This window comes from Hemicordylus capensis, chromosome 4, assembly GCF_027244095.1.
Source record: "Hemicordylus capensis ecotype Gifberg chromosome 4, rHemCap1.1.pri, whole genome shotgun sequence".
Taxonomy (NCBI): domain Eukaryota; kingdom Metazoa; phylum Chordata; class Lepidosauria; order Squamata; family Cordylidae; genus Hemicordylus; species Hemicordylus capensis.
The window spans coordinates 182,435,270-182,552,168 of NC_069660.1; the positions used below are offsets into that span (position 1 = coordinate 182,435,270).

The 116,899-nt window shown below is 43.7% G+C and overlaps 2 protein-coding genes across 11 annotated transcripts; both read right to left on the reverse strand.

Moving 5' to 3' along the window:
- Positions 1 to 13,871: 13,871 nt before the first annotated feature.
- Positions 13,872 to 55,529, reverse strand: LOC128325315 (sodium-dependent neutral amino acid transporter B(0)AT1-like). The gene is made up of 13 exons (XM_053250968.1): positions 55,228 to 55,529; positions 54,319 to 54,648; positions 40,845 to 40,985; positions 39,671 to 39,808; positions 38,030 to 38,211; positions 31,357 to 31,467; positions 26,162 to 26,274; positions 25,599 to 25,727; positions 24,484 to 24,640; positions 21,854 to 22,058; positions 20,568 to 20,727; positions 17,921 to 18,083; positions 13,872 to 14,120 (listed from the first exon to the last, which is right to left on the reverse strand). Exons 1-13 carry the CDS (start codon positions 55,259 to 55,261, stop codon positions 13,908 to 13,910), a joined length of 2,076 nt encoding a protein of 691 aa, XP_053106943.1. The 5' UTR covers positions 55,262 to 55,529; the 3' UTR covers positions 13,872 to 13,907.
- Positions 55,530 to 55,608: 79 nt separating this feature from the next.
- Positions 55,609 to 114,321, reverse strand: MAJIN (membrane anchored junction protein). Of its 10 annotated transcripts, none has more exons than XM_053250971.1 (13): positions 112,802 to 112,853; positions 111,293 to 111,370; positions 83,510 to 83,627; positions 78,770 to 78,815; positions 77,590 to 77,665; positions 74,891 to 75,016; positions 72,787 to 72,818; positions 71,614 to 71,720; positions 69,877 to 69,970; positions 68,409 to 68,481; positions 64,666 to 64,792; positions 60,756 to 60,814; positions 55,609 to 55,678 (listed from the first exon to the last, which is right to left on the reverse strand). In XM_053250971.1, exons 1-12 carry the CDS (start codon positions 112,833 to 112,835, stop codon positions 60,757 to 60,759), a joined length of 969 nt encoding a protein of 322 aa, XP_053106946.1. In that variant the 5' UTR covers positions 112,836 to 112,853; the 3' UTR covers positions 55,609 to 55,678; position 60,756. The 10 variants fall into 10 exon arrangements, with proteins under 10 accessions (XP_053106946.1, XP_053106945.1, XP_053106948.1 ...); XM_053250970.1 differs by lacking the exon at positions 55,609 to 55,678 and adding an exon at positions 59,969 to 60,138; XM_053250973.1 differs by lacking the exons at positions 55,609 to 55,678; positions 112,802 to 112,853 and adding an exon at positions 114,197 to 114,236 and having other exon boundaries at positions 59,969 to 60,814.
- Between the last annotated feature and the right edge of the window lie 2,578 nt (positions 114,322 to 116,899).

A 116,899-nucleotide genomic window follows, 5' to 3' on the forward strand; every position in this document is an offset into this window, starting at 1 on the left:
TGGACACACAGAGAGAATGACAAGTGATCTCATAAGCCTACTGGAAAGTAGGCTAAAAATGGTATTCCACCCCAAACATTATATTGCCACATTAAGCTGCTCACCTTAACTTCCAAGTTCCACACCATATAAGCAATAAAGGATTTGTACAGTCTTGTGATTATGCTGGCTTTGCAAATTAGATAGCATGCACCCACACTTTGCCTTGGTCTTGCAACCTGACATAGAGCTGAGGAGATGCCCCTGATGAATTTCTGCCTGATGCATCTATACAGAGCACAGTGCTTTCCTGAAATGCCACTTTAGTAAATGTCCAGCAACAAATTAAACAGGTGCAGCAGCTTCACTTATATTCTCTTAGCAAACCTTTCTCCCTTCTGTATCCAGGCTGATAGCAATGCAAGGGCTTTCTTGGGGCTCAATCTGAATGGAAGAGAGATGAATGATCACTCGGCTGCTAACTCTTCCTAACTTTGTGCCCTGTGTTTCATTGTATTTCTTGCCTCCTAATACATACCCGTCACCGTTGACTAACAAGCAGAAGGTTGCCAGTTTGAATCTCCGCTGGTACTATATCAGGGAGCAGTGATATAGGAAGATGCAGAAAGGCATCATCTCACACAGCGTGGGAAGAGGCAATGGTAAACCCCTCTGTATTCTTCCAAACAAAACCACAGGGCTCTGTGGGCTCCAGGAGTCGAAATCAACTTGACAGCACACTTTACCTTTAATGCACACCCAAGCCACCTAATAGCACAGGGGGGAAATGACTTGACTAGCAAGCCAGAGGTTGCCAGTTCAAATCCCCACTGGTATGTTTCCCAGACTATGGGAAACACCTATATCGGGCAGCAGCAATATAGGAAGATGCCGAAAGACATAATCTCATACTGATTGGGAGATGGTAATGGTAAACCCCCTCCTGTATTCTACCAAAGAGAACCACAGGGCTCTGTGGTCACCAGGAGTTGACACCGACTTGACGGCATACTTTACTAATGCATACCTAAAAGATAGGAAGTGTCCTCTGTTCCCCTCAGCATATACTGACATATGCTCTCCCCACAAATAGCAAAAATTCAGAGTGCTTTTTTGATGGACTTGAAAATGTATGTTAACTATGCCCCCCCCCCCACCACCATTATTTACCTTATCTCTGATTGGGATAGCTGGTTGCTGATGCTACCCTTCTTGTTCAGTGCCCCTTCTGACATTTTACTTTCAGTCAGAGATGTCAACGCAATTTGCTTTGTGATCAAAAAAATTGCCATCCGTTTTTCCAGTGTCACTGAGTTCCATAAATCAGTTAGAAAAATCAGAAGTAATGGTTAGAATGTCTTCCATTTGAACACAAATGGTTTTTTTTAAGATTTGAAAGAAGTTGTTGTTAAAAACTTAATCCAGCGCTCAGCAATTCTTCCAGTCTGATACTGCTTTTGACTGACATGCAACCTGAAGGATTTCCATATGGTGATTTATAGCAGCTTGACTATGGTCACAGTTGTAGGGTGCCCAGGTGATGCAGAGCCCTTCCCGTGGTGGGGTTTTGTTTGTTTGTTTATTTGTTTTTAACTTTAAGATGATGATTAGCCATTCAATGTGTGAAATAACCATCGTGAAAAAGCAGTACTTTTAAACTGTCCTGAAAACAGCAGTGTGGAATATTGCAGGAGCAGGAGTGGCTGTGTGGACAGATAAAGCACAAGCTGCAGAGGTGTGACTACCTGCCCATGAGTTGACTTTGGGAGTGTTGGCTCTGTCTGGCAAACCCCTCAGTTCTGCACCTGGACACACCTCTGCAGTCTTCTTTCTGTGAGTCCTCTTCCGGTGGCTCAGCTAGCTTGCTGGTGTTTGCCCTCACACTCGTCTTTTTTCACTCTTTTATTTTAAAAAAATAAATTTTACGCTGCCTATGCACCTATTTGTGTTTGCTCAACTGTGTAGACCCACTAGCTGTAACATTTGTGAATGGGTTTTTTGAGTGGATTGTGGGTTGATTTAGCTCTGGATTCTTCCCTGTGCATGCGTGCCTTGTTTTCCACAAGATAAAAGATGCACAGTATTTGCACCAATACACCTTTTTGCAGAAGCAGCAGACTCACTTCATTTACACAAAGAGCTGTAATATCTCTCGGTTGTTTTCTTGGGGTGCCCAGGTTTAACTCTGAGTTTTCCCCCAGGCATGCATGCAGGGAGATGAAACCCACCATGTTTCAATACAAAAACCTGGGTTGATGGAACAAAGCGGGAGAAAAGTGGAAAGAGAGACAGTCTGGGTGGACAGCTTGTAATCACTCCTATTAGCTTTTATCACATGTCCGCCTGCAATAAACCTCCCCATCTAGAAAGTCTCCGGGACACTTTAAAGATTAGGCCCTGCAACGGGGTCACGTCAGATCTCAGAAGTGTGCTTTCACACTTCCTGCGTTGTGACATCACAGTCCCTACGCAAGCAGCAGGGTGCCATTCACATTGCTAATGCCTTGTCTCGAATTTAATTGCTGCGATATAGAGCTAGGACGTTGTATATCCAGTGTAAGGAAGTTGCTGTTTTTTCAGGTTGTTAGTTGCTGCAAGACTGCTCCCCCTGCTGTTTATGTTTTCAATGCAACTTGCCTGAACAGAGGCATTTTGCTGCTGTTGGGCAGCTAGTCTGGAAAGTGCCCTGGACGGCTTTCCAGAGCTAAAGGTACCTCGAAAATCTACTGTAGACATTCTGAGGACCACATCTGGATTCTTTGATACTGCAAATCTATTGCATGGTATTAATGGCACATTCACTCAGCAATCCTTTTTGTGGGATGCTGTGGATAACGTCACAATGCAACAGGCAGAAATCTATCAGGCTCATCCATAGCAAGTGACTGGATGATGCATGTTGAATCTGTGGCTGCGCATTTATCATAGTTGGTGGCATTATGGTGAAACGCTGTGCCTTGAAGAAATGCATCAGTCAAAAATTAACCAGGACATCTAGCAAGTGATTGGGGAACGGCACCTGTTGAATTTCTTCTGGGATGCATCCCTCTCTAGCCTGAAGTCTAGCTTAAAGTCCAAGGCAAAGTGTGGCGCATGGTGTCTAATTTGTAAAGCCAACATGACATATGAAACTATACAACAGGGATGTACCTGGTTCGAAGCACGGTCTGAGCAATTTTGGGGAAATTCAGAGGAATTCAGAAAAAGGAGAGCAGGTCCTTACCTGCTTTCCGCCGCCCCATTCAGCTTCCTGCTGGGGTGTTGCACCTCCCAATAAGCCCTCACGTGGCACCAACACACACATGCGTGGGCGCCATTTGGGTAGTCATCATGGTTTTGCTGACCATGCAAATGGCGCCATGTGGGGGGTTACTGGTTACATCATTCACCAGGGCTGCAAGCAGGTATGCTGCAGCCCCGCACCAACACTTTTGGGGAGAGTGCCGGTGGGGGGGAGCGGGGCAGGTAAGGGCACCCTCCCTGCCCCTTAAAGGAGGGTGCACGAACAAGTTTGTGCACATCCCTACACCTCAGCGGAAATGAAATTAGTATGTAACTGTTCTTGATACATTAGTATGTAACTGTTACTATTAGTATGTAACTGTTCTTGATACATCCATACCAAGTTTCTCCTATATTTTAAATTATTTACCCCACTCTTCAGCCAGCAAGGCTCTCAGATTAGCATACCAAAAAAGAAAATCAATAAAAATAGATCATTAAAAAGATAAACAGCGAGAAGATGAGATGATCATCTTGATGATGAAGAGCGGGGCCTAGTTCCAGCTGGAGAAGCAGCAATGCGTGGAAACAGAAATTCCATGCTGTACCTCTCCCATCCCTCTCTTCTTTGACAGTAAATACGTAATTCATTAACTGGTTTTTACTTCAGAACATTGTGTTTGCATAAAATGTGGCAGGACTTTAACCTACAGTGTTTCAGGCTTCCCGTTGTGTATTAGAATTCCGGTCTTCACTTTCTTAAGTACTGACAATCTTTTAATGACTTTATAGGTGAACAATGCTCTTCTCATGCAAGGGTTTGTTTTCATCCCTCTACCAGCAACCACTTGCTTATCAAACAGAACATATACTTTGGTCAAGGCCAAATGGGATTGGCTGATGGTGTCACTGAAAGCCATCTGAACATTAATCTCTTTTTGGCATCTCACTGTTCTGTACAGTACCTGCAGATGAGAGTAAAGGAGATCCCAAATTGCGGAGACTGTCTTGGAAAGCTAGAGGGATTGTTGTGCAAGGGTAAAGAGAGGCGTAGTGAAGCTGGAAGTTATTCTCTTGAAAGCAGTTGCCTGGTTTGACACTCAGCAGTGCCTGCCAATATAACACCTCCTGTTCTTTCCACTGAGCTTAGTGGAGCTTACTTTTTAATCCGTGTACATCAGATTGCAATTGAAAAGTCAATTTAGAACAATTAATGGCCTTAAAAAATGAATTTGAGGTTTCATTCATGCTTCCATTTAACCAATGCACTAAAAAGAATCCCAATTTCATCCCAAGGTTACTTTTGGATATGACTTCATGCTGCTTCCCTGTTTTCAAAGCCAAACATGCAGAAAGGGCCAATACATTCCTGAAAATACAGTCCAAATTCCCCTCAAAGAATGGTTGCTGCACATTTTTTTTCCTGACTTTTTTTAAATTTTATTTTCTAGACAACATCCATCACTATTAGAATTCTGTATTTATTTGTTATTTATTCATTACATTTTTATACCGCCCTATCCAAAGGCTCTGCATATTGTCTTGTGTCTTCTCAAGAGGGAAATTCTAGAAGAACCATGTGCAAAGTATATATGGCTAGGAAGCATTCTCGGATTGGGGTATCAGGGCCCAAAATGTAATGGGTCATTGCTCTCTGCCCTCATGTGTGGGGGGAATAGATAGATAGATAGGTATAGCCCTACTCCTATACATATTTACACAGAAGTAAGTTGCACTGATGTTAGACCTACCTGTGTGTAGGACTGCAATCTAAGTAGTATCACATCGTCAACAGAAATAACATTCACACTGAAAGTAGGATTTAAATAATGTCCCAAAATGATTGTTCTCCTAATTAGGATTATTTGGAAGCAGTAGGAAGGCAGTTATTGGCTGGCAGAGGAGGATTTGGAATGGGCCAAGTCTTTCAGAGGATGTTCAGAATTCTCTGGGAAAGTTAATAAAAGTTAAGCCAATTCTAAATCAAAATGAGAGATGTCAGGGATTAGCCTGGGATGTGTTCTGAGTTATGGGCTCTCACTAGAGTCAATCTAACTTTTTTCAAAATTTTATTCCAGTTCTCATGAGGATTTTTTTTTCACTTTTAGATATTTATTTTGTTATTGGTACTTCAGCCCCACTTACAAAGCGGGGCTCGAAGTATTAAACTTTCTTTATCATGCTTTAAGTATTAAACTGACAAATCATAGAGGGTTTTTTTTACAAGCATTCTTTATACAACTCAAGCAATGTACAGTGAGTACTTTTTAACTTCAGCATTCTGCATGTACTTTCATCTCTCCGTGGACACATGCAGAGAGAACTGCATGTGCACACTGTGGTGATTAATGTAGAATCCAAGGGAAAGAGTTGTGGTATGCAAGGACAAGGCAGTGGAATGGTATGGATCAGGAATATTAATAGTTTAATGAAATAGATAATATGTAGAGAGAGGCAAGTGCAGGCTGCTTTTCAGTGCTCTTGCTGTTGGCTGTTGGCTGTTTGTTATCCCCGCCTCTACTCCAGGACTGGAATACAAGTAACTAAAGCCCCATCCAAAAGCTGGCCTGGATCAAGGAATGGATTAACCCAAAACACCACAATTAACTCTGTGGTTGTTAAAGATCCCAGATGCCATTTCTGTATAGTTATATCTTTCAGGCATGATCCAGCTCTGATTATGGGCAACCCGTTGCGCATAACAACTTGTGACCCCAGATGAGGAAGCTCATCTTCACAGGCATCAAAAGATTCATCTAGCCTTCCTGCTCAGTGGGGCCTCGATGGGCACTGGAATATGCATCAGCTTTCAGTGTCTTGTGAGCTCCCTTCCTAGATTGCAGGCACTGTACTGTATACAATAACCCGTAATAAAAATGCATGAGCCCTTAAAGTGATATCATATCATGATCTCATATTTTATTTCTCATTGGTACCTCCCCCCCCACAACACCCCCCCCCCCAGTGTTTATTGGGGTCTATCTAGTAAAATGCCTTCTGACCACTGGAAGGTTAAACAATAAAAAGATGCTGTTAATTTATCTAATTTTATTTTCCAACTAAAGAACTATATTTGTAAAGCAACTTTTTATTTTAATTAGTGTGATCATTTTTGTAAGCCAAAAACATTTTCCAGTAAATATCTAGGAATACTTTTCAAAAAAGTTAGGGTATGTTTATTTGGGCCAGGGAGCAGAAATGGAAGCCTAACAGTTTCACTCAGCATAAATATTTATAGAAACTATTCAGTGCATTACAAGTAAGTAAATTTTGATGACATACTGTAAAGTTAATATTGGTTAGTTAAAACACATTTGGTCTTCCTGCTCTAATTAAGACTCATTTTCAGAGGTGCACCTAGGTAATTTTGGAGCCCTTCCCCCTGGAAATTAATCTGCCGGGCGATCACACCACCCGGGACAGGCTAAAGGGGATTTGAGGAGCACCAGGGACTATAGAGGCCCTGGACCTTTGCCCTGAAGTCCAGGGGTAAGAGTGCCTCTGCTCATTTTATCTCTTTAGTCACTGACAACATTCTTTTAATAAAAACTAATCTCTTGTACACATTTGGGTTATGAATGAAGTATCTTTTCTGGCTGGTTGTGGAATGTATGACAAATCAACTGAAAAGGCTTTTCAAATAAAGGAACAGCAGTGGCAGGGCCAGTCTGCTAGTGAAGCAGGGGGAGATGGCTGCCTCAGGCGGTGGGTTGGCAGAGACAGCAGATTGTCCCCTCCTACGCCCCCTCCCCCATCTTACCTGGTAGTGCTGTACCAGTCACCACTGCTGCTCTCCTCTTCCTCTTCCACCTGCTCCCTCTGGCATTTTAAAAAGCCAAAGGGGAAGGGAATGGGCAGAAATGTGGAGGAAAAGAGGGTTCAGCACTTTAATTTCCTCCTCCACACTTTCTTCTGTTCCTTTCCTCTCTGGTTTTTGAAAATGCCAAAGGCAGGAGGAGAAGGGTAGTTGTGCCACCAATGCACTGCTAAATAAGATAAGGATAGGGGGAAAGGCCCACAAAGGAGGAAGATGAAAGAGACCCACAGGGTGGAGAAGAACTGAGGAGAAGAGTGACACACTCTGTGAACCACTGCTCTGCTGGGGAAGTAGAGGGAATAGGGGAAAGAGCTGGTGTATTTCTACAACTTAGCAATGCTTAGCATGTTTTATGGTTACTGTACAAGGCAGCTGCAGACACTTCCCAGCTCCTCCCAGATAAGGCAAGATCAGATTCCAGACACCAGTGCTGCCTTTTCCCATGTGTTGTGCAATGGCCACTTCAAGAAGAAATATTGAGATACCCTCAAACATGTGCGCAATAAGATATGGGATCAAGAATGCCCCTAGAAATGTAACAGCTAAGCACAGTTAATTCATATCCTTCATCAGTCCCAAACATTTTATTATTATCATAGTAGAAAAGTAAAGGTTGTGCCATCGAGTCAGTGTCGACTCCTAGTTTACCATTGCCGTCTCCCGCACAGTATGAGATGATGCCTTTCAGCACCTTCCTATATCGCTGCTGGCCAATACAGGAGTTTCCCAAATTCTGCGAAACTCACCAGTGGGGATTCAAGCCAACAGCCTCCTGGTCTCTAAGCAGGTTACTTCCCCGCTGCACTTGACTAGCAAGCCAGAGGTTGCCGGTTCGAATCCCATTGGTATGTTTCCCAGACTATGAGAAACACCTATATCGGGCAGCAGCAATATAGGAAGATGCTGAAAGGCATAATCTCATACTGCATGGAGGGAGGGATTTGGTAGAATCCCTCCTGGATTCTACCAAAGACAACCACAGGGCTCTGTGGTCACCAGGAGTCAACACCGACTCAACGGCACATTTTACCTTTATTATCATAGTAGCAGCATCTAATACCGTAAAATGGATAGGCCCATTGTAAGTACTGTAAACACATAAAGGACCAAGAAATCTAACATTTACACCTTCCTTTAGGGCTGTCATGATATTTATGCAGATTTCAAACCAACTTTCATAGATTTGCAGCTCATTTCCACCACTGGTCGTTTGCTAGAAAATTATACTCTATTGGGGGGAACTGTGGAATCATAGATCTTACTAGTTAGGGTTTCCCCCTCACTTTGGTGATGCTTGGGTATCAGAAAGTTCATGTGGTGGAAGGAGGAGGAGGAGGAGGAAATAATAGAATTAATTATTAATATATTGACTGTTGGGTGAATTGAAATAGGTTCTAACTGGAATAATCAATTACCCTGACCATGAAAGCTACTGTTAAAAATCTGGAAAGTGGTCAAGATGACACAGTATGCTTGCCTTTCAATAACAAGAACAGTTGAGAAAATATGTTGAGTCTCATTTAAAATAGGAACATGTATGCATTAGCAGTGGTGCCATTAAGGCTGGACTTTCAGGTGCAAATCAATAGCCCCCCATAGCCCTCTGCCCCATCCCTCGTATTAGGAGCCCCGGGCTTGTCTCTGGAGGAGCATAGAGATCTGTGTTCTCTTTCATTGTTTTCATCAATGCGCAGAATGAGTTTTGTTCTAGGTGGCAGTATCAAGGCAGTGTATGCGCACATGCATTCAGAGTAGGATCTTCCTGATTCATTCTGAGTGGGATCTAAAACTAACTGAGCAGAGGTCAAAAAACTTGTCTGCCCATCCGCACATGTGCACGCCTTAGAAGGAACACTCTGCCTGAAAAAGTCCTCACCCTGAGCCACAGAGCCAGCTGCTTCTTTCTCCTACCCCCACCCTCTCTTCTTGCTGGAGAATCTGTTCAGGCTGACCGGCAGCAGCCAGCAGTTAGCCTGGAGGATTTACACACAGGGCTTCTATCCCGAATCTCCTTCGGGAGAGAGTGTGTGCCTTCACACACCAGCCAAACTTAACCTGAAGTCCCTTCAGGATCCTTGGACCCACTCCACACACAAACCGGAGTTTGTGATGCAACTTCTAGCTTATCTTGAGGTATTTCCAGGTTTTAAAAATGCTGGTTTTAAGCTACTTTTTCTGAAAACGCTGGAGCAAATAGGGAGAGGCACTGATATAGAATCATTAGCATGATAAGAGGGATACTCTCTTTACAAATGCAGATGTAGCTCTTTAGTAATCTCCCCCCCCCCACCAGCCGGATTGGCTAGAAGGAAAACATAGAGCCATGCCATGTGAACTTGCATCAAAAGCAAATCTAAGAGCAGAGGGGAGGGCTGCTTCCCTCAATGCTGCGAGTGTAATTCAAAATGGCTTCACTCGACATTTACCCCGCAGCATGAAGCCATGCACGAATAACTCCCTGGTGAGCTGCAGGTCAGAGCCTGTGTCAGGTGCTCATCCTGCAGCTAGTCTTCTAAACTACTCCTAAGCTCCCTTTTGGTGCCTCAACAGGCTAGGCTCATGAAAGGCTGCTGCAGAACTGTCTTATATGTGTGGCTGCAACCTTCAACATACAGGTTAGGGCATGTATCCAGGGCAGGGTGCTCATCATTGAACGTGATGGAAGAACCACACTAAGCCACAACCTTGCGTTTAGCTAACCAGACAACCCCCTCTTCACTCTCATTCATTGTCTTCATTAATTTCTTATTTAGCTCTTATTTATTTTTCTACATAAACAGCTTTGAAAGCCATTATTGAGGGGGCGGTGCAACAAAGGAGCCCCCCCCCCCATAAGGCCGTTAGGGCCAGAGTTTCAAATTACCTAGCTATACCACTGTGCATTACTGAAATTAATCTGTAAGTGCTTGAACTGAAACCACTAGGCTTGTTCAGGTCTATAATTTGGATTGTGACTATGCTTTTATATTTTTCTCTAATCTGCACTGTTATTTGCTTTGTTTTATTGTTTTACAAAACTAAAAATAAATTGTAAAGATTTTGTAATGCCATAGTCACATCGTGACAAAGATGCTGATGTCCAGTACATCAACACCAAATTGGTTGCAAACAAAATTTGAAAACACGACAAGGGGGGTTGTCTTGTCAAGATGAAGTCTACAATATTTCCTCACTGTGAAAACTAGTAATCTCTTCTCCAGATATCTTACAGTTGTGTCATACACTACTTCACAATCTGGGAAAGATTAAAGCAGTAGTTCTCCTCTGCTAATCATTTCCCTCTTCCTGTTTTATTGTTCCTAAAGGGTATCTATCTGCAGAACAAAATGGCCTCGTCCATTTTAATTTTCCAGCTCTGCTTTCTAAAACCTAAGCTAATTGGCCTTGAGTCTATCACCTGAGGACAATCAGCTTTGGAAGATACAGTGATCATTGCTCACACTATCTGTTAAGATCTCATGGAGCTTTCCCAGACAACAGGCTTTACTGAGGGTTTACTGAGAGGCTTTACTGCGAGTTCAAAGTTGCTCCAAAAAACCAAAACAAAAAGTGGATTTCTTTTACCCCGGATATAAATTGGACTACACTCTAACGCACAATGAAAACCCCAGATCATGTGTGAAGTGCTCCCCAATAGCTTGCAGCGACTCAGGGGTAAATTTGGCCAATATGTGAATACACACCCTCCATTCCAGAGGAGATGCAAACTACAAGCCGGGTGTGAAAAACTGCATGGAGGCCCAGTTCAGAGATCATGAAGAGCAAGGATTAAATCATGGTTTCATGCTGCTAGCCTCAGATGTGCTCACCACCCTCTCCCTTTCCCATGCAACGGGAGAAATTATTCTACTTACAGTCATGGTTACAAGAAGCCAGGATCTGTAGTATCATCCAAGCCAGGCAATCCTGGCTTATTCTAGCCAGTGTTGTCAGATAAACTAGAATCTGAAGCTGGCTTTAGAACCTGGTTTATTTGCAAACTTTGGCTGAAATGAGCTGTGATCATTTGGCTTGGACATCAAAATACAGTATATCTTTCTTGCACCACACCACATTCAGTCACTGGTCAGTCACTGACAGCTCAGACCCCATCAATTTATATGTGAAGTTGGAGTTTTTTGGCCCAATATGCATCACTTTACACAGGGGTGTAGCTAGGGGAGTGGAGTCTGTGTTCATCCCTCTCCCCGGAGGCCCCTTGGAGTAAGGAAGATAATGAAGAAAATGGGGAGGGGTGGAGCTGGGGGGCCCTCAGGAGCTTGGGAGCCTGGGTTCTTTGAACCCATCCGCGCAATTATAGCTATGCCCCTGACTTTACACTTGCTTACACTGAACAGCATTTGCCATTTTTTTGCCCATTCACCCAGTTGGGAGAGATCCTTTTGGAATACCCTAAATAGTTGAATGTTATCTGCAAATTTGGCCACTCTACTGCTTACCCCTGGGGGAACCCGACTTCTTACTTCCCTCCATTGTGAAATCTGTCAGTTTATTCCTACCCTCCTCTGTTTCCTGTCCTTCAACCAGTTACAAATCCACACATGAACGTGACCTCTTATCCCATGATTGTTACGTTCATTCAAGAGCCTTTGGTGGGGAACTTTGTCAAAAGCTTTTTGAAAGTCCAAATAGGCTGTTCTTATGCACAGGCAAAACCAGGCTGACAAAGCCAAGCCTGATCCTGCCTGCGCATGAGAACCATAGGGATTGGGCCTGATCCCAGCGGCGCCTCAATGGCAAACCCACCAAGCCAGCCACTTTCCTAAATGAGGTTAAGAGAGCAAGAGTTCTTTTAACCCCATTTTTGTAATCGCCTGCAGCCAGGGCTAACAGACTTCAGGGCTCCTGGCTGGCTTTGGGGAGGGGGGGTCCCCATAACGCACCACACACTTGCGTGGTGCATTATGGGGGATCCAGTGCACTCCAACCTCTGCACTGGCTGAGGAGGCAGCTGCACATCTGGGTGCACAATCTCCACGCCCAGACTCTCAACAAGGATAAACTGACGGGAGGTAAGCTTTTAAAGCTTCCTCCCAGCTGACTCTGCAGCCCTTTCTCATCAATCATGAGAAAGGGCTTTATGTCAACCAGATCAGCATTATCAACATGCCTGTTGAAACTCTCAAAGAACTCCAAAAGTTTATTGAGGCAAGACTTGCCCTTGCAGAAGCCATGCTGGTTCTCCTTCAGCAAGGCCTGTTCTTCTATATGTTCAACAGTTTTGTCCTTAAGTATGCTTCCCATCAATTTACCTGGCACAGAAGTTAAGCTTACTGGCCTGTAGTTTCCCAGATGCCCCCTGGAGTTACAAATTCCCCTGGAAATCGGAGTTACATTAGCTACTTTCCAGTCCTCTAGTACAGAGCCCGATTGTAAAGACAAGTTGTAGGGACAAAATGCCATCCCATTATTTTCACTATGTCTTCCCCTTGTCAGTCCCATGACCTGATATCCACTGAAACTCCTCTAAGATATTTGGGATTTGCAGATGTAAATGAAAGGCACATCACTGTTCTTAACTAGCACCCACTATATTTTTATCTGATTAAAAAGAATTTGGATCAAATCTGACAGAAATAGGGTTAGGGACAACTACATTTATCAACAGAACTAAAATACCTGCTCCAAAAATAAATCCTGCCATATTATTACAACGTCCATAAATAAAAGTATTCAGTGTTCAGGCTTCTTTCTTCTACCATATATTCCTTTCCTTACTCCAAGAAAAGCTGTGAATCCTACACAGTTTTCCTCACTGTTTGTCAACTGAGAAGTAATATTTGGTATTTTGAGTCCACAATTTTGGGGGAAATCCTTGTCTCCCATTTTCCCCATTCTGGGAATGAAGATGATGCTTTCAAGTGTCCAGATGAGAAGGATTAATCACAGCAATGATGGTGCCAGCATTTTGCATTGAGGAAATGTCCATCTTTCCATTCTCTTATATAAAGCATTGATGAGAAAATGGTTTGTTGTTCAGCTGTGGTTGCCAATATGATCACAAACATGCATGGTGGCCACAGGTATCCCCTTGGTGGTGGTAACCATGGTTTAGAGTTAAACATGCATCAGCATTAACCATGGCTAAATCTTACAAGGTTCCTTAATAACTATGGTTTGCAAACCTACTTCAAATTGTGATTTAGAAGGGAATCATCATGGTTAGCATTTTAAACAGGTTATTAAACCATAGTTAACACTGATAAGGAAAAGCAGTGGGAAGCATGCGTCTTCAAGGCTAGTTCCCAATTTACAAAGCCACCACTACATCTGAACTTGCCTACTGAGTGTGCTTCTCCACCTATACTTTATTCAGCCAGAGTTGTTCCTTGACCTGCTGCAGTGCATTAGTTGGCGATTGCTTTTATAGATCAACTGCAACAAGCAGAGTTGTTTGTTTGCATTTTGGAGGCAAAGAATAAGTTATTGAAATCTCCACAAGATTAAAAAAGACTAAAAACAGCATATATCCCCTGCTCAAAATATTTGTTTTAATAATACATTAGCTGTATCTGCACGCTAGTACTTTATTGCTCAGTATCATAAATCTCTCTATACACACAATTTTCGATCTCTTGATTTGCTGATACTGTGGATCTCCAAGCCTGATAAGGTGCCCTTGTGTTAGCCCTTGGGACTGGGAAGAGCTGCAAAGTTCCCAAATTTTGAGGGGCAGCAAATTTGGGGTTGGGTGAGCATGGGAAAGTTAAATCTTTTTAAATAATACATTTTAAAGCTGCAGCGGTGAGGTGGGGATGGTGGCAGAGACAGCAGCGAGGGCTCCTCCCACAGGCCACCTGCCTCCCAAATGCGGTCTGATCTCAGGACAGGGAGACATCAATGTTTTGCTGTATCTCACTGACAACAGTCTTTTTCTACCATGTCTTAGTTACACCTTATTCTTCAGTTCTCCGTTTACTGACGTTTCTGATATGGCATTGACCAGATCTTGCCGCCCAGGATCTCGCCTATTAATTGCACTTCGGATGCCTTTGTAAATGGCATACAGGGGTATAACCAAGCTAGGTACTCCTGCAAGGATTACGATGATGGCATAAACCCAGCCTGGATATGTTTTTGCCTCCGATTTGGGGAAATCCTCCTGTGAAAAGGAAGAGACATATTTCAAGTATGTGGACAGGGAAGTACAAAGAAGATAGAAACCTACAAACATCAAATCTACTATATACCAATAGAGGAGTTGAGCAAGCAGGCCACTGGGATGCGAACATAACTTGTATGGAACAGAAAACCAGATCCATGTAATCTTGATTCAAAACAAACAGGGTGAAAAACATAGCCAAAGAGCCGGGTCTCATGATCAGTGAGACCCGCTTTTGCCGATACTGCAGGGAGAGCAGGCTAAGCGCAGACGATTGCTGCAGGAGCCCTGGGCAGCCGTATCGGCCACCCACACGATTGCCGGCTCCACGACGGAGCTGGTGGGGGCTGGGGAGAGTGGGGACTAATCGGCCACCACAAGCTCCAGTATGCCCTGTGTGAGTGCGCCGGGCATGCTGGCGAGACCCCCGGAGCTGGGAGGCGGCTTTTCACCTCCCCTCCGGGGGTTTCCTCGTGAGTAGATCAGAAAGCCTGGGTTTGCGGGTTTACACACAATCAGAAAGCCTGGGTTTGTGGAGCGCTCGCACCGCAAACTCCGGCTTTAGGGAGGGATACTTGAGCAGGTTACCCGCTCGTAAACCACCGGGCTCACCTGCAAGCCCGGTGATTTACTCAATCAACAAAAATTGGGCTAGGCTCTCCTAGCCCAATTTTTGTTGATCGTGAGAATAGCCCCAAAGTGTAACTAGGGTGAGGCTACAAGGCACCACATTTATATACAGCCTGGAGAGGCATGCAAAATGGTCACTAGGAGTCAATTATTCAAATAACCAAAAGTATCTAATGTTTTCTTTTCAGCTGAGAAGAATAAGATGTTTTCAGATTCAGGCTGCTCACAGGCATAGTGAAGGCAGACCATTGCAGCTTGTCACTGACTCAGTGCCTGCCTCTGAATCAGGGTCGTAGCAACATTGGCAGCAGCCTGTGTTCTGAAAGTGGCGGCCACCACGGTCATGCCACCAGTCTCCTTCGCCGCACCTGCTGCCCTGGCCTCACAGCTGCCTCTCTCATCAGTGTTGCTGCCACCTCCTCCTATCCCCATTGCTGTTGTTGCCACTGCTGCATCACCAACAGCAGCTCCTAATGCTCCAGGAGTGGGGGTTCATAAGCTTTCCCAGTAGGGGTGTGCATTTTGGAATTTTCTCATTTTGATTTTTATCCGAATTGAAACACCCTCATTTTGTTTTGTACCCGAATTTTCTGAATCCGAATAACCCGTTTCATTTTGTAGCTGAATTTTCAGAATCTGAATCTGAATCGATTTGGATTTTTTAAAAAGGTCCCAGGGCAAAAAGAGTGGGTGGTGGTGGTAGTGTCCAATGGGTGGAAGCTACCACCCAAATTTCAAAGGACTTGGGCAAAGGGCTGATTTTTTGGTGAATTTTTAAAGTTTACATTTCTTTAAGAATTTTGCCATTGGGAATAATGGGGATTCCAGAAAATATATTGCTTCACATCGAGGGGAAAGGGGTGGCCCAGAGTGGAATGTGGTGGGTGGTAGTGCCCAATGGGGGCAAGGAAGCTACCAGAATTATTTCACATGAGTTGGACAAAGGGCTGATTTTTTTTGTGATTTGTTGAAGTTTACGTGTCTTTAAGATTTCTCCCATAGGGAATAATGGAGGTTTCAGCAGCCCCATAATTCCACTTGGGGGGGCACTGGGGTTGCCCAGAGCGAGTGGTTGTGTAGTGCACATAGGGTGCCAACCACCCCCATACCCACAAGCCCGTGGGGTACTGGGTTTTGTTGTTTCTAAGGTGTTCAGTGTAGATTCTCTGGTAGCATATGAGATTTTCAGTGAAAAACAATAATCCACTCTCATATGCTACCAGACAATCTACACTCAGAATACCACAGAAACAACAGAACACAGCACCCCATGGATTATCAACCCATGAGGGTGGTTGGCACCCTATGTGCACTACACCACCACTCTTGCTGGGCCACCCTGGTACCCCCCAAGTGGAGTTATGGGGCTGCTGAAACCTCCATTATTCCCTATGAGGAAAAATCTTTAAGACATGTAAATTTTAACAAATCACAAATAATCAGCCCTTTGCCCAATTCCTTTGGAATCTGGGTGGTGGCAGACTGGCAGGCACCCACTGGGGAACTACTACCCAACCCGCTCTTCTGTTCCTGAATCCATTCCCAGGCTGACATGCCATAGCCATCGAAGGCTGAGCTCAGGCTGTCAACAAGGCAGGCATCAGCAATGGCATGGCATCATGGCAACTTGAGGAATATAATGCTGCAAAATAGTTCTCTCTCTCTCTCTCTCTCTCTCTCTCTCTCTCTCTCTCTCTCTCTCTCGGCAGAAAGGCAAAATAGTGACTACTAACTTGCTGAATAAATTAAAAACCCCTCCTTGAACTCCCCCCCCTTGCCTCTTCTTCGACCCTTCCCCTAGCCAATGTGGGGTCAGTAAAGAGTGGCAAGAAGCAAAAGAGCCAATGGGGAACAAGGAGGGAATTGTCAGCAGGTCAGCCCATGATTTAGGTCACCGATCAGAAGGCTGGAAGGGTGGGAAATTCAAAGAGATGTCAAACACAAAATGGAGAATGACTCAGAGATCACTACAAAATGGAGGTCCGAAACAACAAAACGTTTTGTAGCTGAAACAGGGACATTTTGTTTTGTATACAAAACTTTTGGATCTGGAAAATGGGTGTTTTGTTTTGACTACAAAACACCCAAAATGGGCTGTTTTGGGTACAAAATGTTTTGTATCTGATACATTTCGCACATCCCTATTTCCCAGCTGCACACTATGAAAATGTCATGGCCCAGTGCACTGGGCACTGATATTTTTATAGTGCCAGTGGTTGGGGAAAGCTTAAGAACTGCAGCAGTGGCTCCTAAGGTTTCCCTGACCACTGTGTACTACAAAAATGTCATAGCCAGGCAGCAGGTGCCAGACCATTATGTCTCTGAATGTCCAGGGGCTGGGGAAAGCTTAGAAGTCACCACTGTGGCTCATAAAGCTTGATGAGCCATCATGGAGGTGGTGAGTGGGGGGTGGGACCAGAGAGCTGGAGATGGGGCAAGGCAGTTCAGAAGGTGGCCCCTGGCAATGAGTGGCTTGTGTTCCTTGAACATATCCAGCCAATTATAGCTCTGCCCCTGCTCTGAACATAGCAAAGGAAATTCAGCCACCGAATACAACTGGCAGCAGAGGCCAAAGTCAGAAACATGTTACTCTACTGATGATTGGACAACAGCAGGCTTTTTACACAACATGTTCTGAGATGAATCACTGTAGAATAGCAGAAGCAGTCTATCAATACAGTAAGGACTTGGCATTTCACCAACATTTTTAAAGGCCCATGACCATTCTAACCCAGACCAATTATACTTTACAGTGAGCCAGCTAGTTACTTCTAACTTCTGAATTTGCTATTACATAGACTCGCTCGGATGTATTTAATGTTATTTCTGTGGTGACAATTCCTGGGTCAGGGACAGGGAACCTTTTCTAGGTATAGAAATACCTAGTTAATGGTACTGAACAGCAACACATTCAAAGGGAATAGAGTTTCTTAGAAGGTAGATATACCTTAACAAAGTCATAAGCATCAGCACTTACTTTAAATTAGTAGCTACATTAGAACAGCTAATTAATTTCCCTGGGGATAAATAATTCATTTTGCTTATCTACCCTAACATGAGCTTCAGCAAACAGTCCCCAAAAATGGATTGCAGTGGCAGGTTGGGCAAGAAAGGGCATAAGCTTATGAAACAATTAGGGGTGTTTTTCTTTGAACGTATGTACTACTTACATAACTGAGGTCCCAGGTGATGTATTCTAATTTTTCTCTCACTTTCACCACAAAGTAAAACAAGAAGATAACTAACATGATGAGGGGACTGATAACTCTCCATGTAGCCTGCCAGAAAATATTGGGTTTATGCCCAATCATGAACTCAATGTCATTGTTAAACCTGGTAATAAAGAGAAAGTCAGTTTAGGGAAACAATTCTGCTACAGACGGATTGAGGGTTGATTCACATATGTATATTCATTGCTTGATAACTGGCATTTGTGAACACAACACATAGAACTTCCTTGAGTGTTCTCATTAAGGCTATTCACACGAGCATGCAAAATCGATCCCGGTGGCAACACAGCGGCAAACCCGCCTATGAAGCCTCCTTGCTCTATAAAGTTAAGGGGGTGAGCAGTCCCTTAACCACATTTTTTAAAATCATGTGTCCACCATGGCTGCTTGCAGCCGCAGCGGGCACACTCAGGGGAGAAGCGGGGTCCCAATAATGCACAGTGCACTCATGTGGTGCGTTACTTGGGCTCCGGGGAGGCGGGGCACCACACAGCAGCACTTCCCTGCACCCGACCCCGGAGCTGCCGTGCGAGCCACAGGAGAGCCACTGTTCATCTGGGCAGGCAATCTGCCCACCCAGGGACCAAAGGAAGATTGTCTGTGGAGAAGGGAAGTAAAACTCTCCTTCCCTGCAGAGAGCCCGCTACCTCTTCTCACTGATCATGAGAAGAGCTTCATTGTCTCAGATACAATGCTTTTCATGGAATCTGTTCAAACATTTGGATGTTAGATATCAAATGAAGAGAAAACCAAGTGATGTGTATGTTGGAAGTGAAGGACTCTGCGCTGCCTCATGCCTCAGTTACAGAGGGGGACAGACTAGTGAGTCTGAGGGCTAGAGGGGTCAAGACATTGGTCATTCCTCCTCTCGACTGCTCTGACACTATCCCTTTGTTATATAGATTGCTACTCTCAGGGACTTCCTGCCTGCCTGCCTGCCTCCCTCCCTTCCCTCTATCACACATGTGCTCACCTCTCTCTCTGCACCATGTGTGCAGAGATGCAGACAGCATCTCTCTCCATCCAGCTAGCTAGCTAGATTAGAGATTCTATCTCTCAACTTTCCTATCTAGAATGGAATTCTCCAATAAAGACTCCTCATATTGATTTGAAACTATGAACTGGCTCCAAGTTTCTTTTTGATCTCAGCAAACACGCATGCCTGGGCAGACTCCGCTGTGTTTTGCCTCTGTGCACTCTGCTGCAATAGAAGGGTATCTCTTACCAGAGAGAATTCCCAACAGAATTCCCATGTGTGAACCAGCCCTGGTTAAGGATCCTTCTCATGGCATGAGCTCAAGACAAAGGAGCACTTCCCCAAGATTTCTCTGATGTCTGTAAGTAGTGCAGACTTGTTGAGATTATACATAGTTGATGTTGATGGGTTCCAAGATCAATTTTAAAGAAATGGATGCATTTATTTCCATTAAGACAATACATTGACTAATGTGTTTAAATATGGATGTATGGTGGAAGGCTATTCCCATGCCCTGAAATGTTTATGTGAGAACTATCTTACTGTCGCAAGTACAAACAGCAAAATTCACACATGAGATTGAACGCTCATACAATCTGTGCACAATGTACACATGATTGTTGATCTGTATGTGTACTCATGTGTATTCACATTATATTCAGTATCCACACAGCAGTACATACAATCTGTGCTCTCCATTTCTGAGGGATCATCTGCATTTTGACTTTTAAAATGAATAAATGCTTAGTCATTCTCACAAAAACATATACAATTGTACAAACATTTGTACATGTATATAACAAGGTGTGACTAACTCTTGTGTCATAATAATAAGCCCCATTAAAATGTGTTTATCAGAACCCTTCAAAGCAGTAGTTCCACAAACATTTGTAGTATTTTTTGTGAAAAAAGGCTATTGGAATGAATGACACCTAGTACTTATATAGGACTGTTTCGGTGTTCAATGCATTTTTAATATTTACTTTAATCCTTAAAACACACCTTTATGGTGGGTGGGTAATATTTTCCTTATACTGCAGATGGGAAGGGAGAGAAGAAGTGATTTGCCTAAAACCACCTAGTGAGTTCCTGGCTAAACTGAGATTTGAACCAGAGAATTAAACCATGGTTTGCATTCTCCTGTCATCAGCTATTAGTTGCATCACCCCAGGATTCAATATGAATAAGCTCCAGAACCTTGTTTACAGTGCCAGGCCTCAGTGCTTGAAGCAGCAAGAAATTGAGTGCAAGAAAGAGAGTTCATCTGAGAATGAGCCTTCCCTCAATACTACGTAGCCACAGGCTGCTTCCGTTTTCATCAGGAACTCAAGCTAGAGTGCATACTCAGGATCACTGAATGCAGATTAATTATGTCTGAACTGTAAAGAGATCAAGAGTTTGCATGCTGTTGACACTGCAGTCAAGATTCTTAAATTGTGTTGTGAATTTAAGACACTTCAGCTGACCAAGGTGATTCTAGTAAAAAGTAAGGTAGACCAAGCAAGACTGAAGTCAGCTCACCCCTAACATAAGGTATGTGCCAATCAGTCATTAAATAAGACAAGAATACAGAAGCCTTCTGCCTGTGGACAGTTTACATTTACTTCTTACCTGTCTATTCCATATATGTAGACAACTGAAAACATCTCACAGAAAGCAATTATGAGCAAAGGAATGGATCCAGCAAAATTATCAAACAGAGCCAGCCAGTAGTTGCCAGATCTCAGCACAAAAATAATGGCAATCAAATAGGATCCCACACAAATCAGACCTATAAACATAAATTGTGAAAGAACAACTAAAAACTCAAGGCACTACAATGAACATAAAATTAGCTAGAGATAAACAGTTATCTACAGTATATAGAACTCCGAATTTCTACCAAGAGGATACAAGCTCAAGAAAGGGCTTCTGCAATCCACAGCATAATGAGTCATTTCTGTGCCCAAATGTCATTGCAATTCAGTACCACTACCACCAAGAAATAACACAATGGCAAAATAAGCATGACACTAGATTTTTAGAACAACTGCTAACAGAAACTCAATGGTTTCACTATTCAAACACACTGGCCCAACTCAGAAGAGCTGCTGAGCTTAAAAAAACCCAACACATTGGCTGCTGTCCAAAGTTGCATGTTTCCAATATTCTCCTCCCCTGTCATGGGCATCTGGGGGCTGGGAAAGAGGGGGCACTTCTCTCCCCCCTCCCCATGCATTGAGTCAGTCCCATTGAATTTAATGGGGCCTTCTCCCAGGTACCATCTTAAGTGGAGCAGTGGGGAAATGCTTGCCTAACAAGCAGAAGGTTGCTGGTTCAAGTCCCCGCTGGTACTATATCGGGCAGCAGCAATATAGGAAGATGCTGAAAGGCATCATCTCATACTGCATGGGAGGAGGCAATGGTAAACCCCTCCTGTATTCTACCAAATAAAACCACAGGGCTCTGTGGGCACCAGGAGTCGAAATCGACTTGACGGCACACTTTACTTTACTCCCAGGTAAGCAAGTATAGGATTGTAGCCTTTGTCCCCACCCCCCAGAAAAAGTCCTGCAGACACTCATGTCCCCTGTTCGCTATATGTACTAGCTAGATGTACTTTACTGTGCTCATCTGCAAGCACAGGGCCAATGAGGAGGTTCAGTGATTCCTCTTGACTTTATATACTTCCTCACCAAGCTTCTGAGCAGGTTTTAGTTTTTCACCTACCAGCTTGAAAACATGTTTCATTAATCCATACTGAAAAGATAATACTATATGCTTTATCATTCTTTTAATAATTGTCAGTACATTAAATGACCTTTGTTGATCATTTTGCAATCCCACTCCTGCTGAACTCAGGACAGATATAATTCAGGACCCTATTATTCTAGCATTTCCAACCCATACCAACTAACCTGTAACAAGTTCCTTAGGCCATTTGGGGGGTATGATTCTGAGATCTTGAAGAGGTACAAGGACACCTTCCATATTTCCAAACATAGATGATAAACCTAAGCAGAACAGCATGATAAAGAAGAGGATGGACCACAGTGGCGAGACAGGCATTTTGGTGATGGCCTCAGTGAAGACAATAAATGCTAAGCCAGTTCCTTCAACACCCTGTAGAAAATACCAGTTGGTATATTAAGACATACAAAGTATTTAAAACTACGGCTCTGATCCTTTTAAAATGCACTTCCCTCTTATATTTGTTAGGCATTCCAATTAGACTTCTTAAGCCTATGTGGCCATATCACTTAACATCCAACTGCTAGAAACCTGGTTCGTTATTATTTAAATCTTTGTAAATGACTTCCTATTGAAATACTGAAGGCAATGTACAATACAAAAAGGAGAACAATAATAAAAGCAATACTTCAGGATTTTGTCAGGCAATAAAACCATACACAAAACCAAAATACAGTAAGGAAATAGGTTTTTTTCACCATTTCTCATCATACTAGAACTCAGGTTCACACAATGAAGTCTAGACATGCCGAATAAAGATTCCCCATATGATAAAAACCATAAGATCTAAGATCCTAAAGAACTTGAGAGAATAACTTTTAACCCAGAACAGGAAACTATACAACAGGAAGCAAGCTTGAAGCCTCCCCTGGAAGGGTATTCCTAAGAGAAGCTCATATCTATTTTGTGTTCATAAACATGCAATCTTCTGTTGTAGTAAAAACTGGAGCAGTTATACATTTATTTATGTATCTATCTATCTATCATATTTATATACCACCTGATTTAGATAGATAGATAGATAGATAGATAGATAGATAGATAGATAGATAGATAGATAGATAGATAATAGCAGCACATCCCTTTAACTCGGACAGATTACACATCCCTTTTAACATGGAGGAGAGTGTGCTGCGCATGTGCACATGCACGGTGGCCATGTACATGCTCGCATTGCGCAGGCACAGCTGGGGGAAATCGCTGCTGGCACACAATGATAGCTGGAGGGGTGCCGTGATTAAGGAAGTAGTGACCAGCGGTGGAGAAGCAGGTATGGACCTGCTCTCCTCCATGTTAAATGGGATGTGTAATCCCTCCATGTTAAAGGGATTTGCTGCACTTCAGTGTCCGAATCCACCCTTCTTGAGGACTAAGGGCTTTATATAACATTTCCAAAAGGTGCCCGTTTGGTGATTTTGTAAATTTTAGGAGGAAGTTCAATAAATTATTTATTTATTTATCATATTTATATACTGCCTGATATATGTATATCTAGGCAATGTACAAAGTTTAAAACACAAGTACAAAACACAATAAAAACAATTTTAAAAATTTCACAGAATAAAAAGTTAAAACAATGTTACGTAATAAAAACAAACAGTTTAAAGACACAGGTGTGTCTTGAGGGTCCTCCTAAAAGCAAACAGAGATGGAGATGCTCTTATTTTGGCAGGGAGTGCATTCCAAAGCCCTAGGGCAGCCACAGAGAAGGCCCAGCCCTGAGTCGCCACCAAACAATCTGGCAGCAACCATAACTGGACCTCCCCAGATGATCTTAATAGGTGGCAAGGTTCATAACAAAGAAGGTGCTCTCTTAAGTCCCCTGGACCCAAGCCGTTGAGGGTTTTGTAGGTAATAACCAGCACTTTGTATTTTGCTTGGAAACATATCGGCAGCCACTGCCGTTCTTTTAAAAGTGGTGTTATGTGGTCCCTTTGGGTTGTCCCAGAGACCAGTCTGGCTGCCACATTCTGTACCAGTTGTGGTTTCCAGACGACATACAAAGGCAGCCCAACATAGAGTGCATTACAGTAGTCAAGCCTGGAAGTTACCAGCATATGCACCACTGTTTTTAAGGTCATATATGTCCAGAAATGGGCATACTGATGTATCAGCTAAAGCTGATAAAAAGTGCTCCTGGCCACTGCCTCCACCTGAGAGAGTTTTGGATACAGAAGCACTTCCAAGCCATGTACCTGATCGTTCAGCAGGAGTGTAACCCCATCGAGAACAGGAAGATCTAAACCATCTCCCGGGTCTTGACCCCTCACACTCAGTACGAATCATGCTTGTAAACTCAGAATGGGCATAAACCAGGAAGTTAATTGAAGGTCAATGTAATGTTTTAGGTATGTTAAGGCGTTTAGTTAAGGTGGGTGGAGTTAAGGAAGGCTGTAGTGTTCAAGGGCTGAGCAGAGGGCATGCACAATGCTGCAACTCATTTTCATTACCATTTCACCAGCCCTGAAAGCATCAAGAAGCAAAAGCAATTTCATGGAAGAACCCAAACTCCACAAATTGAAACACCAACAGAAACGCTTGTAAGAAAATTTCTTGGGTGAGAGGGAGAGAGAGAAAAAACAAACAAACAAACAAACATTTCATTCAGGGTAAAAAATATCTGAAGTAAACTGTAAAAGGATAATCCGTATATTATGTAGAAAATTCCAAGCTTCTTCCATGTGTTATTTCCTTTTTAACCTGTGAGTTAGTGATATAAAGTCCTTTTATTATAATATTGCTATTGTTCCACCATAGCATATATGGATGTATCATTCCTTCCATATTATCACCTTACCTCAGTTAAAAATGTGTTCAGGTCACAGGCCTGAAAATTAAGGGTTGCAAATTTTGCTGGATCTGTCAGGTTACACCAAGCTTGCATATGTTCAAAGTTTTCAAGGGTTAGGTTATCTTCAGGCAAATCAAATGCATTTGTCAGAGTGAGGAAATTTCTGCAAAAGGGAAAGGGACACAGTCGAAGACTCTGTTGTTTTATCATTATGACAGCAAAACAGTCGACTCTGTGTTATCTCTTTTATGAAAGTTAATTGAGCCTAGGACTAGGATATTCATCTTTCCAGATCCAAAAAGGACAACGTGCGCATTGAAAATGTTCTAGGGGGTTGTATGCTTACCGCTGGACATGAGGTTCTCACTGCTTCCACGCATGAAAAGGGATATTTATCATATGGCCACTTTGCAGTACATCTTTTTCATGTAGAGAATAGTTTTCACAGAATAATACTCCACATATTTCCAAGTCCAATCTTCCAAGAGTGTGCTGATAGCCACCTCTACTACTACTAGAAAATTCACTCAAACAGCCAAAATCTTATAAGGTACATAAGCTTTGTACCTTATAAGATTTTGGATGTTTGAGTAAATATTTTAGTGGTAGAGGTGGCTGTCAAGGCACTCTTGGAAGACTGGACTTAGTTTAAAATACATGGAGTATTTTTCTGTGAGAATTCTCCACTTGAAAAAGACATCCAGTGAAGTGGGAGTCACTGTGTCACTGTTGTGGATGTATGGACTCATTTGTATCACATCACTCTCCACACTATGGACTTTACGAACCCTCCAATATTACACTGGATTAAGTTGTGGCCTACTTTTTCATTATATGTAGAGTTTGGTGGGGATCATACTGTTTCTCTTGTTGATCTGAGTTTGGTGATCCCAGTACGCATTAATTATCACTTTGCAGGGTTTTACACAGAGGTTTTTTTATGTAGAAAGCATGTGCATTTCCACTTAAAACAGGGTTCTGTGGTCAGCAGGAGTCGACACAAACTCGACGGCACACTTTATGGAACAATTCCACAACATGGGTCATATTAATAGTCATATTAGTGGTAGAAAAGCCAGTGATCAAGAATATACTGACTGGAAAACAAGAAAGCAACTTACTTGCTAAAGCAATCATCATATCTCTCTGTTGCTCTGAATCCAATGATTGAATATATGACTGTGGCTGCATAAATGGATGTGAAGCCATTTATCACAGAGATAATCAAAGCATCCTTCTCACAGTTATTGCTGCAAACCAAAATATAGAAACATAGGTGAATTTGTTCAACAGCAGGTATGTAGAAGCATCTCAATTACAACCTCAAGCTGGTCTTGGTTAGCATGAATAATGGTTGCACCAACCAACAATCTTGGTTGCTAAACAGAGATGGGGGGGGGACCCTTCTACCTCTTGAATGACAAGAATGGTGCTACGGATAGCCATTCATGGAGTCTTCAGTGTGAAATAAAAGGAGGAGAAAACCTTTCTAGATGTCCATTTTGAGCTCCCTTGTTTTGTTCTTCCCATTTCCTTTACTCAAAAATAAATATGCACCCCACCACCACCCTCAAATGATCATGTGATAGGATCAGGTGTTCTTATATACAGATATTTGTTACCACATATTGGGAAAATATTTATTCAATTTGAATTAATCTTTCTGTTTGTAATGACAACTTACTGAACTGAATTATAACTAGAGAATGAGATGAGGCCTCCGAAAGCAAGGGAAAAAGAATAAAATACTTGTGCTCCAGCATCTAGCCAGGTGACTGGGTTGGCCAATTCAGTAATCTGAGTAAAAGAAAAAGGGTTTTAAAAAAATTAGATGCCTTTATAGTTCAAACTAAGCAAAAGCAAATCCTAGCAGAAGCTTTGACTCTTCCGAAAGAAAGCACTTTTTCATACAGTATGCAATCTATTCATTTAAAGAGAAACAGGCTGCAATCCTATGACATTGGATTCAGTGGAACCCTTCTGAGTAGATAAGCACAGGATTGCATTGACACTGTGGTATGGGAGTACCCCACATTGGGCCATCCTATCTCAATGTCAAGTTGAAGGCACAATCAAGGCAGAAGGCAGGCAGTAGTTGTATTGATATCTATTACTGGTAGTATTAGTATTATTTATATACTGCTTTTCAGCAGCATCTACAAAAGAGAACACAAAGTGGTTTACATAGCAAAGTAAATAAGGAAATTGTTCCCTGTCCAGCAGGGGCTCACAGTCTAATAAGAAATACAAAAGACATATCAGCAAACAGCCACTGGTAGGACGTCATGTTGGCTTGCATAGGGACAAGTGCTATCTCCCTGCTAAATACAGCTTTGCCCAGTTAGAATGGATTGGTTGAGTGATCCATAGCACAAAATGGTTACTTGAATGCACAGAAAGTGGGGAAAATAAGTGTGTGGATAGTAAGGCAGAAGCTTGGTCTCAGGACAGAAGTTATTCTACCATCACTGGCAGGCAATAATCTTCCACGACCCCAGACAGGGGCCTTTCCCAGACTTTTACCCAGAATTAGGGCTACCATACATCCTCATTTCCCCCCAGATATGTTCTCATATCCACAAAAAAGATGAATGTCCTTGACAAAAAGCAATCTGTCTGGTATTTTCCACCCACACACAAGCCACTGGGAAGACGTGGCTACCTTTGAACTAGCAGCCAGGTCTGCCAGTTCCCAGAGGCCAGACCTATCAGTCCAAATGTGGGAGGGGGGGCAGGGAAGGAAGCTGGTACGTAGACCTGGCCACCTTAATGCCAGTGCCCAGAGGTTACCCCAACATGAGAGGTCAGGTCTACCTGTTGCGCACAAGAGGCCCTACCTGTCTGCCCAGCACTCTGGTGCCCAGGTCTACCAATGCTCTTGGTCCACTCAAGTTGATTGGTAGAGGGACCTCCATATTTTTTAATTTATTTCTTTTTTAAGTCAGTGGCATCTCCTCATTTTTCAAGTTGAAAATATGGTAGCTCTACCCAAGAATAAAACTAGGGGTCATCCTATGAAACTGATTGCCAGGAAATTTAGAACTGACAAAAGAAAGCACTTTTTCATACAGCATGTAATTAACCTATGGAATTCTCCGCCACAGGATGTGGTGACAGTCACCAGCCTGGGCAGCTTTAAGAGGGACTTAAACAAATTCCTGGAGAACAGATCTATTAATGGCTACTAGTTTGAGGGCTATAGGCCACCTCCAGCCTCAGAGGCAAGATGCCTCGAAATACCAGTTGCAGGGGAGTAACAGCAGGGAAGAAGATATGCCCTCAGCTCTTGCCTGTGAGCTTCCCAGAGGTGCCTGGTAGGCCACTGTGTGAATAGGATGCTCAAATATATGGGCCTTGGACCTGATCCAGCAGGGCTGTTCTTATGTGACTTTTAAAACTGGAGTTGGTAGGTATTTAACCTGGAACCTTCTGTATGCAAAGCAAGTACTGAATTACTGTGCTAGCCTCTTTCCCGGCATCCTTACTGCAGAGATAAGTTGCAGAAAGTAAAGAGGAAGAAGAACAGATTTTGAGGGTCTAATAAGACAAGGTGGAACAACATTGGCTCCTTGTGTCATCTGACAAGCTGCTAAATTAGCACTGGCAGGGTCTCCCCTGGTTGCATGCAGGTGGGGGGACCTGCTGGACCAGACCTGAGTTTGACTCCTCATTCAGCCATGATTCTGGCTTGGTGACGCCTGTCCAGTCACCCCTCTCGCAGCCTAAACTGCCCCACGGGGTTGTTGGGAGGAAGAACCAAGTTGTGTAGTGGACCCTTTGGGCACCCAGGTGGAAGGGCAGAATACAACAGGTTAAGACAATAATAAATAAATAAATATCGGGGAGTAACAGCTGCAATTCTTGCTGGGTCACTCCTCTCGCAGCCTAAACCTGCCCCACAGGGCAGCTGGGAGTAGGAACCAAGTAGTGTAGTGCACCCTTTGGGGCTCCCGGGAGGAAAAACAGGATATAACATGTTAAGACAATAATAATAATACATAGACAAGGATTGAGGATAATAATAATTCAACATGATGCAGTTGCACAGGTTAATATTTTTCAGATCCCCACTCTACGGGCTTGACCCTCCATTGCCAAGCATCTCAGCGACGTGGCATGTAACACTGAATGGCCCGGGGCGCGGGTCTCAGCAACATGCTGGAGAATGCACAGTGGTCTGGGACGCGGGTCTCAGCCAGGTGGCTTGGAATGTGGAATGAAACACCAAAAGGCCTGTGACGCGGGTCTCAGCATTATGGTGGGGAGAGCACAGTGGTCGGGACGCGGGTCTCAGCCAGGTGGCTTGGAACATGGAATGGTCTGGGACGTGGGTCTCAGCAATGCGGTGGAGAGCACACAGTGGTCTGGGGTGCAGATCTCAGCCATGTGGCTTGGAACGTGGAATAGAACACCAAATGGCCTGGGACGCGTGTCTCAGCAATATTGTGGGAGCGCACAGTGGTCTGGACGCGGGTCTCAGCCATGTGGCTTGGAACATGGAATGGCCTCAGCAATATGACAGGGAGCACACAGTGGTCTGGGACGCGGGTCTCAGCCACGCGGTGTCTCCAACAGAGCGGGCCAGAGTTCTCGTCTGGGGTCACGCTTTGGTTTGGGGTGTTCAAATGGGCGCATGGCGCCGAACCTGGAACACTGGGTGGGCCTGGGGCATTGGGCCTCAGCAGAACAGCTTGGAAGAATGGGCATGCAGAGGGCCGGAAATCCTACCGCTGTATTTCGGGGGCAACGACCTAGTCAGCCAGCCGGGATTCTTGCTGTCTCAGCAGACCATACGGGACCTGGAGGAGATGCTGGCATGGTCCCTGGAGATGGTCATACTCTTGTCTGACATCCCTCAGCGTAGAGTATGGGGGGGGGGCACGTTAGCAAAACAAGATCATAGGGCTAGATGGAGAGTTAACGTGGTGATGACACGCTTTCTGGCCACCGGGGGTGCGGCTGCATACCGCACGATGACATACTCTTGTCACAGCCCACACTGTACAGGGGTGATGGGGTACACCTTTCACCCGAGGGGATGTGGCTACTCATTGATGACTGAGGCTGGGATTGGCAATGGTCCTGAAGGGCCTGTGGGGTGCGAGGCGTTAAGATAGGCTAACGCCCACTGTGGCAGGTACATTGCGGGTAAAAACTGGGAAATAATTGGTGCAGCACCTTAGGTAAGCTTTTGGGCTTCAACTAGGAGGCGCTGATCCCCTGAGGCTTGACAGATCGGGGATGCAGCTCAACTCCTACCCCCTCTAGGCGGCTTCCTTCCGTATGGCTGGACAGCGTCGGGGGATAGTGCCGACAGCAGGGACCTGACATTAGGTCGGCTGAGAAGGGCGTTCCTGCTTGTCAGCGGTCAAATTGCCTTGAGCCAAGGTGCCAATGCCCTAGGCCTTAGAGTAAGGCGGCCACACGCGTGGCCGACCTGTGAGTGCCCGCACTGTGGGGGTGGAGTGCCAATCCCAGCTGAATGCCTTAACAAGTCCACTGCAATTGGAATGTTAATAAAGAGGCCAGTTTTACCAAAAGTAACTTCGTCCGTGTCTCCTTGGGTCTGGGTGCAAAATACAGTTTGTTTGCATGGAAAGCCCAGGTCATATATTAAGCCAGGGGTGTCAAACTCAAATCTGGTTGTGGGCCAGATTGGATTCTGATGCACCTCTGGGGAGCCGCACATAGCCCCGTGCCAGTTTCTGTCACCTTGCACTGCCTTCTGTCACCTCCTCCCCTTTCTGTCACTCCCTTTCTCTCCCCCCCCCCGCCCTTGCCCTGCCTCTTAAATTAAATTTTAAGCATTTCCCACTTCCTCTGCTGGGCTAGCACTTCACATGCTGAAGAGCCTGCCATGAGGATGTAGGGGAAGGAGTAGGGTTGCAAGCATTCTAATGGATCCACACACTTTTTGATCCTTCACCACAAACCCCACAACTGTGGGAGACAAAAGGAAAAAAGGGGATGGGGCAGGCTTGACAAGAGGAGGGGAGAAGGGGGGAAGTGTATGGGGCAGGCTTGATGAGAGAGAGAAAACAGAAAGGGGATGGAAGTGGGGAGAAAAATACCAGCAGCATCAGGGAGCAGAGAGAAGGAAGCCCACCAACGCTTCCGTGTCCGGAGGGGAGAAGGAGAAAGGAAAGAGAAAGGAAGGAGGGGCTCAAGGAGAAGGAGAAGTTGTCCATCACTTTGGATACTGCCACTTCAAGGGGGGCGGGGCATGGGGAAGGAGCTGGCTGATGCTTTGGCTCATGGCAGAAGGAGGGGAAAGAAAGGAGTGGTGCAGCATGGCAGAGGGAAGGAAGGTAGGTTGGAGCGCCAGAGGAAGAAGCTGCATGGGCTGGATCCGGCCTGCGGGCCAGGCATTTGACATCCCCACATTAAGCCACCTTTACAGTAATTAAAAGGGAAGGGTGCACCAGTTCTCCACCACAGAAACACAGCATTTCCAGACGGCAAACTTTACTGCAGGTTTCCTGCAAGGCTTTGCTGCGCGTTTAAATTTGCGCTAAAAAAAAAAAAAGATGAAAAAAGTGGGGTGTTTTTTTTACCCCAGACATAAATTGGGCTACGCTCAAATGCACAATGAAAAACCTGGATCGTGTCTGGAGTGCTGCCTGATAGCTCACAGGGACTTTGCGGAAAATCTGGCTGGTATGTGAATGTACACCTCCATTCCAGAGGAGAAGCGAGCTAAAAGCCCCATCTGGAAATGCCAAATCAGAGGACTTTTTTTAAAACTAAAAGACTTTGATAATTGAAGCCTTAATGACATCCAAAACATAAATAGCCTAAACAATTCTGGAAATGAGTAATTTTTCTAACATAACAATTATGCTGTTTCATTGAAAGATACTATATCCAACCAATACTTACATTAGGTGTGAAGAGAAATTCAATTCCACTGACTGCTCCTTTCAGCGTCAAACCACGGATCAAGAAAATGGTAAGCACAAGATAAGGAAGAGTTGATGTTACATACACCGCCTGCAGAAGGACCATACACAATTGAAGAAATATAATGTGCATATTCATCTTTGGTTACCATTGCTTGCATCTACATTAGAGCCTTTTAGCTCTGCTGATGCATTACTTTTCCACAGTTTGCTGGAAGCAGAATTGAAATTGAGGTTCCACACAGCATCCTCTATAATAAAGAGCTAAAGTGTCCCTGCCTGTGTCCCTGGCCGTGTCTTTCTCGGCTGTTCTGGGCATGCGCTCCGCGCGTGCCCAGAACACCCGAGAAAGATACGGCTGCAGGAACACGGGTGGCCATGTTGGCTCCCGGACCGGGAGCAGGAGAAGCGGGGACCGGGAAGGGCAGAGGCAGCAGCGGCAGGACCAGCCCGGCCGCCGCCGAAGCCGGGCAGGGGGGAGGAGACGGCGGGGGAAGCCGGCCGAGGCGGTGGCAGAGCCGCCGCCTCGGCCAGAAAACACGCTACGCCCGAGTGGCCATGGCAGGGAGACTGGGCCCGCTGGCAGCTGTGGCCACCGCGGGAAGGCCGGAGGTGGCGGCCGTGGAACCGGACCGGCTGCGGGGAGGGTAAGGGAGGCCTGAGTTGGCGGGGGGCCTGAGGTGGGAGGTCTGAAGTGGCGGGGGGCCTGGCCCGGCCGGGGAGGGCGGCGGCGGCCCTGGATGGCGCCGGCCCCGGCCGAAGCAGGCGGTGGGCCCAGGCGGGAGGAGGCGGCGGTTGAGGGCGGAGACTAGCGCCCGTTAAATTAACAGGCTGGAAAATACTTGTTTAATATAATGCTATATAGCCCCTATATAGCCCCTGCTAACTTGGCAAAGAGGCACCTTTTAATGTGGCTATTTAGCAGGGGAGAGTAACTGGCCCTACCCACCCCCAGCACAGTACCTCCAGTAACTGTTGCTGGTGTCTACCTTATGTTTCTTTTTAGATTGTGAGCCCTTTGGGGACAGGGTTCCATCTTATTTGTTTGTTGTTTATCTGTGTAAACTGCCCTGAGCCATTTTTGGAAAGGCGGTATAGAAATCAAATAAATGAATAAATAAATAAATAAATAATATAAACTAGCAATGCCCTTCCTCATGGCCAAGATCCTTCTGTAATGTCTACTCATGAGTACATTGTTGATCCTTATCAACATAAAATAAAAGTGCATCTCTTCCAACTTCTTTTATTGCTTTCTCTTGATCCCAGCTCAAGGATTAGTAAGTAATTGCCCCAATGTCACTTTCTCTTCCTGGTTAGGCTTTAATTACTGGACTGCTAATTACTGCTATAGCACTATTTCACCATTAAAAGAAAGAGAGAAGAGGTTGACTTTTTTTTTCTTTTGTAGTTAAATAGTTCTATAGCACCATTCTTTTTGGTGAAGCACCCACAGTTTTTAAAAAATGGGGCAATACGAGAGGCTATTCAAGAGAAAATTACTAATCCTCCAGCCAGGATGAACAGAAAGTAATAAAATAGGCTGAACCTAAGAAGTGTTTCATGTACAATCCCAAGAAGCCCAAAAAGCATTAATAGCACTCCAGGGATAGTGTGGAAGAAACTCTTTATTTCTCCCTTTCTGAAATTAAATTATTCTATAAAGCACCAGCTATACTGATTGAAAACAATTCATCTGAGTTGTACATTGTTCTGTAAACAGCAAGAATCTGAGACTGAGACAGAGATGTGCACGAAGTGTTTTGTGCACATCCGGGGGAGTGGGTGGCGAGTGGTTTTACCTGCCCCTCTGTCACTGCTCCACCATCCCACCGTGGCACTGTTGGGATTAAAAGCTGCGCAGTGCAGCTGCAGTACTACTCCCAGCAGACCGTGGACAGCATTGGCACCTAAATGGCATCTGTGCATGCCAGATGCCATCTGCATGGTCAGCAACACTCAAACAGCATCCACACATGCGCAGTCATCATTTATGCACCTATGCCACCCACAGGCTTCTGGGAGCAGCACTGCAGCCACGCAACATGGTGGCAGAGAAGCAATGGAGGGGCAGTTAAGACCTGCTAACTGGGTAAAGAGACACCTTTTAACGTGGTGATTCTCTTTATTTAGCAGGGGGAGAGTAACTGGCCCTATCCACCCCCAGCACAGTACTTCCAGTGACTGTTGCTGGTGTCTATCGTGTGTGTTTTTTTTAATGTGAGCCCTTTGGGGACAGGGAGCCATCTTATTTATTTATTATTTCTCTGTGTCACCGCCCTGAGCCATTTTTGGAAGGGCGGTATAGAAATTGAATTAATTAATAATTTAAAGCGCCTGCTTGCTGCCTGCTGAAACGATTCAGCTGGGGCAGCTCGAAGCATTTCAGCACCTCGAATTAGAGGTGCAGAAACACTTCATGTACATCCCTTGATTGAGATCATATCGTTTCAATGAAAAGCTGCAAGGAAAGGAAGACATTTGGAGGGGGGAAATGGAAATGGCAATACATAATATTTATGTAGTGCTTAGAATGTTGAAAGAGCTTATCACTCCCAGTAATGCTTGATATATTATCTCAAAAAAGGTTCTGTGTCAGCTGATGGCTGCAACCTAAGAGAGTTCTGAGTCCGAGATAAAAAAAACCCAATGTCTCAGCCGGTAAACTGTGGTTATTTACTCTGGAAAGTGGGTAAAATTGTTAAGGGAAAGTCTCAGGGTGGATCTGGAGGAGTTGGGGATATGAGATCATACCTCTCCCCTCCTCCTAAGCAAATGTTATTTTCCCCTGAAGACCCAGACCTTAAAGATGCTATAGCAAGATCATCAATAGAATCTGTTGAGACTGTTCAGTGTTGTTCACCTTTGACCAGAATCTCAGACAGAAATACCCTGTCTCCCCGAAAGTAAGACCTACCCCGAAAGTAAGACCTAGCAGTAATTTCTGATGTACCACTAATTGCCATAGTGCATTTTGGGGGGCAAAAATTAATATAAGAAACTGTCTTATTTTTGGGGAAACACGGGTATATAAAGGTTTTTAAAAGGAAATCCAGTTAAGTCAAGATAACTTACCAGAACATATTAAATACTTACTTAGCCCTATTAATAAACAACTGAATGAAACTGAGAAGCAAATTGATACAGTAACAAGTACAATTACTTAGGCTTTAGAAACAGATTTTAAACTACAAATTTGAAATAAGACGTTTACAAGATAGAGATATGGTTTTACTTTAAAACTGGAAAATATTGAAAATAACCTGAAAAGGAACTGGTTGAGATTTCATTGTTTTAGGGAGAACTGTGAAGGCATGGATATTATATCATTTATAATATAATTACGTGGTTATCTTAAACAATTTCTTTAGAGAAATGCTATATTTTCTTTGGAATTCTAGACTTCCTATCAACAAGACATTATCATCTGTTAGATTAATTTATTATATATTAAGCTGGGACTCATAAGTTAGTGGATTTTCTATCACTAAGTTTATTGCTTTGGTTTGTATTGACTATATTTTTCAGTATATCTTATTGATAAATATTTTTGCTTAAATTTACTAAGGTGTAAGTTGTGTTCTGATTTTGATCTATACCTGTTGATACTTTTATTCATTTTATACATATTTTATTAGAGATTATTATATTAGTTTTGAAGATCTCTTATATAGAATAATTTTATTATATAATTATGACTATTTTATATTAAAATTGTGTAATATATGTTATAAAATTATATATAATAATTGTATATAATAATTTTCATAGAAATTATGTCATAGAAATCATAGAAATGCTGTAAGAATTATAGACAAACATTGAATTCAGTCCAATTTTACTAAAATATCTTAATGGATAATAAATTAAAAATTATCACTTTAAACGGCAAAGGATTGGGTAACCCTTTCAAGAGGAAGAGAATAGCAAAGGGTTTATTTAAGGAAAAGCCACAATTGATATTATTACAAGAAACACATTTAAAAATGCAACATTATTGTTGTCTACCATTTGCACCAGTTTTTGGCACCAGGTACATCTAAGTAAATTGCCACCTAATGGCGCAGTGGGGACGTAACTTGCCTAGGGAGCAAGAGGTTGCTGGTTCAAATCCCCGCTGGTATGTTTCCCAGACTATGGGAAATGCCTATATCGGGCAGCAGTGATATAGGAAGATGCTGAAAGGCATAATCTCATACTGCGTGGCAATGGTAAACCCCTCCCATATTCTACCAAAGAAAACCGACACCAACTTGATGGCACAACTTTACCTTTACTTCTAAGTCAAAAGGAATGGCAATACTTATACCTAAGACATTCCAATTTTCTTTATCAGCTTCTGAATTAGACCCGAATGGGAGATTCCTTTTTATTAAAGATGCTTGGTTGGGTTTTTTTTTTTAAACTATTGCTTCTATTTATGTACCAAATACCAGTCAAAGCATATTGCTTGAAAATGTTTTTGATAAGTTGGAGAAAATTGGTGAAAGTGATTGGATCATTGGAGGAGATTTTATTTTAATAATTGATTATACAAATATCAAAATCATATATCAAGAACAAAAATATTATTTCAGTTTGTTTAGCTAATTTGTGCATTCAGCATGTCTTAAAAGATACTTGGCGATTAACATATTCAAATGAGATACATGACACATTTTATTCTGACCCAAATCTTATTCTAGGCTGGAAAACATTTTTGTATCTTGCAGCTTAGTCAGCTCTGCAGTGGTAAAATGTATTCTGGACTTAAGCTGCAGCGGAGGTTTGAACAGAAGGCTCAGCACAGCCATGCAGATGGCCAATGTGCATGTGCTGTGACCTAAAAAAAAAAGGCCTCTGCCAGCACAGAGAGGCCTGTAATGGCCTGAAAGGGGCCAAAATTGACTGGGGCAAGCTGATGAGGGGAGAAAAAACATCAGGAGACGCCACCCATGGCCATGGCAGCACCTCTTGAAGCCCCTCAATGTTCACCCCCCCCCCTGAGCTGGACCCAAACCAGCTCTAGTGTGCACAGAACTAGACCGACTCTGTTCAGTTTGAGTCCAGTTTTACTCAAACCGAACCGGGTTTTCCGGTTTTCAAATACATTCCTGCCTAATTGTACAGTTTAGATAATCCCATGTGGATTGTCTAGATCAGGGGTTCCCAACAATGGTTATTTGAACACCTCCTAAAGGGTACTTGGAGCCCTTGTGACTCCCCACTCTGGAGCTATGCTATTTGTTCCGCATATGAGGAACACTGGCTTGAAGCTGACACATCCTCTGCAAGGTGACCACTGCAGAAGGGGAGGGTGAAGATCCTCCTCCTCCTCCTCTGCTCCTGATTGGCTGGCTACATGCTGAAGTTCAGTGTAACCCTCCCCTCAGCCTGACTGACAGGCTTCAGAAAATCAGCACTGAGCACTCTCATTGAAATTAATGGGGCAAGTAAATGTATAAGTTTATAAGTAACTCAGTGTGGATGTGAGCTAGTGACTGGAGTAGCTTCACACACATTGAGGCGATCAGTGAGACCCGCTTTGTCCAGGTAAGTGGGGAGACTCACAGCAGCCCTGGGCTGTGACCTAAAAAAATGGCTTCTGCCAGCACAGAAAGGCCTGTAATGGCCTGAAATGGGCCAAAAATGGCCCAAAGGGACAAAAATTGACTGGAGCCATGATGCATCCGGCGGGCACTGGGAGGATCGGGGGCCGTGCAGCCCCCGGAAGCTCCAGTATGCCCTGCGCAGAGCATACTGGAGAGACCCCCGAGCCAGGAGACTGCTTTTGAGCCTCCCGGTCGGTGGTCTCCTCATGAGTAACCACAGCACAGAGCTGCACCATGGCTATGCACGATTTTAAAAACCAGTTTTGTGGAGTGCTTGCTCCGCAAACCCGGTTTAATGGGCGGGCCTCCTAAGCGGACTAGCCGCTTGTAAGCCACGGGCTCTCCTAGCCCGATTTTTGCTGCTCATGGGAATAGCCCCTTTCACTCACTCACACACTCTATGGGGGTACCTGAGCTGAAGGTTTGTGACAGAAGGAATACACTTGTTTTTAAAAGTTTGGAACCCCCTCTCTAGATGTTAGCAGATATCTATTGGATATTACCAGATATCTGGATGATAACAGAGCAGGGTGAGACATGGAAGTCACTCCCACTTTACAACAATAAAGTAGGAGTCAGACCTCTATCTCCAAATATTCACAAATGACTTTTACTGAATAAGGAATACAGCCAAGCTGCCCGAAAGCACCATGAACTGCAAGGTCAAAGTTCACTCACTGAGACAATTAGATCCATCAGCACCCTGGCCAGAACTGGATATTATATGGCAAAAACAGGATTTCCAACCCTCTGTTTGCTACCTAACATAAATGCACATGTAGAGAGGGAACAGTTGCAGGAAAGAAGAAGCCAGCAAGGAAAATAATGTTTAATCTTCCCCCTTCATGCCAGTTTTCTCCCACGGTCCTTCCCTTCCCACCATGGCATTCACCACCATTCGCTCTGGTCTCCAAGTCCATTCTGATGGAAAGTAACTATGGCATCCACTATAGCATAATGCTTCCAAGCATATGTGCTGGAGTACCTTGTAGGAGCCATTTCAAATGTGGAACGTAACATAAGCAACAGTTCTTTTTTCTCGTGTAAAAACAACCGAAGTACCTTTCCTGATGTTTCAATGCCTCTGATTGTACACACATACAACACGCCCCAGGCACATGTTAAACACAACAGAAGCCACCACTGCACACTTCCAGAATCCTCAATTGAAGTGGAGATGTTTAATGTCTCCCTGTACCAAAAATAATCAACAGGGGAGCTCTTTGCACATTCGTCTACAGAATCTGAAACAAAAGAAACCATCCTGTTAAGTGATGTTGCAATCCAACAGGCAGTTCTTCTGTGCAAGCTCCATTGAAGTGAAAATAGTACTGCTTATGCAAAGTTACCAAATGGCCTCAACGGAGCTTGTGTAGGAGAACTTCCAACAACCTGTGCCCTAAATCTATCTTTCTTTCTTTCTTTCTTTCTTTCTTTCCCCAGGAGGAAGGAATGGTTTGTAAATTCTACATTTTCAAGTAAACAGATGTTAAAGCTCACCCACATACCTTCCAAAAGAGAAAAGGGTTAACCAACGTAGGAAGGACAGTGCTGAACTAACCTAATGGGCCTCCTTGGAAGAGAATTCTAGGTCATGATGAGTGCCCCTACCAAGAATGCCCTGTTGCTTATAAGCCAGTAGTTGGAGGTATGCTTCATTCTTAAATTTGAAGAAGAAAAAATACTCATATTTTAGATCTGCTTCCAGAGCATTGGGCAGAATTCTCCTTGCAGTTGCAGGATAGCTCAGTTAATACTGCTTGTCAGAATCCCACTCTTCCCTTTGTGCAGTCCATTAAGGCTTAGCAATGCGTCCTGCATTCTAGGTGATGCTTCCGGGATTCCCATGCACCAGTAAGCTATAACATGGGCAACATTACATGACCATAACACACCTTTACTTCCTGATGTCACTTTCCATATGTGTGCTGAATTTCTTAAGGTGCATTTCAGCCCCTCATCTAGCAGACAGTTTGAAAACCCATGCTATAGTAGCTGTCCTTCAATTTCCTTTGAGGGCTGTCAGCCAGTTAAATAAATCTTATTTAATTAACCACCTGATCTTTAATTGATTAATTGATTGTCAGCATAACTGTTCATATACATAACATTCTAAAGAAGATTCTTTCTTTGTCCATAATGCCTGCACATGCCATAGTAGGTAGCATCTTACAACAGGCATTGCCCCTTCTCTAAAAGGCAGGAGGTAATGCCTCTTCTAAGATGCTGCCTACTCCCTATGGTTTCTGTAAGTATCTGTTTGAAAAATAATTGTGGTGTTTTGTTTTGTATTTTGCTGCCTGACTCACCAAGGCAACTCTTTAACTGATAATGGATTTGTGATAAAGTGTACTTTACCCCATATTTAGTCCAAACAAATCTAAAATTATCTAAAGGAAACTTTATTAGCGGTGTTGTCATGACCAGCTCTGCTAATTTTTTTTTTTTTTAAAGAGTTCCAAATGTTCTCTGATGAAACATGACACAATATTTTTTTAACAATCAATCTTTGCAAATAGGCATCTCCTCATGATATTTATTTATTTATTTATTTATTTATTACATTTATGAACTGCCCCATCCAAATGGCTCTGGGTGCACAACAATAAAAATAAAACCCACAAATCAATCATTTTAAAAACAATCAATACAGAACAATGATAGACTGCTAACCATTAAAGTATCCCATGCCACAGTCCATACCTGTTGCGTTTATATTCAGTGGGCATTGACTCCAGGGCAGTGGTTCTTGGAATGAGTTGAAGAAATACCACATCACCCATGCAATAATAGTATTATAATATAAACCCACAAGGAAGGAGACAAACATTGCTGCTATACCTATAGAATGAGAGGAAAAGACTTGAAGCAATTCATGTGGTTGCTTGTGTATTTTTTTTAAAAAAACATGAGAAACTTGCAAAAATTAAATGGACAACATAATGAGCCTTAAAAACTACAAGATATTCTGAAAATGTTCCCCTATTCAACCTTCAGCTCTCCTCTCCCCACAGTTAATTAGCAAGGGATTTTCTAAAAATTATCCAGAGGAGGATGCAGAGACAAAATAAATGTTATAACCAATGAACAAATTGCACTGCATCTGAGGCCACGAACTGGCCCTCCATCAGCATTTATTAAAGATATAGTCAAGAAAGAGTGAGCCAAACATATTTTTCATTCATACTTACCAATACACAATATACAGATATCTGGTATAGGATAGGTGTGGATTGAAATGTGCTAGTTATGTATGTATGTATGTATGTATGTATGTATGTATATATGTATGTATGTATTCATTCATGTCACTTCATCTTCTATGGATAATTCTCTTTTTTATTAAAAAGAAATGAATTACAAAACCATACATCTGGTGTTACACATAAGCCCTCTTCATGTGTTAAATAAAAGACACTGTATGCAAGTACAGCATCTAAAATGGGGCTAGAAGTCCTGACCCAGTCCTGTCACTCACATCCTTGCAGGCGCTTCTCATGGATATGCCAACATTTGTGTGAAGAAACAAACACCATATCTGGGAACGTGAATGTTTCTATGAGCAGGAGGCTGGTGTGTCCCAAGCTCCTGATCATGGAAATGCCTGCTTATATCCCCAGCCCCAAGTTGTGTCTGTGAATCTCCCTTCCTGGATCAAGATACAATCTTTAATTAATCTACCATGATAAAATACTGGTGCATTTAGAGTTACATCACACGCTGGGCACGTAGGACTCCATATCTAATTAAATGGGGAAAGATAAAAGATGCTGACTGCAGCCCAGATCAGAAATACTGCAGTATTAATTGATTACCTTGCATAAGTGGCAGAGCAAAACTTACACATGGATGTGTCACACCAACGTTTAAAACTTACCTACTCCCTTCAGGGTAGGATGGATAGTATTCCAGACTCCCAAACTACCTTTTCTGAGCCTTTGTCCAATGGCAAATTCAAGATGGAGCAAAGGGATGCCTTCCAGGACAAGCAAAATGAGGAATGGGATCATAAAAGCTCCTAGAAGGGTCAGATAAAAAATTAAGAATGTTTAATACACATTGGAATAAAGTGGCTGTAGGGATAGCTTAATGGCCAGGAATGGAGAAAAGGAGGCATGGAAGCAATTACAGTGAATCCTCTTCAATTAGAAAAAAACGATTCTGCTTATTATGCTCCAGCTCTCTCTCTTTCTACCTCCTCCAGCATCAAACTTGTCCACTTGTTCACCTCCTTTTTGAGAGGTGACAAAGTAGACACATTTGGTGTTCAAGTGGAGAAGGCTTGCTTGCATGAGCTGGAGCAGCAGCACAGCATGGAAGCAAGAAACAGACCAGGTATGGAAGCTGCTGCCTACTATAGTCAGCCAACAGACAGAGCATGCCACCAAAGGTGATGCCAACAAGGGGGAAAGGGGTGGTGATCAGCATTGGACTCCAGCCCAGGAGGTGGGACAATGATAGGGTGTGGGCCAGCAAGGAAGCAGGTGGTATGGCATCAGTGGCATGCTTACCCAGGGAGTGGGCCAGTGAATGGGGTGAGGTGGTATGCTGCAACTTACCTCAAGCAGTGACAGGCAATGCGCTAGCTCTCTCTGACAAGAAGACTAGAATGAAAAGGGACTAGAAGTGATCTATTTTCTATATAATATTCTCAAGGAAGGGATCTACATTTCCTTAACGAGACTTTTTTTTAAATTTTCTTTAAAAGTATTAATTCCCCCTAGTCAATTGCATCTGCCATTCTAACCAACTCTATATCGAAGGAAAATTAGATGCTTTTCAGCACACAATGTCCACAGAGTTGTCAGAAGAGAAAGAAATTGCCCAGAATGGCATTGAATTTAACTGACAACATATATCATTTTAGTCACCAACTGAATAGACTTAAATGCTTCTAAATCACGATTAAGGACTGGTAAAACCATGGTTTAATATGCCATAGTTTCAAATGAGTATATTATAATGTGTCATCTGCATCAAGCAAAACATGGTTAAAGACATTTCTTCATCTTTCCAGCCTCTCCACTTACAAGATGACAAGCATATCTTGTTTGTGTCTCCCTCCATTTGCTTGCTGGGAGCAGGACTTGACTCAGCATGGTTTCAGTAAACATTTGTGACCATCATCTGTTTAAGGTAGAATCTGAAACTACAACCCACCTCTGCAGTGATGAAGGACCTATTAGGTTGTTCCACCCAAGAAGGTTATTGAATCCAATAGCTTTGGAAGGGTTTAGAGTTGGCTCTGCTAGTGATTCTGTTGATGCTCTGCAAGCATAGGATAATGAACTCACTAGAGAAGTAGAAAAATTGCTCCTAGCCATCAAGGTGGGTCTTACAATCCATGAGACCCACTTTTGCCGATACTGCGGGGAGAGCAGGCTAAGCCCGCTCTCCCTGCAGACAATCGCTGCAGGAGCCCTGGGCGGCCGAATTGGTCGCCCACACGATTGCCGGCTCCGTGATGGAGCCAGTGGGGGCTGGGGGGAGCGGGGGGCCAATTGGCCCCTGCAAGCTCCAGCATGCCCTGCGCGAGCACGCCCTGCGCGAGCATGCCCTGCGCGAGCACGCATGCCCTGCGCAAGCACGCATGCCCTGTACGAGCACGCAGGGCATGCTGGCGAGACCCCAGGAGCCGGGAGGTGGCTTTTTGCTTCCCCTCCAGGGGTCTCCTCATGAGTAGCCCGCAAATCCAGGCTAAGGGGCGGGCTACTTGAGCGGGTTAGCCACTCAAGAACCACCGGGCTCTCAGCCGAGCCCGGTGGTTCCTACAATTAGCAAAAATCAGGCTAGGCTCTCCTAGCCCAATTTTTGTTAATCATGAGAATAGCCCCATCTTCTCTGAACTACTTCAAAATTAGTCCTGTGGTATTCGGAAGAACTGCAGGAGCTGAAGCAGCAAGGTAGACGACTAGAGCGCAAGTGGAGGAAGACAGCGCGAATCCAAAATATCACAACACAGAGCACATTTGAAAATATATGCTTGGGCAGTGCAGGCAGCAAAGAAGCAGTTCTTTTCTGCCCACATTGCTTATGCAAATTCACATCCAGTGGAGTAGTCTAGGGTCATGAGGGGGCTAGTAGATGCCCTCCTCCTCTGTTCCCTCTAAGGCATGCGCATGTGTGTGTGCTCACACATTTTTTTATATCCGCGCAGTTAATTTTAGATCCCACTCAGGTTTAATCAGGAAGGTCCCACTCTGAATGTGTATGCGCACTAAGGTTGTGCATTTTGTTTTTTTCCTGTTTAGTTTTTGGCCCAAATCTGAAACACCCCCATTTTGTTCTTTGTTCGAAATTGCAAAATCCAAATCTAAAATGTTTTGGATATTTAAAAAATGGCCCCGGGCAAAACTAGTGGGTGGCGGTGGTAGTGCTCAATGGGTGGAAACTACCACCCAAATTTCAGAGGAATTGGGCAAAGGGCTGATTTTTGGTGAATTTTTGAAGTTTAAGATTTTTTCCATACGGAATAATGGAGGTTTCAGCAAAAGTATAGCTTCACGTCAGGGTGAAAGGGGGTGGCCCAGAGCAGAGGAGTGTGGGTGGTAGTGCCCAGTGGGGGCAAGGAAGCTGCCAGAATTATTTCAAAGGAATTGGGCAGAGGGCTGATTTTTAAAGATTTAATGGAGTCCATGCGTCTTTAAGGTTCTTCCCCATAGGGAATGATGGTTTCAGCAGCCCCATAACTGCACTTGGGGGGCACCAGGGTGGCCCAGAGTAAGCGGTGGTGTAGAGCACATTGGGTACTAACCACCCCCATGGGTTGCTAACCCATGGGGTACTGGGTTCTGTTGTTTCTGAGATGTTTTGAGTGTAGATTCTCTGGTAGCATATGAGAGTGGATTCATGATTTGTCGTTGAAAATCTCATATGCTACCAGAGAATCTACAGGCTGGGCTCAGGCTGGCAACAAGCCAGGCAGGCATAGGCAATGGCATGGCATCATCATGGCAACTTGAGGCACGCCATGCAATAAACTAGTTCTCTCTCTCTCTCTCTTCAATGAGGCAGAAAGGCAGATTGGTGAATGAGTAACTAACTTGTTGAATGAATTGAAAACCCCTCCTTGAACTCTCCTCCTCCCACCCTTGCCCCTTCTTCGACCCTTCCCTTGGCCAATGTGGGGTCAGTAAAGTGTGGCAAGAGGCAAAAGAGCCAATGGGAAACAAGGAGGGAATCGTCAGCAGGTCAGCCCATGCTTTAGGTCACCAATCAGAAGGCTGGAAGGGTGGGAAATTGAAAGAGATGTCAAACACAAAATGGAGACTGACTCTGAGCTCGTCACAAAATGGAGGTCCGAAACAACAAAATATTTTGAAGCCGAAGCAGGGATGTTTTGTTTTGTGTACAAAACTTTCAGATTTGGAAAATGGCCGTTTTATTTTGTCTACAAAACCTGAAACAGCCTGTTTCAAGTGCAAAATGATTTGTACCTGAAATATTTCGCACATCCCTAATGCGCGCACACTGCCTTGATACTGCCGCCCAGAACAAAGCTCATTCCACACACAGATGAAAAAATTAGAGAAAACACTGCCCCCCTCCCCCTTGAATTTGAACTTGGAACCATCAGTCATTTGCTGTGATGTCTTCAATCATTTTTTTGTGGATAAAATCTTTCATATTTGGGCCCACATACAGGTATTTTCTCAGTTAGGCATAGCACTTTTCCTGGTCTCAAGAAGTGAATGTATAGCAGATCTTCATGAATGCACTTTCATGAATGCACTCCATTTGTGCACGGGAGCTTCAAAGACACACAAGAGCAATTAGGAGGACCATTATCTATCTATCTATCTATCTATCTATCTATCTATCTATCTATCTATCTATCTATCTATCTTATTTCTATACCACCTGATATGTATTTCTCATATCCATACTATTAATGGGTTGAATTTATTTCAATGAAAGCTGATTTTTTTGCCTATTATTTTTCATTCTCCCCTCAACTCCTTTAAAAATTCCTAGACAACTTAATAGCTGAGCAAATATTGCAAATATTCAGAAACCTGAAGGAATACATTTTAAACCTGGTAAAATTCTAATTTTAAATAAGTTGTTTTTGAAAGCTAACACATGGTAGCTTTCTTCTTATAAAATTATAATAAAACTAGGGCAACATGCTTTAAATCAGTTTAATCAATAGATTAAATCAGAACCTGTGGTATTCCAGATGTTGCTGAACTACAACTTCCATCATCCCCAGCTGTGGCTGGGGGCGATGGGAGTTGTAGTTCAGCATCATCTGGTGTACCATGGGTTGTGGACCCCTGGATTAAATCAAATACATTCTAATTGATTAAATATTGTGTATGTAGAGAAGTCAATTTTAACAAACACATTTTAATGGAGGGTGCTGAGAGACAGGAGTATTTTGGCTCTGATCTGTTACTGTATGTAGTGACCAGCCAGCCCTCTCCATAAGAGTTAACCGGAAGTGAACCCTGTCCTGATTGACAGGCTGGTGAACTCCAGAGCTCAGCCAATCAGCACACCAGGTGGGGGGGACCTAGAGAGCCGATGGGAAGAAGAGAAGTTTCCTTTGTTAGAAGAGGCTGGACATGTGGCCATGGAGTTTGGCAGCAGAAGGATGACTGTGGATCTTGGAAGAAAGGACTGCAGAGGCTTAATTCTCAACCAGAGTTTTGCTGAGTTCAAGACAAAGGAAGCCAGGGTTTGGCTTCAGGAAGTTTAGTCTAGGGAAAGTTTGTTTAGTCAGATTTTGCATTAGACTTTCTGTTTCTTTTGTGTGTGCTTTGTATATTCCTGATACTGGTCTAGTATTGTTGTTTATCTGCAACAAACTAAACTAAGAAACACTAGCCTTCGTCCATCCTGCCAGGGCATTGTATAAGACTCTGTAAGTTTTAATTGTGCTTTTGTATTTTCTTCCATACCTGTTCCTTGCAACTGGGTAACCACGATTTTTAAAAGCATGCCGCACCAACTTCATCTGGTGTGTTTTTTGAAATATTCTTGTAACCTGCTGAGTATTTTTACCTGTAACTAAAAGCTGGGGAAGTCGCAGACGGAAGCAGTCTGTGGCATTTGAATAAAACCGTTTTTCTTATTGTTCTTTTCTTTTACCAGCCTCATCCAAGTGGATTTTTAACTCAGGAGAAAAGTGGGGGGACTGAAAGGGGGCTTTTTCTCTGGTGCAAAACACGCTTCAGGAGCTCCACAGCTATTAGTTTTCCTACCACGTGTAGGTTTGCACGTGGAGGGTTTTTGTATACTTTTCCAATAGCAAAATAAAGAGAGTTTTCCCTGGGTTTTCCACCCAAACCCGGGGCGGGGGGGGGGTCAAGCTCTGCTGCTAAGTGGGTGATGGTGGCAGCCTTTAGAACCTACCAAGAATCAGAAGAAAGTTTTAGGAATAGCCTTTGCCAAAAAGCTCTGCAGGGATGAGTCAGCATTTCTTTCCCTCACGTGAGCTTGCTCTGAGACAAAGGCTGTAATACACTGTCTACACTGTATTAGGGAATGAAAAAGAAAATATTAAAGATAGTCTTTCCGTTCAAAGAATGAGTGGTAGCTTTATTTATATATAGTAAGTGATGGCCCACATATTGTGCAATATTACTATTGTAGAAGCCAGGAATTTGTTCAAGCACAAGAAGATATTGCTCATTGTGACCAGGCATGCGACCACAATTGTGCAACTTTTGCACAAATGCACAATTGTGCACAACACTGGACTCAGGATTGTTCTTGTACAAGCACACAGGTTGCACACTATGTTAATACTGGCTTATTTCTTGTGCTACTGCAGCTTTACAAGTGGAAATGCTAGTGAGCAATGAGAGTGCCCAACCATAGCAGAACTCTCTTGCATGTGAATGTTGCACTACTGCAACATCCTCCCACAACTGCAACATTTTAGATTGTCAGCCATTTGGGGACAGGGAAAGACCTTTATTTATGTATTTATTTACTGTGTAAACTGCTTTGAGAACTTTTGTTGGAAAATGGTATTTAAATATTTATAGCAGTAATAGCTGTACAGCATGTGAGCCAATATTTCAAAAAGGTATCAAAGCTTTGGCATATGCAAATGTATTTACATTTTATTAATAAATCAGTGAAAAGTGGTAGATGATCGATTAATTGAAAATTCATTTGTTGACATCCCTAAATGAAACATAGATATGAAATCTATTAAACAATCTTTCAGGACGAGCTCCGTTGAAAGTAAAGGGGATTACTCAAGAGCAGTACTTTGTGAATTGTGCCCCATAACCCAAACAAAACATTTGTTCTCAATTAGTTCCACTTATTTTAACTACTCTGTAATGTGGTCTGTAGTTTTCCATAGAAGTGTTTCCATTGAAAAATGAAGAAGAGAAACTAACAGGATCATTACACAAATCTATAACCTTCATGAAGACAAGACCTTTCACTCCCTGACTCAACCCAGCACATGAGGGCATTGAAGTTGTTGGATTAGTTCCAGTTGAGATGATCTAGAGAACTGACATTTGGTGTACACATAGCCCAAAACAGCATCTGAAAATGGGACTTTGTACATCTCTCCTTCGAAATGGAGGACATTAATTGTACCACCGAAATAGTTGAACTACTTCCACATTACCCTACTTCCATATCACCCGGCATAAAGTTAACCTCATAATGGAGACAGAGCAAATAGAGAACTGTTGCTTCTTCACTCACTAGAATGAGTGGAGCGGGAAGTGGATTTCCAACAGCAGCCAGGCATGTGCATCTATGGCAGAATGCAAGCTTCCTTTTCTAATGTTTTATTATCATATTTCTAGTCTAGAATGCAGCGGCCCACCTCCTCATGGGTGGCCATAGATTTGACAGTGTTACACTTCTTTTATGGTCGCTGCACTGGTTGCCTGTTCACTTCTGGGTCCAATTTAAAGTGCTGGTTCTCACCTATAAAACCCTTATGGGCTTAGCACCTGTATATCTCCAGGATCGCCTCTCTTGGCTGGTTGTATCCCATCCTGTGAGGTTTTCGCAGTTGGCCCTTAGTGTCCTGGGCCCTGGTGTAGTGCATGATTCCTGGGCCCGTAGGAGGGCCTTCTCTGTGGCCACCCCTCTTCTTTGGAACACCCTCCCCTCCCCAGATTCATTCAGCCCCCTTCTTAGTGACTTTTAAGGCCCTTCTTAAGACCTATCTTTTTCATCAGGCTTTTGCCCTTTAATTTTTATTATCATTATTATTATTATTATTGCTATGGTTACTGTTCACCGCCTAGAGTCTTTGGAGGAGGCGGTATACAAGAAATTTTAAATAAATAAATAAATATTTATGCCAACCATGTAATCCACTAACCTTAAGAAACCTATTTGTTCCAAGCAACATGTATTACTGAATTCTAATCAACTCTTCCCTAAGAAAAAGTTAAAACATCTGGGGAGAAAGAGGAGTGGGAAATCCCTAAATCAGTTTATTTAAATGAGAAAGGGAAATTGTTAGTGCTAGACTGAATCTCTCTCAATATGCTGTCCTGTCTGTATGGCATCCTGCCAATCAGTTATAAAGAGTGGATCAAATCTTTGGCAAAGTGGAGATTAACCAAGTAGATTAACCAAGAGATTTAGCAGAATATGGATTTCAACCAAGTGACTATAATGCATGTTTTCACCAAGCCTCACACTACCAGCAGCACACTAGCTCTCTTTTAGACTGTACTAAAGCTGGGATAATCGTGAAATAAAAGTTACATTTAATATTGGAATTTTCAAATCTGTACAAGGCCAGATTTTCCTGAGTCAGCCTATATGCCTGAAAGCATGGGCTCAAAATGTTACTAGCATCTTCCCTCTTAACATTATAAGAAGGTACATAATTGTGGCAGCAACATCGGCAAGTAAATTCAGTCAGCTGAAATGAAATAGCAATCATCTTCATACTTCTGACACCACAAGACTGAACTCATTTTAATTGTTTATTTCATTACAAGAGTCACTTAAAGATGTATATTAACTTGCCTGACTCAAAAATAGAGGTAGTTCAGGGACAAACAGGAGGAAGGTGACTATTGCTCCCATGTTTGGTTGGCAACCTTCGAAGGTATCTGGCTGGCCACTGTTGGAAACAGAATGCTGGACTAGATGGACCCAGCGACTAGGTTATACAGGCAGCAAAATTAAGTGATCACTTCAGGCTGCAGGGCGGGGGCTGTATGTTTGAATGCTTGCCACATATAAAGTTCCTTGCATATCGACACATAGCATACTAAAGAAAAAATCCAGACTGAACCCTTCTTCCTGACATGACAGTTTTCTATGTGCAGGAAGAGGGTTTGTTTGTTTGTTGCAGATAATTTAAGCATACAGCTACTTATCCTCTGAAGTGGTACAATCCAGGAAAACCTTTACCACATGATTCTGCTAATTATGTAATCCACAGACTTTATTTGGAGAATAACTGCATGTTTATATACAGAATTAGATAGTATACATTAGTCCGGTTACGCCAGCTGCCACCTCATCTGGTGGAGACTCGAAGCCAGGCCTTCTCTGTGTCTGCCTCAGGACTTTGGAATGCACTCCCTGTCAAAATAAGAATTTCTCCATCTCTATTTGCTTTTTTAAAGACCCTTAAGACACACATGTTTTCTCAGACTTTTAATTAAAACTAATTTTAAACTGTGTGACTGTTTTATTCTATGAAATTGTTTTAATCATTTTATTCTGTGTATTGTTTTTATTCTGTGAAAGTGTTTTGATTGTTGTAACTTGGATTGTGTTCAGCGCCTAGAGATATATATACCAGACCAGTATATAAATATGATAGACAGACAGACGATAGATAGATAGATAGATAGATAATGGTGTCTGCATACTGTCTACAAATGTCAACATTATTACATATCTATTGGATTACTTTTCAGTGAATTCTGAAGTATTGTGTTTTTAAAAGACTTATTCTATCTATTATATTAATTCTCATAGACATGCCTCTGTGGGAATGCGTCCCAGCAACCCAGAGGATTGGCTGGGTGGTGGAGGCGCCTGATTGGCTGGCACACCCAGGAGGAGGAGAATTGGCCGGCCCACGCTGGCAGGCCTGGCCTGGCGACCGGTGGTGGCCGCAGACTCTAGCGAGCGAGAGAGGTAGGTGGGGGGGAGACAGAGCGAGCGAGAGAGGCGCGGGGGGGGGGGGAGACAGTGTGAGTGAGAGAGGCGCGCAGGGAGGGGGAGACAGAGCAAGCAAGAGAGGTGCCAGGGGAGAGACAGGGTGAGTGAGAGAGGCGCGGGGGGGAGAGAGAGTGCGAGCGAGAGAGACGCAGGGGGGAGAGAGGGCGAGTGAGAGAGGCGCGGGGGAGAGACAGAACGAGCGAGAGAGGCATGGGGAGGAGAGAGAGATATCAAGCGAGAGAGGCGGGGAGGAGAGAGAGAGATCGAGCGAGAGAGGCACGGGGAGAAAGAGTGCGAGTGAAAGAGGCTCGTGGGGGAGACAGCGTGAGTGAGAGAGGCACAGGGGAGAGACAGCGCGAGCGAGAGAGACGCGGGGGAGGGACAGCGCGAGTGGGAGAGGCATGCGGGGAGGGACAGCGCGAGTGGGAGAGGCGTGCCGGGAAGGGACAGCGCGAGCGAGAGAGGCACACGGGGGAGAGAGAGGGTGAGCAACAGAGGTGCGGGGGAGAGCGAGAGCGAGTGAGAGAGAGACAGAGCGAGCGAGAGAGGCGCGCGTGGGAGAGACAGAGCGAGCGAGAGAGGCGCGCGTGGGAGAGACAGAGCGAGCGAGACAGGCGCGCGTGGGAGAGACAGAGCGAGCGAGACAGGCACGCGGGGGAGAGACAGAGCGAGCGAGACAGGCATGCGGGGAGAGAGAGAGAGAGAGAGAGAGAGAGAGGCACAGAGAGAGAGAGTGCGAGTGAAAGAGGCTCGTGGGGGAGAGAGCGCAAGTGAGAGAGGTGGTGTGGGGGGGGAACAGAGCGAGTGAGAGAGCTGTGGGAGGACCAGCCAAACAAATTCTCCCAACTAACCCCAAAAAGGAAGTGAACTACCGCACAGATGCTCTGTGCGGGTTCAGCTAGTAATTACTATTTCTCATATATAGTTATCACTGTTACTGACTCAGATTAAAGGGTTCACACCAAAATCCATCTCAAGTGCAACTTCCTCCACAAAACTAGTGACTGGGGTTTACAAGCTTGTGCATACATCAGACGTGGCCTGTACAGACAGGGGTGGGGTGGGGGTAAATGGGCCGCAGGTACAGTTCGTTCCCACTCTCCTCTTCCCACCCTGGCCACCTTGCTCTGCCCCATTTCACACACCGCAGTCATGTGAACCCCAGGTGCGGGGGGGGGCCCTGGTTATTCACCCAGTTCCCCAACCAGGCCAATAACCAGCCCGTGTGCCTAAGGCAGCGGATAAAGGAGGCAAAGTGAGGCAGCAAGAGGAGGAGGGGAGGAACAAACTGCACCTATGGCTCATTTACCACCACTCCTGCCCCACCACGTGAGCTGCTCCTGGCATACATGCATCTCTACATATTTCAATGGGGATAAAAATGTATCGCAGTTCAATTCAGTGGTGTGCAATTAATTGAACTGACATTGGCTGCATCTCAGGGATGACTCCAATGGAAATATTAGTTGTTCCCCCTTTCACTCCCTCAGCCAGCAAATTGGAACTTTACAGCAAAGTGTTAGACAATTGAGTCATAGTATATTATGGTCCTATAGCTTACATTAATTGTTTTTAAAGGCCTTGATTGTTTTTAAAAGCCTCATTCACCCAGTCCTCTACCCCAGAACAAACAGCAAAAGTCAGAGCAGCCAGGTAGGTAAGAGATTCCTCCAGCTTCCCAGGATCCAGGCCAACCTCTTCGCTTCCTTTCTGGTCAGGAACTGGGCTGGAAATTTTTCACAGCCAGCTTTTAGTTTGAGTCTTCTCCGGAACAGAGGTATGCATTCACATATCGGCCAAATTTACCCCGAAGTCCCTGAGAGCTATCAGGGAGCACTTCACACACAATTCAGGTTTTTCGTTGCACGTAGAGTGTAGCCCAAATTATTTTGGGGCTAAAACCACTTTTTGCATTGGTCTTTTGGGGCAACTTTGAACTCACAGTAAAGCCTCCCAGAAAACCTGCGGTAAAGCTGTCTAGAAAAGCTCCTAGGTGAGACCACTTGTGCAGCGAGGTGCAGGGTGATCTCCTCTGCAGATTACAGCTGACCTGGTAGTGACCTCTCTCCCTAATCCAGGCTTTCCTACCATATGGTCTCAGACAGGAAGAGATAACTAGCCAGGGCTTTTTTCACACAGCAGGCTTTACCATGAGTTTACTGCAAGGCTTTACTGCAAGTTTGAAGTGCCCTGCAAAACAGACACAAACAGTTGGATTTTTTTTTTTTTGCACCGGATATAAATCAGGCTAAACTCTTAATGCACAATGAAAAACCCAAATCATGGTGAAGTGCTCCCTGATACCTTGCAGGGGTAAATCTGGCCAAAATGTGAATGCACACCCTCCATTCCGGAGGAGATGCACGCTAAAAGCCATGTGTGAAAAGCTCCCTGGGAAACAGACTGGAATGTTTGGTCAAATCCACAAAGGTAGTGAGGCTGTTCACACATGCAGCCAAGAGTGGGATAAGGCAGTCAAGCCCGCTCTTGGCTGCACATGTGAACTGCGGGGAGGCGAGGGTCTCCCAGTGGTGACGCGGCAGCAAACCCATTTAGGGAGTCCGCCACTTAGCCAGAGTTAAATCAGGCTAAGTACTCATGTGTCGGTGCCGCACAGCTCCAACCCAGGAGCAGGCTCCCGGTCAGCGCTGGGGAGAATCTCCACAATGCACCACTCACTCGCGCAGTGCATTGTGTCATTTCCAGGGCCCAGGGTGACGTGTCCCAGCCCCCAAACCTCCGTGCTACCTGGGGCAGTAGTGGAGCATCTGGGTGTAGAATCAGTGCGCCCAGACCCTAAAAGAGGGTCATCTGTGGGGAAGGTAAGTTTCCACTGCCTTCCCCACTGCCTGCCACCAAGCCCTTCTCACAAATCATGAGAAAGGGCTCAGTATTTTCTAAGAGGAATTTGGCTCGTTTCCTGTATGTTTGAATATGTCAATAAAGCTTCATTAATCAAATAGGTACATAAACTAACAACATTAATTAATTGGTGGAATGGAGAGAGACTAGTTCAGTAGTAGAGTACTTGCTCTGCTGCATGTAAAACATCCTGGGTTCAGTTCCTAGCACCTCCAAATAGGGCAAAGAAACATGCTGTCTGAAACCCTGAAGAACCGCTGCCAGTCAGTGCAAAAAATACCGAGGTAGATGGATCAATAGTTTTACAACAGTAAAAGGCAGTTTGCTTTGATTTACGTCTGAGTAAATATAGCTATCTGCAGCTACCTAATGGCGCAGCAGGGAAATGATTTGAATAGCAAGCCAGAGGTTGCCAGTTTGAATCCCCACTGGTATGTTTCCCAGACTATGGGAAACACCTATATGAGGCAGCAGCGATATAGGAAGATGAAAGGCATCATTTCATACTGCGTGGGAGATGGTAATGGTAAACCCCTCCTGTATTCTACCAAAGACAACCACATGGCTCTGTGGTCACCAGGAGTTGACACTGGACCAACAGCACACTTTACTTTACTTTACTAAATATAGCTATATACATATCTCTCAATCTCCTCAACAAATGAAATGGTATGAACTATTCTGTAAGTGCTTTCCACACTCTGGGTTTTTTAGCTGGAAATCATAGTGATGGTGAAAAATATCTTCAGTACCACATAAGTCGTTTTTCTTTTTTAGGCAAAAACATAAATATATTTCATTAGTCAAAAAAGAAAGAAAAACTGTTATATTTCAACTATATTAAATTACACCAAACAAAAGAAAAGGTTGAATGTTATCTTATCTCTCATTCCAGAAACTAATTTTAAAAATTCCATTTCAACATAAAATCATTCTGCTGCCTACCTTCCCACATTTGAATAAAGTTACTCAATTTTACCATAATACAAGATTCCATATTTTAACCAGTCAATCATTCCAATAGGGGGGAACTGCAAGTTTCCATTTTCTTGCTATAACTAGTCTTGCAGCAGTTAGTAAATACATGAGCAACTCTCGATCTATGGAAAGGATCGTTGAGGGGAAATTACAGAAGGATATGATCAATGGATTTAAAGTTAACAGATATCAGGTCATTTCCTCAAAACTATTAAGAACGGTAATAAAAAAATATTTGACCCTAGGACAGTGCCAATAGATGTGCAGAAGATCAGCCCTCTCACACCCACATTTCCAACAAACAAGATGGATACATATGAACAATACAAGTAGTTTAAACTCAATATAAAACCTTATTTTCATCTCCACCGTTTGGATGATCAAAGACGTACCTCCTCCGTGGCTTTGGCATAGGTACGGGAATCGCCAAACATTGCCCAGGCCTACACAAAACCCTATACAGGTGAGCATATATTGTGCCTTATTATCCCATTTGGGTCTTGTGTCCGCTTCTGTGGTCTCGATGGTTTCTAGTTCCTCATGAGAAAGTATTCTCAAATCCAGGCCAGGGTTGGGCAGTTGCAGCTTTACCATGGTGTCTCTGTGCTGGATGCTCCTGCCTGGATGGAAAAGGCAGCTGGTTCTGAGGCTGGTCAAAATGGGAGCCTTGACTGCTGGCTTCAGCTCTTTGTAATGAACCTTTGACACTAAACTTGATGATGCTGACTTGGAGCAGAAAAGATGTGTCAGCAAAACATTTGATTAGCCAAGTTAACTCTGACTTATTAATGCCTTATCTGCCAAAGCGCCAACTTGAAGGCAGCAATTGCTTGGTATCAAAACTATCAATAGAAGGCATAGCAATTCACAGGGCAATTTGCTGCAATGTACATACAGCAGGATGTTTAAATAGCCCTTGCTGTGCCTCTTTGCTAACCTTCATCAACACAAGACAGAGAGGAGGAAATGACCCCAGCTGAATCAAAGCTCATAAGCTGGTTCCTGTCATTACACATGCCCTAGTACACATCTTGCCTCAATAGCAAAATAACTCTTTAATGCAGAGTGAATGAGCATGGGGGTGGTGGTGTATGTGTTCAGAATCGTGCCTATTGGCCCTACATTGTCATGAGCATGGGACTTACATTTTATTGTTACTAGTGGATAATATAATGGAGGCTACTAATCAATTGTGGGGGAAACAGAAAAGAAGCTTAGAAAGGAAATTTAATTAGATGCTTACATGTTTAAATAAATGGTATAATTCATTTAAGTTAAACCTATGACAAAAAGATCCTTACTTTTATCTGGATGTGCTAGTGCTCCAATCTTCATTAGAAATATGAGCTAGAGAAAGCATATTTATACCATTTATTATATTTCTGTTCCAGGTTTCCACCATGGAACTCAGGGTAGTATACATGGGGTCATCTCAATTTCTCCTCATAATACCCTGAGGTCGGGTAGATGGGAAAGAACAATTTGCCCAAGGCCATGGATATGAATGGATTTGAAACCAGATCTCCCTCCTATCCAGGGATAGGCATTAGGTAACTCAGGAGTTATATAATACTTATCTGAAACAGCTCAGCAGGTGTTTGGTCTTGCTTCTCCCTGCCTTTCCTTCCTGCCAATACTGCAAATCTGATTGGCTAACTGACTGGGGGCATGGTCACACCATTTTTAATCTTCGTCTTCGAGTCATTAGGGTTGCTTTTACTTTCTTTCTCATTAATTTCTTTCCAGTTTCGTCTCTCAGAAAGCAATATGATATATCTGGTTACACTCAGAAAAGGATTTTAAAGCAGCTAATAATATTTTACCTTTTAGAAAGTTGATATGATGTCATATAATATCTTCTTGTAATTCTTACAACCCATAAACTAATAAACCAACCAACCAACCAACCAACCAACCAACCAACAAATAACTTTGTTAGCCACCCCATAATAAATTGTTTTCTGGATGGCTCACAACAACAGTAGAAAACATTCAATAATAACAATAATATTAATTAATTAATTAAATGTATTTGTATACCGCCCAAAACCTAAGCCTCTGGGCATTTTACAATTAAAAAAAAATGCAAATTACAACAAATAAAAAGGTTAAAACATCACAATAATTTACAATTTAAAACAATGTTAAACTATTTTAAAAATCGATTAAAATACTATTTAATTAAAAGCCTGGGTGAACAAATGCATTTTTACAGCCTTTTAAAAAGTTATCAGAAATGGGGAGGTTCTTATTTCAAGAGGGAGCACATTCCACAGCCCTGGGGCAGCAACAGAGAGAAGGCCCATCCCTGAGTAGCCACCAGATAAGCCAGTGGCAACTGCAGATGAACCTCTCCTGATGATCTCAAGGAGAGATGATGGTGGGACTCATGGCGAAGAAGACTACCCAGGGCCTAAGCTGTTCAGGGCTTTATAAGTTATAAACAGCACCTTGTATTTTGCCCAGAAACTTATCAGCAGCCAGTGTAGCTCTTTCAAGACAGGAGAGATGTGGTCTCTCCAGGATGACCCAGTCATAGGGATGTACATGAACTGGTTCGTGCACTCCTGGGAGGCAGGGGAGAGGGTCTTTTAAGGGGCAGGGAGGATGCCCTAACCTGCCCCGTCGCTCTCCCCCTGCCAGCACTCTCCCCAAAAGCATTCGTGCAGGACTGCAGCGTACCTCCTTGCAGCGTCATGATGTAAATGGTCGACACACGTACATGCAATGTGCATGAGCGTCTGCCATTTACGTAATGAAACTGAATGGGGCTGCTAAGTTCACTGCAGCCCCGCACAAATGCTTTTGGGGAGAACGCCGACAGGGGGAGAGCGGCAGGGCAGGTAAGGGCACCCTCCCTGCCCCTTAGAAGACCCCCTCCCCACTTCCAAATTCCGGATCGTGCACATCCCTACCAGAGATCAACCTGGTTGTCACATTCTGGACCAACTGCAGTTCCTGGACTATGTACAAAGGCAGACCCACCTAGAGCACATTGCAGTAGTCAAGTCTGGAGGTGATCAGCAGATATACTACTGTTATGAGGTCATTTATCTTAAGAAATGGATGCAGCTGGCATATCAACTGAAGCTGCTAGAAAGCTCTTCAGGCCACCGCTTCAAATTGGGACACCAGGGAGAGGTTTGTATCCAGAAGCACCCCCAGACTGCATACCCTGTTCAGAAAAGGCAGATCAAACCCATCTTCTGAGTTCCGACCCTGCACAATAAGTACCTCCATCTTATCTGGTTTCATTCTCAGTTTGTTATACCTCATCCAGCTCATCACAGCCCCCCTGCACCACTAGGGAAGTTATGCCTTCTCCTGATGATGTTGACATGGAGAAATAGATTTGGGTGTCATCCACATACTGATAGCACTCTGCACCAAACATCCTGATGGTAGGAGATTGGGGGGGGGGCGTTATTTAAATAGTCCCCCATAATAAAGATGGGGGACTATTCTGTGAGTTCATGACAGAAGCAGAGTTTAAAGTTCTTTTATTTTATTTTAGCATTTATACCACACCTCATCCTACAGTCTAGATAACTTACAACAATAATTAAAAAGAATGTAATTGAGATACAAGAATTAAAAAAACACAATGCAGTAACTAAAGACATGCCACATCGAGAGCATTACAAAAACCTCAAATTCCCAAGATGAAATGTATGCTTTATTCATAGGAATTTGCAATTCAGTTAGTGAGGTCAGAATTAACTGCCACTATGAAAATCCCCTAAAATCTAATTCTGTTTTCTTTCCGGATAACAGAAGTAGTTCTAGAAAGCTTGTTCTGATCTGCTTCACTGTGTGCTCCCTATACAGAAGCACAGTGCTTGTCAGGAAGCCCCGAAGCAGCCACTCATTCATATTGTGTTGGTTTGATTTTAAAGGATAGTTTTGACATGACCCCATTCTGAAAGCAAGTTTAAGCCAGCAATGAGAGGTCTGGGATATGCTGAGGTGCCTTTGATTCCAGAGATTGAGAGCACGGTTTCAGCATTTCCAGTCTCTTACTGTAAATCCTAAGATATGAGTGTTTTATGCCCACAATAACCCCCTACTGGTTCACATAGCTGACAGCGACCATTATGGGACCAGCAGCAGATAGTTCACACACTTGGCCCCTGCAGCAGATACCACACAGTATACTGGGAGCACGAGAAACTACTAGTAGTAATTTATTACAGTCAGTGACCAGTCAACATACACACCAAAAGACAAATCAGCATAGAACAAAACAAAATCAAAACAGTAAACTAAATTTAAAAAATCACAGTATACAAAGACCTCAGTTACAGCTAATCAATTGCTCCCATCTCAGTTTACAGACTGCCGCACAAAATCTTGCTGTCCCCGCTGTAACAACTGCATGCTGATCTGCCAAGAGATAGATGTGATACTCTTCTGATCAACCTGGCCTATTTTTAAAGAATGGTTCAATCCAGATAGTGTGAATGTCCCTATAGTATGCACAGTGTAAAAGGACAAGTAAGACGGACTCAGTGTCACCCGAACCACATGGACATAACCGGTTCCTTAGCGGTATCCCTTTAAATCTGCCATCCCAAATGGCAGAAGGCAAGGCATTAAACCGCACCAGCACAAGAAGCTGTCATATCGATATGCCCTTATATGTCTGCATAACATATCTGCCCTGAGACCTTGGGTTAGGGCTGAATAAAAATGTGATAGATAGATAGATAGATAGATAGATAGATAGATAGATAACGTCAGTGTGAACAATCCGTTGTGCACGTATATGAGCAAATCCCAGTATGGTTCAAGAGGAAAAGTGGGCAGGAAGGGTGAGGCAAATCCACATCTCTGCCATTGCAATTTCACACTATAGCGTTAGTAACTCTGAGTTGGGAATCCTGTGTTTACTGCTGAATGTGTCATTCCACCCAGAGGGTTCAGATTTAAAGTGATGTTATTTGCTTGTAATAAAGACAACCAGATCATGAATTTTCCTCACATAGGATGTGCACACACCCAGGAGACCTTCCACAGGAGGACAAGCAATCCCTTCCTCCTCCTCCTCCCTCAAATATTCTGTTGCTGCTTTTTGCAGCTGCACAGTTTGAACCAGCAGAGAGCAACAGCAAAACAGTCAATGAGCACATAGTCCAGCATGCTGTATAAAGCAGCAGGAAGAGCTCCTTGCTCGTGAGTGGGTCTGTTCACAGCATGAAGTGAGACTTGAAACTGAACCCTTTCCAGCTGGCAGAAAGGCTGAAGCTCTTTCTGGGAAGGCCTCCATTTTAAGCAGGAGGCTAGAAATCTACCTGCAAACAGATTACCTTTGGACAGGGGCAGCTCTTCCATGAGGCAAGGTGAGGTGGTTGCCTCAGGCAGCTGATTACTGGGGCACCAATAAGGCAGCAAGATGCTCTCCTGCACCCCACCTTTTCAGAGAGCGGAAGAGAGGGAGGGCAGTGTGCTCAACAGCGGTGGCATTTGCATCTTGCTCCAAGTGCACAGAGGTCCTGGGCCACCACTTCCTTTGGGTGCTTAATCATGAGTAGATCAGCTGGCAAAGAGAACACTAGCCTGCTGCAGATCAGCAGCAGCAGATCCATCAAAGAGCAGACAATAGCCCTTCTAGCCAGAAGTTCTAGTGCTTCCATGATGTCTGCTCAACATCATGCTGTTCTTCATTAATGAGCTTTTTACCTCTTCTGCAACCAGCCTGGAAACGATTGGCAATTCCACTGAGAAACTGGTACAAACAATACCTTGTTTTCCTGTGAAATATCCCATGGAAAAAGAAATTGAGGTGATCACAGCCCTAAATTGTTCAAATAGTGACAGAGAGCTGCAGTTTCATTGCCTAAATCAGGCCTGCCCAATTTAGAGCGCCCCCCGCCCCGGATGTTTTTGAACTACAACTCCCATAATCCCCAGCCACAGTAGCCAAGAGCCAGAGATTATGGGAACTGTAGGCCAACATCTGCAGGAGGGCCGAAGTTGAGCAGCCCTGGTCTAAGCTGACAAAGCGAACAGGGAAGTAAACAAGGAAAAAACACAGAAACTAGATGAGGGAGTGGAGAGTGTTTATTGCGATACTGAGGGTGGTTACATGCTACAGAAATTTGCAGGTACATACTTTGTGCACCAACAATGTTCTCTGTATTATGTGAGAACCATGGGAGTCTCTGGTATATTAGACACCTTCAGAGAGATAAATGCTTGGTACTCCCATTAACCTTTGAACAAATGAAGGAAGATGATTCAGTGACTAGAAGTTACACATTGTCAGAACCAGAAATTGAGCCTGGTTTTTAACTTGAAAGTAAAATATTGAAATCACCACAATTAGCAATCTTTAAACCAAAACCTCGTAATTTTCTAAAAGATGGCTCTGATATACATGGAGGGAATTTAATGGCATTAATATACTAGAGGTCACAGTGGATATTTTGACAATCCATTTTACACTTCAAGTTTGAATATTGAAAAACATTAGCCAGTCAAGCCTTAGTGACAGCAAATGATAGTTTATTCCAGTAGAAATGTTACTGCAACCTCTTAAACGGAATAATTATGAATTCATATACTCACTTTTTAACCATTTAAATATTTATATTACATATACTCACTTTCTAACCATTTAAATATTGATATACCTGAATAAACTTTACAATGAGTCAACCATAGTTTTATCTTAAGTGTTTTAAGTTAAAATGAGCAGATAAACAAAATACAGGAGAGCTTTAAACATCTCCCACTTCTGAAATAATTGCACTGAGTTAAAATATTTAGATCTTCTAGAAACTTCTTATAATTTTAAAGATACAGTTCTATCTTTCCACAGAAATAATACCTCAGGGGGCTTGACTGCTTCCACTAAATATGCGCTGGAGTAATGGTGGAAGGAGAGTGCTGATGGGGGATAAAAAAGGGAATATTGCATTAAGAACATTGCTTGGCAAAGAGGAATATCAGCAACATGAGCTTTCCCAGAAAAGGGCAACCTCTGTTTTATGGCACACGAGAAAATTTCCACTGCTGTTTTGCTTGTAAGGCTGATGTTTTCAAGCCCTGTCTACACACCCATCTACCCCCACATACTCACACAAGGGCATTATTGCATCACTTTAGAGATCTGCGAAAGGAGCAGTACACTCCCAGGTATCCCAAACATGGAGCTATTAAATTTGCTTCTTGTCCTTTGGACTAAGAGTGTAGTGTAATTCATGTGTAAGGTAGTGCAGATGCCCGAAATGGGCCAAACATGGCCCGATCTGTCATTTGAGAAGCAGGCAGGCTCAGGGAAGGAGCTCTTGCTGCCACCTCCCCTGCCTTAGTCTCCCCTCGAGTGCCCACACATCCCACTGGCTGCTCCTGTCCCTGCCGCACAGCGGCGGCTGGAAAAAGTTCTGTAAAATAAGATTTAACTTGCCCCCAACCCCCCCAGCCCTCAAGCGGGGGGGGGGGGGGCAGGGCTTCCAAAGCCCTTCAGGTCCGGGCTCCAAAATTACCTAGCTGCACCCCTGCACATGCACACACACGCACATGCACACTCCCTTGGCTCAAAGGGGGCTGACTACAATATTCTCGTATATTCATATATAAAAAATGCTTCTATCTTTCTTATTCTCTCACACACTGCACAGCAATCGCAGGAGATGCGAGTGGGAGGACCTCCCTTCTCCTGCATCCCAGGGTGCCCCGTGCTATAAGCACAGTGGCTACTCTTCTTAGAGCAGCTACCATCCTTGACACAGCCACTCCTCCCCGCCACCCCCGGCTCGCTGCTAAAAATGGTGGTGGGTCTGGGGGAAACCTCTTAAACCAGCAGTGGTTGCCCAGATGGTTGATGGCCAGGGTTGTGGGGGCCAGGGTTGTGGGGACCTCTCTCCTGGGTTAGCCTATGCATGTGAATACCCTGAGTGTCTGATCTTTATGCTGTAGTACAGAGGTGGTCAAGTGGTAGCCCACAGAACAGAACGTGTTGCCAAGACAATATTATCTGGCCCATGGCTAGCCTACCACATATATAATTAAAGTATGGTAAAACATTGGCCCACTGTTTCAGTGTCCAAGAAAGAGACAAGGTTTCATGTTGCAAGAAATAAGAACGACCCTGCTGGATCAGGCCCAATTATAATCCTGTTTCACCCAGTGGCCCACCAGATGCCTCTAGGAAGTCCACAGGCAAGAGCTGAGGGCAAGCCCTCTATCCTGTTGCTGCTCCCCTGCAACTGGTACTTAGAGGCATTTTGCCTCTGAGGCTGGAGGTGGCCTAGAGTCATCAGCCTAGTCTCCACTGATAGACCTGTCCTCCATGTATTTGTCTAAGCCCCTTTTAAAGCCATCCAGACTAGTGGCCATCACCACATCCCATGGCAGACAATTCCATAGATTAATTATGTGCTCGCTGAAAAGGTACTTCCTTTTATTGGTCCTAAATTTCCTGCCAATCAATTTAATGGGATGACCCCTGTTTCTAGTGCTGTGAGAGAGGGAGAAAATTTTATATCTGTCCACTCCCTTTACTCTGTGCATAATTTTATACACCTCTATCATGTTTCGCCTCAGTCACCTCTTTTCCATCTAAAAAGCCCCAGAAGGTGCTCCAGGACCATGGTCATCTTGGTTGCCCTCTTCTGCACCTTTTCCAGTTCTACAATGTCCTCCTTAAGAAACAAGGACCAGAACTGTACTCAGTACTCCAAGTGTGGCCACACCATAGATTTGTATAGGGGCATTATAATATTAGCATTTTTATTTTCAATCCCCTTCCTAATTATCCCTAGCATGGAATTTGCCTTTTTCACAGTTGCTGTGCACTAAGTTGACACTTTCAACAAGCTGTCTACCACAACCCCAAGATCTCTCTCCTGGTCAGTCACTGACAGCTCAGAGCCCATCAGCATATATGTGAGGTTGGGGTTTTTTGTTCCAATATGCATCACTTTACACTTGCTTACATTGAACTGCATTTGCCATTTTGTCACCCACTCACCCAGTTTGGAGAGATGCTTTTGGAGCTCCTCACAATCTGTTGTGGATTTCACTCTAAATAGTTTAGTGTCATCTGCAAACGACTCTGCCACTTAACCCAACTTCTAGATCATTTATGAATAAATTAAAGTGCAGTGGTCCCAGTACTGATCCCTGGGACACTCCACTTCTTCCTTCCCTCCACTGTGAAAACTGTCCATTTATTCCTAATCGATGGTGCGACCACATCTGGAGTATTACGTACAGCTTTGGTTACCATATCTTAAGAAGGATATTGTAGAGCCAGAAAAGGTGCAGAAGAGGGCAACAAGATGATCAGGGGCCTAACCTTCCTTATGAGGCTAGGCTACAGCATCTGGGCTCTTTACCTTGGAAACGAGGTGTCTAAGGGGAGACATGATAGAGGTCTATAAAATTATGCATGGTGTGGAGAGCGTGGACGGAGAGAAATTTTTCTCCCCCTCTCACAGCCCTAGAACCAGGGGTTATCCCATGAAACTGAAAGTCGGGATATTTAGGACTGACAAGAGGAAGTATTTTTTTACACAGCGCATAATTAATCTATGGAATTCTTTGCCATCGGATATGGTGATGGCCACCAGCTTGGATGGCTTTAAAAGGGGCTTAGACAAATTCATGGAGGACAGGTCTATCAGTGGCGACTAGTCTGATGACTCTAGGCCACCTCCAGCCTCAGAGGCATGATGCCTCTCAATACCAATTGCAGGGGAGCAACAACAGGAGAGAGGGCATGCACATACCTCTTGCCTGTGGGCTCCCCAGAGGCATCTGGTGGGCCACTGTGTGAAACAGGAGGCTGGACTAGATGGGCCTTATATCTGATCCAGCAGGGCTGTTCTTATGTTCTTCCTTCTGCTTCCTGTCCTTCAACCAGTTACCAATCCACAGTTGAAACTGCCCCCTTATCCCATAACTGCTCAGTTTACTCAAGAGCCTTTGGTGGAATAGTTATTCCACATTTTAAGGTTACATCTCTAGCAGCTATGCAATATGTAAAAGTACATATTGATATATAAGATCTGAAAGCAGCCTTACTGCTAGATTGTGTCCATCATTACTATGAAGTCTGAACTTTCATCATTTGTTTTTCATGGCATGTGGTCCCAGTACCATGGTGTGAAGAATAAAGTGTTCCATGGGAATATAGGGATATGTGGCAACCTGTAGCTCATGTGCTATTCTTACTTAATCCAAGTGTGAGTTCTCAACAGGCCAAATTATGATAAGGCCTAAATATTAAAGGCTGCTTTTGGTGCCTATATGCACTGTAAATTCTTGTTCCTACGTCTCCTGCGGGGGAAAAAAATATGCCAGTGGGTGCCGAGGAGGCCGGAAAGTTCACCCATCTTGCAGGAAATCACTCTCTGCCAGAGCTGCAGGCAGAATGGAAATGCTATTCCTCACAGGCTCTAGCCCTTGCTTGCAGAATCAAGAGCCCCATATACTTAATGTGAAAAGTGGGCTATAAACTTGGGAGTTGTTGTTGTTATTATTATTATTATTTCGATTTCTATACCGCCCTTCCAAAAATAGCTCAGGGCGTTGAGCTACGACAAAAAGATACCGGATTGTGATGCTCTTTTAAACACAAGTTTAGACATTGTCATACACATGTCATTAAAATAATAGCCTCAATGGATTTTAGAGATCAAATTAATCTCTGACATTAAATCCATTGCTGGAGCCAGCGAATACTGTACTAGCTCCTGCCAGGAAGCCTAGATGCTTTAATTCTATTAAAGTACCTTTTCAATAACTCTAAAAAGCCTCTGTTTTTTAACTCCACATTTTCCTCTGCTCTCTCTGGTGGGATTGGCTCTTGTCCTTCCTGCCGGCTATTATCTGTCCTGACATGTTGCACATGTTCCCCTACTAACAAATAGGAAAGAAGTGTCACACAGAGAAAAAGGAATGGCTCTCTGAATGCCAACACAGAAGAAAAAAACTGGTATCAATGCACTGTATTTTGGGAAGATTTCAGAACGTTTATAATCATCACACATGTATCCTGTCCTCCTTTTAAAAAGTGCAGCATATCATCAGGCACATGTTTTTTGCCTCACAACAACCTTGCAAGGTAGGTTATGTTGAGAGTTTGTTACTTGCCCAAGCTCACCTAGTGAGATGCATGGCTGGGAATGGTTTTAATCTGAGCATTTTCAGTCCAGACCCAATACTGTAACCATTATGACACAATGGCTCTCATATATAACTTTTTCAGCAACATGTTATAGTGCCTCCTCCTGTTACATAAGACTTGTTGCTATTCCTACCTTACAGGTGAAGAATTGAGTATGGTAGACAGTGTGAGTCCTTCCAGGTGGCAAAAACACACACACACCCGTGTGATGTAACAAGGTTGCAAGCACCCTTTCCCCCATTTGCCAGGAAAGTGCTAAAAAAATGGGGTGGATTATTCATGCAAAGCAAGAGGTGGCCAGCAAGTGGTGCTACAGAAATTGTGTGAGGTCCCTGCTGAACCTCTGAGATTTTTATTTATTATTTATTACATTTATCTCCCACTCTTCCTTCAAAGAGCCCAGAGCAGTATACATGGTTTTGTTTGTCCTCACAACAACCCTGTGAGGTAGGTTAGGCTGAGAGGTGTGTGACTGGCCCAGTCACCCAGTGAGTTTCATGGCTGAGTGGGGATTTGAACTCAGGTCTCCCCAGTCCTAGTCTAACACTCTAACCACTACACCACACTGGCTTCTTTTCCATTGGTATCCACAGATGCCACTGGGAAAGAAGATGCAAGTAAGAGGATTGATTCTCACTTCCAACCTACATACAGGCTCTTCATGTGTTCAGAGACCCTCGTGACTACAACCCTGGAGAGTCCTCCAGGGGTAAGTCCTCCGAGAGTGAGTCCTCTGAGGAAGAGTCCATGGCCGGCCAGCCAGCTAACAGAACTATTTCCATTCATCTTGACCCATTTCAAACTGGCTTTCGGGCTGGCTATAGTGTGGAGCCTGCCTTGGTCGGCCTGATGGATGATCTCCAATTGGGAACTGACAAAGGAAGTGTGACTCTATTGGTTCTTTTGGACCTCTTGGTGGCTTTTAATACTATCGACCATAGTATCCTTCTGGAGCACCTGAAGGTGTTGGGAGTGGGAGGCACTGCTTTGCAGTGGTTCCGCTCCTACTTCTCAGGCAGGTTCCAGATGGTGTCCCTTGGAGACTGCTGTTCTTCAAAATCTAAACTTTTGTATGGTGTCCCTCAGGGCTCCATATTGTCTCCGATGTTGTTTAATATCTACATTAAACCTCTGGGAGAGATCATCAGGAGATTTGGTGCAGGGTGCTATCAGTATGCTGATGACACCCAAATCTATTTCTCCATGTCAGCATCGTCAAGAGAGGGCATAACCTCCATAAATGCCTGCATGGAGTCAGTGATGGGCTGAATGAGGGATAACAAACTGAGACTGAATCCAGATAAGATGGAGGTACTCATTGTGCGGGGTCGAAACTTGAGAGACAATTTTGATCTTCCTGTTCTGGATGGGGTCACACTTCCCCAGAAGGAACAGGAACGCAGTCTAGGGGTGCTTCTACATCCGAGCCTCTCCCAGGTTGAGGTGGTGTCCAGAACTGCCTTCTATCAGCTTCGGCTGAAACGCCAGCTGCGCCCATTTCTTGAGACAGACGACCTTAAAACAGTGGTACATCTGCTGGTAACTTCCAGACTGGATTACTGCAATGCGCTCTATGTGGGGCTGCCCTTTTACTTAGTCCAGAAACTACAGTTGGTCCAGAATGCAGCAGCCAGGTTGGTCTCTGGGTCATCTAGGAGAGACCATATTACTCCCATATTGAAGGAGTTACACTGGCTGCTGATATGTTTCCAGGCAAAATACAAGGTGTTGGTTATAACCTATAAAGCCCTAAACAGCTTGGGCCCTGGGTATTTAAGAGAACATCTTTTTCATAATGAACCTCACTGCCCACTGAGATCATCAGGAGAGGTCCGTCTGCATTTGCCACCGGCTTGTCTGGTGGCTACTCAGGGACGGGCCTTCTCCATTGCTGCCCCCAGGCTTTGGAATGAGCCCCCTAGTTAAATAAGAGCCTCCCCATCTCTGATAGCTTTTAAAAAATCTTTGAAGATGCATCTGTTCACCCAGGCTTTTAATTAATATTGTTTTAACTATTTTAATGTTGTTTTAAAATATTGTTTTAAAATTTTTAAATTGTTGTGTTTTAAATTTCTTGTTTTTGTTTTTAACTAATGTTATATTTCCTGTTTTTATTTTGTTGTAGACCTCCCAGAGATGTAAGTTTTGGGTGGTATAAAAATATGTTTAATTAATTAATTAATTAAGTAAGTAAGTAAGTAAGTAAGTAACAGATCTTCAGCCCACAACTAACCAGCTGCCTGATCCAGAACCATGACTGACCAGCTCCCTGATTCATAACCCAAGATCCATCAGAACCTGGAGGACTGCCCGCACAAACCTCAGATCCAGTCCAAGGCGCGAGACCATCAGCATCACTGCTGGACCCTCAGAATTGCTGCTGCAGAACCTGATTCAAGCTACAGTCTCAATGATGGGAGTGTTTGTATGGCAATTCACAGATGGATCTTGGAAAGGTCTCCTCAAAAGAAAGGGTCACTTCGTGAGGTGGAGACAGGACCTGGCTCAGCTGTGGGAGATGAGAATGAATAGAGCCAGGACATGGGTGGAGGCCTCCTGGGCGCTTTCCAGATTAGACCCTGCAATGGGGTCACAACGTATCTGCGAAGTGTGCTTCCAAACTTCTTGTGTTGTTACACCGCAATCCCTACACTGTCTGCAGGATGCCATTTGCATTTCGGCTGCCTTGATTCGGATTTAATCACTGTGATTTATTGCTATAACATTGTAAGTACAGAGTAAAAAGGTTGCTGTATTTTTCGGTTGTTAGTTTTCGCGAGACTGCTCCCCCTGCTGGTAGCTTTGCTATTTACGTTTTGAATGTGATTTGCCTGAACCGAAGCATTTTGCCGCTGTTGAGCGGGTAATCTGGAAAGCGCCCTGGTTCCACCTTAGCCATCTCAGTCCTTGGCTGTGCTTCTAAGCCTCCTTGCAGCCTGGTCCCTGCCTTGCTGCAGTGAAGCATGGCCCTGCCTAGGTGGAGCCCAGACATCATGTCATGCAGTTTTTTTGCCAACTGGAAAGACTGCTGCTGCTGCTACTCATTTATATACCAACAAAAAAGTTCTCTAAGAGATTTATAGAAAGGAAGGAAGGAAAGAAGGGAGGGAGGGAGGGAGGGAGGGGTGATTCCCTATCCCTAAAGGGCTCACAGTCTAAAAGGAAATACAAGGTAGACACCAGCAAAAGCCACTGAAGGGATGTTGTGCTCATGTTGAACAGGACCCGGTGACTCAACCAAGAACAAATGATGGGGACCAAGTCAATGACTGAACTCAGATTTAAACCAATACAGAGAACTCCCTCTTCATAGGATCACTCTTTTTACAAGGATAATTTCATACTCACACAAACTCTGATTGTCATATCCACTGTTAGTGGTGGTTCTACAATACTGATACTGAATTTCTTCTGGTTGATTCTGGGGAGAGTGGCGGGGGGAGAGAGAAAAGTCAATATTGTATCCTTTTCTTAAATATTGTTATAAAGTGAACTTGGTCTTCATTGCTTCTCAGCCTTTTGGATAAGATCAACTTGGTCTTCTCTTTTCCTGATTTTGTCTTAATAGTGTGCATTTTTCAGATGTAATTTTTAACTAATCCTGATCAAGGCCAGTGGCGGAAATGGGGCAAAGGACAGAGAGTACTCACAAGTGAAAGGAGAAAGACTGGGAGATGAGTCTGGAAAGAAGACACATTCCCACACCCTGCCCCCAATCCCAAAAGAATCTGAGAGCCCCGTTAGAAAAACACAGTTTACTAATGAAGTTAAACCATCCCACTGAAACAGCGAATGAGCTACTTATTAATTCATTTAAGCATAACAAAGCTCCGAGGCCAGACTATACCAGCTCAATATTTTAAACCCTTTAAAATCAAACTGACTAATACTTTATTGAGACTTTTTTCTAGTCTATTAATATTTTTATTATTTATTTATTTATTTATTAGATTTATATGCTGCCCTTCCAAAATGGCTCAGGGCAGTTAAGTGCTTATTATTATTAAGTGCTTATTAAGTGCTTATATTAGGTTAAGTGCCAGAATCTCATCTGAGCCATATATCTGTTTAATTCCTAAAAAGCATAAAGCTCACTCAAACTTATAGGCAATCTCATTGTTAACTAATGACTTCAAAATAATGACTTCCATTTTGGTAAATAAACTAAAGGCCGTTCTGGGAATGTATATTCATACTGAATATACTGAATATATGCTATATATATTCATATTTTTGGTAAACCACCAAAAATGTATATATACATTTGTATAGTGCTATAGAAATGTAATAAATAAACTATTTTTTAAAAAACAGATCAGAATTGATTAAAAAAACTTTTCTCGCTAAGTAGAAAAATATAGGGACTCCTAAAACACATAGTTTGTGATTATGTCATCCACCCCAATTCAAGATGGTGAACGCATGAACGTTTAAGGTGCAAATGGGCTAACCTGTGAACTGCCGAATTGATTTGGACCAAATTTAGTCCAGTTGTAGGGATAGTGAAAGGAAAGTAGGCAGATTATTAGTTCTTACTAGAACAACTTGTTCATACTTTCTAACAGGCAATACAATATGAGGCCTAAACCTTCTGACTGTAATCAAATTCACAGATACAAAGTAGACAAGGTTTCTTCCAAACTTTTAACCTGGCCCTCAGGCATAACATAATTTCAAACAGCAATTCCCAGTACAGTGTGAGATTCAGTAGTTTCTCCTTGGCATATTGCACCATTGCTATCAGAGTTTCTAGTGGAAGGTGATATTACATTCATATATCAAATCTGAGTCTAATGTAAACAACTAAAATAGATACCTGTGTTGGATGAATCATGTCATTTTGAAGTCTCACTCTTCCAACTTTTGGCTTTGTTGCATCATAAATACAGGTTGCATTTTTTGCTACATATCTGAGGGTGGGGAGGAATCATACACACACATTTTGTATTCTGTAATAAGTTATTGAAAATATTCAGTATATTTTAATAACTTAAATATTTGACCAGTAACATTCAACAGAAAAGAACTTATAGATTATTTTCCATTGATTTTTGCAAGAGGAAAAATTAACTGCTATCCAGAAACTCAATTTATTTTTAAAATATTTTAAAAGGCAGCCCTATGGTTAAGAGCATTTACAGTTCCATTTTAATTATCTTTGTATTTCTGCTTTTCATTAATTTTATCTGAAATTTCTTGATTTGTAAAATTATATTATACTGGTTAGCAAGACTGCTATTATAATTTTAGGTTGTATGTAACCTTGGGCGTAATAGTAATAGTAAGGCAACACATAAATACAATAACTAATAATAAAATAGCCATCCATTATGGTCATTTTTAAAAGTGTGTTCTTTAAAAGGCTAAATGACAAGAAAACATTTTTTTAACAAGGAAGATAGGTGCATTTGTGCTTGTGCTTGCTTTGCTCTCAAGTATGAACCACACAGGATCCTGAAACAGCTCAGACCATCATGTGGAGGTAGAGGATGTTTAAACTGTTACTTTCGTGCCATTTTCGTACCACAAATTGCCCTCTCACGAGTGTCTATTTAACCCTAAAAGTGCCATTTGCTACAATGGCACTTTTAGGGTTTTAATAGCTGCTCAGGTATGGGGAGGGGTAGAGATTTTCAGCAGCAAAACAGCACCTTAAACATCCTCTACAGTCACACCATGATCCTCATCCAAATTGTGGCCCTGTGTAACTGCTATGTTGGAGTAAATGTAAGCCCCTAACTAGACAATGACAAGTCATATATAGTTTATCCCAAAGTCTCTGTTCTGTTGTGGGACTCATTCATTTCTTCTTAGGACTGATTTATGTTATGTTTTACAAGGCAAAATGACTATACAGCATTATATTACATTGGTTTGATATGATAATGTTTTGTCGGAATACATCTCATGTTATAAAAGCTAGTATGTATCAAAGCAAAGCAAATTCTAGTTGCAAAGGGTTTTGCTGGCATAATAAATACTAGCTCTCACTAATAAGTGTGCATTTGAATGAAATAATAACAATAACAACAATAACTATTTATATACTGCTTTTCAAAAGTTTCCAAAGTGGTTTATATAGAGAAATAATTAATAAATAAGATGTATCCCTGTCCCTGAAGGGCTCACAATCTATAAAAACACACATAAGATAGACACCAGCAACAGTCACTGGAGGGACTGTGCTGGGGGTGGATAGGGCCAGTTACTCTCCCTCTGCTAAATAAAGAGAATCACCACGTTAGGTGCCTCTTTGCCGAGTTAGCATAACCATGGGATGTGACAGAGTAACAACACAATTTTACCACATTAAAAAAATAATAACACAATGAGACTCAAGCTTTATTCCTTTCTGAACCAGGATAAAGAAATCTATATTTGCCTGCACCATTCTCTGTATAAAAAGTTAAGCTTTTTTAAAAATGTGTGCGCACACACACACACACACTTTAAACATTCAAACAGAAATATGTTAACAGGAAATATGGGCAAAGCTATGGAGAGCACTGAAGAGTTTGTGCTGGATCTACATGGGGAGAGGATCATGACTGACCTGTCCACATGTTGCTGTGAATGTGAAATTGCTACTGTGTCTTCCAGACTTCTCCACTTACTAGCTCTTGCTGTGTCCATGGTCTTCAGGTTGTCTCTGCTGTTGGCCTTTAGGATGTATAAAATAGTTAACTTCATTTGCTTATTGTAGAATGTATTAATCACTTTTCTGCAACAGTGGCAAAAGGTGAGATACAAATATATAATACAAAAAAGATTATCATCTCTGTTTTCCTTTACTTTGAAAATAATTTCCCAAGACTATCAAAAATGAAAACAAAATATTACACTGTATATCATTGGCTGTTTATTACAGCTTCAACTAATAATACATATATCTTTTAGCCATAACTCTTCTGTGTGGCATGCCACATCTCTCCCACCCCTGGAATGTACCAAAGGATGTACTTTAGCTGTATAAAAGAACAACTTCAACAGACCCTCAAAGCAATCATGCTCAGCTTTCCTTCTCCTAATGTAAGGGGTAAGCAGACGGTTAGAAGCAGTTCAGGCAACCTGGACGCCATATTAAGTGTTATTCTAAAAAATGCTTCTGGATAATAGTGCTTCATGTGGAAGCCACATTTGTCAATGACCTACAGTGTGATTGTGGATAATCACATCAAATGTCTGCTTGTCTTGAAGTGCAATGTTTTTGTGGAAATGATAGACATCATCATCAGCACCAGCTACTTGATCTGCTATTATATATGGAAGGACTTTTTGGAAGTGCTCACATGGGGCCATGAATTGAGTGCCCCTTGATTTCCTAAACTAATTGGGCTTCTACCCACTCTGTCCACTGCTGCTTCCATTATTCATGGAAGTTCCTCCCATGAATGGAATGAGCTTCTACAAGTGCAGCAGAAATTTGGATCTGAATCATTTGGCTGAGGAACAACTCCTGCTGGAGTTAAAAAGGACAGGGCTCAGATCTGCAGTGTGTACACATGCAGAAAGGCACAAATGCACAAGCCTTACTTTACTGGGTTTATGTTAAATACCTCAGTCATGCAGATGACGTCAACAAGTAGAGACATTATTACACACTTTTTTGTACTGAGATATATTGTCATTTTCTACTTTATCACAGTATCAGTTCCAAGCAGTATGCCTCCCTCTTTTCTTTCACTCACCCTATCTATCTGGGGGGAAAAACAAAACCACTACTCACAGAGTTACAGATATCCCCATGATCTGCTTTACCTGAAATATATAAGATACTTGATGAAAGATGGCACTATCTGATCAGTAACACATCTATTGGAGCATTTATTGCATTTTCCCCCTCATACTGTTCCTTTCACATTTAAACTGCACTTGTACAAAAAACAGTTTCCTGGGACAAGGAAGGACAACTCCCCAAATCCGTTCGATAAGAAATTAGCTGGTATGCACAGACTCTGGGAAACAATGAATCACTTTTTGTTCCAGTCCACAATGCATGTCTTAAAATTTGTTCTTAATGCAAAATTCCAACAGTACACAACATCCCCAGCAGTGGTGTAGTGGTTAGAGTGCTAGACTAGGACCGGGGAGACCCAAGTTCAAATCCCCCTTCAGCCATGATACTAGCTGGGTGATTCTGGGCCAGTCACTTCTCTCTCAGCCTAACCTGCTTCACAGGGTTGTTGTGAGGAGAAACTTAAGTATGCAGTACACCGCTCTGGGCTCCTTGGAGGAAGAGCGGGATATAAAATGTAATAAATAAATAAATAAATAAAAACAAATAAATAAATAAAATTAGGCAAGCTGATCTGAGAGCTGAACATGCAATCTTGCCAGGCAACAAAAATATGAGACAGGGCATGTCCATGCTACAGGCGTAAAGTGGTTTGCATATCTATTTAAAATATGCCCTGCCTTTTATTTTGATTAATGCTCAAAGTGACTTGCTTAACATTTAGAAAATCTATTCAAAAATCAATTAAAACATCAAAAAGAAAATCTCAACAACCAAAAGATCAAAAAGGAGCAATTTACAGAATATGTAATCTGAACACTACCCAAAATTGCAATGAAACAAATGGGTTTTGGCTGGCATCTAAAAGAAATCACTGGCTGACATCCAGTGCAGCAATGCCTGACGCTGTACTGTCGCCCAAGGAGAGAGGGATAATTTTCAACACTTTCCCCTTCCCTCTGAAGCCCATTGTACCTCCTGAAAATATGTCCCCAAGGGTCACACAACACAACACAGTGCTAGTCTGGATGCCAGTCACTGAAGGCAACTAGTACACTTTCCTGTGGATTTAACAGCAAGGAGTTCCCTCTTCCCAGAGCACTTTGGGAATTGTACTACTGTGAGGATCTCTAACAGGAAATTCTTAGCACCTCAAGAAACTACAACTCCCAGATTCTTTGGGAGAAGCAATGACAGTGATATAACATGGATAAAAGTGTTATAGTGAGGATATGCCCTAAATAAACAGTACATGACAAGTGTTTGCCGTGCTGTTTAAATGCTATGTTGGAAGATGATTATGTACTCTGGCAAACAGGGCCACAGATGCAAATGAATATGGAAGCCAGACCCAGGGGTGGCCCCAGGTATTGTGTCTGAAGTGAGATGCCAAATGCTGCTTTGCCTCACACCCCTGGTGGGGACCAGCCTCCTTTCAAAACCAACCCTTGCTAGATTTGAAAGTTGCAGAGGCAAAGAGGACGAAAGCCTGCCAGCAACCTCCTCCCCTCTTCTCATGCTTCCTGCAAGTTTCGCAAGGAATGTGAGGAGAGCTGCTCCTTCCTGCAAGGCTGGCAAGCAGAGGCACTCTTACCCCTGGATCTTGGGGCCCCGGTCCATGGCTTCTTGAATCCATGGGGTCCTCCAAATGTCCAGGGGGGCTCCTGCCACTGCCCTGCCATGCCACTCCTTGTCATTTTCACTACTGCCATGTGCGCAGGTGGGGTGGTGAGCTGCACAGGCCTCCCCCTCCCCCATGGTGGCGGGTGCAGCAGCTGGTGGGCCTGTCTGTCTGGGCCTTGAGCATGCTCAATACTCCCACTGAGCAGGCACGCTCAAGGCCCAGATGGATAGGCCCACCAGGGGCCACTTTGCCATCTAGTTGGTGTCCCAATAACTTGCCACTTGAGGGGACTGCCTCAATTTGCCTCATAAAAGGGTTGCATAACAGGGAGTATCCCTGCTTGTGAACTTTGGAAAACAGGAAGATACCTTGAGAAGTAGAGATATTCTAAAGGCAAAGTCAACTGCTTGCTTTTCATGTAGCAATTATGTCTTGAGACTCCAATAATCTTTTTTGAACTACTGAACTCACCCCAAAACACATTTTGCTGCCATGAATTTAATTCTACATACATACTGCAGACGTAGGGATAGGGAATAAGAAATGTATCACCATGCTTGAATCTTAAGTCTGACACTCTTTCCCATCTGTTTAAATCTGAATGGTATAGTTAAGACTTAAAAATTCAGCAGCAAGCAGGAGTGAAAGGAAGGGTGTGAAACTGATATGGTTACTGTTGATATATTATAATCAGTTTGGCTGCAGGGTAGATAGGAACATAATGGTTATGGCCTGAACTGGAGGGGGGGAAAGAGCTGAAAGCTGTAGGCATATAACTAGGAGCGCAAGTAACCCCATATAAGGAAGAACAGATAATAGGCAAATTCAAATAAGATAAAGTCTCTTTCTAGCTAAGGTTCTGATGAGCAGCTCATTTTGAAATATGCTCCCTGTCAATATAAGAGCATCTTCATCTCTGATTGCTTTTAGGAAGATCCTCAAGACTATGGATGTGCACGAATCGATTTTTTTGCTTCAGTTTGTACCCAAACCAAATCACACACACCCTGATTTGTTTTGGGTCCAAATCTACCCCCGAATCACCCCAGATTCGATTTGTACATGAATTTTATGAATCCAAATCAATTCAGGGCAAAAACGGGTTTCCAGGGGCAAAAGAGTGTGGTGGGTGATAGTACCCAATGGGTGGAAGCTACCATCCAAATTGCAACAAAATTGGGCAAAGGGGTGATTTTTAACAATTTTATGAAGTTCATACAGGGGGCAAAGTGCGTTTATTTTAAGCTTTTTCCCATAGATAATAATGGAGATTTCAGCAGACTTATAACTCTAAGTGGGGGGCACCAAGGTGGCCCAGAGCAGGTTGTGGTGGGTGGTAGTGCCCAATGGGTGGAAGAAAGCTACCACCTAGATTTCAAAGAAATTGGGCAAAGGGGTGATCTTTAACAATTTTTTGAAGTTGGTGCGTCATTGTGGCAGATTGGGGCAGAAAAGGAGTTCTAGGGGCAGAAGAGTGGGTCAGGTGGTAGTGCCCCAATGGGTACCTGCTACCACCCAGATTTCAAAGAAATTGGTGAAAGGGGTGATTAAAGTTTTTGGGGGTTTTTTGAAGTTGGTGTGGCTTTCCCCCCCATAGAGAATAATGGGGATTTCAGCAGCCCCATAACTCCACTTGGTGGGCACCAGGGTGGCCCAAAGCGGGTTGTGGTTTAGTGCACATAGGGTGCCAACCACCCCCAAAGCCACAAGCCCATTCATTCACTTGAATGAACATGAGCAGCAATAGTGGATTCTAAGTTCATTCATCATTTTACACCAAAGATTATGAAACATCTTTGTTCATTCATAATCTTCTTTGGTGCAAAATGATGAATGAACTTAGAATCCACTCTCACTTCCCACCAAAGAATCTACTCTCAGAACACATGAGCAGCAATAGTGGATTCTAAGTTCATTCATCATTTTACACCAAAGATGATGAAACATCTTTGTTCATTCATAATCTTCTTTGGTGCAAAATGATGAATGAACTTAGAATCTACTCTCACTTCCCACCAAAGAATCTACTCTCAGAACACCTCAAACATTGAAAACTACAAAACCAAGTACACCATGGGCTTGTGGTTTTGGAGGTGATTGGTACACTATGTGAAATCCCTATGGAAAAAAGCTTAAAGATGTGTGAACTTCAAAAAATTATTTAAAATCACCTCTTTGCCCAATTTTGTTGCAATTTGGATGGTAGCTTCCACCCATTGGACACTACCACCCAACCCACTGTGGCCACAAAATGGAGGTCTGAATCTCTGAATTTTTTCAGGTCAGGATCTGGGTGATTTGTCTTGTACCCAAATCTGGGCAATTGAGCACAGAGATGATTTGTTCTGTCTACAGAACACCCAAATCAGCTAGATTTAGGTACAAATCATTTTGTACCCAAATCGATTTGCACATCCTACTCAAGACACACTTGTTTTCTCAGGCTTTTAACTGAAATTAATTGTTTAATTGTTTTTATCCTGCAAGATTGTTTTAACTTTTTTATTCCATGAAATTGTTGTACTCTGTTTTATATTTGTTGTTTTAAACTGTGTACACCATCTAGAGATATACAGATCAGGCAGTGCATAAATATGATAAATAATAGAGATGTGCACGAATGTTTCGGTAGGGTTGAGAGTAGTACCTCAGTGGGGCAGGGAGTGGTACCTGCATGAGTAAAGCAGGTACTCAAATGCTGCTCCTCTGTCGCCCCACCACTTTTCCGGGCACAATGTAGCACCGCAAAAAGTCCGCACATGACCACAGGGCTTCACCCAGCAGCCTGAGCACGGCGGCAGAACACACATGGACACCGCGCATATGCAGTGGCCACGTGCATCCCATGGCCACGTGCAGGCTGCTGGATGCAGCCCTGTGCTGACTTATGAGCGGCGCAGTGCAGTTCTAGAAAAGCAGTGGGGTGACAGAGGAGCAGGTAAGGACACGCTTTACTGATTGTTAAAAGTACCACTCCCTGCCCTGCTGAAAAAAATTGGCAAGATACACTGAATCGATTTGGTGTGTCCCTACTGGACACGCCAAATCGATTCATGCACATCCCTAATAATAAATAAATAAATAAATATGTTGAAGATATACATGTGTGTTTGTCACACGTCAAATGCGATGTAAATAATCTTTCTCATTTTACACTGATAAAAGGATACATGGAAATATGACCAAGTGTTCAGTAGTAAATGGGTGTAAATTTTTAAGATTTCCAAGTATTACTCGAATGGCCTCCTGAAAGATATAAGGAAGTTTTGAAGCTTTATTAGTGCTACACATTTCTAATATCAAACATATTATAGTGGACTAGTCTAGTAAGAGTTCATGATACCCAGAAATGTTGGGGGCAATATGCTAAATCATTGTAAACCGCTTAGAGAGCTCCGGCTATAGAGTGGTATATAAATGTAAGTGCTATTGCTATTGCTATGTGGTATGACTTTTCTTATGTTTTATCAAGTTAACTCCCTAATCTTCTAATATTCACCTTTTATAGGGCTGCCAAATGGGAAAGAGAATAGGTCTTCTGTACCTTTAAGAGATCCACAGAAGAGGGAATTTCAGCAGGTGCAGCTTGTGCAGAAGGAAGAAGAGCTACACCTGCTGAAAATCCCTCTTCTGCATATCTCTTAAAGGTACAGGAGACCTGTCATCTTTTCCATTTGGCAGCCCTAACCTTTTCATAGCAGACCTTTTCACAACTTCCTCCTCTCAAGTAAGACTGAAAAATAGCTCCGTCGCCACCGCCGTTTTCTTTGGCCGGCTGGCCGGCCACCGCCATTTGCTGCCATTTTCTTTTCTCGCCAGCTGGCCGGCTGCCATTGCCATTTTCATCCCATCCCCGTCGCTATCTGGCAGCTGCTCACAAACTCTCACGAGAGCTGCCACTCATGGGATTAGCCACAGGTATGCCTTAGATAAATATATAGATAGATAGATTATTTTAGGTTTGGCATATGATTACACATGCTCCCTGATGAAAGTTATTTGGAGATCTCATCTTTGTTCACTGAGTACTCAAGAGACCCATAACCAGTTTACTACAATCCCATGCTGATCTCACTAGATACCATGGGAATAGGGTCATAGACGGCACAGTCCACATAAAGAAACACTATACAAACTCCTATGCAACACAGAATTACTTTTTATGGTTACTTGTCCTAGCCAATAGGAGACTCCCAGTCAAACATGCCTGTGAAGTTCACGCTTATCTGAATTAAACCAGAACCTTACATTTCCTCTACAGATTCCCCAAGGCAAAGAGGACTAAGTATACATTCTATGATTACGAAGCAAAGGATTCTGATGTAAACAAATCTCTGCTTCACATCTTACCTCTAGTTCTTCATTGACAACACTTTCATGGAAGTCAATACTAGCACTGTAAAACAAACATAATAGAAGTTAATTAATGCCAGGCAAATGGGCATTTCAAAATATTGGACAACATCTCCAGTAACCATGTGGCTGTGCACTGGGAAGAAGCATTCCCACAGTGGACCACTTCCTTAGCTTCGCAGAGCTAACTGGGCAAGGGGATCTTTCCTTCCGATCTCTCTAGAAATATCCTGTGCCACGCAAAAATATTTCACTGAGAGTCGCACAGCCCTCAGGGACATGTTTTCATTTCTAGGGGAGGGAGAGATCAGTGAAATGTGCTCCCTCCCCCACTTTGCACATTCACCTCTGCAGAGCTAAGGAAGTGGTACACTGAGGTGATGCTCATTCCTAGCTTGTGGCCAAATCGTTTGCAAGGATGTCAGTCACTGTAATTATTTCAGACAAAAGACCCATTTAGTTTATCATAGCCAAAAGCCCCAAGGAAGGTCACCAAGAAGGCAAGATGGAGATAATGATCCCTCATTGTTCGTCCCAGCATTTGGTCCTCAGAGGCATACTGCTTATAGATGCTCAATTTTAGCTTCTATCCATCCATTTATAATATACCTTTTAATAGAACTTAATTTTAAAATATCAATAATTATTTTAAAACATTTTTGCTATCATCCTGCCCAATCCCAAAGGTTCTGGGCAAGTAATGGCGCAAAGACATATATAAAGGCTCAATCCACCAGGAAATTCTGTTCAAGCCTCACTGAAACTAATGCAGGCTACACAAAAGAAGAGTGGTGCACATATGCAGCTCCCATTCACTCCAGTGGAAATTATGCCCAAAGTCACAGGAGAAGCACCGCAGCCAACCGCTGATACGGTATCGATGATGCTATTTTTGGTATTCAGACTCAAGTCTGGAAATATTTTTGCCCACTGACTTCTATGCATTCAGTTAAAATGCACAAATCCACCCCACCCACCCCAATCTACAGCCTTACAATTTTTCAAAAATCCCATTTCTCACCCTCAAGTGCCAACCAAAAGTATGTCACAAGAGTTCTAAATTTACTATTCATTTGTATTTTCATTTTAGTGCTGTACTGATTCATAATCAATACACGGTGACCAGCCTCATCCTAATTATGTTCATTAATTTAGATTCATAGCACACCTCAATCCATTTGTTGGGGAAAGAAACAAAAGAAAAACCTCTCATGCAGAACAAAAATAATTTTTAATCAGATTCACTGAAATTTCCCCACCCTTTATGAGCACTAAAGGCTTTATAGAACAAAAGCTGCCCTTTAGGTGATTTTATGAATTTGAGAGGAAGTTCAATGTTATTTATTTATTTATCATATCTATATACTGCCTGATATGTGTATATTTAAGCTGTGCACATGGTTTAAAACACAAGTATAAAGCACAGTAAAAACAAAACAATATCACAGAATAAAAAGTTAAAAGAATTTCATGGAATAAAAACAAACAGTTTAAAATAAAGTTCAGTTAAAAGCCTGAGAAAACAGGTGTATCTTGAGGGTCTTCCTAAAAGCAAACAGAGATGGAGATGCTCTCATGTTATCAGGGAGCATATTCCAAAGCCCCGGGGCAGCCGCAGCAAAGGCCTGGTCCTGAATCACCAACAAACCAGCCGGTGGCAACAATAACATCACTTTGTATTTTGCTTGGAATCTATGCAGGTCTTTTACAATTGGTGTTATACAGTCCCTTCATACAAAGGGAACAGTGCAGTTCTTTTATAATTGGTGTTATAAACAAACCTCTGGGTTGTCCCAGAGACCAGTCTTACTGCCACATTCCATACCAATTGTAGTTTCTGGACTATATATAAAGGCAGCCCCACATAGAGTGCATTACAGTAGTCTAGCCTGGAGGTTACCAGTGTATGCACCACTGTTTTTAAGGTCATTTAGCTCCAGAAAAGGGCATAGCTGACATAACAGCTGAAGCTCATAAAAAACGCTCCTGATCACTGCCTCAACCTGAAAAACAAGAGAGAGTTTTGCATCCAGGAGCACTCACAAGCTACATACTTGTTCTTTCTGGGGGAGTATAACCCCATCCAGAACAGGCAGACCTGAACCATCTCTCGGGTTCCGACCCACCACAGTCAGTACTTCCATCTTATCTGGATTCAATTTCAGTTTGTTATCCCTCATCCAGCTGATTACTACCTCCAGGCAGGCATTTAGGGAAGTTATGCCATTTCCTGATGAGGTTGATATGGAGGAATAGATTTGGGTGTCATCAGCATATTGATAACACCCTGCAACAAACCTCTGATAATCTCTCCCAGCGGTTTTATGTAGATATTAAAGAGCATTGGAGACAGTATGGAGCCTTGTGTAATACCATACTTTAGTTCTCACTTTCCAGAACAGCATTCTCCAAGCAACACCATCTGGAATCTACCAGAGACGTAGGAACAGAACCACTGTAAAACAGTGCCACCTAATCTCACCTCCCTCGAGCGACCCAGAAGGATACCATAGTCAGTGATATTGAAGCCACCGAGAGATCCAAAAGGATCAGCAGAGTCACACTCCCTCTGTCAGTAGCCAATTGGAGATCATCCATCAAGCCAACCAAGGCAGTCTCAACCCCATACCCGCTGGAAAGCCAGTTTGAAACAGACTAGATAATCTGTATCATACAAAGCTGCCTGGAGCTTGAGAGGCCACCACCTGCTCAATCACCTTGCTCAACCATGGAAGGTTAGAAACAGGTCTATAATTAGCTAACTCTGAGGGATCCAATGCAGGTTTCTTCAAATAAGTCTAATAACAGCCTCCTATAAATGTAGGTGCAATGCATTTCTTTGCACCTTTGCTGTCTCACTCTGATGCGCAAATGGTATTAAGAGGGTGCATTTGATGGACCTCATAAATTATAATGAGATGTATCAATGAAGGTCATCTCTAATGTGAATTGGAGCATAGACATCTATTCCCAAATGTTCCATTGAATTAAATGAGATTTACTTGATTTGTTAGATTTACTAGAGCCACCTAATGGCGCAGCGGGGAAACTACTTGCCTAGCGAGCAAGAGGTTGCCAGTTCGAATCCCTGCTGTTAAGTTTCCCAGACTATGAGAAATACTTATATCGGGCCGCAGCAATATAGGAAGATGCTGAAAGGCATCGTCTCATACTGCATGGGTAATGGCAATGGTAAACGCCTCCTGTATTCTACCAAAGACAACCACATGGCTCTGTTGTCGCCAGGAGTCGACACCGACTCGACGGTGCAACTTTTCTTTACTGATGCTTTACAGCAGCAACCCAGGGTTGCAGCCATATAGCCCTGACTTGCACAGGGGTATATTTGCATAAAAAGAAGAGTCAAACTACGCATTATACTGCAGCTGTTTATGAGAGCTCAAAGGCCCCTTCTTTGTTGCAAAGTGTCCTTAGGAACTGATGCTTTACAGCAGAGAAGATGTGCAAGGGTGTGTGAAGGGATGTATAACCCTTCTCTCACTCACTGCTTTCCCCCTGAAAAACTCTTTCCAGCTGCTTTTACCCACCCACCCATTGTTTTGACCCTTTGTTTGCCAAGTAAGGGTAAAGAACACCATACCAGGGATGCTCTACAATTGAGAAGGAACCATCAGGCTACCATCAATACACATGGCTATACTATAACATATGGAGGCTATCTACATACGTAGAGGAAACCGGGCTAAGGGTGCCCAGCCCAGTTTCCCCACATGTGTGAACTGCCGGGAGCCCACTTACTTCCCCCCCCCCACGCTAAACAAGGTTAGTGGAGCATCCTGGGACTTCCGGGGGCCAGGCAGCCCCTGATCCCTGCCACCCCTACCAGCTCCATGATGGAGCTGGTAATTGTGTGGGTGGCCGATCTGGCTGCCCAGGGTGGGCTCCGTGCTTCTCTGTAGGGAGAGTGGGTCAAGCCCATTCCCCCCTGCAGAAGCCCTGCAGGCTCTGCACACTGCTTGTGTGGAGAGCCTCAATAGTTTGTCTCTAAGCACTTGGTAAAGCAATGGGCCACAAGTGTTTTCTTAAGGGTGAGTAAGTGCCATAGCTCTGCTTTCCATTGTTGAAAGCTGCATTTGTGAAAATGTACTAACTTTTGAATTATACTAGACTTTTAACGCTTGCATTTGCATTTATTGTAGGTGAACCAACATTATGATTTTCATAGCTTCTGATCTAATCAGAGTATCCAAAAGAAGTTTAAGAGAGAGCAAGATATAATTTTGACAAATAAGTTTCCACCTCAGCAAATCAAAAACTACAATGCACTTAGCAAATGCAAAATCAAATTAAAATGCTGAATCAAAATAATAATAATTAATAATACATTGCTTTGAATACATTATCTCACTAATCCATAAGCAGGCTAATATTATTCCCATATAGCAGATTGGGGCTGAGGGTGAAAGGATAGTTTATCTAAGGTCAACCTTAGTTTATCTAAGGTCAACCTTAGGTTATCTAAGGTTTATGGCAGACAGCATTTGAACCAGGGATTTCTGTGTTCATAGCCCTGTTTATTAATTACTATGAGCCACTACCTCCAGGTTTTGCAGTGTTAAACATTTTCTTCCTTTAAATACAGTTCCTGATTTTGACAGCTCTGAACACAAGTTCTTTTGAAGTCCATCTTTTATTTCTACTCTGAATTTGAACAACTCCTTCCTTCTATGCTGTCAAGGGTGAAGGCTTTCAGATTATTTGAATTATCATACATACCTTATAGTGTTGCCATATTTGATCTTAAATTTATATACATCCTTTCCAACATGAAAAAATCTTGTCTCTGGCATTGGATATGTAAAAGCTTTTAAAGATGTGTGTTCAGAATTCCAGCCTAGTTAAGAAAAACAATAAGATGGAATATTATGCTAAAATACATCTTATTCAATTGCAAGGCAACAAATAAAAGGCCCTGTGGACTGCTTTGGTTTTAGAAACCTGTCTGGTTTTAGAAACCTTTGTTCACACAGTGCTGTTTTATGAGTTCAGCAGACAAGTTTAAAAATTAGTTTGTTTTTAATGATAAACATGAATGTATTAATATGTCTATTTTACAAATTCTGGAAAAAATTAAAACTACTTTGGGACTGCAATCCTACCTGAGAGTAAGTCCCATTGAACACAATGCACTTACTTCTAAGTAAACATGCACAGGATATGATGTTAATAAAGCAAAATATTTACAGCCCAGGGCCTTATTCTACACTCTGTTACACATGGGCAGTACAGCAAGCATAGGAAAATACTCTTTGACTGTACTATTTGACTATTACACTACATATATGCTACTTAAATCCCATTCAAGTTGGGACTTCAGTATCAAACCATATATAGCACTGCCGCCTTAGCATTCATATAGGCTTTGACTTAGGTGTGCTAGAAGTGCCTCACAAACATTGTCAAAAATCTAACTTCTGGTCAGTGCAATGGGACGATCATGCTCCTGTACTGGGAAGAGCCTGCATCCTGCAAATGAGGCATCAACTGCTGTTGAAAAACCAAAGTACTTTATTTTAATTAGTTCTATTTTTAAACCATATCTCCATATTTTGGTAATAAGAAGAAATATGTTGCTTTGCTGCTTATCAAGCTTTGCCTTAGGAGACTGGATTGGGTTTTTTTCTTCTTTCCAACTACTCCACGTTTCAGTAAGCAACATCCCAAGTGTTCACAATAGATAGATTGGTAAACTAATATGAATGGGAAGGAAGCTGATCCATATTCTCTGAGCTTTGCTGGCTCCAGGCTCACTAGAGATGACTGTATGTTCATAATGGTTTTTAAAGTAATGGCCTGGTTATGGAAAAAAACACTTAGTGGAGTTTTGTTAAGAGATAAGCACTACTTATTAAGGCATGTTGGATCCATGTGTAAGCCATAATGCTATAGAAAACCGATTAACCTTCAATTTACTAAGAACCTCATCTAATCTTGCTATTTTACGTCATCACTGGCTCTGGTATTTGATATTACAGTCAAGAAGATGGATAACAAATTTGTGGAGCACTATACAAGTCTACGCTGCTTGCAATAGCTGGTTTATACAAGTCAGCTTTCAAAACAGTGCAGCCGAAAAGCCAGAGCACTTTGCCAAATTACTGATTTATTACAGTGTGAAGACAGCACAAACACAGAAGTGATGAGCATATCAACAGGTATGCTGGCACAATTCACACAACAATAAGTTATCTTAGCATTGCAGAAATGTTGTGCAGGTGGTAAAATCACTTTAATTACCAGATATTTCCATAGGCATATTATGCTTGCACAAGTGTTTGGGATCAGGATGTTAGTTACTGCTACACTAGCTTGTATGCTTTTTCACATACAATATAGTAATGCACAGGAGGTCAGTCACATGGTGGGTAATGAGCCCTTTCTCACAAGCAGTGAGAAAGGGCAAGAGGGCTAGCAGGGAGGGAGCCTTAAAAAGCTTACCTCCCTGCAGACAATCTGGTTCTTCCCACTGGGGGTGGGGGCGGATTGCCTGCCCAAACAATTACCGGCTGCTGTAGCTCTGAGGGTCAGGGGGTCAGACGCATTGCCCTGCATCCTCCCCCCGGAGCTTCCATATGCCCCACGTCACTCCCCCTGGAGCTCTCGCATGAATGTATGGTACATTATGGGGATCCCCCCTCCCCAAAGCCAACCAGGAGCCCCACAGTTGGTCAGCCCAGCCAGGGCTGGCAGACTATCAAAGAAATGGGGATAGGAGAGTGCTCACTCTCCTAACCTCATTTTGGAGGGTGGTTCCATAGGCAGGTTTGCCGCCACAGCTCCGCCGGGACTGGGCCCAATCCTGGCAGTATACACATGCATGCAAAACTGGGCTGGGCTTCCTTAGCCCGGTTTTGTACACACATGTGAATAGCTTCATGCTGTTGTATTTGAACCCAGGCGGATCTGGGTTTGACTCCCCAGTCAGTCATGAAACAATGTGGGCAAACCACTCTCTCTCAGTTTAATTTACCTGATAGGGTTGTTGTTTTTTGTGAGGATGAATGCGGGTTTGGATGGAGCAACCATAAATATGGCCCTGAGCTTTTTAGAGGAAGTACAGGATAAAATTGTAACAGATGCATAAATAAAACATGGTGCTGGCTCTCTCTCTTCATTCAAAAATGCACTTTTCCATGAAGCCTTTGGCTTAGGCTTAACTCTTCAATTTTAATACCCAACGGAAATGAAGCCCAAGTATGAGGTAGCTGCACTTGTTCACTTTCAGTCTTTTCCTAACTTTGTGTCTCCCTTCCTTCCTCTATTGCTTTCTCAATTGTAATTTTTAAGTTGTAAGCTCCTGGGGGCAGGGACCTGGTTATTTTTGTTTATCAAATTCTTTAGTGTTCCATGTACATTGACAGCACTGTATTGTTGTTGCTGTTGTTATTGTTATAAAAATAGGATAATCCCATGTATGCCATCCTAAACTGGAGGAAGTTCATGATACAAATGTGATAAAAATAATAAACATTCCTTAATTAATAAAGGGGGTTTACAATTAATATCAAGCCACCAAATGGTGCAGCAGGGAAATGACTTGACTAGCAAGCCAGAGATTGTCGGTTCGAATCCCCGCTGGTATGTTTCCCAGACTATGAGAAAGACCTATAGAAACACCTATAGAAACACCTATAGAGAAACAGCAATATATTTATTATTATTTATTTATTTGATGGATTTTTATACCACCCTAAACCAAAGTCTTGGGGCGGTTCACAATAATAAAACAATACAAATAAATAGAACATTAAAATAAATTAAAACTCTAAAGCTTTAAAAGCTGCCTAAAATCAGAACAATTTACAATATTTAAAATTACAAAAGCTAAAAGGCCTGGTTAAAAAAATGAGTCTTCAAGGATCTTTTAAAAACCGCTAGAGATGGAGAGAGTCATCAGATGATGCTGAAAGGCATCATCTCATACTGCGCAGAAGATGGCAATGGTAAACGCCTCCTGTATTCTACCAAAGACAACCACGGGGTTCTGTGGTCACCAGGAGTCGACACCAACTCGACGGCACACTTTACAATTAATTTCAGATAATAAAGTTAACCATTTCTCTGACAACATGAATCCCAAAGAAGCCATTAATTTCTGGGAAAACTGGGAGGATTCTGAGATTCTGAATCAATCATGAAAAATCTAAATTGAATAATTTAAACCTACGCTCATAGACATGGGAGAGTATAATCAAGTCAACTAAGTTTTTCTGGATTATGTAATCCTGGAAATACATGGGAGTCTACCTGACAGGTAGCCAACTAGATCTAGTCAGAAATAATTGTACTCCAGCCATCAAAGATGAGAGAAAAGACATTCAAGATCAGAGATTGCATAATCTCTTTTAGTATGGCAGAACAGTTGTTACACAAACGTCTATATATTTAATTCTTTTACTGCTGACTGCGTAGGGAACTGCGTGGGGATGTGGGGATGCATCTGGATGCCTGCTGGAACTCTTGTGAGGTCCTGCGAGAGTTCCAAACATTGCCTTGGGAGGGGATGGCAGCGAGAGAGGCAGGCGGAAGAAGCAAAATTGAAGGGGAATTGGCAGGATCGGAGGAAAGGAAGAAGAGAGGAGGAGACCGTACCCTTTGCCTTGGGAGCGAACAGCATCGAAGGCTGTGAGACACCAGGCAGCCTCCCTCAAGCCACCCGACGGGAAGTACGGCTGCCCACTCTGGGAGTGGCGTGGGCAGAAGATAAATAATGGTGGTGGCGAGAAAGCAGAAGAGAATGGTCAGAAGGCAGGGGGCCGAGGAGACGGGCGGAAGGGGGTGGGGAGAGGAGACTTGGGCAGAAGGGGGCAGGAGAAAGGAGGCTGGAGCAGAAGGGGGTGGGGGAGATGAGACTGCGGAAGAAGGGGGCGGGGGAAAGGAGACAGACAGAAGGGGCAGGAGGGAGAGGAGACTGGGGCAGAAAGGGCGGAGGAAGAGGAGACTGAGACAGAAGGAGGAGGAGAAGAGACTGGGGCAGAAGGGGGAGGGGAGAAGAGACTGGGGCAGAAGGGGGAGGGGAGAAGAGACTGGGGCAGAAGGGGGAGGGGAGAAGAGACTGGGGCAGAAGGGGCAGGGGAGAGGAGACTGGGGCAGAAGGGGGTGGGGGAGTAGAGACAGGCAGAAGGGGCGGGGAGAGGAGACTGGAGCAGAAGGGGTGGGGGAGAGGAGACTGGGGCAGAAGGGGGTGGGGGAGAGGAGAATGGGGCAGAAGGGGGCGGGGGAGAGGAGACTGGGGCAGAAGGGGCGGGGGACAGGAGACTTGAGCAGAAAGGGCAGGGGAGAGGAGAATGGGGCAGAAGGGGGTGGGGGAGAGGAGAATGGGGCAGAAGGGGGTGGGGGAGAGGAGACTGGAGCAGAAGGGTGGGGAGAGGAGACTGGGGCAGAAGGGGTGGGGGAGAGGAGACTTGAGCAGAAGGGGCAGGGGAGAGGAGAATGGGGCAGAAGGGGGTGGGGGAGAGGAGAATGGGGCAGAAGGGGGCGGGGAAGAGGAGACAGGGTGGGGGAGAGGAGACGGGCAGAAGAGGTTGGGGAGAGGAGACTGGGGAAGAAGGGGTGGAGGAAGAGGAGACTGGGACAGAAGGGGAGGGGGGAGAAGAGACTGGGACAGAAGAGGCAGGAGGGAGAGGAGACTGGGGCAGAAGGAGCGGAGGAAGAGGAGACTGGGACAGAAGGGGGAGGGGAGAGGAGATGGGCAGAAGGGGGCATACTAACTCCAACAACTGATTAATCTGGTCCAGACTTCTAAATCTCACTGGGTTGAAATGGAAAATCCAGGAGCAATCATCCTCTTTGCACCAGTTCACATGAGCAACTGGCCCAATACATGAATGACGTGCTGAGAGCACACCCACCAACAGCATCATCGAAGGATGTCCTGACACGCTATTGGGGCATTCTTCAATTGTGTGGAAGGGCTGTTCATCCAAATGCCCCCTAAGCAAGATTTGAGAGGACATGTTTAGAGACCATTCAGATGAACAGACCCCATACACAACTGAAAGATGCCCTAGCATGTCAGGATGTCCTTTGAAGGTGTTGGGGCAGGCATGCATGCTCTCAGCATGTCACAACTCTCTTCATGTGTTGGGCCCGCTGTTCATGAGAACCAATCCTTTGACAGTATAATTCCATTTCTACAGTCGATTTTTAGTAATCTTCACAAGATTAGTAATATTTTTTCATTTGCTATGAAGTACACACAGGAAAAATAGGCTCTCTAAAATGGCATCCTTCCTAGCTCACAATTTTCATTGATCATCCTGAATTCCCGGAAATAAAACAAATTTGTAAACAGAAAGAAAAAGAGGGTTACATTTTGTTGATATAATTTGGAATGGCTATTCCTTTGAGCAAATTAAAATAAAGTTGCCATCGTTTCAACTATTACAAGTTACATTTTGTAACCAGTCACCATATTCTTATCCACATTACATGTTTCTCAACAGGATTTGAACTAGTGTTCCTTTTTACCTCTCAATATGTCAATAGGCCCTATTCAGACATTATGTTGCACCCGTATTAAGATGTTTGTAGACTTGTACATGTGTTGGTGTGAATGACTGTATTTGCATTCATTTTAAAAGTGAACTTGGGTACAGGTCCCTCAAATGCATAGCACTGATAGGAAGTGTACTGCTGTGCATATATTCAACATAATCAGAGGTGCTCTTACCCCCGGATCTTGGGGCTCCAGTCTGTGGGGGCCTCCAAATGCCCAGTGGGGCCTCCTACCACCCCACCACTGCCCGCGCCCACCACTCCTTGTCACTTTCACTGCCATGTGTGCATAGGAACATAGGAAGTTGCCATATACTGTGTCAGGTGCCCATTTAGGCACCCATTTACTCTTGCCCACCTTAATGCCCTTCCAACGGCTGTTAGGGATGGTAAATATAAAGGGATTTAATTTAATTTGAGGATTTGCCCCTGTGGAATGGGTGCCATAGAAACTACCCCTCATGTTATTTTATATTGTAAATTTTATAGCAATGCTCATTTAAAACTAATTTCTCCTCTTTAGGGGAAGTTTCCAGGTCACTCTGATGAATTTTATTTAGAATTTTTGTTATCTAACTTTTGTAAAGAGATCACTTTCAATGTGGCTAGGTTTTGCTACGTTGTTTGCATTATACGCCCTAGTCTTATGTTTTTTGTTGTACTGTCTGATCTATGATCGTAATAAAGTTTATCTACTGTGTCAGACCACTGGTCTATCTAGCTTAGTATTGTCTACACAGACTGGAAGCGGCTTCTCCAAGGTTGCAGACAGGAATCTCTCTCAGCCCCATCTTGGAAATGCCAGGGAGGGAACTTGGAACCTTCTGCTTTTCCCAGAGCAGCTCCATCCATCATTATTATTCATAATATTAGAAATTACCAAGGAATGACAGTATTTGTTTATAAACTGGGAACTGTTTAAAGCTCTGTGAATTTCTGGTTCATATATTTAAAATTAAATATTTTTATTTTTTAATAGTTTAATAGTTTTATATTGTTCTAAATGTTTTGTAAACCACCTTGGGATGGTTTTAATGAAAGGTGGTATAAAAATCTAACAATAAATAAATAAATCCCCTGAGGGGAATATCTTACAGTGCTCACACTTCTAGTCTCCCATTCATATGCAACCAGGGTGGACCCTGCTTAGCTAAGGGGACAAGTCATGCTTGCTACCACAAGACCTGCTCTCCAGGGGTTGGAGGGGTGAGCTGAGCAGGCCTCAACCTCCCCCTGGTGGTGGCAGGGGTGGTGGCAGCAGGCACAGCGGCTGGTGTATCCATCTATCTGGGCCTTGAGCATGCCTGCACAATGGAAGTATCGAGCATCGCAAGCCTATGATATCACGGGCTTGCGATGCCCAATACTCCCACTGCACAGGTACGCTCAAGGCCCAGACAGACAGGCCCACCAGCCGCTGCATTCGCCACCGGCCACCGCCACCACATGGGAGGCCAAGTCTGCTCGGCTCACTCCCCACCCCACCCCTGGCCATGCACATGGCAGTGGCAAAAATGGCAAGGAGCGGCATGGCAGGGCAGCAGGAAGCCCCCAGGAAAGAGGCCTCCGAGAAAGGTTTGCTTTTTAAAAAATTTGAGGGGGACCTTTTGGCGGGACTTCAGGTCTGGGCGCCAAAATTACCCAGGACCACCCCTGAACATAATGTGTGAATAATCTGTATGCTCATTGTATACAGTATGTGCTGAACATATGAATAGGGCTGTAGTCTCATCCAAATATAAATTACAGTTTGAAGAAATGTGTGGCACCTTAGAAGCAATCAAAGCTTGCTGGGAAGCAGAGAATGGTCAGTCAACAGAAAGCCGGTCAGTCAACAGAAAGCCAGCAACAAGTTGTGAGATTTCACTCAGGCCTATGAGCTTGGGGTAGCATTAGGAATTGAGAACTGGCATTCAAGGTGGCATCTTATCCCTGTTAAGGCACAGAAAGAATACCTTGAGCCTGATATCTGGTAGGTACTAGAGGGGATGCAATTTGCCGGGCACACATTCACATATGGTGGTTTTGCTCAGTTCCCCAGGCTTTGTGGGGGGAAGTGTTTTATCAAAATTACAAGTGAGACAAAACTGGGAGGGATATCTAACTCCTCAGAAGACAAGAAACAAGTTCTAATAACCTTTATAGAATAGAAACCTGGGCTGAAAGATGAAAAATCCATCAGAGACAAATGCTAAGTTCTGCACCTAGGCAAAAAATAAAAAAATAAATAAAATGCATGGGCGTTGAATGGGGGACATCTGGCTTGGCAGTCACATATGGAAAAGGTCTTGGGATTGCAGACAATCACAAGTGGAATTATTATTATTTAAAATATTTATACCCCGCCTATCCAGTGCATTACTGCTCGGGGCAGCTTACAAGTGGAACATGAGTCAGCAGCGTAGAGTGGCAAAAAAAGGCTAATGCATTTTTAGACTTCATTAATAGAACCATAATGCCCAAGTTACAAGAAGTAATAGTTCCATTTTAACCCACACTAGTCAGTCCTCATCAAGAGGAGTACTGTATTCAGCTTTGAGTGCTGCACTTTAAGAAGGATATCGAGTGTTAAAATGGCCCAGTTTAGTAAGGTGTCGAATGCGGGGAGGGGAACTCTGTTTGGACAGGATGAAGGAACTGGGTTTGTCTCGCCTGGAAAAGAGAAGAGTGAGTGGAGACAGGACAGAACTCTTAAAATACTTGATGGGTTGTCACACAAAAGAGAGCAAAAACTACTTTTCTCCCATTCTACAAGACTTTGAAAATACAGTTGTTAAGTCCTGCCTGTGCCACACTTGTTTTAATTCTACCATTAGCTGGGTCACCAGAAAATCCTATGGGGCCTTAACTATACTGTAGATTATTGTATTACAGCTACCTTAGCAGACTTGATGAAACAAATGGTTGGCTGGAGCTGCAGCAAGATGAGAACGCCCTCTTCTGGCAAAACCCAGACCCTACTCTTTATTCCCCCCCCCCTTTCCAAATAATAAAGGAAAACATTGGAGAAGAAAAAGTTTTAATGCAAGTTGACTCCAAACTTAAAATAAGAGTTCTAACTTCTGAGAATATGTGAACTATATTTAAATACTGCTATATTTTATTTTTCATGTCCTAAAGATATGCTGCAGTAACATTTTAATAATTATTTTTAAAATGCATATCCTGCTTAGTAACCCAGGAATAGGTTCACAGATAAATATACAGTATGTACAAATAAATATCATATAATCCATAAATAAATGGATTTTACATTTGGTTTGCCATTACGTTTGGTTTTCAAGAAAGAGTATCAATTCAAATGAGATACACATATCAGGTGGCATATAAATATGATAAATAAATTTATATGTATATACACACACAAATAAACATCATGAATTCACAATAAAAACCACAAAATCAATCTGTGCTGTCTGCTCTGACTCACAGCAACTCTTCAGGCTCTTAAGGAGAAGTCTCTCTCAGTCCTACCACCTGAGATCCTTTAAGTGGAGATTCCCGTGACCAGCTTTGGAACTTTTTGAGTTCAAAGCATGCAGTGCTGCCCCCGAGCTATTACATAAAAATATTAAACAATGTAGCAATAAAGAAAAGTTCCTGAAATCTTGATTAAATTACTGAATAGTACTACTCAGAGGTTATTCTACTACTACTACAACAAATATTTATATATCACTTTTCAACAAAAGTTTGTGAAGTGGTTTACATAGAGTAATAAATAAATAAAGATGGATCCCTGTCCCCAAAGGGCTCACAATCTAAAAAGAAACATGTTAGATACCAGCTACAGTCACTGGAGGGGCACTGTGTTGGGGGTGGATAGGGCCAGTTACTCTCGCCCTGCTGAATAAAGAGAATCACCACTTTTTAAAGGTGCTTCTTTACCCATTTAGCAGGTAAAGACTCTAAAGGTAAAGTGTGCCACTTAGTCGGTGTCGACTCCTGGCGACCACAGAGCCCTGTGGTTTTTCTTTGGTAGAATACAGGAGGGGTTTACCATTGCCATCTGATCCCTTTCAGCATCTTCCTTTATCGCTGCTGCCCGATATAGGTGTTTCCCATAGTCTGGGAAACATACCAGCGGGGAGTCAAACCGGCAACCTAATGCTTGCTAGGCAAGTCATTTAAAGGACTCCTAAATTTCACTACAGCTTCCTCTAGTAAATGTTGTCCTGATGTAAGCCAGCCAGTGAGTATAAAGAAGGCATGTTTTATAGAAGCATAATAAGGAATGGACCTGGGAGGGCTCTCTGGGAAGTTAGTTCCTTAATTATTTAAATTTTGCAATCAAATGGTACTATTTCAAAAGGCTACTTTACCCAATGACTGCCAGTACAGTCCACCATCATCCCGGTTTTATCTTTATTTGCTCTGTTTTCACCAACCCACAAACTATTTATCACTATAAATAATAATTGGTTTTTAAATGTACAGTACTGTACAATAATAGGCTACTATACTTGCAAATAAAGAGATGTTATTTTGGGCCATAGGTAAATAATCTAGGCTCAGCATATCACCACCATTCCACCTGCATTATGTTTTGTTTTCTAGAAAGCATATCCATTCAAAAGGAAAAACCGCCCTGAGACTTTGGTTTGGGGCGGTATAAAAATCAATTAAATAAATAAATAAGAGGGAGAGCTTGTCTAAAACACACATACACACCCTTGGGAAACCCTCTCCTGAAAAGCAATGAGGGGTACATATATTACTTAAGACTGGATATATCCATCCCCAAATCATTCCAAAAATATAGCCTATACCCCCTTTTAAATTGTCTATTTTTATTTATACAAACACTGTTCATAGAAATATTAACCGCATATGGCTCTACATCTGTCAGTCTAAGACAGAACTTACTGCTCATGTGAAAAAACATACAAGTGAAGTTAGGATTCAAGCTGATAATGACCATACACTCATTTTCCATAGCAACGGGGTCCAGAGGGAGAATACACTATTTATTGTTTAGTGGCAGCTAGCTGTGTGCCATCCAGGCCTCAGAAGAACTATTGATTTAGCAATTAAGGATGCTTTTGCCTTGGGGAGGGCCCAGATTATTATCTTACATTTAAGCACTTAACACCAGATTGTTATCATAAAACCTGTTGCAATTCATGGCAGGTTCCACTTACGGTGGTAGGACGTCACCTATCCCTTTAGGCTACCGTCAGAATTCTTAATGTTGTGTCCTCTTTCAGGCATATAGATACAGTAGGAGAGGGGAGAGTAGTCTCTACACACACACACACACACCGCCCTTCTTTCTCTCTGAGTGGAAAATCTGCATTTCGTCACTTTCACTACAGACTGCAGAAGGGCCTCACACAACAGAATGCTTCTTGATAGAAAAGCCAATCCTCCCTTCATCTTACTTAGCTATGACCTAAAAGAAGACACAACAGCTCATAAGACTGTAAAAAGGGTTCTGGCGTTGGCCTAAAAGGGTAGATGGCCTCCTCACACCAGAAATAGGACCTGCTCTCCAGGCACGTGTGCAGTTATTCTCACATTATGGTCAAGGCACATACGGTAGTACACTCTCTATCCATACCTTACATTTGAGAGGCCTATACTCAGATTTACTTTTAAATGGACACAATGTAAATAGCACTTACAATAGCACTTACATTTATATACCGCTCTATAGCCGGAGCTCTCTAAGCGGTTTACAATGATTTAGCATATTGCCCCCAACATTCTGGGTACTCATTTTACCGACCTTGGAAGGATGGAAGGCTGAGTCAACCTTGAGCCCCTGGTCAAGATCAAACTTGTAACCTTCTGGTTACAGGGCGGCAGTTTTACCACTGCACCACCAGGGGCTGTGAAAGTCATTCTCATACAAACATGTACATGAATACAGAGACCTGTATGCACAACATACTGTCTAAATAGGGCTTCTGTGCTGTAGCAATGAAAACCAGTCTTCAGGATCTGGCAGTGGTACAAAACAACCATCCTACAGTTCAGTCAGCCACGCCCTTCAGCCTAAGGGCAGGGACAGGCAAATTAAAAAACAGCAGGAAGAAAGCCTCCATACATTCACAAAACAGAATCCAAGGGAAACAAAAATCATACAGAAAAACAATTTACAATTAATTCAGGATTATGGGGCTTATATAACATAGCCTCCTGTTTTGCAGTTTTTTGGATCAAGTTGTTGAATAACTGCTTGCCTCCCAACTCTACCAAGGCACACCATGGGATAGGGATGGTACTGGGAGGAACATACACACACACCTCCATAGAACAACCCTGCACCTCTAAGGTTACAGCATAATGAATGAGGAGAACAGAAAATGAATGCATAAGAATCTCAAAATAGAAAGATCCATAGTAAGGATGATTATCTTCCACTCCAGCCAGGGGAGAAAGGGCAAATGGTAATTGCTGTTCAAAAGAGCTAGACATGCAGATCACATTCCAGAAGGCCTCTGAGTTCTTATTAATAAATACTGGATGCCCGAAGGGTTTGTATCTTGCACATCAGGGAAGTGGAAACATTTCAACCCTCAGGGAACCTGGCTCTCATGTCTTGTTCTGCCTAGATTTGTCATTAGAAACAGGCTCCTACCATAGAGTTGAGAACTGACCAGAGGCACTCTTCCTCATGGACTTCCGGGCAGAAGTCCAGGGCCTCCACATCCCCTAAAGTGTGCCATCAAGTCAATTTTTACTCCTGACGCCCACAGAGTCCTGTGGCACTTCCCCCACAAAACTGCTTCTCCCCTTTTCTGGCAGGGATTACTTCTGGTCTCAGAGTTCAGTCCCACTGGGAGAAAAAGAGTGGGAGTGAAGCATGTTTGCAGGGGAGTGGGGTACAGGAAGGGGGAGAATTCAGATCACCCCTCTTACCTGTCCATCTTGCACTTTAAATGGCTCCCCACCCCACTTCAATGTATATGAGTTTGGCAGTGGCCCAATTTCTTGTTTGGCTCTAGAACCCAATTAATTTCCAGTGAAGCTTCTTCCAAGTAACCATATTTAGAATTAAAATTCGGCCATCAGGTTGTTCATAGCTAAATCTCTGTCACAGCTCACTTATGGAGCCCAATTGGGCCCTTATAATAATTTTACTGTATTAGAAAGAATTCAATCAGGTTTTCTCAGAGCCCTGTTTAATACTCCCAAATGTACTGCTAATGCAGTGCTGCGGCAAGAAGCAGGGCTTCCAAAGGTGGAAACCAGGGCCTGGAGCATTACCATTAACTATTGGCTGAAAATTCATTTGCAGCCAGTAGGCCTAATACCTTGTTTTCTCAAATTGTTTTTGATAGGTTTAGATTCTGAACACCTGCTGGAGCTGGGCTTTCGGAAAGCAAAGGCTCTGGTATGCCAATGCCTTTTCGACATCGAGCTACAGAATGAGACAGCTCTCCTTCCAAACCTATATAGGCCCTATCACCTTTTCTAAGTTTTGTTGGGCCTTCTCTAGCGCCAACTTTAATGCCTTGCCATCTGTTTTACTTTAAGGCAGATTCCATCGTGGCCGATAGAGGCATAGTTATGCCCCTAATGCTAATGAGATCGAGACGGTTGCTCATGTTTTACTTTATTGTGAATTCTATAAAGATGTTAGGAAACGTTTAATTGCACCTTTGCTGTCTCGGCGTGCTGGTTGTCTTGGTTGTTCTTGTATTTCTAATGATCTCTTAGTGAACTTCTTACTTGAAGACAAAGACTCTTGTATCTCATACTCAGTGGCAAAGTTCTGTTACTGTACATTGCTAGTAGAATTCGGAGTTGCCTGGTGCATGGTGGGATTTGTGGGGTTGTTTGAATGTATCTCATGATTTGTGCTGTTGTTTTATTTGTTTGTTTTGCTGGTCAATTGACCAAATAAAGATGACTGACTGACAGAACTACCATTGGGAAATAATTGTTCCTAGTTACACAAAAATCCTGCAAAACAAGATTGTGAAAGTACATTGTACTGCACTTGTTTCCACCCCCCAGCACAGTGCCTCCAGTGACTGTTGCTGGTGTATACCTTGTGTTTCTTTTTAGATTGTGAGCCCTTTAGGGACAGGGGTCCATCTTATTTATTTATTATTTCTCTGTGTAAACCGCCCTGAGCCATTTTTGGAAGGTATAGAAATTGAATTAAAATAAATAGAAATAATATCCTTTTGTTGTAATCTTACCTCCTCAAGACTTCTTATAGAGACAAACTAATATTATTTCTAATGGATGGCTATATTGTGTGGCAGAGAGTCATACTGCCACTTGCTTTTCTATCATATATTGCACAGCTGATTCATTTCTGACAAAATAGAACTGGCACTTGACTTCATACTTTCCACTGGCTAAATCCTTTCTTCTCAAACAATGCAGTCTTCTACATTGATTTGAGGAATCCAGGAACCTACCTAGTTTTTCCTTTGTCTCACTATCATGCATTAGCGTATGTATACAGGCTTCAAACTAGCTTAATATTTGTTACTTCTGTTCTGGGAATCTTGGAAACTGAAGTTTCCAAGAGGTGAGCTGGTCTTGTGGTAGCAAGCATGACTTGTCCCCTTGGCTAAGCAGGGTCTGCCCTGGTTGCATATGAATGGGAGACTAGAAGTGTGAGCACTGTAAGATATTCTCCTTAGGGGATGGAGCCACTCCGGGAAGAGCAGAAGGTCCCAAGTTCCCTCCCTGGCTTCTCCAAGATAGGGCTGGGAGAGATTCCTGCCTGCAACCTTGGAGAAAGTAACCGCTGCCAGTCTGTGTAGATCAGGCCTGCACAACATGCGGCCCGGGGGCCGGATGCGGCCCGCGAGGCCTTTTTTCCTGGCCCCCGGGGCTATTTCCCCTTCCTCCCCCGGCTGCTTCCCCCCCCCAAAAAAAAAAATTCCAGCCGCTGTGCGGCTGAGGAGATGGCTGCGGGGGTGTAGGTGTTCTTCCTTACCCTTCCTCATGGCAGCAGTGGCACACAGCGGCAGAAACCAGAGCAACACTCGGGCCTGCCATTTGGCCCAGCGTTGCTTCCCAACTGCAAGGTGCACCTGCACAGTTAAGTCTCTCTCTCTCTCTCAAGCCAAGCCTCCTGCTGCATCCTTTCCATCTTTCTTTCCCCTTCTCCCTTCTTTTCCAAAATTATGAGAAGAAGTTCTCTTCCATGTTTTGTGTGATGATTTGGCAGAGGTGGAAAGGAAGAACAATGCATTTTATTATGTATTTTGTACAGATTGTATAATATTTATATTATTAGAATGAATTTCAATTTAACTTATTTCATATTAATTTAAATCAATCTTGGCCTGCCAGAACATCAAAAGTTAAATATTGATTAAATTCATTTTTAATTCATTTTTAATTCATTTCTCTTTAATTTGGTTGATTGGTTGATTGATTGATATTAAGTGTTACTCTAATAATCAGCACCCTAGGAATTGAACCAAGTCACGGTTGGTTTTGGCCCGCCAGGTCATTTGAGTTGTGCAGGCCTGGTGTAGATAATACTGAGCTAGACAGACCAATGGTCTGACTCAGTATATGGCAGCTTCCTATGTTCCTAAGTTCTGTGAGAAAATCTAGGCATTATTCACAGAGAAGTCTCAGCAAACTCAGCTCTCCACCAAACTACAATCTATATATTTAATTATCTTACAGCCGAAAGAACTGCGTGAGGATGTGGGGATGCGTGGGGATGTTTGGCAGGCCCCGCCCCCGCTGCAGCCATGACCAATGAAAAGGCGGGGTCGGAGCTGCTGCTCAACACCAGGACAGACAACGGGCTTAGGAGGGGACGCAGAGGCAGCATGGCTGCCCAAATATGGCCGCCTGGCTGGCTGGCAGGCAGGGAGGGAGGGAGCTGGGTGGCAGGCAAACCCCCGCCGCCTGGAGGAGGCCATTGGCAGGCTTAGGAGGAGGCGTGGTGACAGCAGGGGGAGAAGCGGCCTGGCGGGGAGTGGGGGAGAAGCCCCGCCGGCCTCAGGAGAAGCCTGGCCGGTGGGCAAAGCCCCACCGGCCTCAGGAGGGAGGAGGCGGGAGGAGGAGGCGGGCCTGGGTTGAGGAGGTGGTTGTTGCCAGGCTGGCCAGTGGCCCGAGAAGAGGGCACGGGTTTAGGCGGCTGTTGCCAGGTTGGCCAGCAGCCCAAGAAGAAGTGGCTACTGCCGGCCGGGCCGGTGGGCCGAGGGGGAGTGGCTGCTGGCAGGCTGAAGGAAAGCAGCCGCCAGTGGGCCAAGGATGAGGGACGCGTTGGGGGGGAGATCAAGCGAGAGGGTTGTGGGGGGCAGAGCACGTGAGTGAGAGGGTTGTGGGGGGCAGAGTGCATGAGTGAGAGGGTTGTGGGGGGCAGAGTGCATGAGCAAGAGGGTTGTAGAGGGCAGAGTGTGCGAGCAAGAGGGTTGTGGGGGGCAGAGCGAGTGAGAGGGAAGGTTGTGGGGGCAGAGCGTGAGAGCGAGAGGGTTGTGGGGGGCAGAGCGAGTGAGCAAGAGGGTTGTGGGGGCAGAGCGCACGAGCAAGAGGGTTGTGGGGGAAAGAGTTTTGGAGGGAGGCAGACAGAGAGAGCAAGTTGTGGGGGTGGGGAGAGTGAGTTATGGGAGGAGAGGGGGGATGCCACAGGCTCAGAGTACTACCGCACAGATGCTCTGTGCAGGTTCAGTTAGTTCCCATTATTCTGTCTCTCTCCCTCTCTCTCTCTCTCTCTCTCTCTCTCTCTCCTCTCTCTCTCTCTCTCTCTCTCTCTCAGAGTTGGGGCGGGGGAGACACCACGACAGTTATTCTGGTATAACACCAATATACATTTATAGTAAAAATCTGTCCTTAAAGAATATTTAATGGCTTCTTATCCTCATTCTCCTTCCCAGATGCTTATGATGGTGGTAGCAAGCATTAATTGTCCCCTTTGCTAAGCAGGGTCCACCCTGGTTTGCATCTGTATGGGAGACGTGTGGAGACGACCTGTGAGCACTGTAAGATATTTCTCTTAGGGGATGAGGCCACTCTGGGAAGAGCACCTGCATTCAAAAGCTTCCAAGATCCCTCCCTAGGATCTCCAGATAGGGCTGAGAGAGACTCCTGCTTGTAACCTTGGAGAAGCTGCTGCCCGTCTGGGTAGACAATACTGAGTTAGAGGGATCAGTGGTCTGACTCAGTAGAAGGCAGCTTCCTATATTCCTAATTATCCCAAACCATTTGCTGCAGAGGAAACAAACCAAATTCAATCTATTTACCCTAAAATTTTCAGCATTATCAATTTGTTTAAAGTAATTCCACAATGACTGCAACCCTATAACTTGCAATAGAGCAGTGTACTATCACAGAGATAAGAGAATAGCTATTGCTCTCATGCTTGGGGCTATCTATCTTGAAATGTTACAGGGGAAAATAAGGGAAGGAGGCATAAGACTACAGATATAGTCAAAAGTTCTTTTCAGAGGCTGAAGGTGGTGGTGTGATAAGAGGTTACCCACAGTCTACATTCTCATCCCAATATAATCTCTGATCACACATGGTTTGTAGATTTTTGTATCACCTCAAATTGCTGTAAAAGACGTTAGTGTGACCAGCACAGGCAAAGATGCCTTTGTCGTACCATCACCAACTCTCCTTAAAAATACTGTCTGTCTCTAGTTGGTGACTACAAGGATTCTAGCACAGTTCTATGTGTATTTTTTGAAAATTTTCACTGAGCTCAATGGCTCTTTTCTCAAATACGAGTGCATAGAACCAGTCTTAATTTTTTAGGTGTTTTTTTAAAATGAGGTTCTGCTTCTGTCAAGGCTGTTTTGGGGTAATTCATAACAATTATATACATCCAGAAAGCTCACTTCACTAGCTATCAGATTAAGAGGAATCTAACAGTAGAGCAACAAACGAAACATAATTTGCATTTGCAAACCTGAAGAAATATCCAATTCAGAAAGAAATTAAGATTTAATTTATCTTATTTTTCCACTGACTCCTTATTGTAAATATGTTGTAAATATATTGTAAATATTTTTTTTTGCTACTTTGAGGGTCCTTTCTGAGATGAAAAGTGACATATACATTTTAAAATGGACAAACAACCGTCAGCAGGTGGCCTAATGCGACCAGTGAGAAGGCTTTATCCTTTTTACAGCTTTATTCTGAGCCATGAAGGACAGGGATCAGGATCCAACTAATTCCAGTACACTGGAATGGTCATTCTGAATGATAAAGCTTTTCAGAACAGACAGTGAACTACATTGTTTTCTAATAAGATGCTTTTTATTCTGAGGCTATTTTTTCTTTGGCCATTTGTGGACAGTCCCTAAACAGCAACCTGTAACAATCAATCACCTAGGGTTTTATGCATTTGAATGGTCATTCTTAAATGTAATGTGTTCCAGGGGCCCTTCAAAAGGAAGCAATGTATTTCAATAGCAATTTGCTGTCATTTGTTTTAGTATGTCCAGGGAAATTGAAAATCCCCATTTTCTAAACACACAACACAAAGTAGAAGCAAAAGCAAGGAACATTTGTTGAACATCCCTTATAGTCTATTCCAGTTAAGCGGGAAGCACTTAATCAGGAAATCCACTTAACTGGGACATCTCCCAGGAAACCAATTTAGCTTAATGATAGTAAATGGAAATCATGATGGGCCATCTAGCTGGGTATTTAGAATATCAGTTATGTTGCAGCTCTCTCACATCTATTTTCCCCATCCCAGTTAGTTCTATTAAAAACAAACAAAAGGGAGGTTAACTGGAATACTTAAATCAGAAAATCTGGGAGAATCAGACAAGGATCCTATTTTCTTAGGAAATTCAAACTGTCAGCTCACATTACAAATGGGGCACAAAAAATTGTTTTAGAAAACCTATTCAATTAGCATATTATATGAAAGACTATTGCTTGCATGTAGCATGCTAACTGAAAAGTCCAGGGCCCTCTGACCCTTTCAAGGAACTTAGCAGTGTTTACCCTTTATGAGGTACAAGGCTGGAGTGTGGTAAAAGTCAACTACAAACACTGAAGCCTACAGTTATGAGGTAAAATTGAGAGCCAGCATGGTGAAGTGGTTACAGTGTTGGGCTAGGACTGGGGAGACCTGAGTTCAAAACCCAATTCAGCCATGCAACTCACTGGGTGACTTTGGGCTCTCACTTATCTCTCAGCCTAACCTACCTCACAGAGTTGTTGAGGATAAACAGAACCATGTACTCTGGGCTCCTTAGAAGAAGAGCAGAATATAAATGCAAATAAATAAATAAGATAAAGCAAAATGGAGAAAGGAACATTGGTTCTTACCATGAAGGGTTCTTTTTCCTGGTGGTAGGAGAGCCTCAGAATGGGTTATGGAGTGCGCATGCTCGAGACAGAACTGGACATGTGACTCTTTGTAGGCGTAGCTGCCTTCCAGTTCCAGGAATGTTGAGCGAAGAACTTATGAGTTGGAGTTGGAGTAGGAGAGCTCTGAATGCCCTTAAGGGCTCCCATGGTTTAAAAACTGTATGGAAGAAACACAACTAAGGGAGAAAACATTCACAATCATAAACACGACAGTAACAGTAAAAGCCATGGATAGAAATCAGAAAAGGGTGCTAAGCAGCCCAGAGAGCCGTCTGTGTGACCCCTAAAAACAGACCCCACCCAAGGCAGGTAAGCATCCGGGCGGGGCTGAGGCTCTCTTACCACCAGGAAAAAGAACCCTTCACGGTAAGAACCAATGTTCCTTTTTCCCCGGTGGTAGGAGAGCCTCAGAATGGGACATGCCCAAGCTACGAACATAGTCCCGGGTGGGAAGGATGCTTTATAAGACCTGTTGAAGAACTGTGCGACCAAAGGCCACCTGCCGTTCATTGAATTCCGATATTTTATAATGTTTGATAAATGGCGAGGCTGAGGACCATGTCGCCGCCCTGCAGATTTCTGATAACGGAACGTGGGCAGAAAAGGCCGCAGATGTTACGGCACTCCTGGTTGAGTGAGCTGTCACCCCCACAGGAGGGGACAAATGCAGGGACGAATAACCCAGTTTAATGCAAGCCCGTATCCAACCCGCTAGGGTGGAGCCTGAAACCCTGTTCCCTATTGTCCGAGAATAAAAGGACACGAATAGGGAGTCTGTCTTTCTGATATCCTTGGTCCTTTTAAGGTAAATACGTAATGCCCTACGGATGTCCAGTTTGTGCCATAATTTCTCCTTCCTATGAGACGGGGAAGGACAGAAGGATGGCAAAACAATGACCTGTGACCTATGGAATATGGAATATGGAATTAACCTTCGGAATGAAGGTCTCGTCCACTCTCAGAATAACCGCATCATCTTGGAAGGTGCAAAATTCCTTCTTGACGGACAAGGCTCCCAGTTCGGATACCCTTCGAGCCGATGTAATGGCTACCAAAAACAGCACTTTATAAGACAGGACCTGCAACGGTATAGAGGCCATGGGTTCAAAAGGTGGCTTGGTTAGTGCATTCAGCACCTTGTTCAGATTCCATGTGGGAAAACACCTGATTGTAGGAGAAGCAAGATTTGTGGCTCCTCGTAAAAACCTCGTAATGAGAGGATGGAGTGTGCGTTGGTCGGCCGAGTTAAGGTCCAGGATCAAGGCCAGGGTCGAGACCTGTCGACATAGGGTTGATGGGCGCAGGTGAAGTTTCAATCCATCCTGAAGGAAGGCCAGAACGTCCGGAACCCCGGCTTTTAAGGGATCCCTTTGGATCTTTGTTGCCCATCTATGAAAAGCTGCCCACGTTGCCTGGTAGATGCGATGGGTGGATGCTCGCCTGGAAGCCAGTAATGTGTCCAAAACGGGTCCTGAATAGCCCCGAGCTGCTAACCTCGAGCGCTCAATCTCCAGGTGCACAGTTGGAACCAGTTGGGTTCCGAATGAAGAAGCGGACCCTGGCGCAGAAGGTCTCGACGGAGTGGTAGGCTCCACGGACTTCCGATGGCTAGCTCGACTACCGTGGAAAACCAGGGCCATCTGGGCCGATGAGGGGCCACGAGGATGAGATCTGCTTTCTCTTGAATCGTCTTCCTGAGGACCTTCATGATTATTGGTATTGGAAGGAAGGCGTACATCAGTCCCTCCAGCCAGGGTGAAAGAAGAGCATCCGTCCCCTCTGCCAGGTGAGATTGATATCTGGTGAAGTACCGTGGTAGTTGATGATTGCTGTCTGAAGCAAATAGATCCACCACTGATTGCCCGAGATGAAGTGACAGCTGGGCAAAGACCTCTGGATGGAGGGACCATTCCCCCAGATCCAGAGCTGTGCGACTCAGCCAGTCCGCTAGATGGTTCTCCTCCCCTTTTAGGTGTTCTGCTGAGAGGGAAAGGAGGCTGGCTTCTGCCCAACTGAACAGGAGGTTTGATTCGTCCATCAGAGAACGAGACCTGGTGCCCCCCTGCCGATTGATGTGAGCCTTCACTGTCACGTTGTCTGTCCGTATCAAAACGTGCTGGTGTAAGAGGAGATGTTGGAATTTGAGAAGTGCCAGACGGGCGGCTCGTAGTTCCAGCCAATTGATGGGACGCCGAGTTTCCTCCGGTAGCCATTCTCCTTGCGCGAACTGACCTTGACAATGTGCTCCCCAACCGGAGAGACTGGCATCCGTTGTCATGACTATCTTGCATGGGTCCTCCAGTAAATGGCCCTTCGACATGGCTGGTGAGAACCACCAGGCCAAGGACCTCTGAACGTGGAGAGGAATCGTGATGAGCGTCCTCTTGCCCGCCATTATGTGGTCTTGCCATGGCAGGAGTAGCCACTGAAGGGAACGGGAATGCCATCTGGCCCACGGAGTGCAGGTCAGGCACGCCATCATCGATCCGAGCGCCTGTGAGAGGGTCATGACGTCCATCTCCCTTTGTGATAAGAGGGGTTGTAGTTGTTGCTTTATCCGGTCCCTTCGTTCTTGTGAGAGGGATATTGTCCCTTGTACAGTGTCGAACAGAGCCCCCAAGTGCACTATTCGTTGGGTAGGTACAAGGTGGCTCTTCTGGTTGTTGACAATGAAGCCGTGAGCTTCGAGAGCTTGTAGGGTGGTCCTGATATCGGAGGTTGCCTGTGATTTTGATCTGGCTCTCACGAGCAGATCGTCAAGGTACGGATGTATATGTACTCCCATGAGTCGCAGGTGAGAGACCAGGGACACCATGACCTTGGAGAAGACCCTCGGAGCGGAGGATAGTCCGAACGGGAGGGCCCGGTATTGGAAATGGCTCCCATCGTAAGCAAACCTGAGGTACTGTCGCGACCGCTGGCAGATTGGGATGTGCAGATACGCCTCGGATAGATCTATGGCCGCTGGTTGGATGGCCTCTTTGATGGTTTGAAGGGATTCCATCTGAATCTTTTTCTTTGACACGTACCGATTGAAGGCCTTCAAATCCAAAACGGCTCACCAGGAGCCATCTTTTTTCGGCACCAGGAACAGAATGGAGTAAGTGCCTTGAAAAAATTGTGAAGGAGGGACCGGCTCTATCGCTCTCATTTGAAGAAGATGTTGAATTGCCTGCAACATCCGAAGATGTTTGGCCAGAACGGAAGACTTTGGAGTGGGAACAAATCTTTGGTCGGGGACAGCTAATAGGTCGATGGTGTAGCCGTTTGTCACCACATCCAGGACCCAATCGTCGGCGGCTGTAGGCATCCAGGTGGTGACAAAGTCTGCCAGCCTGCCTCCCACAGGAGCGGCGTCATTGTTTCTTGTAGCCGCTTGGCGGCGTGAAGGACTTTGGAGTAGACCCTCTGGTAGTGCCTCTGTAGCTCTGTCTCCACTGGAAGCGGCCAGTTCCTCTGGTTTGGTAGGATCTTGAGTCCCTGGAGGCAAAGCCCTGATTATAGGTGTGGAAGGGCTGAGTGAACTGTTGTCTGAAGGGACGAAAGGATCATGTGGAGCCTCGAAAAAAAACCCGAGAAGACTTACAGGCAGAAGGCATTATTTTCTTCTTGTCCCAGGACTCTACCAGCACCGGTTCCAGGTTCCCTCCTGTAAAAGGAGCAGAAATCAGAGCCAACTTGGATTTATAGTCAACATTCCACACCCTGAGCCAAAGCGCCCTACGTATGGCCACCCCTGCCACCATAGCCCTAGACGATTGCTGGATTCTGTCCAAGCTCGAGTCCGCCATCAGGGCTGCCGCCTTAGCCATCTTATTAATTCCCTGGCGGAGTTTGGGCAACTCTGGGGGCACCATCTTCACAAGCTCCTTGGTCCAGAGCAGGGAAGCTCTGGCAAAGATAGAGTTTGTGGTAGCAATTCTAATTGTGGAAGCAGTGGCGTCATGAACTTTTTTGAGTAAAGACTCACAACGTCTCTCCTCCTGTGATTTTAGTTGTTCCTGCCCCTCGGCCTGCACAATTGCCCCGGACACCAGCTGTGCCACTGGAGGTTCTACCTTAGGGATGGTAAGCAGCTTCGTTATGTCACTATTCACCAAATTATGTTTCCGGGGTATATTGCCAATTGGCTTAGACGCCATCGGGCGTTGCCATTCAGCACATAAAACCCTCTTGAATAATGGAGGAAAGGGGACAGTTGGACTCACCACCTCGGAATCCGGGAACACCTGTTGATCCAGCATGGGAGTGGCGCCCTCCTGGTCCGGTGTAGAAACATCATTAATAATTTGCTTTGCCTTGGTCAATAAGACCTCGAAATCGGCTGAGGAAAAAAGCCTAGCATTGTTAGGTATGGGCGGAGGAATATCCTCCTCTGAGAGTTCCCCTTCTTCCTTGTCTGAATCGGGCTCAACGGGTAAGGGCGGAGAGCCCTCTCCTGAGGACGAACCAGGTCCTGAAGGTGGGCAGGGACGAGCAGGTTGAGGATTGGGGGTAGGAAGCAGGGGAGGGATTACTGGTATTGCTGGCACCACCGGAGCCGGCAGTTTGGGAATTTTGTGCCCACTAGACCCAGTAGATCCTGATGAAGAATCCGGGGAGTGCCTGCGCCTTTTCCTGCGTCTTTGAGGTAAAGGTCTGGGCAGGAAGGCGCCAAGTTCAGACACTGGGATGGCCCTACGTCTGGGGCTAGAGTCTGGCGATGATGATGGTAACCTCTCAGAACCTCGCCTGTTAGGCTGCCGCCTGTGATTCCACCTGGAGGCAGATATGTTAGGAACCGGTTGAGGGGGTTCTGCTGGGGCATTCTCAATGGACGCATTGGGCTGGATTGAGATGAATTCCCTTCTGAAGAACTCTCTCAGCCACTGTGTGGCTGCTGGTGAAAAAGGGTCAGTACTCACACTTTGAACTGGAGTGGATGGTTGAATGATGTCAATAGCAGCCCCCGGGGATGCTGGTTGCCCCATATCATTGTGCAGAAATTCCCCTGGAACAGTGGCATCGGCCGCCAATATGCCCACCGGGCAACGACCTTTAAGATCATTGTGTACTGTAGTGTCACTCGGCAACATGCCCACCGGGCCCCGAGCCACCAATTCAGTATTATCACGCTTCTTGCGGACTTCTTTGTTCTTTGTGCCATTTCCCGCCGTTTTTGCCTTAGAACGGCGACAAACCGCCTGAATCAGTAAGCGCTCACTAAGGCGCTTGTGCCCCTCCGCCTTAGCGAGGGACTCCTTGTGCTTCTTTTTACGTTTAGTTGGCTGCTCCCTTAAATGCTTAGTCTTTTTGAGAGCCTTAGATGGTACTGGCTCCGAAGCGGATGCCTCCCTAATCAACCCCCCCGGGCTACGGAGGGGGGAGCAGTAGAGACAAGAGCCGAACCGGCATTAGAGCAGAGGGCGGAGGGATCTTCCCGTCCGTTGCTCAGGGACTGTGGCAACTGGGAAGCCTCCGAGAGGGAACCCTGCAGCAGTTCCTCCACGTGCAAAATGTCCATGTTGAGGACGAAAGCGCAGCAACTAAACCAAAACTCCTCACAATTTAAATAGAGCCAATGTTAGCGAATCAGAAATAAAAAATACAATTTAGACTGTGGAACACTTTGGAGCCGAATTCAGAATGGACTCTCCTCCCCCCCTCGCACAATTGTAAAGGAAGGAGTCAGGAGGACACGGGGAGAAGAGGGAAACAAAACAGGAGACTCAGGGCAGAAACAGAGGAGAAGTGGAAAGGCAAAAACACACTAACAGACCAGAGTAGTTTCGACAAAACACAGAGCTCTCTCCACAGCAGTCTAGTCCCGAGCGAGACAGAACTGGAACTGGAAGGCAGCTACGCCTACAAAGAGTCACATGTCCAGTTCTATCTCAAGCATGCACACTCCATAACCCGTTCTGAGGCTCTCCTACCACCGGGGAAAAGGGGACCACTGTCAAAGGCTTATGTGAATGAGCCTGTTCCCCTATCTACCTCAGAGACATGAGTAAAGCCATTCAACTGTAATGGTTACCCTTTATTTTCAAGACATTTCTCCTTCTCAGAGAGGATGGAAGGATTTCACCAGGGACTTTTACACACATGGCTTTTAGCTTGCATCCCCTTTGGAATGGAGGGTGTGAGTCCACATATCAGCTGTATTTACCTCGATGTCTCTGCAAGTTCTCAGAGAACAGTACACACCCGATTCTGCTTTCCCCTGAATTACTGCTGTGCATTCTAGCTTGGACCGAATTATGTCTGGGGTAAAAAAAATCCTCTATTTGCAGTAGCTTTTTTAAAAAAACTGTGGTTTCTGTATGCCCCGATGCTACTCCTGCGGTGTAGAGAGGAGCCATTGCCAGTAATTCGGCTTTTTAAAAAACACGCACTTTTGCAAGGCTAAATGAAGGGGAGTTTGACAACTGTGTTGGGCAATTGGGTATGGTCTGCTCTGAGTGATTTCCAAATGTGAGCACTGGAGAGGGGAAGGGGTTGTGGCAGATTGGTGAAATTCTGTGGAGGGAGTCCAGAGGGGGAGGGAGAAATTCCTGAGTCAAACTTGCTAGTGCTGCTACTCCAGTCTGCTACTTTCAATTCATATATGAGTCTCTGGCTTTGTCTTATTGAAGCCTGGTCACCATAGGAACATAGGCTTTACATATACAGATGTTGTTGGAGGATGCCTGTAACAACAATTGAGACTACAGGTTCGATGTAAACAGAGCCCTTTGTGTCTGAGCTGATTCTATGAGGCTGCATTTTCCTTCATCACAGAGAGAAACTGGGATGTGCACGAACCTGTTTGGAGGCCCTTTTACAGGTTTGGAGGTTTGAAGGCGGAGGGGCAACTTAAAGGGCACGGGAGGGTGCACTTACCCTTCCCTCCGCTGTGAATTCTCATTCTATCATAGCAAATGAGCTATTTTTCAATTAAACAACTCTCATGACCCCACTTTCACTTTTTCACACTTTCCTTTACTATGAATAATATGAGGAAGTAATCAATTTAGCACACTTCACCTTATGAAGACAAACCTCATACAAATAAATTCACCATAATTCACCCCTCTGCCCAATCACTCTTAAATTGGGGATGGGTGGTAGCCTCCAGCCATTAGGCACTATCTACCAGCCCACCCCACTCCTTTGGGGCAGATCCACTTTCTGCCCCCAATCTGCCCCAAAGACACCCAAACTTCAAAAATTCTCAAAAAATCAGCCCTCTGCCCAATCCCCCTGAAATTGGGGTGGTAGCCTCCACCCATTAGGCACTACCACCCCACCCCACTATTTTGGGGCAGATCCACTTTCTGCCCCCAAACTGCCCCAAAGTCACTAAAACTTCAAAAATTCTCAAAAAATCAGCCCTTTGTCCAAACCCCCTGAAATTGGGGTGGTAGCCTCCACCCATTATGCACTACCACCCCACCCCATTATTCTGCCCCAGCCCCCACTTTCTGCCCCAATATGCCCCAATCTGCCCCAAAGACATAAAATTTTCAGAAATTTTCCAAAAATCAGCCCTTTGCCCAATCCCCCTGAAATTGGGGTGGTAGTCTGCACCCATTAGGCACTACCACCCCACCCCACTACTTTTGCCCAGATCCCATGCTATGCCCCCGAACTGCCCCAAAGTCACTAAAACTTTAAAAATTCACCAAAAATCAGGATTTTGCCCAATCCCCCTGAAATTGGGGTGGTAGACTCTACCCATTGGGCACTACCACCCCACCCCAAAATTTTGCCCCTGGGCCCCTTTTTAGCCCCCCGAATCGATTCGGATTCGGATTCGGATTAAATCCGAATCCGAACCGAATCAAGGGTGATTCGGGTGACCCAGATTCGGGCACAAAACAGAACAGGGGTGATTCGGTTCGGGTCCGAGCCGAATCACGCAAAATCCCGAATTGCACACCCCTAATATGAAGCCATGTATGAATATAGAGCCAGTGTGGTATAGTGGTTAGAGTGCTGGACTAGGACCGGGGAGACCCGAGTTCAAATCCCCATTCAGCCATGAAACTAGCTGGGTGACTCTGGGCCAGTCACTTCTCTCTCAGCCTAACCTACTTCACAGGGTTGTTGTGAGGAGAAACTCAAGTATGTAGGCTCTGGGCTCCTTGGAGGAAAAGCGGGATATAAATGTAAAAAATAAAATAAAATAAAATAAAATAAAATAAAATAAAATATAATAATAATAATAATAATAATAATAATATCGCCAGCCCTGACAGAACTAACAACAAGGGCAGAGGCTGTTCTCCCGCTCCCTTCCTTCACCACATTTCTCCTCATTAACATGCCAAGTGATCTGAGTAATGCAAATTAGATATTACCATACAAGCAATTTGCTTAATTTGTAGAAATTCAAAACATATTTACTTTGACAAACCCATTAAGGAGGCCTATGCGAAGACTATCTATCTAAAGAAACCTTTCTTAAATAAACTGAATCAGTCTGGGCTTCGCTATTTGGATGCAGAAAATGCCATTATAAAGATAGGAGCGGGGAAGGACACAAGTGTGGCCTTAAGGTTTCATGCCTGCTTTTCAACTTCTGCTCCTCATAACCCTTTTTCACGAATTCAGTAAAAAAAATCGGCACACTTGTTGAACAGATGATTCCCCTTCTAGCCAAATAGTACAAACAGAAAGTTCTGAGAATTAGGGGAGTCCTGAGGTTAGGGGTCCTGAGGTTAGGGGAGGTTAGGGGAGGGGGCGGTTGTAGGGTGAAACAACATGATATAACACTTTTACCTTTCCACCCAAAACACACAGGCACTCCTGTGTCTGTGTAATCTGTCTTCTCCCTTGCCTTGATCTCAGCAGGGAGTTCTGTTCCACCAGAAAGATGAAAAAGAAATATCAAGCAAAAGAAAATGGAGGCTTCACAGTTGTGCATACACATAGGAATCCCAGTGAATTCAGTGGATCTTATTCCCACAGAAAATACAAGAAGTTGCCTTATAGTGAATCAAACCATTGGTCCAGTAGTCAGTATTGCCTACACTGACTGGCAAGGACTCTCCAAGGTTTCAGGCAGGAATCTTTCCCAGCCCTACTTAGAGATGCCAGGGATTGAACCTGGGACCTTCTGTATGCAAAACAGATACTTTACCACTGAGCTATAGCTCCCATTCCAAATACGTGTTAGAACACAAGAACATAAGAACACAAGAACATAAGAACACAGGCACAAACCCCATCTAGTCCAGCCTCCTGTTTCACACAGTGGCCCACCAGATGCCTCTGGGGAGCCCACAGGCAAGAGGTATGTGCATGCCCTCTCTCCTGCTGTTGCTCCCCTGCAATTGGTATTGAGAGGCATCATGTCTCTGAGGCTGGAGGTGGCCTACAGCCACCAGACTAGTAGCCATTGATAGACTGTCCACCATTAATCTGTCTAAGCCCCTTTTAAAGCCATCCAAGCTGGTGGCCATCACCACATCCCATGGCAAAGAAGTCCATATATTAATTATGCACTGTGTGAAAAGGTACTTCCTCTTGTCGGGCCTAAATTTCCCAACCTTCAGTTTCATGTGGTGACCCCTAGTTCTAGTACTGTGAGAGAGAGAGGAAAATTTATCTCTGTCCACTCTCTCCACGCTATTCATAATTTTATACAACTCAATCATGTCTCTCCTTAGTCGCCTCTTTTCCAAGGTAAAGGGCCTCAGATGCTGTAGCCTAGCCTCATAAGGAAGGTGTTCCAGGCCCCTGATCATTTTGGTTGCCCTCTTCTGCACCTTTTCCAGTTCTACAATATCCTTCTTAAGATACGGTGACCAAAGCTGTACACAATACTCCAGATGTGGCCACACGACAGATTTGTATAAGGGTATTATAATATTAGCATTTTTATTTTCAATCCCCTTCCTAATGATTCCTAGCATGGAATTAGCCTTTTTCACAGCTGCCATGCATTAAGTTGACACTTTCAATAAGCTGTCCACTACGACCCCAAGATCTCTTAAAATCATGCTATAGGGGATGCTTAAAATCAACATGCTTAAAATCATGCTGTAGGGAACACAAATAAAACCAAAAACTATTTTTTTAAAGAGAGAGAACAACCTAATTGAATGACAGCAGCTATGGGTGAAACTGTGAGAGAAATAATGTTTGTTTCCCTTCATAAACACAAAAATGTCCTTTCTGGAACAATAAAATAACTCTAGATTTATATTAAAGGTATTGGAACAAATGTTTCTGTTCTAAAAAAAATAGGCACTCTGTATAGAATCTGAGGAAATTCCATATGTATACTTTTGGGAGTGAGAAAGGAGGAGGAGAGCAACATAAGTGGAGAGCAGTCTTCCCTCAGGATATTCTTTGGAATCATACTATACAGGAAGTATAGCAGGAATCATACAGGAAATCCTTGAAACCAATTTTAATCTATTATCTTCATCAAATTTCCCTCCACACACTTAAGAACATTTCTTTTTGAAACAGGATTTCCCTTTGTACTTGTGTGAAGATTATCAGAACAAGATTTTGTTCTTTTTAGAAGATCCACAAAAATAAGCACAAGAAGTGACTCTGAGAACCATTATAACTGGTAAACAACTAAGTATACATATTCATTCTTCTTATAGAGACCTTTCTTGTTCCTCAGTCTGAGGTAAGTGTCCAAACATGCAAGTATGCACAGGTCTGTGTGTAAAGAGAAACATAATGCCTTGTGATTGAAGCATAACTTTCTCCTCTCAAATGGAGTTCCCAGCTAGGTATAAAAACAAGGAAGCACAGCTATCTCAGGCAGAGAAAACCAGGCTGCTGCTAGCTACTTCCCTCTTTCATGCCCCTCCTCCTATTAAAATGTCCTTTATTAATCTTCAACATCAGAAAGAAAAAGAACAGAGGAATACAAGTGTCAGCCTTGGAACTGGTATTGGTGGTGGATGCAGGGTTGGATTATGACATGCTGAGGCATAGCTAGGGGAGCGGGGGCCCATGTTCACCCCTCTCCCTGGTGCCCCCCCCCAGCAGAGTGAGGGAGATAATGAAGAAAGTAGGGAGGGGTGGAACTTGGGGGCCCAGGTTCTTTGAACCCATCCACTCAATTACAGCTACACCCTTGCTGAGGTTCTAAGCTATGTCAAGCTTAAAAGACCCCATAGCAGTACAAAGGGGTCAGAAGTCTTGCCCCTGGTGCGTCATTCACCCCACACACACCCTTCACTGCACTGCTCACAGTTACAGCAGCATTTGTCTAAAGAGGTGGATGCTGGCCTGTAACCGTGTTGCCAGGCATTGGTGTAATTTGGACCCTGATCGAATGACTTACAGTTATTTCTGAACAGATGTATAAACTCAATAGGATCAATAATTGTGTAGCCATATAAATATACTTTTGTCTTATCAGAACAATAAAGTCTGTTTTAGGAGTATTTTCTTCCTTTCGCCTTTATTTTTCAGCCGAATAAGTAATACTTGAAATGTAGTCATTTTATGGTATTAAGAGGCCCCTCATAATGTGAGGCCTTAAACTGTGGCTTACTTAGTTTGTGCCTGAATCTGGCATGGGGTGGGTGTATGTGTTCTGTCTGTGGGAGGACATAAGAGGACAGAAAGGTCAGACATCTGGGTAGCAAGCCGAAGGCCTGTACTGCAGGGAATCATTACAGCCCTTCCTTGCCAGTCTCCTTCTATTCCTACCTTCTGCCCTTGCTGCCATCTTGCCCTCAGTGCGGCTGAAGGTTCTCTTTGTATTTGCAACTAGGTGTCAAAGTGCTGCATACCATACTCAAGCCCCTTTAGTGCACTAAAAATTGAAGTTTCTCCACTAGGGGGCCTTCAGGGGAGCCCCTTCATCTTCAGTAGCTGAGAACAGCACTCAGTTACCAATCTCAGTTAGTGCTGTTATTCAAAAGGAATTTAAAGACACTGTACCTTTATGATGAATAGAATAAAGTAAACTTGTTCACACTGCTGTTATGAGGATACAATTATCTTTGGTAGAACCTGAGTTTTTGTTCCTAAATTAAATGTGCAACTTTATTTCAGCACATATGCATACAAGGCATCTCTTAACAATGCACTCAGTTTGCAACATCTTAATAAACGTCAGATTGAGGAATGTGAGTATTCAGCTTTTTAAAAATTATTCATTCATTACATTTTTATACCACTTTTACTCCACGCCCACAGAGTTTAGGGTATTATACATGGTTATCCCTCCCATAAAAACACATTTTATCTTCACAACAATCCTGTGAGATAGGTTGAGCTAACAGGTAGCAACTGGTCATACAAATTTAAACAGGCAGCCGCCTCCCCTTGCCTAATGGTAGTTACGCCCCTGATTGATGCTGAAAGGTACTGCTCCCCGCCCCACTAAAAAATCTAGTTCTAATCTAGTTCTATCTAGATCTTTCCTTGTTTTTACCTTGCGGTTTTTACACCCCATCTTGCCTCCCCCAACTCTCATTCTCTCCAAAAGATAGTTGTGCTGATACAAATGCAACCCTTATGTCATTACCTGACACCCCACCCCACTAACCCAATTGTCCATTTTTAAAAGAGGGTTTCAAACACTGTACAAAATAGATTAGAACGGCAAAACTGCACAATGTGTGATTCACCATGCCAGTTGCAAGGTGTACACCAGCCCCACGCATGGCACACAGTTTAGAAATGACTGCTTTAAAGTCGTATGGCTCTGCAAAGGTAGACTGTGTTGGGAGTTAAGGCTCTAGCTTGGCTAAGCAGAAAGCAGGGGGGCGGGATTCTTGTTTTCTAAGCCCTGTGCCTCCCAGGGACTCATTAATATAAGGAGAGTCCGTGGGAGGGCCTTTAATATGAGTACAAAGCAGGCCGGGTCCTACCTTTAATTGATCCCATGTCTGTTACATGCCATATCCGAGTACAAAAGCATCAAGGAGGTAAAGAATTTTAAGTAATTCATCACTCTTTCACCAAGATATGTTGATTCAGTAATAGATATTGTTTCACCTTTTCTATAATGTTCTCTGATATCAACTCTGTCAACAACTTTGTTCTTTCACCTTGTACTCAGGGTGAGGCTGGAAATAGATTATAGTGTTTAAGACAGCTGAAAGCGGTATGAGAGAGGCATTGTTGTCCATGATGTACACACTCATTTCTTTTTCCCCAATGACATTTCTGATCAAAGAGGTTTTGCACGTTTTTTTTAAAATAACTACAAAAGAAATCAATAAAATATATTTTACTAGAGATAATAATGGGTTGAATACGCACACCACAGCAGCAATGCCTTCAACATTGAAGCTAATGTTAGAGCCTGAACACTATAGGCCATTAGCACCAACCAAGGTTAAGACTAGGAATTTTGTGTGTCACATTGCCAACACTTCAACTGACCTTTGCATCTTTGTCTTTAACTATGGCTTGATGTTCAGGGATTAGCAGGTGAAGCTTTTTGCAGCATGGAGGCATACATTTATTTTTATGTAATGAATTTCTACCTCACCCTTCAATATAAAATATTTTCAGGGCAGCTTACATGTTAAGAAAATAAAACAAGCAAATAATTAAGGCAACTTAATAAAATAAATATAAAAGAGAAAATAGAATGGCAGGACAAAATGATTTTATCTGGGAAAATTAAAAGGTCTTCACCTGACACCAAAATAACATCAAAGTAAGCACCAGTCAAGCCTCCCTGGGTAAAGCATTATATAAATGGGCACCACAGCTGAGAAGGCCCCAGTTACCACCTGCTTCACATCTGGTGAATCACCCAAAGAAGGACCTCTGAAGATTACTTCAGTGCACAGATCTGCTGATGTGGCAGAGCCGGCAGTTCTTCAGGTATCTGGATTCCAAGGCACATATTGCTTTAAAGGTGAGCATTGACACTTTACATTTTAATCAGATTTGACTGGGAGGGAGCTCAAAGCCAGCTTCTCCATACAGCAACCTGAAGCAAACCTGACAAGGTGGTGAACTTTGGGTGATCCTGGTGCTGCTTACTCACAAAGTCACTGCTACTGGTGTTGGTACCATTGCAGCTGGGGATAAGAGATTCTATATAGACCAGAACACTCCTCTACTCTCAATTTCCTTTCTCAACCCACCCACTTGCTCACTATGCCAGAGCTCTCCTCCACTCACTCCCCCTTCTCCCTCTGAAATTTAGCACAGAAAGAGGAGGAAGAGAAACAGTTGACTGCTTCCTGGATTAAATGTATCACCATTGTTCTTTGTAGGGATGATGGTGATGATCTAGGGACCCAGATAAAACATGAACAATTTCTTTATTGTATTAGCTCTGCTTGAGTGACATAAACTCTGCCTTGAAACAAATTAACACCCATGCTTATATAACACTCCAGTTTCTAATAAGCATTTTAGCCTTTGGTAAGGAAGATTTGGCAG

Bases quoted from the DNA above. Each gene is read 5' to 3' on its own strand.
- MAJIN (XM_053250971.1), bottom strand. From the start codon at position 112,835: ATGTTGCTCTCCTCCTCCTTTCTCACTCCCAAAA. The intron at 78,816-83,509 runs GTATGTATGATA...TTTGTTTTACAG, and splicing joins AAATATGGCAACACTATAAG to TGCTAGTATTGACTTCCATG. The intron at 75,017-77,589 runs GTATCCTTTTAT...TATACCATTCAG, and splicing joins ACACTTGGTCATATTTCCAT to ATTTAAACAGATGGGAAAGA.
- LOC128325315 (XM_053250968.1), bottom strand. From the start codon at position 55,261: ATGAAGATTGGAGCACTAGCACATCCAGATAAAA. The intron at 24,641-25,598 runs GTAAGTTGCTTT...TCCCTTTTGCAG, and splicing joins TATGATGATTGCTTTAGCAA to AAATTTCCTCACTCTGACAA. The intron at 20,728-21,853 runs GTTAGTTGGTAT...TTATGTTTATAG, and splicing joins GCCTAAGGAACTTGTTACAG to GTCTGATTTGTGTGGGATCC.